The sequence below is a fragment of the Phacochoerus africanus genome, chromosome 3 (genome assembly GCF_016906955.1).
Source record: "Phacochoerus africanus isolate WHEZ1 chromosome 3, ROS_Pafr_v1, whole genome shotgun sequence".
NCBI lineage: Eukaryota > Metazoa > Chordata > Mammalia > Artiodactyla > Suidae > Phacochoerus > Phacochoerus africanus.
In genome coordinates, this window is record NC_062546.1 from 21,785,004 (window position 1) to 21,897,605 (window position 112,602).

At 48.0% G+C, this 112,602-nt stretch overlaps 2 protein-coding genes across 2 annotated transcripts; both read right to left on the bottom strand.

The window, feature by feature from the left end:
* Positions 1 to 5,060: 5,060 nt before the first annotated feature.
* LBP (lipopolysaccharide binding protein) lies at positions 5,061 to 35,393 on the bottom strand. Its single transcript, XM_047770320.1, has 15 exons — positions 35,188 to 35,393; positions 32,383 to 32,497; positions 30,999 to 31,127; positions 28,126 to 28,281; positions 26,859 to 26,922; positions 22,567 to 22,630; positions 19,187 to 19,278; positions 18,214 to 18,390; positions 16,467 to 16,526; positions 14,490 to 14,657; positions 12,711 to 12,778; positions 12,134 to 12,176; positions 8,849 to 8,912; positions 7,993 to 8,069; positions 5,061 to 5,449 (listed from the first exon to the last, which is right to left on the bottom strand). Exons 1-15 carry the CDS (start codon positions 35,309 to 35,311, stop codon positions 5,405 to 5,407), a joined length of 1,446 nt encoding a protein of 481 aa, XP_047626276.1. The 5' UTR covers positions 35,312 to 35,393; the 3' UTR covers positions 5,061 to 5,404.
* Positions 35,394 to 44,983: 9,590 nt separating this feature from the next.
* Positions 44,984 to 74,196, bottom strand: BPI (bactericidal permeability increasing protein). The gene is made up of 15 exons (XM_047770321.1): positions 73,986 to 74,196; positions 69,951 to 70,065; positions 68,633 to 68,761; positions 66,820 to 66,981; positions 65,260 to 65,323; positions 62,018 to 62,081; positions 60,059 to 60,150; positions 57,781 to 57,957; positions 56,680 to 56,739; positions 55,095 to 55,262; positions 53,915 to 53,982; positions 51,464 to 51,506; positions 47,981 to 48,044; positions 46,793 to 46,869; positions 44,984 to 45,331 (listed from the first exon to the last, which is right to left on the bottom strand). Exons 1-15 carry the CDS (start codon positions 74,113 to 74,115, stop codon positions 45,293 to 45,295), a joined length of 1,452 nt encoding a protein of 483 aa, XP_047626277.1. The 5' UTR covers positions 74,116 to 74,196; the 3' UTR covers positions 44,984 to 45,292.
* Positions 74,197 to 112,602: the final 38,406 nt, after the last annotated feature.

Consider the following 112,602-nt stretch of genomic DNA (forward strand, 5'->3'; position numbering starts at 1 on the left):
TACCTTTCTTTTGTTGGCCGTGTCCTCGCAGAATGCAGAATTTCTTGGGATTGAACCTGCACCGCAGCCGTGATTTTGCTGGATCCTTAACCACTAGGCAACCAGGAAACTCCTTTCTTTACCTCTTCTTAGCTTCTGGCAGCCTCAGGCATTGCCTGGCTTGAAATTGCATCAGTCTGATCTCTGCCTCTGTCATCTTGTCTCTCTGTGGGTGTCTGTCTTTGTGTCCAAATTTCCCCTTTGTATAAGAATACCTGGGAGTTCCTGTTGTGGTGCAGTGGAAAAGAATCCGACTAGGAACCATGAGGTTTCAGGTTCAATTCCTGACCTTACTCAGCAGGTTGGGGATCCGGTGTTGCTATGAGCTAGGTGTAGGTCGCAGATGCGACTCGGATCTGGCGTTGCTGCGGCTGTGGTGTAGGCCAGAGGCTATAGCTCTGATTTGCCCCCTATCCTGGAAACCTCTACAGGCCGTGGGTGCTGTCCTAAAAAGCGCAAAAAAAAAAAAAAAAGAAAGAAAAAAAATAAAAGGATACCAGTCATTGGATTAGAGACCACCTTAAATGACCTCATTTTAACTTGATGACCAAGGCCCTATTTCCAAATAAAGTCACATTTTGAAGTACTTGAGTTTAGGATTTCATGTCTTTCTTAGAGGCCACAGCTCCACTCATACCAGTAAGTAACTTTGAATCATGGAATATTAGAGCTAAAAGGGACTTTTTTTCTGTTGAAGCTACCCCACTCCATACTTCCCTCTCTGCTTGATCTTTTTTTTTTCCCCTCCCCTTTTTTGGCCCCCCTGTGGCATATGGAGTTCTCAGGCCAGGGGCCGAATCTACTACTCTGCAGCTTCGGCAATGCTGCATCCGTAACGCACCGTGCCGGTCTGGGGAGCGAACCTGCAACCCGGCGTTGCAGAGAGGCCACTGATCCTTTTGCACCACAGTAGGAACACCTCTTCTCTGCTTGATCTTAATCATGCCTGGGCTCTCCTGAAAAACGTCACCGAGGAAATGCACCAAAAGGTTAACTCTGGTACCTATGATAACACTCATCTCATCCACCAGGCCTGCATCCTCGCAGCGCCTGTGTTGGTTTCCCCTCCTTTTCTAGGGCCATATCTGTTTTTTCTAGCTTACTTGATTTGTTGACATATATAATTGTTCATAGTAATTATATGAACAATTGTTGATTATTCTATCATCCTGTTTGTTCCTGTGTCATCCATTGTGATGTGTCCTCTTTCATTTATGATTTTATTTGCATCTTCTCTTCATCTAGCTGAAAGTTCACTAATTGCATTGATCTCTGCAAACAAACAAACAAAAAAACCTCTTAGTTTTATTGATTTGCCCTGCTCAGTTAACCCTTTCTTCCCCCACTCCCCAGCAAGAAAATATGCACCTGCCTAGGACATAAATAACCAAATAATCTCTTCTGGCTCAGAATTCTAAGAGCTTGTCATCAGCTCCACAGTTCATTTAGCAATTGATTGTGTGGCACTGTGAATTGCTATTTAAGTATTTTGTTATCTAACTTCTCTGGAATTTTATGTCTAACCTCTATAAGTAGATTATATTTTCCTTGAGGGCAAGAAACAGATACTATACGTCTTTGTATCACCCATGACTGATGGCGGTACTGAGTTGGACACTTAATATGTATCTGGGGATATGATTGGAAGTCTCTTGTCACTTCACCTAATTTTCCAATCTTTTCCCCAGCAATGGGCTGCCCTAGGCCCTTTTCACATAGTTTCTCCATTGTAGAGTCTGCTGTTCATTGTCTCCATGGGTTTGCCTCTGCTGTGCTGCACATGCTCAGTGCCCCTGCAATCTACTTTTATATATCACTCCTGCTCAGATCCTAGAGCTCCCTAAAGTATACCTCACCCTGGTCTCGCTCTTTCTGATGGGTTGGGACTCCAGTGGGTGAGCCAGGGCATCAGGAAACAGAGAGGACCCAAAGGGCCTACATTTAGGGGCTGCGAGGATGCAGGCCTGGTGGATGAGATGAGCTTTATCATGGCCGCCGGCCTACGCCAGAACCACAGCAATGCCAGATACAAGCCGCGTCTGTGACCTACACCATGGCTCACGGCAACGCCAGATCCTTAACCCACTGAGCGAGGCTGGGGATTGATCCTGCAACCTCATGGTTCCTAGTCAGATTTGTTTCCGCTGAGCCACAACAGGAACTCCTGGACTGAACCACTCCTGATGGAACCACACATCCAAGAAAGCTAGCTGGGGGTACAGGGTGGAGCTGAAAGAAAGCTGGGCTTGATTGGGTCTGGGGGATACAGGTGATGGTCCCAAGATGAGATTTCAGTGTTCAATGAGGCCTTCCTTTGAAAAACGGCCTGCCAGAATTCCTGTTGTGGCTCAGCAGGTTAAGAGCTTGACACAGTGTCTGTGTGGATGTGGGTTTGATCTAGCCTTGCTCAGTGGGTTAAGGATCCAGTGTTGCCGCAAGCTGTGGCATAGGTCATGGATTTGGCTTAGATCCTGTGTGGCTGTGGCTGTGGCGTAGGCCAGCAGCTACAGCTTCAATTTGACCCCTGGCCTGGGAACATCCATATATTGCAGGTATGGCCCTAAAAAGAAAAAAGTGAAAGAAAAAGAATAACAGCCTACTTACCCCTGGGGTTTCTGATGAAGGATCCCATGAGATTACCTGAGGTGGAGAAAAGCCTTTTCTGAGGGAAGGAGAGGATCCAGCTCTGGGTTTTAGTGGCCCCAAGTGGGAAATCATTTTAGTGGACCATAAAGCAGCAGCCATCTATCCTGCTTTTCTTCTTCTTCTTTTTTTTTTTTTAATTTTTAGGGCGGCACCTGCAGCATATGGAGGTTCCCAAGCTAGGGGTTGAATTGGAGCTACAGCTGCTGGCCTACACCACAGCTACAGTAATGCCAGATCTGAGCCAAGTCTGAGATCTACACCAAAGCTCATGGCAACACCAGATTCCCAATCCAATGAGCGAGGCCAGGTATCGAACCCTCATCCTCATGGATACTTAGCTGGATTTGTTTCTGCTGTGCCACAAATGGGAACTCCATATAAATGTATTTTTGTGTTCCCCATTGTCTCATGGCAAACCTGGCTGCCCCATACTCATCAGGTACCTGCCTGGGCTTCTCTGCATCCTTTCTTGGAACCATCCTCTGGAAGGTCCTGGAATGTTCTGGAATGTCCTAGAATATTCTAAAATGGAGGATTGCTTGCCAACCAGACTGAGTTTCTTAAAAAATAGGGAGAGAAGAACAACCCTTGGCTTTTCTAGGGAGTGTGGCAAATGGGCTCATACTACATCCAGAATTTTGAGCGGTGAGCTCCTGCGCCAGGGTCAGGCCATGTGCGGGCCCCACCCATTTCACCTGTCAGCGCAGGCCAAACTGAGTGGTACTCACTGGCATTTGTGTGTTCCTTTGCCTAAGAGGTTTCTATGGCTGCCAGAGCCCCTCTACCCAGATGAGAAACACCAGAGAACTAATGTCCCCTAGAAGCTCCCCTCGGCCAGTGAATGATGGGAGATGATGAATAAACACCCCAGCACTCTTGGCCCCAGGGTGGGTGTTCTGAGGAGTGTTCTATACTGGCTCCCAGAGTTTCCCCAGTCGGATGAAGGTGGTACCTGGTTTGATCATGCACCTTTGTTTGTTTGTTTGTTTGTTTTTCAGCGCCGCACCTGAAGTATATGGAGGTTCCCAGGCTAGGGGTCCAGTTGGAGCTACAGCTGCCCGCCTACACCACAGCCACAGCAACATCAGATCCAAGTGCATCTACGACCTATACCACAGCTCATGGCAGCACCAGATCCTTAACCCACTGAGTGAGGCCAGGGGTCAAACCCACATCCTCATGGATACTAGTTGGGTTGGTTACTGCTAAGTCATAACAGGAACTCCATGCACCCATTTGTTTTGGCCACACTCATGGTGACCAGCTCAGTGCCTGCAAACAGGAGATGCTCAATAGCACATCCAGACAAAAATATCAAATCTCCACTATGGCTAAATAAATCCTTTCACGTGCATTACCTAATATCGTTATTATAATAATCCTAGGACATAGCTACTACTATAATCATTCTTTTTTTTTTTTTTTTTGGTGGTGCAGAAGTTCCTGGGCCAGGGATTGCACCCAAGCCACAGCAGCGACCCAAGCTGCTGCAGTGACAGCACTGGATCCTTAACCTGCTGCACCACCAGGGAACTCCTACTGTTTTTATTTTATATAGAGGACCTCAAGGGGGAAAGGGACCTGCCCATGGCCACAACCACATGGCCAGTGCTGGATGAAGCCTGAGCCCTTCCTAGTCCATCACAGGGATGGATGGTGGATAAGTGAGCCAAAGGGATGAGGCAAAGCTGTGGTTTACCCTGCTGCCAGCTGGGTGATGGTGCATCAGCGCATACAGGACGCATCTCTGTCACACTCAGGGTAAATGGATCTATTCGCTGTGAATTATCTACTAGCCGGCAGCTCCATCCATCTGTTCATTAACACAATTAAAAAAATATCCAACAAGTCTTCTGACTCCCAGCCCCTGGGGAGCCAGCTACATAACTCGGAAATGACTCTTTAGTAAAGCCTGATCAAAGGCTGGTTGTTCAGTAATTAGAAATCACAGCCTCTTCCCCCCAGGCTTGGGGCTCGTAAACAACAGTTGGATGAGGTTGTTATTTGGGTCGGACCCAAAACCTTGACAGATCCATTTCCTCCTAATTTATACCCATTTTGATGGGGGAAAGCAGGAGCAGGCTGAGTTTCTGCTCCGAGAGACCCACTGGCTCCTGTGTCTACAGCAGGCAAGGAGGGAGGGAGGCAGCAGGTACTGAAATGAACCCATGGACTGCCCATGAACTGAGATGGACAAGCACCATCGAGAGTGGAGTGGAAGCCCATGTCCTTTCATCGAGGTTCCCCCTGCAGCGGCCAGTGAGAAAGAGGAGTGGCGTCAGGGTCCATCCTGGAGACTACAGTGGGTCTCACCATCCAAAGACTCCTTAGGCAAAAGAGGGTGGGCAGTGGGAAGGTTCAGCCAAAGTCCCAGGTGGTTTCCTCATTGAGCCATTCAATAAATATTTATTGAGGGCCTACTAGGTCTGTTGGGCACAGGGATCCAAGGGTGGATGAAAAAGACAGGGTCTGCCCTTCAAGAAAGGACCAGCCAGCAGGGGAAGATGGTCTCTTCTGGCTGGAGAGTAAAGTCTGGAGACAAAGAGGGTGTGGGTGCCCCTGCGGAAAAGCAGGAGTGTGGGGGCAGAGGCCAGGCCCCTAGAGCTGGTGACAGAAAAGTCTTCATCCTCCCAGACTCTCCAGGACTACGCTGCATATCTGGAGATGGAACTTGCCCATCCAGCTGTGGCCTCCAAGCCCTGTCATTTTGGCCCTGCCCTCAGACTCTCAGGTACCGGATGTTGGTGCCCAAAAGCAGGAAGTCCTAGGAGAAACAAGACAGGATGGATGTTAAAAGCATCCTCTACTCCAAAAAGACGCATCTCTGATTTAAAGGGAGGCCCACGTCTGGGGAAACACAAGCTCTGCCAGGAACCAGGTCAAGGCATAAATCGAGCGTGTGCCTCTCTCCCCAAGGTCTCCATAAAGCATAGCTTTTGCCAGCTACCTTCTCTAAGGTGGTAATTTATCTCTCATTTCCCAAGCTGCTGCTTCCTGGCAGACCTCATAAAAGTCTTTCTTTTGTGTCACCTAAATTCTCCCTCCTTGGCAAATAACACAAAGTCGTGAGCTGCTGGGGTTTACTCTCTTACCTCCTTATAAGTTTGTATCACCAAAGGGGCAGGAATTCTGAACTCAAAAGAAAGTCCAATTCTTTCCCACGATGACCCATCCCCTGCCTTTGGGTCAAACACATGGGTAACGTTGACCTCAAAATTCTAATGCGCAAGGTAGTATAGAGAGTTGACCATTGAACAATGAGGATTGGGGTGAGGCTGCTCCTTGGGTGAAGAATCCACTTATAGGGAGGGAGTGGGATGGATTGGGAATTTTGGGTGCATAGATGCAAAGTATTGCCTTCAGAATGGATAAGCAATGAGATCCTGCTGTGTAGCACTGGGAACTGATGAGTCACTTATGATGGAGCATGACACTGTGACAAAAAAGAATGTGCACATGTATGTGTGACTGGGTCACCTTGCTGTACAGTAGAAAATTGAGAGAACACTGTAAACCAGCTACAATGGAAAAAATAAAAATCACTATAAATGAAAAAAAAAAGAGATGAAATGGGATTAAGTCAGCCCTTTCCAAATAAACAGATCAACAGAGAAAAAAAAAAAAGAGAAAATTCACTTATAATTTATAGTCAGCTCTTGGTAGCCACAGTTCCTCACATCAGTGGGTCCACATCTGCAGGTTCGACAAACTGTGTATTTACTATTGAAAAAAAAAAGTCTGTGTATAATCAGACCTGGGGCCATTAAAATGTGTGTTGTTCAAGGATCAGTCTTAACGTTGACCCTTCTTCTTCTTCTTCTTTTTTTTTCTTCTTCTTTTTATAGCTGCACCTGTGGCATATGAAGTTCCCAGGCTAGGGGGCGAATCAGAGCCGCAGCTGTTGGCCTACACCACAGCCACACTAGATCCGAGCTGCATCTGAGACCTATGCCGCAGCTTGCAGCAATGCTGGATCCTTAACCCACCAGCCAAGGCCAGAGATTGAACCCAAATCCTCACAGATACTAGTCAGGTTCTTAACCCGCTGAGTTCCCACAAGGGGAACTCTGACACTGACCCTTATTCTTAATCTTCGAAAGACTTCCATTGTGCCAAACTGAGCACTAATCTTCAAAAGAGCCCGGAGAGATTTGGGTTACACCCCGTTTTACAGAGGAGAAGACTGAGGCCAGCTGCATGAATTGTCACTCAGTCCTTGCTTTGAACCATGATCTCTCTGACTTCTAAACTCTCAACAATAGTTGGATATTAAGTATCTCTGGGCCCCAAAGGGCTTTGGGCATTTGTTGTTCAAATATGTCAGTTGGTCCCTGTTTCAATGTTCCTGATCACCCCACTGTCCATCACTCTCTTTAGCAGCTGTGACTTGCTGGATGTTAACTGCGTACCAGGCACAAGGCAGCATCCCCTTTACAGCTCACGAGTCTGCCAACCCAGTTATCTCACCTTACAGATGCTATTCTAGAAAGATAACCTGAACTGTGGGGCACAGATGGACCAGAACATGCTTGTTCAAAATAGTGGAGAGTATAGCGAAGAATCAGACATGTTCCTTGGTATTCAAATAGCTAGGTTAGGAGCTCCCGTTGTGGCTCCGCGGTAATGAACCAGAATAGTATCCATGAGGATGTGGGTTCAATCCCTGGCCTCACTCAGTGGGTTAAGGATCCGATGTTGCCTTGAGCTGTGGTGTAGGTTGCAGACGTAGCTCGAATTAGCGTTGCTGTGGCTGTGGTGTAGGCTGGCAGCTGCAGCTCTGATTCAACCCTTAGCCTGGGAACCTCCATATGCCATTGGATTGGTGTGGCCCTAAACAGCAAAAAAAAAAAAAAAAAAAAAAAAAAAAGTTAAGTTAATGATGGCCCATCTGGTGGGTGGGGCAGTATTTAACACTGGTGGGGAAGAGACTAGACTATAAAAAAATAAAATAGGTCTGAGTGCCAGCAACGCCAACTCTCTGAAACAAACAAACAAAAAAATGCTTAGAAAACAGAAAGGCTGGAAGGAAGTGCCTTGAAAGTCAAGCGGTGGGTGTGGTGGGGCAATGGCATTTTGAGGGACAGCCCACCAAACATGCATCCCTCCTGCCTCGATAGAGGTGCCACTTCTGAAGGACACATGGATGGCATCCTGGCATGTAGCTGGCCCTGGAGCATCCTACCCCCACCCAGGCTTTCCCAGCTGCAGGGTTAGGCTGGGTCCCATCCACTGAGTTATAACCCACAAGCCAGGAAATCTAACCAACCCCCTCCCCAAATCCTCAGAGCCCCCGCTGAACCCACTGACCTTGTGGATCTGGAGAACAGGGTCGTGGAGCTGAATACAATTTAGCAGAGGGAGGGGGAAGCCTTCTGCCAACTTATCTGGAGGTTGAGGCACAACATCGAGAGAGATTTGTTAATAAATAACAATTACAGAAACAATTTTACCAAAAAAGTTCCTCTCTGCAAACTCTATACCCAGCATATTTCTGTTTAATTATCACCAAATATAGGGATTATTATTCCCACGTTAAAGATAAGGATATTGAGGCACAGCGTGGCCAAGTAAATTTTCCTAGGTGACACAGCTGGAAAGTGGAGGAACTGGGATTTGAACCCAGGCAGGCTGATGCAGGCGCCTGAGCTCTCAGCCTTAGTGCTATGTGGAGACAGTGGCAGGTATGAGATGCTAGGGGATGCCAGCTGTCTGCTGTCACCTGCATCCTGCTTTCTGTTGCAGCCAAATGAAGCGGAGCATCATGGAAAGAGGGTTTAGGTCCTTCGCTTTATTTTTTGACTAGGGAGGTGGTAACTGAGAATGTGACTTTAGAAGTGGGCTGCCTTGGGCCCTGGATATTAAGTTGGTCCTCCGTTTTTCACCTGCCACTTCAGGGTGTGTGTGTGTGGGGGGGCACTTTTGTGAGCCCCTCCTTCTCTCTTAGGAGGTTTCCGGTGCTCTAAAAAGTTGTTTCTCTCCCAGTTTTCTTGGAGCCGTGGAAGGAGATGAGGCTGAATTCAACACTCTCCCACAGACATGTCACTGAAGATCAGAGATAGGTCACTCGCGCAAGGTCACAAAGCCTGTAGGAGAGCCCTGGTTCCACCTTTCTTTTTCCCAAAGAGCAGTGTCCACTCTTGGAAAAATCCTTAGTGGTTCTTACCATTGACCTTGGGGTAGAGGTTGTTGAGAAGGTAGTAATTGAGCAGCGCCTCCAACAGCTCCACCTGGTGGAGAATAGGAGAGGTACCCCGTAACCACATGTCCCAAACAAACCTCCACAGAGCCACCCTGGGTGTGGGGTGGTTCTGTACATGCTGACAGGGCAGAGGGTTTGAAAAAAATCAATTTTCGGGTAGATACCTACATCATGCTTATACTTTACAAGATAAAATGATTTTGAGATGTACAGTTATAAGGGCACAAAGGGAAAGACAATTATGGAAGACTACATGCCCAATAATCTTTTCTCTAGTAAGAACATTAAGGTTTGGCTTAGTCTTATCTTTAGTAATTAATTTTTCTTTTTACAGTGAAAAAGCTTTCCAAAATGACTTATGTAATAAAAAATTTATGCCAAAACAAAAATAATGAAACCCAACTTTAAACACTCACTATGGGCCAAGTATAAGGGCTCAGAGCATTACATGTATATTTGATGCAGTCTTCACTAATACTCTTTGATGTTAATTTTTTCCTTTTTTTTTAGGGCTGCATCCATGGCTTATGGAATTTCCCAGGCAAGGCGTTGAATCAGAGCCACAGCTGCTGGCCTACACCACGGCCACAGCAATGCGGGATCCTTAACCTACCGAGTTAGGCCAGGGCCTGAACCAGCATCCTTATGGATACCAGTCAGATTCATTTCCACTGAGCCACAATGGGAACTCCTCTTTGACGTTACTATTAATGCCCTCGCGTCACAGATGAGAAAAGCGAGGCCCACCGAACGAACGTGATTTGCTAGAAACTGGGCAGCAGGGTCCAAATTTGAATCCAGGTTTATCTGCTTCTCCGGGTCCTGCTTTTTACAGTCCATATTCTGAAAACCTGATAGGATGCCTTTTTTGTGACTCTTTACAAGTGAATAATTTACTTCCTGGAGCATTTTGCCATGCCATGCCCAGATGCAATATCAGTGTGTCATTAGTCAGTTTAACCTTCATTCTCCGAAAGGAGTCACCCTTCGGGGCCCCCGTAGGCAATGTCTCATCCGATACTTGATGTGTTTGTCTCCACTTCCACTTGGGGAAAGGATGGGCAGTGGAGGGCAGGTGGAAGGTGGTCCGAGGTGGCCACCATCCAAAGGCTGATAAAAGGGAGGCCAACTACTGCAGATGAAGTCTTTCCATTTCCTCTTTGGCTTGTGAGGAGCAGCTGCCGTCGCCCCAACTTCCCTCTTTTCAAAAGTCTCTCCTTTTTCTTCCCATTCTCTTTTCTCCTTTAACATGAAGGCCACTATTTCATCACTTTTTCCTCTTTGTGGAAATCGTCTCTTGTTTTCGCTTGCCCAGCAATCTATTCCTTTTGCTTTAATAACAGGGTCCTTATTTCTCTTGGGGAGCCCTCCTTTCCAATCTCAGCCCACGTGGTTTGGGACTGCAAATCCTGGCTCCAGGTGTGTAGATGAACCCTATGCTTTGGCCAGTTGGCCTTGTCCAATTTCTGACCTGGGTAACTGGCTAAGGGATGGACATAACTAAGATTAACCCAGTGAGGGTTAGCACAGGGATTTTGGGGAGGGTTTTGGTAGCTTTAAAAAAAAAAAAAAAAAGAGGAGTTCCTGTCGTGGCTCAGTGGTTAATGAATCCAACTAGGAACCATGAGGTTGCAGGTTCGATCCCTGCCCTTGCTCAGTGGGTTAAGGATCCGATGTTGCCGTGAACTGTGGTGTAGGTTGCAGACATGGCTTGGATCCCGAGTTGCTGTGGCTGTGGCGTAGGCCGGCAGCTACAGCTCTGATTAGACCCCTAGCCTGGGAACCTCCATATGCCACTGGAGCGGCCCAAGAGATGGCAAAAAAGACAAAAAAAAAAAAGAGAGAGAGAGAGAGAAACCTTGGTACAACCACTATGGAAAATAGTATGGAGCTTCCTCAGAAAACTAAATTTAGAACTACCAGACGATCCAGCAATCCCACTCTGGGGATATATTTAGACAAAACTACAATTCAAAAACACATATGCACCTGTATGTTCATAGCAGACACGAAAACAACCTAAATGTCCATTGACAGATGAATGGATTAAGAAGATGTGGTACATAAACACAATGGAATACAACTCAGCCATAAAAAAGAATGTACTAATGCCATTTGCAGCAACACGGATGCAATTAGAGATTCTCTTACTAAGTAAAGTAAACCAGAAAAGAAAGTCAAATACCATATGATATCACTTATATGTGGAATCCAAAATGTGGCACTAATGGACTTTATCTACAGAACAGAAACAGACTCATAGGCATGGAGAACAGACTCGTGGTTGCCAAGAGGGAGGGGGAGGGAGGGAGGTGGACTGGGCATTTGGGGTTAACATATACAAACCATGACATTTAGAATAGTTGGACAATGGGGTCCTGCTGTACAGCGCAGGGAATGACATCCCAATCTCCATATTGTTTTCCATAGTGACTTTACCAACTTACATTCCCACCAACAGTGTAGGAGGGTTTCCTTTGCTCCACATCCTGGAGAGAGATTCTTGATATACTCATTTGAACGCCTAGATCTAGCTCTGCCTAAAGTCTCTAGCCTTAGCTTTTTGTCATTGTTGTAAGTTATATGATCCCGTACCTTCCTCTTGTTTGCTTAAGATACTTTCTATTCTTTGCAGCTAAAAGAATTCTGTCCAGGAGATCCCACTGTGGCTCAGCGGGTTAAGAACTTGTCTAGTGGGAGTTCCCGCTGTGACTCAGTGGACACAAACCCCACTAGTATCCATGTGGATGTGGGATTGATCCCTAGCCTCACTCAGTGGGTTAAGGATCCACGGTGCTGTGAGCTGTTGTGTAGGTCACAGACACGGCTTGGATCTGGCGTTGCTGTGGTTATGGTATAGACTGCCAGCTGCAGCTCCAGTTTGACCCCTGGCTTGGGAATTTCCATATGCTGCAGGGATGGCCCTGGGGAAAAAAAAAGAATTTTTCTCCAGTGGATGATTTAATTATATTGTCTTTTTTTAAATTATTGACATAGAGTCTATGTACAATATTATGTTACAGACCCAAAGATTTTGAAGACAAACTTATGGATACCATATATTATCTTATATTGAGAGGTAACTGTTCCTCTGCCCTAAGTTTCATGTCCTCTAGAGCTTCCACACTTTTCTAGAGCAGAGAGTAACTTTTCTCCTTTTCTCTTTTCTATTATAGGTATAAAACACTGCTTAGTAAACACTCTAATTATTACCCTAATCATTCATAAATAAAAACAATAATAACTTACATTGAATATTCCAACTTTAGATTCTTTCAGTTCCATTTGTATCCTATAACAAATCAGAGAAGATTCAGAGATGGGGGCATTTTACTCACAGGAACCCTAAGCCATGTGGGGGTCCCCAGAAAGGAGGAGACACCAGCTTGAGAAGGTAGAGGGTCAGGGGTATGGTAGGGGTGGGAGTGAAAAAAGATGATTGAGGAACCAGAAACAATGATATAACCTTATTGGGAAGACTTGAAGAGTGGACGTGTGTAGCGTAAAAAAACACAGTCTCTATAATTTCAGGAAGTTAATGTTACTGATGTCTAAAATTCAGAGATTAAGAAAAAGCAGTATTAGAAATTAGAAATTTGGAAGTGACGGGGGTTAGGTGGAAAAGACATTTAGGGAGGCAGCACCAGTTGGGTAAAAGAATTGGGCCAATCCGGGTAAAATTTAAGTTTCCTTCCCAAATGGTGCGCCCCCTAACTTTGACAGGGAGATCTGGTTACACTTCACCTCCAGCTACAGCAAAGGAGCTACAGTGTCAGGGGGAGTGATCCCAGGTGAGCGCCCCCATGTGGGCAGGAGGCTGACTTACTTTCCCGGCTTTAGGAATCCAGTGATCTTGCTGGTATTGAAGGTCAGCGTGGCGGACACATTAGTGGCCTGGAAATTCCAGTAGAAAGAAACATGTCTGAATGAGGGAGGTTGTCACGTACCAGGCAGATAACTATGAGGAGGCTGTCTCCTCGAAACAGACATCTCAGTGAGTGAGTTAAAGCAGGAACTTACCCACTAGACTATAGACTCCCAGGAAGCTCATTGTGGGTGCTCAGTAAATGTTTAAACTTGGACTTGTAATTGCCGACCATGATAGCAATTAAACTTTGAGCAGATTACCAAGAGAGGGTATAGAGGACTAGCTCTGGAACTCTCTAGCTATTTCAAGGCCAAGAGTCAGCCTTAGTAATGGTAGTAGCAGTAATAATAATAATCATGTTTTAATTTAAAATGCATTGATAACAATTTTGAGAACAATAATATCAAATTGCCAGATATGACATCTGGGAGAATTACATTTCCAGAGATTTGTCTTGTGTTTTAAACCTGGAACAAAAGAGCAAAGTTCTTCATCTAGTGAGCACCCCCTGCCAAAAAAAACTTCAGACAGGAAGCATCAAGAAAGGAGAAACTCAGAGTTCCCATCGTGGCGCAGTGGAAATGAATCCAACTAGGAACCATGAGGTTGCGAGTTCGATCCCTGGCCTCGCTCAGTGGGTTAAGGATCCAGCGTTGCCATGAGCTGTGGTGTAGGTTGTCAACACGGCTCGGATCTGGTGTTGCTGTGGCTGTGGTGTAGGCCGGCAGCTATAGCTTCGATTGGACCCCTAGCCTGGGAACTTCCATACGCCGCAAGTGTGGCCCTAAAAAGCCAAAAAAAAAAAAAAAAAAAAGGAGACTCTGCTCTCAATATTTAACTCAGAGGAAATTTCACACAGGGGATCAGTTATACAAGTGATGGATTGCTGAGAAGCCAAAAAAGAGTCAAAGCTTATTCTCTCCCAGGACTGGAGGAACAGAGGGAAGAGTCGAGGTCCTGGGAGCCACCATGGAGGGGACACAGTCAGTGCCTGTGTCTCTGTCCAAACCAAAGAGGAGAAAGTACTCTGGCTTCTTCCTTCCTCCCATCCTCCATTCTCCTGACAGTGCCTTTCATTGGAAGTCAGTGCAAGGGAGCCTGGGAAATGTAGTCTTTGGGGTCACATATAGAAAGAGCAGAGCAAAAGTGAAGTCGGCCATACAATGAGACACCAACATCAAATGCTTTCACTGACATGTGGAATCTGAAAAAAGGACAGACTGAATTTCTTTGCAGAACAGTTGCTGACTCACAGACATTGAGAAACTTACGGTCTCCGGAGGAGACAGTTTGGGGGGTGGGGGGCTGTGCTTGGGCTGTGGGATGGAAATCCTGCGAAATTGGATTGTTATGATCATTACGCAACTACAGATGTGATAAATTCATTTGAGTAATAAAAAAAATTTAAAAAAAGATGGAAAGGGCAGAGCAAACAGGGAAAAGACCCCCCCTTGCCTTCCTCCCCACAATAGCCCAGACCCACTTAGTCTATTAAACGAATAAACTTGCCAACAGATATAAAGTATCTTTGTAATAAGTCCTATGAGGAAAAATAAGAGGGTGCCACAAGAAAAAAATGACAAAGGGCTTAAGGTAGATCAGGGGTAAAGGCAATCAAGTAAGGCCCATCTGAGGAAGTGATGCTTAAGTTGAGATCTGAAGGCATTAGCCAGGTGGAGAGTGGGGGAAAAGCATTCAGGAAAAGGGAACAGCATTTGCAAAGGCTTTGAACCTTACCATACCAAGCCGGAAGACAGGCTCCCTGACAGAGTTGGGCAAGAGCACAAAGCCCTCAACCTCTATCTGGGGGGTTGAGGATAGATTCCCAGAGCCGAAGTTCAGGAACGGGGCTGAGACCATTGCTCCCCGGAGCTCCAAGTTCATGTTGGGGTACAGTCTGGCTAACTAGGGGCAGAATGAGGAGATTATATCAGGAGGAGAAAACATACAGGTTTTCCAGGAGAACATTAGGGAGTCAGATAAAGTTGAGAATGTAGGTGGGTTTTATTTCTACAAAAGGTTCTGTGCCTTTTTCTCTTAAAGGCATAACCAGACGTCTTTCCATGTCAGACTTATGGAGTCAGCATTAGTGATTTCATGGCTGCATTGTATTCCACTGTGCAGATACTGCCATTGATCTAGCCTTACTGGGTCCCAAGGTTGTCTACAAGGTTTTCCATTTTAATGACCACTCCCCTGTGTACCCTTGGCTCTTATTTGCAGAGATACATTCCTATACATGGAATTGCTAAGTCCAAGGGTAAAGATATATATATATATATGTTTTGGCCACACCCATGGCATACAGCAGGCCAGGGATTGAACCCATGTTGCAGCAGCAACCCAAGCCAGATCCTTAACCTGCAGAGCCACCAGGGAACTCCTGGTTAAGCATGTTTTTAAAGTTTCTGCCAGGTATTGCCAAACTGTCCTCCAGAAAGGTTGGGCTGATTTTTTTTTTTCACTCCACACCCCTCCCCAGGCAATGGGTGAGAACTATGCTTTCTCCATGCCCTCATCACACTCGGTAACTGCACACACAAACACCAGATGCCAATGTTCTTGAAATATGACTCGCTAGATCCCACCCTTTCGAAAATGAAGGCAATTTTCTGTTTAACTGGAATTTAATTTGGCATCAAGACTACTCTTTTGGGGGGGGGGGAAGTTGGTGGAGGAACAACAATCCTACAAGACTTTTGGTTAGGCAAAGATAAAACCTGTAGTCTGCTGTAAAAGGGGATGTTTAGAAGGTGGAGGGTAAATTGTACTAAGAAAGTGGGCTGAGCTGCTTCTCTGTCAGGATGATTATGATGCCAGCAGGAAGGGGACAAAAGAGATGCTGGAGCCAGGATGTGGCCATGGTCCTGGTCTGACAATATGGTGGCAGGTTGGGCTGCCCTGTGGCTCTAGGGAGAGAGAGGGGCTGCTGTGGGGGCATCTTAGGGAGGGATGTGACCCAGATCTTGCAGAACTTGAGGCTTAACGGTTTTCCCACCATTATCATTCCTGTCAGCCATCATCAAGCCTTCTGCAAGGAAATTTTTTTTTTGGTATTTTTATTTTATTTTATTTTATTTTATTTTATATTTTTTGTCTTTTTAGGGCCGCACTTGCGGCATATGGAAGCTCCTAGGCTAGGGGTCCAATTGGAGCTGTAGCCGCCAGCCTGCAAGTTCCGAGCCACGTCTGCGACCTGCACCATAGCTCACGGCAATGCTGGATCCTTAACCCACCAAGTGAGGCCAGGGATCGAACCCTCATCCTCAGGGATACTAGTTGGGTTCTTAACCTGCTAAGCCATAATGGAGACTCCCACAAAATATATTTTAAAGCATCAAGAACAGTGCCTAGCCCCTAGTATGCCCTCTGTAATAGTTTAATATTATTAATACTAATATTAATATTGATTAATACAAATATTAATTGTTTGATGTTATTAATCCTAATTAATATTGTGGGACCTATTGGCATTCCTTGGGATTGGCAGAGATCCCTAGTAAAAGACTGGGCAGCCTATGGTCCCCCAAGACATGAGGCTTGGGTCTCTGGGACTTGGGTTTGAAGGGAACTGCAGCACCCCGGCCTCCACTGGGGGCCCTGCCACTGGCCTTCTGACCCTTGGTCAAGCTGAGAGGAGCATGGAGGTTTTAAAGAGAATCCCCCGAGGGCCTGGGGCCTCTGCCTGCACCTGAGGGCTGAGGGAAGCCTTACCCGGGGGACGAAGGTGCGGAAGGAGTTGGTGGTCAGTCGGATGTTAGAAGTAGGTGGAACCTGCAGCAAAGGGACACAGAGAAGTTTTAGGGGCTCCCACTGGAGTTGAAGGTCTGAAGAGAGATGGGGAAGTGGATGGATGTTCAGTAAAGAAACTTCTCGATGGCTCAGGGTTACCATGGCAACGATGTAATGCTTGTCCTGCCTTCACCACAAGCACATGAGTCCCCAGGGTGCTGGCCGCTCTTCTTGGGGCATAGGTGACAGGCGGGACCCCCTCAGAGGGTCCACGAGAGTGGGATTTGCAGTCACGCAGACCCGGGTTTGGCTCGGGGCTTTGTTACTGTGTGACCTCTGGTCAGTTCCTTTACCTCTCTGAGCCCCAACATCCTTACCTATGAAATGGAGATAAATATAGTCTCCCCTTACTGGGTCACTGTGTGGGCTAAATGAAATGGTAGGCATAAAGCACTTAGGCCAAGGCCCAGCACAGAGTGAGTGCTCAATAAAACAGTTCTTATGGGAGTTCCCGTCGTGGCGCAGTGGTTAACGAATGCGACTAGGAACCATGAGGTTGCGGGTTCACTCCCTGCCCTTGCTCAGTGGGTTAACGATCCGGCATTGCCGTGAGCTGTGGTGTAGGTCGCAGACGCGGCTCGGATCCCGCATTGCTGTGGCTCTGGCGTGGGCCAGTGCCTACAGCTCCGATTCAACCCCTAGCCTGGGAACCTCCATATGCTGTGGGAGCGGCCCAAGGAATAGCAACAACAACAACAATAACAACAACAACAAAAAGACAAAAAAAAAAACAAAAAACAGTTCTTATGATCCCATCCACCAAAGGAAGGACGGTACCACAGCAGGGAAGGGTGATGCCATTGGGACAATGGAAGAAAAAGGCCTGGACATAGGTGAGAAATCATTCAAAGGACAAAAAGCCACTCTATCCATCACTGCTGGTCCCGAAGTTATTACCAGGGTGAGCTGGACCATCCGATGGGACAGCACTGTGTCTCTCCCATCATCCTGGCATTGTTCACGAGGCCTCGGCTTTTACAAAGAGCTACAAGAGTCAGCCATCTAAAACCCACATGCATGAAAGAATCCGGAGAAATAGTAAAGATGTGAGCCGCTATAAAATTTAGTATCCTTTATACAAAACTGCATTTGAGACAGTTATTTTAGAGCTAAATGCTAGGAAGACTTTGTCTCCCCTTTTCACTGCGAATCACTAAATCAGGTACTCTTTCCATTTTGGCTAGAGGAAGCTCCCTCACAGATTTGTGATTTTTTTTTTTTAAATCAATTTGTGGGCCCAGTATCTTCATAACTTTGCTTTACTTGTAACTTGGTCTTTATTTCCTATTCTATGTAACTTTATGCATTTATCAGTATATCTATCATCCTGCCTCTTTCACTAAAATCTTTTTTTTAAACCTCCACAAACCATCAGGAGGAAAGAAACTATGAATTAGAATGACAGATCTAGTCTGGAGGGGAAAAATAAAACACAGACAAGCAAGCCACAAACTCTTCCACAATCGTTAGAAGGCAGAGAGAATTTTGACTTTGAGCTTCCTGGCAGCCAACGTGAAAAGGGAATTGGGGAAACATATTTTTCCTGGTCTCGATTATTTTTCTTAGTCATAATTTACTATTTCACTGATGTAAGTGGGTGGGAAGGAAAGAAAGAAGGCAGGCCAGGTGACAGTGTCATTTGTGAGAGCTATTCTGCTAGGATTCTCACCAAGTCATCTGTGATGGAAAAGTTCAAGAACCCTGCTTCGTTATAAACCAGACTGGCAGTTTTGAAGACATAATCAGAGACGGCAAAGTAGACCATTCGGCTGTGTTCCTCAGGAAGTCTCATGACAGGAGCAAGGAAGCCAACTGGGGAGCGGTGATCAAGGCTAAAAATTTCACCCTGGAGAGAGAGATAGGGTCCACTTGAATTTTTCAAAGTCCATCCCAGGGTTGGGTCTATCTGAGCGAGGTCGTTGGCTATAGAGCTTGATGAGGGAACATGGATAGGCTGGAAATGGCCTGAAACTCCACCATTAAAGATGTTTTCTTTTGGGTCAACCTGTGTCTCTAGAAGCCGTTAATGAAACACTCCCCAGAAGCTTTGTCTTTTAACCTATGGGACCCAGTGGGAGGCTCCTCTGCACACTGAGGACGGGCACCGATTGTTCTCGGCTGACTGGTGGGAAAGTGAAGGAGGGGAGGAATAGGGAGGGGAGGTTTCAAGACCTAAGAGTTGTAAGACCCCAGTGGGAGGATCCTGGCTCTGGGAACACTCCCCGCTACTCCATACTGCCCTGCCCTTGACACAGCGGGAGCTGATGGGGAGAGGAGGACAGGTCTGAAGCCGAGGGAACAAGAGGCCTTAAGAGACGGCTGGCCTTGGAGTTCCCGTGGTAGCTCCGTGGGTTAAGAATCCGAATAGTATCCATAAGGATGCAGGTTCCATCCCTGGCCCTGCTCAGTGGGTTAAGGATCCCACGTTGCCACAAGCTGCAGTGTAGGTCCCGCATGCAGCTTGGATCTTGTTGCTGTGGCTATGGTGTAGGCCTGCAGCTGCAGCTCCGATTTGACCCCGAGCCTGGGAACTTCCATACACACAGTTGTGGTCCTAATAAGAAAAAGGAAAAAAAAAAAAAAAAAAAAAGAGCTGGCCCTGAGGGCTGGACTCTCCCAAGCCCCTGCCCCGGGACCCTTACCTTAATCATCACATCCAGCATTTGGGCTGTTGCCCGAGGGGCCTCCACTAAACTGTAATCAATGCCAGCGAGGTCGTCAATCTCTGTCGTGACTGTGAACCAAGGGAGGGGCCGAGTAAGGAGGCAGGCGTCGGAGAAAAGGGGGAGAGCTCCGTCTGATCCACACTCCCTGAGACTTTCTTCAGCGCCTTCTGCCCCTCTGCCTTACGACCCTCCATCCAGCCCAGTGCTGGTGCAAAGAACTGCTTCGCCCAGAAAGAGATGACCTGGAAGGTGGTCCATTTAGCCTGGAGCAGTTTCCAGCATCTCTCTCTCTCTCTCTCTCTCTCTCTCTCACACACACACACACACACACACACTCTCCCTATGAGGACAGGAAGAGCTCAGGTCTCGCAGCTCCTCTATACCTAGAGCTTCATATCAAAGAAACTACATTACAGGACCATCTCTCCAGCTGAAGGTGTTGTTCCCCAAGTTTATGGCTGAGACCTTGATTTTTTTTTTTTTTGTCTTTTTGCCATTTCTTGGGCTGCTCCCGCGGCATATGGAGGTTCCCAGGCTAGGGGTCCAATTGGAGCTGTAGCCGCCGGCCTACGCCAGAGCCACAGCATCGCGGGATCCGAGCCGCGTCTGCAACCTACACCACAGCTCACGGCAACACCGGATCCTTAACCCACTGAGCAAGGCCAGGGATTGAACCCACAACCTCTCGGTTCCTAGTCGGATTCATTAACCACTGAGCCATGACGGGAACTCCTGAGACCTTGATCCTAAGGGAAACTAGCTTCTTACCTACATGACCCAAATAACCAGGAAGGCGGGGCCCTGTCTAAAGGACCCAGACATGCTTCTCCAAGACCTGGGGGGTGGGGTGGGGGCAGATAGGAGTTCTCTGATCCTTGCACTGGGGCATCTGTGCCCACCTGGGTCTCTGCTGAAGGGAAATGCCAACAGGTGAATATGGGGGTAGCTGGGGGCCAAGCCATCGGAGGACGCCTCTGACAATTTGCCAGAGCCTGTCTCTGCAAACTTTCCGTATGCAGCTTAGATCCAGGGCCTCCACTTGTAGAGGACAGTTCCGTGGGTATAGTTACATATGCAGGCAAAGAGGCTGGGTGGGTCCCCCCACCCTGCTGTTGGCAATAGCAAGGACACAATAAACCTAACTGTCCAGCAGCTAGGGACTTGTTAAATGGAGACACGTTCGTATGGTAGAATACTACACATCTATTAAAGTGGGGTCTGCAGAGTTCCTGTCGTGGCTCAGTGGGTTAAGAACCCAACTAGTATCCACGATGTCGCAGGTTCAATCCCTGGCCTCGTCCAGTGGGTTAAGGATTCAGCATTGCCCGTGAGCCATGGTATACATCCGATGGTATACAGCCTTGAGCTGCAGGGTAGGTCATGTGAGCTGCAGGGTAGGTCACAGACACAGCTCAGATCCGGCGTTGCTGTGGCAGTGCGTAGGCTGGTAGTGGCAGCTCTGATTCAACCTCTAGCTTGGGAACTTCCATATGCCGCAGGTGTGGCCCTAAAAAGAAAAACAAATAAATAAAATGGGGTCTGTTAAGAGCATTTTGGAAAACTGTTGGCGGGATCTGGTCATGCTGGACCTGTGCGTCCCACAGGAGCCTGTGCTTTCACTCCTGGGCATCAACCCAAAGACCTGCGTCCACATAAGCTAGAACAGTCACAGTCACAGCAGCACTCCCCGAAAGGGTCTAAAACTGCCCCAAAGGGCTTCAACAGAAGACGCGGTAAATAAACGGAGGGATGTCGACACTGTGGGTGGATAAGGCAGCAAAGAGAAGGAGCGACCTCGCTGTGTGCAACAGTATCGATTGACCTCATGTTACAAGGTAAACAAAGGACGCCTTCTGGTTTTGATAAAGGACTCCAGTCCTGTTCATGCACAAAGTGCAAAACTGATTTTTGCTGGGAGAAGTTGGTTGCCCACGAGGGGTGGGGAGTGACAGAAGGGGACGCAAGGGGCCTCTGAAAGGCCAGGCATGTTCTGTATATTGACCTGGGAGCTGGCATGTGTGTGTGTGCTCAGTTTGGGGGAAAAAAATGGATACCGTTCACTTATGATCTGAACACTTTTCTCTCTGTATTAACTTTCACAAATAAGCTTTTATTATTTTTATTTTTGCTATTTCTTGGGCTGCTCCAGCGGCATATGGAGGTTCCCAGGCTAGGGGTCGTATCGGAGCTGTAGCCACCGGCCTACGCCAGAGCCTCAGCAACGCAGGATCCGAGCCGAGTCTGCAAACTGCACCACAGCTCACGGCAACGCCGGATCGTTAACCCACTGAGCAAGGGCAGGGACAGAACCCGCAACCTCATGGTTCCTAGTCGGATTCGTTAACCACTGCGCCACAACGGGAACTCCACAAATAAGCTTTTAAAAAATGAGGTCCTGGAGTTCCCGTCGTGGCCCAGTGGTTAACAAATCTGACTGGGAACCATGAGGTTGCGGGTTCAATCCCTGGCCTCGCTCAGTGGGTTAAGGATCTGGCATTGCTGTGAGCTGTGGTGTAGGTTGCAGATGCGGCTCGGATCCCATGTTGCTGTGGCTCTGGCTTAGGCCGGTGGCTACAGCTCCGATTGGACCCCTAGCCTGGGAACCTCCATATACTGCGGGAGCAGCCCTAGAAAAGGCAAAAAGACCGAAACAAAAACAAAAACAAAAACAAAAACAAAAAACAAACAAAAAATGAGGTCCATTTGTATGTGCTAATAGAGAAAGATATCCAAGGCATACAGATTACAAAAGAACAATGGGTCTACTGTTACAGACTAATGTATATATATGTGTAATTATGCACATCCACGTATATTCCTGAACAAAAGGAATACATATGTGAATTCCTATGCTTGTGTATGTGTATATTTATATTAGTACATGCAAAATAAGTATCTGATATTTTATCCTTAAAGCAGTGGTTACTTCTTAAAAGAAAATTTGGGGAGAAGAGGGGACGTTAAACTTTTACTTTCTTTTTTTTTTTTTTGGTCTTTTTTGCTATTTCTTGGGCCGCTCCTGAGGCATATGGAGATTCCCAGGCTAGGGGTCCAATTGGAGCTGTAGCCACCGGCCTACGCCAGAGCCACAGCAACGCGGGATCTGAGCCGCGTCTGCGACCTACACCACAGCTCACGGCAACGCCGGATCGTTAACCCACTGAGCAAGGGCAGGGATCGAACCCGCAACCTCATGGTTCCTAGTCGGATTCGTTAACCACTGCGCCACGACGGGAACTCCTAAACTTTTACTTTCAACACTTCTGTCCCCTGGAAGGTTTTGTAAGGTATATATATATTTGCATTTATAAAAATTAATAAACATCACATATCCCAGGGTTGGGGGGGTGTCCTACCTGGCACAGTTTGGAGGTAAGGCTGTAGGTCAGAGGCCACCAAATCCTGGATCTCTTCACAAATCTAAAAAAGATGGGAAGAGAAGGCCTGAGTGAGTTCCCTGGCTTTGGTCTGGCCTGGTGCTAGTTGCATTAGTCCCATTATTTCACATAGTTGCTAACCGGTCATTGATTCTACAAAAATGTATCCATGCCTATAATGTGCCAGGTGCTGAGAAAAATAGAAATGATTAGAAACAGGTAGGCCCCCATGTGGATCCCAATAAGATCTAAATGGACCTGTCATAGCCAATCCCAGGACTGGATGTTGGAGGTAGGTAGTTGTCTATGCAGCCGGATGAGGAGGCATGCCTGAAGGCACTACCTGAAAATCCACCATGAAAGACCTTTTCCTTTGGGTCTTGGCCTCCCAGAATCTAGAGTTGAACAGCAGAACTAGATGCTAAGTAGCAATAGCCACACAAATAAATGTATACATAATGTAGCTGTTTCTTCTTCTTCTTCTTTGGCCTCCCTCAAGTTCCTGGGCTAATGATCGAACCCACGCCACAGCAGCAGCCAGAGCCATGGCAGTGACAATGCCAGGTCCTTAACCCACTGAGTCACCAGGAAACTCCTAGATACTTCTTAAATGTCATCACTTAGCAGGAAAGCTGAATTGATCAATAGTCCCCATTTCCCCTACTTCCCTGGAAGACACACATGCACCCAGCAGGCTACCATACACAATAGGCACTCAGAATTTGTTGCCCTTGTTGGGTTGTGTGCCTCTCAAGAAAAAGAAATGTGTGTTCTCAAAGCTGTCTGCCTTACTTGCTATTCTAATCACTTGAATCATTTCTTTATGTAAACCCGTGAAACAGGACTGAGAAAAAAAGTTGTTTCTGGGCAAACCCATGATAAATGCTTTGGAAAGGTGAGTTGCTTAAGGAAAATGCTGGTAAATTGGACCAGAAAAGCTTATGAGGACAAACAATCATGAAAATATAGAAGGATTCCGCATTGGGATTGCTTGGCAAATGTCTTTAGATTCTTACTGGTTGAAGGAATCGGAGCTGAACTTTGCAGCAGATGAAGGACACGCAATGCTGATCAAGAGACTGTTTACAAAGAAGAGTTCTGGGCGTGGGTCAAATGAATTTACATTTACAAATTGTATTGGAAAACATTTGGATTTATGCGTAAATTTTTTTTGTTGTTTAGTTATGTGTGAGTGAGTCCTCATTTTAAGCAGCTTTTTTGATTAATCAGCTACCACCTCTGGGGCAAATGGATCCACATATACAGCGGAGGAGAGGGACGTCTACAGGGGATCCAAGACCATGGATGGGGCTCTGGCATAGTTGTGGCGGGGGTGGGGGTGTCACCCCTGGATCCTTTGAAGAGGTGACATTCTAAGGGCAAGCTCAAGGGCGCGCAAGCATACATCAAGCACAGGGTTGTGGGGAAGGACGATGCTGGGGGCAGGCAAGGGCTGAAATCTCAACCTCCTTTGCAGCGGGCCCAGTTTCTGGGAGGGGAGGCTGGTAACGGGGAGTGGCCAGAAAGCAAAGCAAAGAGATGGTGAGGACATATTCATGGCTGGCTTCAAGGGAACCGGGAAACTCATATGGGCCTCACCCAAGACTGTTCCTTTCTTGCTTTTCCTTTAGTCAATGACTCGTCAAACCACCCCAGGGAGTTCCCATTGTGGCTCAGTGGATTAAGAACTGAGGATGCTATTTCTGAGGATGTGGGTTTGATCCCTGGCCTCACTCAGTGGCTTAAGGATCCGGCATCATCACAAGCTGCAGTGTAGGTCACAGATATGGCTGGGATCCAATGTTGCAGTGGCTGTGGTGTAGGCTGGCAGCTGCAGCTCCAATTCAACCCCTAGCCCTGGGAACTTCCATAGGCCTCAGGGGCAGCCCTAAAAAAAGAAAAAAAAAAATCCTTGAGGTCCTGAGCCTGGATGTCCCACCCCCAAGGGGACCCAAGTGACTGGGGAGCAGGTGCCTTCAGTGATCTCCCAAGGAGGCAGGTTAGGATAATGGTTAAAGGTGAAGTAGGTGAGTCTGAAAACCTGGGTTCAAATCCTGCTGGGTGTCTCCTGGCTGTGTGACTTTTGCAGGATCTCCGCTTTTGAGTGCTCATCTCAGGAGACAGTGACAAGGCCAAGTGCTTCCCAGGGTGTCTTGAGGTGAGAGGTTATGAGACCATGAGGGGGTATGTGGCCCAGGGAGCAAGCACTCAGTCCATACTCATTATTCTTAGCCCTGCTGCTCAGAAATCGCATCCCTCCCTGAGTGGGAATAGGAAGAGCCTGGCGCCCAGCTCTTTTTTTTTTTTTTTTTTTGATGAGATTACAGTTCACCATCCACTTTTGCCATATTTCAACACACACACACACACACACACACACACACACACACACACACACACTCATAGTGTTGCATTGTACAGATGTACTCCTCCTGCCTCCCTCCATCCCCCCGCCCCGGGGGCATTTATTTTCCCTCTGTTGTGGTCGGTCAGTCATGCTGAAATCCATGTTTCACCATGAGAGTGTTTGCCCCACGCAGTCATTTGTTTTCTTTGGACTTTGTCTCGTCTATGCAGAGATAGGTTTTCATTTGTTCTATGTAGAGATACACAGAGATAGGTTTTCTTTCTTTCTTTCCTTCTTCCTTCCTTCCTTCCGTCCTTCCTTCCCTCTTTCTTTCTTTTTTTGCTTTTTAGGGCAAATTTATTATTTTATTAAAACTTATTATTATTATTTGTCTTTTCATCTTTTCTAGGGCCGCACCCGAGGCATATGGAGGTTCCCAGGCTAGGGGTCGAATCAGAGCTACAACTGCCAGCCTACACCACAGAAACACGGGATCTGAGCTGCGTGTGCAATCTACACCACAGCTCATGGCAATGCCGGATCCTTAACCCACTGAGCAAGGCCAGGGATCGAACCCGAAACCTCATAGACACTGGTTGGATTTGTTTCCTCTGTGCCACAGCAGGAACTCTGAACCTAGCCTCTTGTCCATAAGGTGACCACAGGGCAACTTACCCCACCCTCAGAGCTTCCTCCACCAGATGTGGGAAACAGCACCTGCTTCAAAGGCTGCGGATAAGATTCAATGCACTGCCCATGTGAAGTGCTTAGCACATTATTCCTGCCCAAACCACGGGCCCAGTAAAGAGCTGCCATTAATATTATATGTAGGAATTATATTATATTATACAATGATACATTCTGTACAACACTAATTATATTTAAATGTATCAGAATAACAATTATCATGGTAATGTATTACCATGCTATTATTACATTATACTTAATTGGATTATTACATTATAGTTAATTGGAATATGTTACTATTCTTATATAATATTGTTATTAGTCATTCCTATCTCCATCAACAGGGGAGTATAAATCCTCACCACTGAAGAATATGATGTCCCACTCAGATGGGTGTGGCCACATGGCAACTAGGTGCTTGAGAGGGAGGCTAGCATACTTCCTAAGCTCACCTAGACCCCAGGACCCCAGAACAAGACAAGACAAGGATCAGAATGCAGCTGCCCCATCCAAGCTGTGGGGTCTGCCTGCTATTCTCACTTCAACCACAAGGAGGCACTCAAGACCAAACCAGGTGTGGGACCAAGAGAGGGGAGTGCGTGTGTGTTTCCCCATTTCCTCCTTCATTACTTTCTCCCTTCCCCAGCACAGTCACTGCTACAAAGCTTCAGGTTCATGCTACCCCAGAAATGGGATGTGGGGGTAAAAATGAATGAGTGGGAAAATGGGAAATTAGCATGAAACTTGTTTGTGTTAGCCAGAGACTCCAAAATTTGAAGATTTCACATAACTTCTTTTAATGGGAAAAAGTGACGCTCTGTTGCCCCCATACAAAGCAGACACTTCTGAGAACGCTCAGTAGGAATCAGAGCCCCCCTCTGTTTCTCATACCCCCTACGGTTTCCTGCTTGGTATCGGTAGGCACCTAGGTGTTGATTTCCTTTGTGGCCTTTGTGGATGCAGGGCAGGGGTGGGCAGTGAATGAGGCCAAGACGAGGGAGGGGCAGGGATCTCGGTTTGGCTCCTGCTCTTCTACTCTTGGCCAAGCATCTAAGCTTTTTCTGTGGAACTAGACAGACGCGGAGTCCAGAGACCTACATGTTGCCCCCAGCCTTGCCCCACACCAGCTCCATGACCTTGGTTTGTCCTCTCTGGGCCAGCCAAGGCCAGAGGTCAGTGAGGACTTGTGCCAAGCCCTTGAGTGGCCTGGTGACGCCAGCCCCTGGGACATTCTTACCTTGCTCTCCAATGTTCTTCGGAACCTGGACTCGATCTGGCTGTGGAAGAGATTCAGCAGCCAGCTGGGGAGAGAGGCACAGTGAGGCACAGCTTTCTGCCACTGAATACAGGGACAGTGAGTGGGGCAGCAGAGGGGCCCGTCCCTGAGGGAGCCCTCCCCACCCTCATGCTGGTCCCCTGCTATGTCCCAAAAGCCTGGATGGGATAAAAATGAGAGTCCCTGCGAGTTCCTGTTGTGGCTCAGTGAGTTACAAACACTACTAGTATCCATGAGGATGCAGGTTCGATCCCTGGCCTCACTCAGTGGGTTAAGGATCTAGCGTTGCTGTGGCTGTGGTGCAGGCTGACAGCTGCAGCTCTGATTTGACCCCTAGCCCTGGAACTTCCATATGCCACAGGTGCGGCCCTAAAACGCAAAAAAAAAAAAAAAAGATTAAGAATAGAAATTTCAAAAATTAGGAGTTCCCGTCGTGGCGCAGTGGTTAACGAATCCGACTAGGAACCATGAGGTTGCAGCTTCGATCCCTGCCATTGCTCAATGGGTTAAGGATCTGGCGTTGCCGTGAGCTGTGGTGTAGGTTGCAGATGCGGCTCGGATCCCGTGTTGCTGTGGCTCTGGCATAGGCCGGTGGCTACAGCTCCGATTCGACCCCTAGCCTGGGAACCTCCATATGCCACGGGAGCAGCCTAAGAAATAGCAAAAAAGACAAAAAGCCAAAAAAAAATAAAGAAAAGAAAGAAATTTCAAAAATTAAAAAAACAAAACAAAACAGAGAAAGAGGAAAGAAAGAAAGAAAGAAAAAAAGATAGAAAATGCAGAGAGTTCCCAGCATGCCCACTGATTCCATGCATCTGGTGTTCCAGCCTAGCTGTGCCCCAAATTCAGGAGCAGTGGGGGAATCCACACTTTTCTAACCAAGGAAAACTGAGACTCCAGGAGATTTACACAGGGGTTTGTATATTTTTCACAAATTCTCCTTTGGCCAAAAACCTGTGTGTCCGGCAGTAGCCAGATCACACTTGACCGATGGTGATCCCTTGAAGTTCTTTTTTTTTTTTTTTTTGGTGGAAATGGCACACCAATACTCTGAGCTTCAATCTGCTTCTGTTAATCTCAGCAGTCCCCTCAAAAAAATTACCTCCAAATGCAAGTGCTCTGCCCAAGCCTGCACCCTCCTGCTTATCAGAGAGGCCAGGCCTTGGGCTGGATGCACCTCTGGCTGCAGCCAGAGGTCCAGCTGGCTAGTGTCCCAGTGGTGACCTACCCCAGATCTCCCGACATGTGTGTCTCCACGTCGTCGATGTGGCTGCTGCAGCTGGAAACGGCGACCGTTGGCCTCCCGGAGGACTCACTGCCCAGGAGAAGATTGACTGAAATGGTGATGCCTTTAACCTTCACATCAAAGGAGCCGTCTAGTTTCCTGGAGGAGCGAAAAGAAGCAATAATCGATTCCTAGACTAGGGTTGGTCACCATTTGAGGGGAAATATAAATCTCAAGTCTTCCCTGCAAATAAGGGGAGCTGGAGTCAAAATTTAATTGTAAAAGTTATTACTAATATTTATTACAAAGCAAAGATTTATTACAAGTAGGACCATAAAAGGTCAAGAGAAAAGCTTGGATCCAGTTCTTTATGATCAGGGATGGGCAAAAGACTTTTTAGACTGGATCCAAGTTGCAGAAGCCCTAAAAAAAAAAAAAAAAAAAGGTCAATAAACTTGCCAGCATAGGAAATTAAAATGTAATGAACAATAACAGCCAAAAATGCCATATGCAGTTTTTAAAAGAATTGCATCTTGAGCCAGCCAAAGAGTTAATTTCCTTAACGCGTGAGCTAATATATGAGTTAATTTCCTTAATACACAATTTCAAGGCCTATACACAGTAATAAGGAAAGGACAAAAGGAATCAGAGATCAAACATATGAACAGGAAGTTCGGCTGAAGTAAGCACGGGAAAAGTTATTAAAAATGGGAGTAGTAAAATGATGCCAATTTTCACCTAGCCGATTGACAAAAAGATGAGACGTTTACGTGCCCAGGGCTTGGGATGACATGGGAAAACCAAACACTAGCGGGGACGGCACATCTGGACCACATGCTGGTGGGATCTGTCCTGATTTTAACCACATATCTTTGGCCCAGTAATTTTAGTCCTAAGTCTTTCCTCTGTGGCTCATCCTGTAGAAATATGCATGTGGGGCAGCTCACCGAAGCATCATGGGCACCAGCAAGAAGTGAGGAAAGAACCTCAACCGTCAACTAGTTGAGACAGGCTCAATAAATTGCGGGCATTTACGCTATGCAGGCTTTAAAGAGAACGAGGACCTGGGAGTTCCTGTCGTGGCACAGTGGAAACGAATCCGACTAGGAACCATGAGGTTGCGGGTTCGATCCCTGACCTTGCTCAGTGAGTTAAGGACCTGGCATTGCCGTGAGCTGTGGTGTAGATCACAGACACGGCTTGGATCTGGCGTTGCTGTGGCTGTGGTGTAGGCCAGCAGTACAGCTCCAATTGGACCCCTCGCCTGGGAATCTCCACATGCCACAGGTGCAGCCCTAAAAAGACAAAAAGACAAAAACAAAACAAAAAACAAAATAAAAAGAATGAGGCCCAATGTGGTCTAGCTATCTAGTGAAATATTACTCATTCATAAAAAGGACTGAAGTACTGATACAAGCTCTAGTGTGGATAGACCTCAAAAATATGCTACACGGAGTTCCTGTTGTGGCTCAACGGTTAACGAACCCAGCTAGCATCCATAAGGATGGCGGTTCTATCCCTGGCCTTGCTCAGTGGGTTAAGGATCTGGCGTTGCTGTGAGCTGTGGTGTAGGTCACAGATGCAGCTCAGATGCCACGTTGCTGTGGCTGTGGTGTAGGCCGGCAGCTATAGCTCTGATTCGATCCCTAGCCTTGGAACCTCCATATGCTGTGGGTGCGGGCCTAAAAAGGAAAAAAAAAAGAAAAAAAAAGAGCTGAAAATCATTTTAATACTATATGATTATCATTTCAACATGCAATCAATATACACATTTTTAGTGCAACTTCTTACGATCTTTTTGGTACTAAGTCTTCAAATCTGGAGTTTCACACTTACAGCAGATCTCAGTTTGTACCAGTGACTTTTCACGTACCCAGTAAAGACATGTAACTGGAGGCTACTGTATTGAACAGTGTGGGTCTCAAGTGTGTAAGTATGGTCAAGTCACCTGCACTTAACCTTCTGTTATGGGCTCCGAATTCTTATGTTGACAACCTCACCTCCTAGTACTCAAAATGTGACCATATTTGAGACAGAACCTTTAAAGAAGCAACTCAGTTAAAATGAGGCTGTTGGGGTGGGTCTGAGTCCAGTCTGCCTGGTGTCCTTCTAAGAAGAGGAGACCTGGACGCACAGAGAAACAGCAGGGGTGCAGGCTGACAGAGGGGTGACCATGTGAGGACATGGGGACAGAGGGGCCCTCTGCAAGCCCAGGAGAGAAGACTCAGAAGAATCTAAACCTGCTGACACCTTGATCTTGGAATTCCAGCCTCCAGAAATACGAGAAGGTACGTTTCTGTTGTTTGCGCCCCCACGACTGTGACATTACAATTGCGGCAGCTCAAGGAGACTAACCCACCTTCTGTCTAAGGACCTGGGAGGTCAGAGAAAAGTTCCAAGTGCTAGAGAGTCTGTGCCCCTGGGAGCCACCCTTGACCAATGGCCAGCAGGAGGTTGGGGTAACTCAGAGGTGTTCTCTGTCTACACTGTCCCCAGAGGGGTTAAGCTTCATTGGCTGCCAAGCCAACTTCCTTCTTTCTCGCCTCATTTCCACTTACCCCTTGGTTGTGCCCTTAGATCACTTACCAGGTAAAGTCCTTGCACTTGAATTCTCGCCTTGGAGTCTGCTATGGGGAAGGCAAACCAAGAAGACACACTACTGTCTCATTTAGCTCAACCACAGCCCCGCCAGGGAAGCATGAGAGGGAAGGAGGCTCATCTGAGTGCCAGGACTTGGATCCTGGTCTTCCTCGGGGCTTAGGCTCCTTCTGTCCACTGTGCGGCCTTTTGATGAGTTAGGAACATCTTGGATCCAAGAAGGATGGAATGAAAGTCAAGGTCAAGGGCCTGAGGACCCGGGAGCAGAGTCAACTTACAGTATCCCCTTGCGCACTTTCCACTTGCCCTTGACCCTGATGGAGGAGTCGGAGATGGCCAAATACAGGCCCTGGCCGGGGAGAGGCGTCAGAGTGGAGCCGAGCAGCTCACAGCTGTGGATGTCCAGGCTGGGGAGAGAGACCCGCAGACGGACGTGGCATCAGCATCAAGGTGAAGGCGGTTCCAGCCTCAGCAGGGGTCTTGCTCTCACCCCACCCCATGGGGACCAGGCCTGCAGACCAGGCCTGGCAGGTGGTTCCCCACTTCCCTGCTGTGCACCCTGCGCTGGCCATGTGTCCATGTCAAGCGCTTTAGTGCATTATATCAGTCTCTGCCTCACTAGAGGGGGTCAGCTCTGTTCAGGGCTCTTCCCCTTTATTTCCTTTTCAGGGCAGCACCTGTGCTGTTCCTAGGTTGGGGGTCGAATGGGAGCTGCAACTGCTGGCCTAGGTCACAGCCACAGCAACGCCAAATCCAAGTCGCATATACGATCTATGACAGCCTACGGCACTGACAGATCCTTAACCCACTGAGCAAGGCCAGGGATCGAACCTGCATCCTCATAGAGAAAAATGTCAAGTCCATAACCTGCTGAGCCACTACAGGAACTCCTGATGTCTTTTTTTTTTTTTTTTTTTTTAAGCATCAGCTGCTCAGGTGGAAATATCCTTTGAAGACTCAACTCAAATGACATCACTTCTGGAAAGCCTTGGTTGATTCCTCCAGATGTGCCAACCTCAGCTCTAACAGATGGGCTACTATGTTTAAGGTTTAAGGCTTACTTAAAAGAAAAGTTTAAGGTCTATCTTCCCATTCAGACTACATCCAGCGGCTGGGCCAGAACCTGGGTTATCACTCCAAATATATAGCAAGTTATCCCCATTTTACAGATGGGGAAACTGAGGCTCAAGTCACATGGCAGGTTAGGTCTTCATTAATTTGTTGAAGGGAAGTTCCCATTGTGGCTCAGAGGGTTAAGAACCCAACTAGTATCCATGAGGATTCGGGTTCCATCCCTGGCCTTGCTCAGTGGGCTAAAGATCTGGCATTGCCTCCAGCTCTGGTGTAGGTCGCAAAATGCAGCTTGGATCCAGTGTTGCCGTGGCTGTGGCATAGGCTGGCAGCTGCAGCTCCAGTTCAACCCCTAGCCTGGGAACGCCATATGACACAGGTGCAGCCCTAAAAAGAAGAAAAAGAAAAATTTGTCATAGGAACGAATGAAGGGGCCCGAGTTCCTCCCAGAACTTCCCTCTGAATGCTGCAAGGAACACCCCACTCTGTCCCAGAGCAATCGTGACCCCATCCTGGGGCTCCCCTCCCTTGCTCTCCTGTCCGTCTAGCCTCTGCCCAGCCACCTGGGGGCCCAGCCGAAGGGAGCCTCACCTGTGGAACTCATAGTGCCCTCGGCCCATGTATTTGATCTTGAAGTCCCCATCGAAGTCGGGGAGTGTGACTTCGTGCAGCTTACTCTGCAGAGTCGCCACCCCCTCTCTGGACACTGTGGACAGGAAAACGCTGAGAGTCAGCCTGGTCCGCCTGCCTCCCTCCCCTCTAAACCTTTCAGCGGCTCCCACCTGCCCTGGGGAAAGGGGCTGACTTCCTCATTAACAGAAATTCCAGTTCCAGATTACTGAGCCTCTGCGAGCACCAAGCATGAGAAGCATCGCTGTACATTTTTTTTCGGGGGGGGGAGGTAGTTTTTGGTGCCCATTTTATGGCTGAGGAAACAGTCTCTTTTTCAGCAGCTCCCCGAGGCAGGAGTACTATGTGCTTGGGTGGGTGACCCTCTTTCCTGTCCTTCATGGCATCTAGCCTGGGTAGAGCACCTGTAAGGACTTTAGGGCTAGGATCCTGGCCTTGGCATCTTTCTAGCTGGGGGACCTTGAGCGAGTCCTCGACCTTGGTGTTCTCCGTTTGTCAAGTATCAGTGATAACAATGCTTTCCTCTCTGGGGTGGCATGAGGAGTATAAGAGATCGTTGCAAAGCAAAAAAGGGACTGTCACGATAAAAAGCACCTCACACACATCAGGTACTCAGGAAATGCCCAAAACAGCAAAGCACGGTTTATATTATTAAAACCACAGAGAGAATCAAAAGGTTCAGCCCCAGAGGACTGGTTAAATAAACATGGCGCATTGACACAGTGGAAAGGAACAAAAGGCAAATTTTGCCTGGTCTAGGGTTTCAATATAAACAGCATTTATTATTGTTTATTCTGAGATATGAGAGATCCAGGATTCTGCCCTCAGGGAGACTGTGCACACAGATGACCAGAGGTCCCCCAGACTCCACCTCTTACCAGTGTGCTGTCTTCCCTTGAGCCAAGACGCAAACTGGTCTCTTTGCCAGAATGCTAGCCTTTGTCCCTCGCTAACTTCCACTTATCTTTCTACCTCACCTCCTCCAAGAAGCCTTCCCTGATTTTTCTTTCTCTCTGTCCTCGGCCAGTCTGGGCTCCCAACAACCCTACCTGAAGGAAAGTTATTACCCCATTAAACACACAAGGCAATTGAGGCTCCACAAAGGTGAGGAGCAGCCCACCATGAATTACTGTGGGGATCGGTTTATAAATACCCAGGATTCCTTGTCCCTTGGACAGATTAATTGAGGCTTTGTTTTAGCATCGTTAAAAAAATATTACAAATGAGGAGTTCTCATTGTGGTGCAGCGGAAAAGAATCCGACCAGGAACCATGGGGTTGCAGGTTCAATCCCTGGCCTCGTTCAGTGGGTTAAGGATCCAGCATTGTGGTGAGCTGTGGTGTAGGTTGCAGACGCGGCTCAGATCTGGTGTTGCTGTGGCTGTGGCTGTGGCCAGCAGCTGTAGCTCTGATTGGACCCCTAGCCTGGGAACCTCCATATGCTGCGGGTGAGGCCCTAAAAAGAAAGAAAAATATATATTACAAGTGAATCTATATACAAAAGAGAAACAGACTCGCAGGCAGAAAACGAACTTATGGTTACCAATGGGGAGAGGGAGGGGAAGGGACAAATTAGGAGTATGGCATTAACAGATACAAAACTACATATGTAAAAGAGATAAGCAACAAGGATTTGCTGTATAGCACAGGGAATTATATTTAGTATCATGTAATAATTATAATGGAATATAATCTGCTGAAAAAACACCCTGAATCTCTATGCTGTACATCTGAAACTACCATAATATTGTAAAGCAACTACATTTCAATAAAAAGTAAAAAATATGGAGTTCCCTGGTGGTCTAGAGGTTGTTTTCACTGCTGTGGCTCAGGTTCAATTCCTGGCCTGGGAACTTCCACATGCCGTGTTATACAGTCCTGCTTTTTCTTGATCTTTAAAATTAAGGTATAATTGACATAGGGGTATAACCTAAAGGGCACTAATCTTAAAGGTATTGTGAGGGAAGTTTTTACACTTTAATGCACCTGAGCAGCCACCGCCCAGAGCAGGATGCAGCCCATTCGCCCAGTACCCCTGCAGGGTCCCTGTGCCCCTTCCGAGCAGTCGCCACCACCTGACATCTAGTTTTATTTATTTATTTATTAGTTAGTGTGTTTGTTTATTATGTATGCATGTGTTTTCAGGGCTGTGTGTGCAGCATATGGAATTTCCTGGGCTAGGGGTCTAATCGGAGCTGTAGCTGCCAGCCTACCCCACAGCAACCGAGCTGCGTCTGCGACCTACACAACTCACCCCAACGACAGATCCTTAACCCACTGGGCGAGGCCAGGGATGGAACCCGCATTTTCATGGATACTAGTCAGGTTCTTAACCCACTGAGCCACCATGGGAACTCCTGACATCTGGTTTTAAGGCATATGTTTTCAAACTTGAGCAAGAATTTTCCAGCAGAGCTGTTCCCGGCACGGGGCGGTAACTGGTTTAGTGACACATCCCTGCTGGCCACCTTCCCTTTCCTACCTCCCGTGGCCAGCCACCTACCGGGTTTTCTGGGATCATCTCCCAAATCAACTGCCTGCACCCAAATCTTTATCCAAATCTTGGCAAGTGGGGAGCCCAGCTAAGAGGAGTTACATGCCCCAGTAGCCCAGTTGTCAGGTGATGAGGCCAGATCCCGAGCCAGGGCCATCTGACCAGGAAGGCTTCACTGCCCCAAGGGAGAGGGTGCCCTCTCTGTCCCCGTCCCCGGAGCAGTCTGAGGCCAAGCGGGTCAGCCACGTCCAGCTGACAGCCACGGCTCCTTACCGTACTCCAAGCCCTTGTCGGTGATCCTGGCAACCAGACCGGGGTTGGCCCCCAGGCTCCCCAGGATGGACGTGAGCAGAATTCCCAGCAGTAGGGAGGGCAGGGCCCCAGCCGAGGCCCCCATCCTGGATTCCCAGAGGGCTGGGTCAGGTCCGATGCAGCCACAGGCTGGGCCCAGCTCCCTTAAGTAGCTGAGGCCTGAGGGCTTGGCGGCTCCTGAGTGGGGCGGGTTCCTGGGATCAGGAAAGGGAGGCCCAGTGACTGGAACCTGCTTGCGACACTGTGGGAGGACACAGGTCAAACTTAAAAGCCGTTGTTGCCACGGCAGGTGAAAGCGTGTGTCGGCCTGGGTCCAGGTGACATTCTGGACCCCAAGTTCACGGCCGGGAAAGCCTGGTTTTCCAGACAAGGAAGCTCAGGCTCAGCAAGGTCACGTCAGGCCCTCAAGCTCACACACTCAGCAGGTGGCAGAGCTGCCAGTCAAAGCCAGCTAAGTTATACTCTTGTGAAAAAGAAATTCTCCCCTCCACCCCCTCCCCATCCCTTCTGGGAAAACAGGCTTTCTCAAGCCTTATTAGTGGTAAAATTTTCTGGAAGGCAACTGTTTCCTTAAACACCTGCGTGCCCGGTGACCCAGCAGTTCTACTTTTGGAACTTGATTCTAAGGACATAATTTTTTTTTTTTTTTAAATCTCTTATAGGGCCTCACCTGCAGCTTATGGAAGTTCCCAGGCTAGGGGTCTAATCGAAGCTGTACCCTTCGGCCTACGCCAGAGCTACAGCAACGCAGGATACGAGATGCATCTGTGATCTACACCACAGCTCACGGCAATGCCGGATCCTTAACCCACTGAGCAAGGTCAGGGATCGAACCCGCAACCTCATGGTTCCTAGTCAGATTCATTAACCACCGAGCCACGACAGGAACTCTGTAAGGACATAATTAAGTCACAGTGGAAATACGTCACTGTGGTAAGACGCCCTTTGCTGCTCTGTGTGACATCGGCAAAGTGGGAGTGGGACCCAACCTAAGGCGTTCAACAAAATGGCACTGGTTACATTAACTGTGATACAGTTAAAGCAAGGCTGCAGAAATAAATACATTTCTTTCTTTCTTTTTTTAAGACATTTTATTTTAGGGAGTTCCTGTTGTGGCTCAGTGGTAACAAACCTGACTGCTATCCATGAGGACACAGATTTGATCCTTGGCCTTGGTCAGTGGGTTAAGGATCCAGTGTTGCCAGTGAGCTGTGGTGTAGGCCACAGACATAGCTCAGATCCTGCATTGCTGTGGCTGTGGTGCAGGCCAGCAGCTACAGTTCCAATTCGACCCCCATCCTGGGAACTTCCTTATGCTATGGGTGCAGCCCTAAAAAGGCCCCCCCCCAAAAAAAGAGACTTTTTATTTTGTTTTATTTTGCTTTCTTTTTTGGCTGCCCCAAAGCATATTGAATTCCAGGGCCAAGGATCAGATGCAAGCCACGGCTGTGACCTATGTTGCAGCTGCAGCAACCCAGATCCTTAACCTACTGCTGAGCCGGAGATCGAATCTGTGTCCCAGTGCTCCAGAGATGCTGCCATTCCTACTGTGCTACAGCAGGAACTCCTAAATATATATATGTATTTTTATCTTTTTGTCTTTTTAGGGCCACACCCACCGCATATGGAGGTTCCCAGGCTAGGGGTCCTGCCACAGCAACGCAGGGTCTGAGCCTCATCTGTAACCTACACCACAGCTCACAGCAATGTCATATCCTTAACCCACTGAGCGAGGCCAGGAATCGAACCTATGTCCTCATGGATACTAGTCAGATTAATTTCTGCTGAACCATGATGGGAACTCCCTTAAATATATTTCTTAATACAGAAAGATACTCAAAGGTGGTCTGTTTCCAATGGCACCGTAGAATGAGGTTCTATTTTTTATTCTAGTTCCATGTTTGCCAACCTAGAGAATTTGTAGCAAGGAGTTATGAAGGGTTGTCTCTGGTTGAATGGATAGGATGTGGGTGATTTAAACTCTTTTTTTTTTTTTTTGGTCTTTTTTGGGCCACACCCACGGCATATGGAGGTTCCCATGCTAGGGGTCAAATTGGAGCTGTAGCCGCCAGCCTACACCACAGCAGTGCCAGATCCGAGCCATGTCTGCGACTACACCACAGCTCACAGCAACCCCGGATCCTTACCCACTGAGCGAAGCCAGGGACTGAACCTGCATCCTCGTGGTTGCTAGTTCGATTCATTTCCTCTGAGCCATGATGGGAACATCTAAATTTTTTTTATTTTGTCAGAATTTCAAATTTTTATTTTATTGGGGATATATCATATTTGTAGTAAGTAAAGATAACCAAGTTTTATTTTGGAAACTACAGTTTATAATAGGGATTATGTTTGTTTGTTTGTTTTTCAGGGCCGCACCTGCAGCATATGGAAGTTCCCAGTCTGGGGGTCAAATCAGAGCTGTGGCTGCTTGGCATACACCACAGCTATAGCAATGCCAGATCCAAGCCACATCTGTGACCTACATGTGGCAGCACCGGATGCTTGACCCATTGAGCGAGGCCAGGGATAGAACCTGTATCCTCTTGGATACTAGTCAGGTTCTTAACCTGCTGAGCTGCAATGGGAACTCCAGGGATTGTGCTAAATTCATAGGAATGTCTCCCCTCCCAAGGAATCCTTCTATTTGTGAGTTTTACTCTCCTCCACCTCCAGGAAGCCCTCCCTGATCACCCCTGTGTTTCCCTGGATTAGAGAATGGTCCTCCTCTGAGGTCCCAGAATCCTCTGCGCTTTCTCTATCATAGCCTTAACTCTCTGCTTTCCTGTAATTGCGGTCTTTTGAAAATATGTCCACAACTTCTTTTGCCCTCCATTTGAAACTGGTTGGGCCTTTCTTTGTGACTGCCTCAACAACTTGACTGTGGCAGGAGTGACAGTTTCTTCCCAGGGGATCATAAAAGGCATTGGAATTGGGGTTGAGACCAGAACTTCCCACACTGAGCGCAGGGAACCCCACTTCGGGGGCCTCTCCGCACCCTGTTGATCTAGTCCAGCAGGCTGAAGTTGTCAAAGTCCTCTGCCCCTCCAACCAAGCAGCCCGGGTGCTCCTGAGGGCAGGGCTGAGCCTTGCAAATCCTAGGACCCTTCCAGCATTGGATGGGAAGGGGCAGAAAACCAGTATTTATAGGGTCCCTACTATGTGACAGGCACTGTGTTGGTTATGTCACTCGCCTCCCCTGGGCCCTGCAGGAGCCCTTCATGGCGAATATTTCAGCCTCATTTTGAGCTGAAAATATTGAGGCTCAGAGGGGTGAAGCAATTAAGCCATAGTCACCCAGCAGGGATTTGAACCTGGATCTGTGGGAAGCCCTTCCAAAGCCATGGACAGGGAAGGCTTCTCCAAGGTAACTGCTGAGCTGAGACCTTCAGGATGAGGAGGAGCCAGCCTTTGAAAGAGTCACTCCAGGCCAGCAAAGAGCAAAGACGGAGGCCTGGCAGCAGCGAGCTTGGAGGTGCCTGCTCCCTGGATCCAGTCTGCAGGATGGGGAGGGGTGCTGGGCAGGGAAAGCAGGGTTCCGACCTGGCTCAGCTCCTGCCTGGCTGTGCGACCCTCAGCAAAAACTCTTGGTTCTTCTTGCGCCGCAGTCTCTGACTATAAAATGAGGGGGCCAGAGCAGGTGCCTCCCATGGGCCCTTCCAGCTTGGAGATAGGGCAGGACAGTCTGGAGAGGGTGACTGCGTGCGTGGGTGGGGTGGTCACAGATGCCCCTCGTCCTTTGGCAGCAGACTGAGAATGCCCAGGCTGAGGGCCGTTTGCAGCGGCGGGAGTTCCCTCAGCCGCAAGCTTTGGACCTTAGACCCTCCCTGGCCAGCTTGTGTGCCCTGTGGCCCCAGGCCAGGCCTCCACCCCCACAGGTGCCCACCTCCAGCTCAAGGTCCCTGCTGGTGCCCCAGGAGCCAACAGAAGCCCCTGGGAGCAGCGTGACTCTGACGCTGGTCAGAATCCTTGGACGCTTCCTCCACCAGGCTCTCCCTCCTCTTCCAAGAAAGCCAAAGCCACCGTCACTCCCCCACCATCAAGCCCTATAGCAGAGACTCTCCTGTTTCATAGGAATGGAGTTTATTGTGCTCTGATTACAAAAGATTTCAAAAAAGAATTTGGAAAACCCAGAATTTGGAAACCACAGAGTCTAGGATACTGAGCAGCCTATAGGTCACTGAGCAAATGAATATAAATTGGAAAAGTGAAAGGTTAAGGGCTTGGACCCTGGGGCCAGGAGGCCTGGGTTTGAATTTTTTTTTTTTTTTTTAGGGCTGCACCTGTGGCATATGGAGGTTCCCGGGCTAGGGCTTGAATCGCAGCTGCAGCTGCCACCCCCACCACAGCCACAGCAAGGCTAGATTCGATCTGTATCTGCGACGTACACCACAGGTCATGGCAGTGCCGGATGCTTAACCCACCGAGCGGGGCCACGGATCAAACTCAAATCCTCATGGATACTAGTTGGGTTTGTTACCACTGAGCCACAATGGGAACTCTTGGGTTTGAGTTCTGGCTTGTCCACCAGGTGACCTTGGGCACACTGACTCAGTTTCCTTATCTGTAGCTGGGCCCAGCCAGAGGGCAGCATGGCAGGAGGTCAGAGGTCAGGAAGGGAGAGGGGTCAGGGCACTTCCTCTGCTCCCTGCTTCCTTTGGATCTCAGGTCTGGCCGTGGCTGCGCCAGTCCTGAACTGCCTCCCCCAGCTCCCCACCGGCTTGTGGCCCCCACTCTGAGCAGGGACATCCCAACTCATTTCTTTGCTGCTTCAAGCCTAGGGAGGCTAGTTCCTGGGGGCCTCAACTCCTCCGCAGGTTTCCTTAAGTCTGTCTCCCAACTCTCTAAATAGTCCATTCACTGGGATCCCAAGAAGCCTCTGAGATGGATTCTGTTTTCCTGCCTGGACCCTGATTGACACAATTGGTCCATGGAGTATTTGTTCTGTGTTACTGACCTTTGCAGCAAATGCCTTTCCTCTGGCGGAGAGCTGTGAATTCTTTTCCAAAGTCTGCACAGGCCTTGTGTGGGGAGCCTGGACTGTGAAAGACAGAGCTAGAAGAACACGACAAGCCGTGCTCTGCCTCCGAGCATGACTCCATTCCCACCTTCCATAGAGAAGGGACATGCTCTTGGATCTTGAAGGTCACATGGGACTTCGCAGAGGCGAGAGCCAAGAGCAGCCAAGGAGAAGGAAGCAGCCTGGGCCAAAACACAGAGCCAGACCTGGCTGGCAGACAGGCTGGCAGCAAGGAAGCCTGGGTCCGTGTCTGGGCTCCGCTCCTGATGGGCTGGGTGACACGGAGCAAGCCACTCCCCTCTCTGATCCTGCCTTGGCCTCTAACACCAGATGAACATATTGGACTAGAACAGTGTTTCTCGGATCCCTGGGATCTCATTTATTTGTTTTATTTTCACATTTATTTTCACTGAGATGTCATCAACATAAGTTTAAGGTGTACAATGTGTTGACTTGATATATTTATATATTGTAATATGATCACCACAGGAGCATTAGCTGACAATTCTATCAGGGCATGTAATTACCATTTCTTTTTTTTGTGGTGGGAGCAATTAAGATCTAGTCTCGTAGCAGCTTTGAAGTTTATGATACAGTATTTGTTGTGTGTTTCACTCTGCTGTGCATTAGACCTACAGGGCTTCTCATCTACTAGTTGCAAATTTGTAAATAACATCGCCACAGTTCCGCCACCACCAGACTCCTGGTCATCACTATTCTACTCTGTTTTTATGAATTCAGCTTTTTTAGATTCCACATGTAAATGACATCACACAGCATTCATTTAATTTGCTTAGCACAATGCCCTCAAGGTCCATGTTGTTGCAAATGTCAGGATCTCCTCCTTTCTCATGGCTGAATAATAGTCCCTTGCGCGTGCGCGTGTGTGTGTGTGTGTGTGTGTGTGTGTGTGTAAACTTTTGCATGTGGCAATGTGGCGATAAGGGAATGCTCATACCCTATTGGTAGGGGTGTGAAATTGGTACAGTCATTAGGGCAAAAGAAGGGAAGTCCCTCAAAAAATTTAAACAAGAACTACCATTCGATCCAGTAACTCCGCTTCTGGGTACACATGCAAAGGAAACGAAAGAAGAAAGTCAAAGAGAACATATGCACCCCCGTGTTGCTGCAGCATTATTCACAACAGCCAAGACATGGAAACAATGCACGTGTCTGTCAGCGGATGAATGCCTAAGGAAGCTGTGGTGTATACATATACCAGGGATCTTGTTCAAAGCAAATTCTGATTTGTCAGGTTCCTGTGGGAGCTGGGACCCCACATTTCCAACAAGCTCCCAGGTGGTGCCGACCTTGGATGGAACATTGAGAACAAGGGACTAAATGAGCTCCAAGTTCCCTGCAGGCAGCGATTCTGTACCTCTGTTCATGCTTATTTTCCGGGCAGTTGTCTATGGCCGTGCCCGCCCTTCCGAGCACATCAGCTCTGGTTGAAGAGAAGGCTGCTGTGAAGACCTGCAGCTCTGTGTCTCTGCAGGCACATCAGGGTTTGATGTTCATGGCAATACCTCTCCCAACCAGCAGATAGGTATGCATGCGTGCAAACACACACACGCGCGCACACACTCACACAAAGAGCCCTGAGGCATGTGGATTTGGATTTACAGACCAAAAAAAAATTACTGTCACTGACACTGGTTTGAGATTATGTCACCTACTTGGAATGCTGGGGGATTTCCTGGGGCAGGGCTGGCCATGAGGACACCCCCCATCCCCAGGGACTCTAAGGAACTTGAGGACCCCGAATCTCTCCCTCCACCCCTTCCCTGCTTCTGCAATTGGCAGCATCTAAAATCCCAGGCATAGCCTCGTTTCACTGGGTCCTGATCGCTTTGGGGACCCTATGGAGCTTCTGTTAAAATGAAAATATCTCAGCAAGAAAAGATTCTTTAATCTTGGCCAGAGCTCATTTTATTGGCTTCCTTTCCTGGAAGTCCAGAGGGCCCTGGCTTTTACAGATGGGGAGCCTGAGGCGAAGAGAGGGAGGATCAGCCACACTGCAAATCCATCACTGAACCTAGATTTCTAGGTAGGCAGCAATCCTGGTTCTTTGGGTCAGGGTCTGTCCAAGTCAGCAGTCCTGGGTCACACTTTGAAAGTCACGAGTGGCTTTGAGTCCTGCAGATGTGGATTCATATTCCAGATCATCTTAAAAATAAATACTTATTATCACCCCATAACGGGCATTGGGAATTTAGGTGTGGCAAGCCAGATGTAATCCTTATAGAACAGTGAGAATTACTAGGTTTATTGATATAATAATGGCCAGGGATCAACTTTGATTACTCCTTGTCAGGTCCTGTACCACAGATTTCACGTATATTTGATTCTCATAACAACTCTAGGAGGTGGGTCCTGCTATGATCCCCATTTTACAGATGAGAAAATTGAAGGCCAGAGATTTAACTGTTCAAGGTCACATAGCTGGTAAATAGCAGAGCAGGGATTCGAACCCACAGTGTCCGGGTCCACAGCTCATACTCTTAACCATCCTGCCATGAGCTTATCCGTAGTGCCACTGACTCCTCTCCACAACCTCACATCAAAGAGGAGGGCAAAGTTTTATCTCTACTTTTCAGAGGAGGAAATAGGGGATCAGAGAGGTTAAGTATCATTGGAAAGTTGCACAGCCCAGGAAGAGCTGGGTTGATACTTCTTCTCTTCATATTTAAGTCAGCACTGCCAAAAGGAACCCCAAGAGGGCAGTGCTGAACCAGAAGTGAAACTGCTCTGATGGGGAGCTTTTCCAGGGCGGACAATTTGTTTTTGCTTTTCTCTTTTCTTTTCGCAGCTGCCCCTGCAGTATATGGAAATTCCCAGGCTAGGAGTTGAATTGGATCTGCAGCTGGGGGCTACACCACAGCCACGGCAACACCGGATCCAAGCTGTGTCTGTGACCTACACCACAGCTCATGGCCACACTGGGTCCTTAACCCAATGAGCGCGGCCAGGGATCAAACCCGCATCCTCAAGGACACTATGGGATTGAACTCAGGCCATTGCAGTGACAACACCAGATCCTTAACCACTAGGCCACTGCAGAGCTCCCAGAGCAGGCAATTCTTTTTTTCTTTTTTTCTCTTTCCCCAACAGCTTTATTGACATATATTTCACATACCATAACATTCACCTATTTCGAGTGTACAGTTCAGTGGTTTTTAGTATATCCACACAGTTGTGCAACTATCACCACGGTCTAATTTTAGATGATTTTCCGTACCCCCCCCCAAAGAAACCCCATACCCATTAGGCATCATTTGGAGCAGGCAATGCTTAGCCTGAAGGGAGAAGCCACTCAAACAGTGGTTTTGTAGGCAGCGTGGCAGATAATTCGGGGGATGTTGGGAGATGCTCCTATATCAGACCTCTAAACAACTGCTCATTTCTCAACTGTTAGGGAGAGGTCCCCAGGGCACACTGAGTTCCACTCATCAGTCTTGGGGCCTAAGAAATATTTTTTTTTCTATAGCAAGTGGAGCAGGGGCTGCCTGAATGCTCTGGAAAACAGAGAGTAAGTGGAAGAAGGGGTTGACCATCTCCGCAGAGAATGATGGGAGAGGATGTGAGGGTGGGGAATGGCGGGGTTATGTCCCCCACTTAGGAGTTATGCTCCCACCCCTGCCAGAGAGGTCTTTAAAAAAAATGTGAATTGGTTTGTGTCATCGTCCTGCTCAGAACTCTCCAGCGGCTTCCCATATTTTGTATGGAGCACAACTCAGAATCCTTAATGGTGTTCAAGGCTTCCTGGCCACATCCCAGGCTGGGCTCCCATTCGCCCTCTTCCTTCCAGCCTCACAAGTTGCTTTCTCTGTCCCTACTCAATGCTTCCACTAGTGGAGCTTCCACACCACGCCGGAGAGTCATGGGGAAGTGCTAATTGCAGAGGAAGATGTGGCCGACTGAAAACTCCAATGGCCTCTGTCCTCTGGCCCCGTGTTCTGCTTTGGGTCCACTAGCTGGGCAGGAGAGCCTTGAACTAAGAGAGCCATCACCGTGGAGCCCAAGTATGGGGCAAACAGGCTATACAGGATCGCTGCTCAACAGCACCATCATGTGGTGATGACCGGAGTAACAGCCACAATAGATGACTACAGGGGAAGACAAGCGGCTGTGCAGAATCACACTGTTCAAGAGAGATACCATTCGGCAGTTGCAGGAACAACAGCCCAGTTAATGGATCCACCTGACAGATCTCTCTGCCTGACATTAAGAAGCAAGACCCTGGAGTTCCTGATCTCTGGTCTTGCTCAGTAAGTTAAAGATCCAGTGTTGCTTCAAGCTGCAGCATAGGTCACAAATGCGGATCTGGTGTTGGGGTGGCTGTGGCTGTGGCGAAGGCCTGCAGCTGCAGCTCAGATTCGACTCCTAGCCGGAAACGTCCATATGCAGCAGGTGCAGCTGTAATTAAAAGAAAAAGAGGAGGACAGAAAGAAAGAAACAGACCCACTCACCTTGGACTAAGAAAACCCCAAGTATTCTTGGGCAGTGTGAAGTGAGGAGCATCTTCGGAAAGGGACAGTGGGACTTTCTGCTAAGGAAGGCACGTGGAGGCTCAAGAGATTATTCAGAGAAATAAAAAGAGGTGATTGAATCTCGGCCACACGGGGTCCAGCCAATGAAGGATTGAATGGACATAAAATGAGAAACAAAACCATCCCACAGAAATTCACACAAAAAACAGGTTTTTGTTTTTTCTTTCTTTTTTTTTTTTTTTTTTTTGGTGTGTTGTGTGAAGCGCAAAGAGAATTACTGTGATTACAATCGAAATGCAATGCCTGGAGGGCATGTCCATGCCGCCCGAGCCCCTGAAAGAAATTCACAATCCCTAAGATACACACGGCACCCTTTTCCAAGGAGTAAGGTTCCCTCAGAATCTGAGTTCATAGAAGTTTGCGAGGGTCTCTGGGTCAAGAGCTGGAGAGAGACACCTGGGGAGGGGCAGTCTGGGCCCTGCGGGCCGGTCAGGAACCAGGGCTGAGCCCCCTCACCTGCCGACAGGATTGACAGCCGCTGCCACCCAGGGCGACTTCAGCTATAGCGGACATCTGCACCGAACAGCAGGAAATCCTGGGGAGAGAGGAGAGCACCGTCGGTAGCTGGAAGATCACCCCTCATCTGTGAGTGTGGGGCTGCTGGGTTTTTAGAAGGAAATTTTGGGAGGCTGCCCGTTGGGAAGGAGATCCGAGTGGGTCTGTCTGCGGCCAGAAAGGCAGGAGGGGGAACTCGGCGGCTCGTCATGGGGTCTGCACCTCAGGGCTGCCAAGGTCCGTGAATCTGTTGGCAGCTGGCCTGGCAGCTGTTTCCCTCTCAGACATGGAGACCCCCAGGCTGCCGTGAAGGCCTTCATTTGTCATTCCTGCCTCTTGGCAGCTCAGGGGAGCCCTCCTTGCAATCAAGCCTGCAACACCACGTCTCTTTTGCTCCTTCCTGCCCTTCACTCCGAATTTCCAGACACGAAGAAATTAAATTTTGCCCATGGGGTCGTTTTTTATTTTAAGGATGCACTTGGTACAATGCGGGGAACCTGGGGGATCCGTCTCCTCCGCTCTCAGCTATTTCTCCACTCTCTTAGCCCCAGGGCTACTTCCATTAGGTCGAGAGAATTGGGGACTGATTGGTGGGATGTGGCCGGTGAAGGGAAAGGAGGGGGAGGAAACGGGGTGGGGGTTTCCCATGAGGGCCCCTGGGTCATCCGGAAGCCATAGGCCAAGGTAAGGAGGCGAGCGTGGTTGCTGGTTTCCTTGCGGAGTTAGCAGCTTTGTTGGGACTTACTGGCTTGAAGGGTCCTCGGGGTGGAGGCACTGGGGAAACCAGCCCATGTGCAGTCTGGGCGCAGGGAAGAAAATGGGAGCAGGGCTGGGTCACTGGGTGGCACAAAGGTGGCTGTTGAGCTCAAGGTGATGGAAATGACCAGGGAAAGTGGGGGGAGTGAGGGACAGAGGCCTGGGCAGAAACCCTGGAGGACCCCAGGCTGGTGGGGGAAGGAGGGGCCAGCAAAGGAGAGCGAATGATCCAGGGAAAGGCAGCTGGAAAACCGAGAGAGGACATCTTCAAGAGAAGAAGGTATTGCAAGGGTGAGGAAAATAGTGTCAGATGCTGTTGGGGGCCAGGGAAGGGAGAGGGAAGAGGGGGGCTGTCTACTCTGGGATCTTCATCTGCTGGACACTGACCACGCTTGACACCCCGCGGGCCTAGAAGGATGCTGGAGGCAAAGGAAGGCATGTGACGCGTGTTTGTCAAATACTTAAATGCCTCTGTCTTATAAAAGGGGCTTTGGGGCTACCAAGGGAATTTTATTTTTACCAAGAATAGTGAGGGAGGGGTGTAGCCAATGGTTTAAAGCAAGGACTTGGCTTTGACCTTGGACTTCATTTAACAGCGGTGTGCTTTTCTGAGTGTTAGCCTTCGTTCTCTGATTATAACAGCACCCACCTTCTGGGATGGTTGTAAAGCGCTTGGCACGGAGCTTCTGTGAAGGAAGGTGGCTACTGTCGTGGGAGATTTGGCCAAGGAGACTTGGGCACTCACCTGATGAGGCTGAAGCACCGGGTTGAAGAGCTGGATGTAGGCGGGCAGCGGGAGAGGAAAGCCTCTCTGCAGCTTCTCTGCATTGGAGGTTAAGGCAGAGGTTAAGGTCAAAGGGGAGGTTAAGGTTCTGCCCCTGCATGGAGGAGAGAGAGGGAGGGTGGGGCCCGAGAGAGAGAGAGAGAGAGAGAGAGAGAGAGAGAGAGCGAGAGAGAGAGAGAGAGAGAGCGCGCGCACGCGCCACCCGTGTGCCCGGCTCTGGGAAGAAGGCTGCCCAGAGTCTCCCGCTGTCCCCATCACACTCCAGGCACCCGGAATCCATGCATTCCCGCCCTCTCAGCCCCAAGCGCACACCCGGGGCCCATGTGGGCCTCTTCCCCAGTCCACCCTCTGCTGTGCACACCCAGCCTGAGTGAGAGCCGGGGCAGCTGCCTGCAGAGGCGAGAATGGCCGTGAACATGTGATGGGCTATCTCCTCGTGTGCCCACGAAGCCCATCAATGTTGAGGACAAAACCTGAAATGGGCGGTGGCCAGGGCCTGGCTCCCCCATCCTCCTACATTCTGACACGGAATTCTGGAGAATTCTGAACTCCAGTCCAGTCTCCAAGTCGTTACAAAGCTGCATTTGTCAAGGTAGGAGGGGAAGCCGCAGCCTGTATAACCATGTATCGTCTTCATTGATCATTTCGGAATAGTCTAAATGTTCCAGTCACATGGTGGGTGGGTCTCTACTTGTACTCTCACCCCGGCCCCCCAAAGGTGAGGGTAAGCATTAGCCCATCCTGGCCCTGGCCCTTCTGTTGGGGTTGGAAAAAGCCTGAGGGCTCTGGCTTCAGAGCTAGGATCAAATCCAAGCTCCACCTCTCACCTTCTCTGTGACCTGGAGCAATCACTTAACTCCTCTGGTCTTTCGTTCCCTCCCATGGAAACTGGAGATGCTAATGCCCCCATCTCAAGGATTTGTCTCAAAGGTTGGATGACACATTGGATGGGCACGTAGGAGGAACCCAGCCCATGTGACCTGCCTTTGTCCCGTCTCTTTTCTGAGTCAGATGCCACCTGAGGTCCATGTGAAGTGACCACCTCCACCCCCACCCCCACAATGGGCGTCAGATACCAGGTGGCTCCAGGATGGAACCCCACCCCCTCCCCCAGGCCTGAAAATCAATTGTTTCCCCAAAGCTCCTTACCGTTAATCTTGGGAAGCATGAGAGTGGGCATGGCAAAGTTCATGACAGCCTGCAGCAATTCCACCTGCGGGTCAGGGAGTAGGACGGGACCCACGGTGAGGGCACTGTGGCATCAGCTGTCCTCTGACACCCGCCCTCCCACCCAGGGCACCCTTACAGCTGGGAAACACTGTCGAGAGATGGACGCAGGGATGACGTGAAAACTGCAGCCCTCGCAAGGTCACCGATGGGACCACTTTAGCTTCAAAGGTTCCAGATGCAAATCACGTTCTAGACTGTCCTTGGCAAGGCTGAGGTAAGGAAGCTCATTCCAGAGCATTTAAATGTGAAAACCTTTGTGTAAGAAAATGCACCTGCTCAGACACTGCAGGCTAAGGGGCAAATTCATTTAATCCTTCCAAGAGCTATTCAGCAGCGTGGATTAAAAGCCTTAAAAGGGTTCTCGGAGTTCCTGTTGTGGCTCAGCAGTAATGTAACCAACTGATATCCACAAAGACGTGGGCTCAATCCCTGGCCTCGCTCAATGGGTTAAGGATTCGGTGCTGCTGTGAGCTGTGGTGTAGGTCACAGACGTGGCTCAGGTCTGGCGTTGCTGTGACTGTGGTGTAGGCTGGCACCTACGGCTCTGATTTGATCCCTAGACTGGGAACTTCCATAGGCCGCTGGTGTGGCCCTAAAAAGACAACACTGTGGCTCAGTGGGTTAAGAACCCAACCATTGTCTGTGAGGATCCGGCATTGCTGCAAGCTGTGGCATAGGTCTCAGACATGGCTCAGATCCAGTGTTGCCATGGCTGTGGTGTAGACCTGCAGCCACAGCTCCAAGTTGACCCCTAGCCTGAGAACTTCCATATGCCACAGGTGCAGCCATAAAAAAAGAAAAAAAGAAAGCCTTAAAAATGTGTGTGCCTGGTTGGCCAGCACGTGTGCCCCTAAGGCATTTATCCTAAAGAGATGATATAGTGCAATACATAGAACCCAAATGATGAATTAACAGCAACCTACGTGTCCAGCAATTGGGGAATGATCTAGGGCACGGGGTGGCACTCTGATACCAGGAAATACTATGCAACTATTTTAAATGATATTGTAGAAATATATATAGCAACACAGATTTTTCATTGCATATATATGTATATGTAATGAATATATGTATAGGCTGCACCTGTAACATATGGAAGCTCCCAGGCCAGGGACTGAACCTTTGCCACAGCAGTGACCTGAGCTGCTGCAGTGACAATGCTGGATCCTTCACCTACTGTGCCAAAAGAGAACTCCCTTTCCTGATGCATTTTTTGAGTGATAAAAAGCAGGCTACAGAAACCACAGTAATTCCATTTTGTTATTAAATATGCATAGAAAAGAAGTCAGGAAGGATATATTCTGAATTAGTAAGTGGTGAAAATAGGAATGGTTTTTATTTTCTTCATTTTGCAAATCTGTAGGTTCTGACTGTTCTGTAGTATATATGTTTTGTTTTGTAATAATAAAGAAATTCAAAAATAAGGTAACATCCTCAAGATGATTGCCTGTAGTGGTGACATTTACAACTTGTTAAAATGTGCATTTTTGTTTCTGGAACAATTGAGATTCCTTCCCCAGGCTGTAATTCCCTGGGCTCATCAAATGTGGTGCCCTTCTTCCTGTGAACCTGGGAATTTAAAATTTTTATTTTCTGCAGAAGCTGAAGTTAGTTACTGAGTCTAGCTGCTTCCACAAGAGCCCAGATAACAGTAAATCCATGAAAATACAATGAGGTTGCTTTGGGTCCTTCTGTTTGTTTGTAATATTATTAGATGGAAACAGCTGGCTGGATTTCCATCGGATTTGGAGGGGATGTTGGGATGGTATCACTCCAGGGCTGCTGCGTGGGCTTGTAAGTCACCTACTCAGTGGGGATCTTGAGGGGGCATTTTCATTTTTTTTGCCCACATTCACGGCACATGGAAGTTCTTAGGCCAAGGATTGAACCTGTGCCAAAGCAGTGACAGTGCCAGATCATTTTCCACAAGGCCGCCAGGGAACTCCTTGAAGGGCATTTCAGAAATCTAAGGAAATGTCCTCCAGAGGTTCAATAAAAAGCTTTCTGGAAGATGTGGGCCACATACGATGCTGTGAACAGTCAGCATGCTGTGGTTTCTAAAGGAAGTCACGTGAGCAATGCTCATTCAGGTCGGCTGATGAAGTGCATTTGACCTGCTATTTACAGGGGCAATGCCCTGCCAGTGCCGCAGGGTGGGGGTGGGGGAGAGGCGGGGGTGTGATTATTTGATGATGGTCAGTGACTCCAAGCAGTGGAATCATCTACTTGGGTTAGCCAGACCCCTGCCCCTCTCCCTCCCACCTGCCCTGCTCCATCTCTAAGTGACCCAGCTATTTGCCCGGCTGCTCAAGACAAAAATCTAGAAGTCATACTTCATTGGCTTTTCCCCCCGCCACACACATCAAATCTCTCGAGTTTTTTTAAAAGCTGTGCCCGTGGCATATGGAAATTCTTGGCCCAGGGTTTGAACCCCTGCCACAGCAGTGACCTGGGCCACAGCAGTGACAATGCCAGATCCCCAACCCACTGAGACACCAGGGAACGCCAAATCTCTCACCAGGTTCTAACTCTATTTCCAAAATATGTCTTCAGTTCACCGTCTTTCTCCTTCCTGGCCTAGCCCTAGCCTCCATCATTTTTCACGTTGGTAAATACACCTGCCTCCCCCTGGACCCACATGGGCTGACTCTCATTCCCCGTAATGCATCCCCCCATCCCAGCCAGGGGCATCTTTTATAAAGAATAAACCAGAGAGTGTGGCTGTGGTGTGGGCCGGCGAATACAGCTCCGACTGGACCCCTAGCCTGGGAACCTCCATATGACGCAGGTATGGCCCTAAATAGACAAAAAGACTAAAAGACAAAAAAAATTAAAAAAGATAAATAAAATAAAAATAAAATTTATTAAGATTGACTTAAGGACTTCCCATCATGGCTTTCCAGGCTAGGGGTCCAATCGGAGCTGTAGCCACCGGCCTACGCCAGAGCCACACCAACGTGGGATCTGAGCCACGTCTGCGACCTACACCACAGCTCACAGCAACACCGGATCCTTAACCCACTGAGCAAGGCCAGGGATCGAACCCACAACCTCATGGTTCCTAGTCGGATTCGCTAACCACTGAGCCACGATGGGAACTCCTGATGGTGCATTTTTAATCTCATTTAAACCTCAACACACTAACTCAGGTGGAAACGATTATGGGGAAGGTCTGAAGTTCAGAGGGGAAGTGACTTGCCCAAGGCCCACAGTAAACACGGAGCAGCAATTCCAGCTCAGGTCTCTGTGCCCACGAAGCTCCCCCCACCATTATTCAACATGCAAATCATATGCAAAAATAACCAGGGGCCCACTGAAATGGTGCCATGAGCCCCGATGGCCCTCAGGACAGTTATCTCAAGATCAGGGGAAGGAAGGAGACACCAGGGGTCTCAGACTCACCGAGAAGGGGCCGATGTTTGAGTGCTTCAGTTCCAGGTGCAGCCTGTGAGAAGGGAATGGAAAGCTGAGACCACCATCTGCCTGACCTGAATTAGAACCCTGCTGCAAGGCGGAAGGGGCCCACTCTGGTGGATTTTGCCTGGTTTTTCCATCCTGTATCCATTCCCCCTGCCTCTGGTGACAGCCCCTTGGTTTTTCCTTTGGGATAGTCACCCATTCCCTATGTTATTAATGCTGGGTTCTGCGATGGGCTGGCCAAGGGCAGAGTCTACCTGCCCATTGCTGCAGTGATTGCTTCAAAGATTGACCTCTAACCCATGCTGGTCCAAGGAGAGCTGGTCCCAGGACTTCCGCTGGAAATATTGGGAGGTGGGTGTTCTATTTTCTACAGCAAAATTAGGGAGATGCTGGTGAGCATTTTTGCCACCACTCGGTGACAGCCTGCTGGGAAATGAAGCCAGCATAAGAAATAGCAGAGCCAAGAGATGAAGAGAGTCTTAAGGGCATTATTCGAGCATATGGATCCACACTTGCCTGAAGTTTTTGGGCCTTTCCATTATTTGAGCCAATAAACTATCCTATAAACTATGGTATCTTAACAATGATCTAGGAAAAAGGCCAATAAATGGCTATTTATTGAACCCTATGGTTCACTATGCTTTATCCCATTGAACTCCTATAGCACTGAAGAGGCAAGGGCCATCATCACACTTCCATTTTACAGATGAGGTCCCTGACACTCAGAGAAGTCAAGCAACTTGCCCAAGATCACACAGCTAACAATTAGCCAGGTAGAGTTTCAAATAGGTCTTCCCTGATGCGGAAGCTTCTGTTGTCTCCAGTACCCTACGGAGCTTGAAACTGCCTGCCCTCTGCACTCTCACCACCCCCATCCCTGCACATTTTAGAAAGTCCGTGCTCGGCCATGGCCCAGCGGTATCCTCTCTGGCTCTTCTACTTGAAAGGCCCATGGGTATTTCCAGGAGAATTAAATCCACATGTTTCTGAAGCAGTAACACTTGTCAAAATGAAGCCAGGAGAAATAAGCAGCGTGCAAGCCTCAGGAGCCAAACTCAAGGTTAAGAAGGACAGCTCTGTGCCAGCGAGAAGGCAGAAGTGGGCAGAAATGTGGGTCAAGACTCAATTTAAACAGCGTCAAAGCGATGAAGAGGTAGCTGCCAGGTCGGAACGCTGGGGTCATTGCTCTGCTCTGCGCGGCTCCTTCGCTCTTTATCTCCGTGTGTCTCTCTCTCCTTCCCTCTTTCCTCCCTTTGTGCATCTGTCTCTCTGAGCATCTCCCTGTTAATGTGTCTCTCCATCCGTCCATCTGTCTGTCTTGCCCTCCCTCTCTCTCTGTCTTTCCTGTGTCTCTCTCTCCCTACTTTCCTTCCTTTCTCTCCGTCTCTCCATCTGTCCCAGTCTCTTTCTGTCTCTCCTCTCATTTTTGTTTGTTTGTTGTTGTTGTTGTTTGTCTTTTTAGGACCGCACCTGCAGCATGTGGAGGGTCCCAGGCTAGGGGTCGAATTAGAGCTCTAGCTGGAGCCCTACACCACGGCCACAGCAACGCGGGATCCAAACCACATCTGCGACCTACCCCACAGCGCATGGCAACGCCAGATCCTTAACCCACTGAGCGAGGCCAGGGATCGAACCTGTGCCCTCATGGATACTAGTCAGATTCATTTCTGCTGAATCACAACATGAACTCCCTCCCCTCGTTTCTATATTTCTCTTTTTCTGTGTCCCTGTCTTTTTCTTTCCCTCTTGCTTATCGAGTGCTTTCTACATCCCTTGAAGTGTTACAAACACCTCAACACATATCAATACGTGATTTCATCCTCACAATGATTCTGTTGGTAAAGAAAAATAATTGGGCTGATTTTAACAGGGAAACCGAAGTTCAGAGAGTTCAGTGCTTGCCAAGGGCGAGCTATTTCAAAGGCAGCAGCCTCAAGGTCAGAGCCCACATTCCTAACCCCAGCTTCCTCTGCCTGGATTCACTCTCGCATGGGTCTAGGTTCTAGAGTCTGCCCACAGGAGCTGGCTGAGGAAGCCCCAAAGATGGGGAGTGAAGTGAGTTTCCAGCCCCAAGGAAGGCCAGTGACGTGCTGTGCTTCGGCATGGAGTGGATCTGTCAGCTGGCACTGTCCAGTCATGAGTCAGCCTAATGGGGGGGGCGGTATCCTGGGACGCAGGACTTTCAGTGGGAAAACTGGGACATTGCCGTTTGGTTGGTTGCCCTATGCTGTGTGGTCTTGGGCAGGTCACTTCCTCTAAGCATCCATTTCACCTTCTGCAAAAAGAGGGTGTTGTGCCCACCGTGTACTCTTTGAGGCTTAAATGCGATACATGGGCAGGAAAGCTTGGCACAGTGTCAGGCCATGGCTAGCCCAGAGGCACCAAGAATGAGTGGGAAGCCCCCTCCCCTCCCGTGTCCCCAGGCCCACTTACTTGTTCAACCTGAGCTCTCCAATAAGCCTTTTGGACCGGACACCAATGTCCACAGAAATGCTGCTGTTCTGCAAAGCAACAAGCCAGGAAGTGAAGTCCCCTGACCCAGGCGCCAGCGACTCTGTGAAGCCTCCAAGACCAGAAGGTCAACTTCTCAAAGGCTCAGCAGAAGAGCCCCCCCAACCACCGCCAGGTCAGACTCACAAAACCCACAGACGCACATCCTTTTGCTCTGGGCCCCTTGCTCAGTGCTGGATTGTCAACCAATTACCATTGTCTCCCGGTGCTTCCGAGACCATTTTAGAGTCCTCAGGCCACTCCCGTGGGTTACAAGAATCACACGGTAGAGCTGGAATCCTAGCCAGCCCTGTTCTCAACACACATTCATTCATGTATGCACTCAACAAACGCTGACTGAGTTAGAAAACCAAGGTTCCCCCTTCCGCTTTCCTGTGTGACCTTGGGGGAGCCTCTCAGAATCCACTGCATCTGCGGTGTGGGGAAAATGGGTCTCAACTTGAGACGGGGCAGCCCTTTGAGTACCTCCTGGTGAGGAGGGTCTGGCCTTCACCTCCAGTGGCCAAAGTGGATGCCAGCCACCAAATGTTCATGGAGTGATAGACTGGTCAAAGGAATGAATGCACAAATCGACAATGGAATAAACATTTGAATAAGTGAAGGATTAAACTCACAAATGAAAGAATAAATAAAGATAGGCATGGATGAAGACATGATGAATGAAAGAACAAAGAGATATACAAATGAATCATCAGTGGAACGAGGTGGAAGTAAATGAATAAGTGAATAATGGAATAAACGAATGCATGTGTGAACCGGAAGAGAGAGGGTATGTTTCGAGTTAGCAGTTGAATGAATAATTGAATGAATCAATGAATCAATGAGCACACCCGCAAATGCATAATGGAATAGCCAAAGATATGAATGAATGCGCTGGAAACAGCACACAGGTTTCAAGGCAACTACAGAATGAATAATGGGATGAATGAACACCTGTAGAAACCAGATGCAGTAGGACAGAGGCTCCCATCTCGGGCCCTGGAGACCCATAGGCCAGATTTGAATCTGGGTAGGAGTCGCATGGGTCCTCTGACTCTGAAGGCAGTGCTCCCAGCCCCCGTCCAGGGCTCCCCACCTGCTCTCTTGCCCAGTAACCGCTTACCATCTCAATCAGGAAGAGGGGGGCCAAGGAGGCGTTCGGAAGGACAGCAAAGGCCTGGGTCTCCAGGACAAAGATGAGGTCAAGGCCAGAGGGGTGCACGGTAAAGTGCGGGGGGAAGGAGGCCCAGATGAGGAACTGCATCTCCATGTTGGGGAACATCGTGGACACCTGCAGCCGCCAGGGGGACAACCAACAAAAGGGGCCGTGTTCTTAAAAGGTTGCAAAATCCAACCTGTTCTGGCTCTTCATAAACACCTCCAATGTCCTCCCATTGCTTTTGGAATAAAACCTAAAGACTGCACAGCTCAGCACCTGCCATCCTGCCCACCTCACCTCCCATGCCGCTGCCTCTTGGCCTCTAGCTCCAGCCACATGGGACTTTTCTTCCTCAAGTTTGACCTGCTCTCTTCCTGTCTAAAACCCTTTGCACCCTCCATTCCCTCTTCCTGAATGCTTGTCCTATATGCTTCCCTAGCTTGGCTCTTTCCCTTCCTTCAGGTCTAGAGAGCAGTGGTGGCTTCAGGGGGGGAACTGAGGAGAGCTTTGGCACACCCCAATCTCTGCTAGCCTCCAGTCCTCCTCCAGGGAAACTCAAGATCTGAGTGAAAAGTATGTGATTGTTAGGCAAATGAACCTTCCAGACAATTCTCTTGGGCTTCCTATGAGTCACAGCTCCTCCACACCTAGTACCTCCCATAGAAATTTCTGGAAGTGTCACCACCATAGAGGCTATTATGGACTGAATGTTTGTGTCCCTCTCCACCCGCAAATTCATATATTGAAGCCCTACCCTGCAGGATGGCTGTAGTTGGAGACAGGGCCCTAAGGAAGTTCTTAAGATTAAATGAGGCCATAAGGGTGGGGCCAAGATCCACTGGATTAGTGCTTTGTAAGGAGAGACCCCAGAGCTCACTTACTCTCTCCCATGTGCTCAGAGGTAAGACCATCTGAAGGCACAGCAAGAAGGTGGCTGTCTACAAGCCTGGAAGAGAGCCCCCACCAACAACTGAATCTCCTGGCACCTTGATCTTGGACTCCTCAGCCCCCAGAACTATGAGAAATACATTTCTGTTGTTTAAGCAAGATGGCTGGTGGCCCAAGCAGACTGAGACAGAGGCTGTCCTGGGCTGCATTGTCTAAAGGGACCTCATCAACTTAAGCCAATAAATGTTGGCTTCATTTATCATAGTCTGCATTTTCTTTTTTATTGTTTTGGGTGCCTGAACAAGATTTTCCCTCTCTGCTGGACTGGAGCTCCAGGAGGGCAGGGCTTTGGTATGTTTTGCCGGATGCCCAGCACGGGGCCCCAGAAGTGTGGTGGGTGCTCAGTAATTATTTGCGAAATGGGTGAGCTCTCAACATCTACGCTCGCACCTGGTCACGTGGTTGCCTGGAGCCTTTCTCTGTCTTGGGGATAGGCTGCACAAAGCTACTGCCACACTCTCAGGCAGTGGTGCCTCTGCATCAGGAAAGCAGATCTGAATCTGCCTCTGGATCTCAGCAGGCCACTCAGCAGAGTCCTGTCCTCCTCAGCTGCCTCAGGCCACCTCATGAGCTTACTAAAGGGGAGCAGGTCCTTTCTTACCCGGGGTATGAGAGTTCCAAAAAAGTTGGTTGTCAGGCTGAACAGAGATTTCTTTGGAATCTGCAGTGAGGGAAGAAGAGAAAAGGATCTTAGAAGATGATATTATAGATGGTGGGGGTGGAGGGGCAAATTCCATATGACAGGCGAGAGACTGAATATACAAACAGACCGTGATTGAACCACATATGACAATAGAACGCTGGCCCAGAACAGTCAGGACATGATCCATGACAGCCAGTTTCCCTATTTTCTGCCCTGGAAAAGGCAAACATGCTCCCCAAACCAAGGACATAGGTTGCCTGGCTTCTGTAGCCCACCTCCAGCTTCCCCATGCTGACAACCTCCTTAAGAGCCTCCCCCAAACCCTCCCTTTTTTCGCTGTAAAACTTCCTCTCCCCCCACCCCTCGCTTCCGCCTGCCTTTGAGTCTCTGCCACAGGCAAGTTACAGAGGCTGACTCCCTTGCCCTGGACTTTGTTTATTTCCGCAGGGAACAGGTGGGGGCTCAGCCTCCCTTTGGTGCCTCTGGGGAGAGGGAGGATCTGGTATCTCTTCCAGGAGTGATAGAGGGGGGAGCCCACGTGGTTGGTGACCAGGTTGGGGTCAGGTTGCCCCTAGACTCTGGAAAGGATGCTTTCCTCATTTTGCAGATGGGTAAACTGAAGGTCAGAGCCACGAATCCAGAGACAATGAGGATGATGACAATAACTGATACAAAGATGACTGGACTACAGACCGACACAGGACAAGTGCTCCGTCAATACTGGCTGTTACTGTTAGTATTCAGGGTACTTCCACTGTGCTAATTAGCTTGGGCTGAGGCTGCCTAAACAGTCATATCTCACCTCACCCTCATTACACCCTGTGGAGGAGGAGAGTGTTATGGTGTTTTACAGATGAGGAAACTGAGGTTCTGAGAGATTGACTAGCCAGCCTAAGGTCACCCCGCTGGAAAAGAGGGAGCTGATATGTGAACGCAGGCCTGGCTGACTCTTGAATCTGCACCTCGATCTGCCCCTGTGTGAATCAAGACATGGATCCAGACCGTCTACTGCACCCTTGAGTCCGGCCTCTCCCCACATCCACCCCCACCTGGCCTTACCATGTTGTTGTTGATGGTCAGATTCAGGACTCCAGCCTTTTGGTACACCAGCCCGGCCGTGTTGAAGAAGTATTCGGAGATGCACAGATACACCATGCGGTCGTGGTCAGCAGGAAGGGCCAGTGCCGGTGGGGCAAAGGGAGGGGGGCTGGGGTGGGCCAGGCTGAAAAACTCCCCCTGGAGGTGGAGGCAGCAGAGTGAGCCTGGGTATCCTTCGGGAATTACAATTCAATGTCTCCATGCCAAGAAAGAAATGGGCTGAGGACCCCAGGCATGCATTCACAGAGGAGAAAGCTATGTTCAGAAACTAGCAATAGCATCCCGTGCCTCCTGGTGCTAGTTTCTAAGTGCTTTTCCTGCCTTCCCTGGGAAGTGGGTGAAACCTCATTCGTTTCTCAGGAGAGGGCACTGAGGCTCAGGGAGGTGAAGTGACTTGCCCAAGGTCACTCAGAGGGGTAAGTGGCAGCGTCAGGAATTGCACTCAGGCATCCAGAGTCTGGCGAGCTTGCTCCCAGCCACGCTATTGGCTCTGCCTCAAACTTGCAAATGAGCACAGAAATTCTCTTAGAAGAACAATGAAATGCTGGTTGTTTGTTTTCACCTGTCAAATTAGCAGAATTTTCAAGAAAGGGGTAAACTGTTTTAAGTATGTGAGCATTTTCAGCCCATGCTCTCCAGATTTTGGTGAAAGCATTTACATGCTGATGAGAACTATATGTTTATGTTTTCAAAGGACAATTTAGCACCATGTTGCAAAAACAGATCATTTGTTGAGCTGAAAAAATAATAATGTTGAGTTATAAAAAAGCAAATTGTAGAGGGTTACATATGTTAGAATGCCATTTATGTAAAATTCAAAGGTCTATAAAAATACGATATGTGATTTATTGACATGCATAGTTATGTAGCACAAGGTATAAACACAGGCAGGAAGGACACACAGCGACATCATCAGTGTGATTCCGTGGGGGTAGAAGGTGCCCAAGGGGCCATATTTACTTCTACAATGTTTCATTTCAAAAACATCAGAGGTGAGTAGGACAGAATGGTAACAATTCTTATATCTGGTGGTGGGTACACAGAGTGTGTACTATTCTCTGTACCTTAGGATCATTTCATTATTTAAAATGAATGACCACGACATACGTATTATAGAGTACTATAGGCAACTCTTAAAAAATAACAGGTGTGGAGTTCCCCGGCGGCTCAGCAGGTTAAGGATCTGGTGTTGTCACCATTGTGGCTCTGGTTGCTGCCGTCACACGGGTTTGATCCCTGGCCTGGGAACTTCCGAGGGCTACAGGTGCAGCCAAAATAATAATAATAATAATAAGATGTAAAAAAAATTAAAAATTAAAAAAATAAAAATAATGGATTCACCGATGTACCAAACAGGAACCATCTGTAATATATACCATTTTGTAAGAAAAGCAAATGAAGAACAGTGTGTATACATTTGTGTGAAGAAATTCTCAGCAAAACTGGATGGAGTTTCATGCCTGTATATGTGACTATTCAGGACCAGGGGACTGGTGGGGTTAATACCTCCCACAGCTGACAGCCCTTATCTCTGGGCAGGATCGGTGGGGCGGGCAGGGGCCACAGTAAACAGGACATTCTCATTCCCTGGAGACTATTAGGTATCGTTTTAGTCCTGCATTCCATCGCAACTCTTAGATTTTTGTAAATGTGTGTAATTTGGTTGCGCGATCTCAATTCTAGGAAATAGTCAAAGATGGGCAGAGGTCCAGCCACAAGGATGTTGGTGGCAGCTCTGGTTCCGTTTGTGGAAAAAAAATGGAAGGAGCCCAGATGTTCCAGGAGGGGGCGCTGTCCACATACGTTATCGTAAGCCGCCCACTGAGAGACCCAACAGCCAGCGAAAGGGCTTACCGGGAGGACGTCTCATGGAAAGAGGGTCCTATCACACTGCTCTGTATGTAGAAGTTGTAAAACAAAGTGTAAGCTAAGTGGATGTGATGTGTGTGAGTCTATTTTTAGGTCTATATATGAGGTTTTTGTATTTGTTCTAGGCCTACATGTGTGCGTTTTCGTTTCTGCCTCGTGTGTGTGTGTGTGTGTGTGTGTGTGTGTGTGTGTGTGTGTGTGTGTGTGTGTAATTTCCTATGTCTTGCCAGGCGAGTGGATTGGAGGAGCGGTGAGGATGGATAGGAAATGGGTGGAGTCAATGTAAGATTTGCCTCCAAGGAAGATGGGGAGGCCCCAGGGGTCTGAGGCAAAGGTTGTGGGGGTACAAGATTCTTGGTGTAAGACTCACCTTCAGCAGCCCATCCAGGTTCTCAGCCGTGGCTTTTGGAGGTGCCACCAGGGAGTAATCGATGCCAACCATTCTGTCCACTTTGGCTGTCACTAGAGGGAAACGTGGACCGTGAGCTGGCTCTCCATGATGGCATCTTTGGGGTCTGGGATGCAGGGTCAGTTTCCCCTAAAGTTGAACCATGACCTGCAGTGCGAATTCTGCTCCCTCCCACCCCCCGTCCAGGGAGCTCTCCCTGAGTGCCCTTTAAAGGAAAATGAACCTAACCCCCACATTCACAGACATCATCTCCTTCCCTTCTTTCTTTTAGCTCTGAGATGTGGCTAAAACAGTCAAGAAGCAGAGAGACCTGAATTCTATTTGACCTTGGACAAGTCTTTTCACTTCTCGAGCCACTTTTTTCATTTGTAGGATGGGATAGTACAGTGACCTTCAGTTGTCCTGTATACGGTAGGGGCTTAAAAGCCAGAAGGGATCTTTTCTTCGCTTTTTCAGCCAGACCTGCGGCATATGGAAGTTCCTGGGCCAGGGATCGAATCTGAGCCAGAGCTGCCGTCTATGCCACAGCTGCAGTAATGCTGGATCCTTAATCCACTGCACCAGGCCGAGGATTGAACCAGCACCTCCATAGACATATTAACCCAGTGTGTCACAGCAAAAACTCCCTTTTTTTTTTTTCCCTTCCAGAAGGGATTATTATTAGCAGTGATAATATCCCAGGCTGCCAGATTGGCTTCAAGTCTGAACAGTTTCTCTGTTTCCCAGCAGCAGTCAATGAGAATGAAAGAAATACTGGTCCCTCTTTCCTATGTGAGAGGGGAAGAACTCAAGGCTCAGAAAAGATAACTTGGGGTTCGTGGCGCAGTGGTTAATGAATCTGACTAGGAACCATGAAGTTGCGGGTTTGATCCCTGGCCTTGCTCAGTGGGTTAAGGATCTGGGGTTGCTGTGAGCTGTGGTGTAAGTCGAAGACGTGGTTCAGATCTGGCGTTGCTGTGGCTGTGGTGTAGGCCGGCAGCTACAGCTCCAATTAGACCCCCTAGCCTGGGAACCTCCATATGCCACGGGACTGGCCCTAGAAAAGACACACACAAAAAAATAAAATAAAAAAGAAAAGATAACTTGTCCAGGATGGCACAGGTGGTGAATGTCAGAGCTGGGACTCAAACCAAAGTCTTTTTCCTGCCTGGTGAGGCCAAACCTTGGACACTGCAACTACATGGAACACACAGGGGATGGGCCTGTGCCTGGAGGGGCTGGGGCGGTGCCTGGAGGAAGGGAGAGCATCTTAAATGGACATGGACCACACACTGGACGGCTAGGCTTGGCAGGGAGGCAGCCCAGGTACCAGCTGGGAGCACAGGCTTTGGAGGAAAAAAACCTGGATTTGGATTCTGCTTCTGCTCCTTCCTGGCTTTGTGACCCTGGGCAAGTCACAGCTCCTTTCTGAGCCTGAGTTTCCTGGTGGTAAAATTGGAAGCATACAGTGATCTTAGTGGGGTGGTCGGAGGCCAAAGGGAAACAGTTCTGCAGGGTGTGTGACATGCGGTGAGCATCACCCAGGGCCAGCCGGGTCCTCCCCCACCTACCGCAGCTCTTCACAGTTTACCAAACGCTTGGGGAAGAGAGGAAATTGTTCCCATTTTAAAGATATGAAAACTGAGGCCCGGAGAGGAGAAGTGACTAGCCGCAGATCTCAGGCCAGCTATGCATCTCTGGCTTTAGAGGCCTGTGGGTGTTCTGGCCCCTGCAGAGCTGCCTTTTTGTTTAACTTTTGGACCTGCCAGGAGGACCTGGCCCAAGAGGGATCTGATGCCAAATGCTGTTTGAAACCTGCTCTACCCAATCCCACCCAAGCCCAGGACTTCCTGGGAAACTTGCTGGCTCCATCATGCTCTCTCTGTCTCCCTCCTCCATCCCCCTTCTTCCCTAGCCTCCCTGACCCCTTCCAGTCCTCACCTGGCAGGGTCTGGAAATAAGGCTGCAGCTTGGAGGACACGGTATTGGTCAATATCTTACAGATCTGGGGAGAAGAAAAGAAACGATCAGTAAGGGCTTCCTATAGCGGAAAATGTCCTTTGGGAAGATCCAGACACGTTTTGCTTTTCTTGAATGATTCCTTGAAAATCAGGTAGGAGTCCCTGTCATGGTTCAGCAGTAACGAATCCAAAAGTATCCATGAAGACGTGGGGTTTGACCCCTGGCCTTGCTCGGTGGATAAAGGATCTAGCATTGCCCTGAGCTGTGGTGTAAGTTGAAGATGTGGCTCAAATCCTGTGTTGGTGTGGCTGTGGCATAAGCTGGCGGCTACAGCTCCAATTTGACCCCCAGTCTGGGAATTTCCACATGCCGCGGGTATGGCCCTAAGAAGACCAAAAAAAGAAAAGAAAAAAAAAGAAAAAGAAAATCATGTAACTACTCTACTTTCCCTTTTCTCTTTGGCCACTAGGAAGCTCAGAGCCCAACATGTAGCTTGGAAATAGTAACTGTTTATGACTGTATACCCTGGGTATCTGCATTTTGCTTCCTATTCTGGTGTGAGTCTTTCCTGATGGATATTTATGTTTTCTATTTTTTAAGGATGGGATTTAAAAAATTCGTTTTTTCTTAGGCCCTTTGTGGAATGACATGGTTAAAAAACAAAACAAAACAAAACAAAACAAAACAACCAGGCGGTGGGCAGCTCTCCTGCGCAAGCTGGGAGCAGGGGCAGGGCCTCCACTTAAGTCTGGGTGGGCACCCTCATATTTGCTTTGTGTGGCTGGAAAAGTCTTCCCAGTGCTCCCCTCCCCATGACTCACAGGGGAACAAGCACCTGTCTGAGACCACCTGGGTCACATGCTGATTTTGTCACTGAGCAAGTTAGTCCATTGCTAGGAGAAAACAGACCCCATTTTCTCATCTGCAAAATGCAGCACTGCAGGTTACATCTTCCATTCCACTGGAATGTGGGCTTGTCACATGCCCATCAAGAGGCAGTGTCTGTGCAGTCTCCCCTACAATCTGAGTGAGTGGGGTTGTGGCTTGCTTAGAACATGGTGCAATAGAAGACAGTGGAAGTGACATCGTGTAACTTCCCAGGTGGGGCCATAAAAGGCTGTGCAGCTTCCACTTTGGTCTCCCCAGATGCTCCCTCTGAGAATCCGTAGAAGCCGTGTGCGAAGCCCAGCTCCATGGAGGGGCCATGGGCAATGAGGAAGAAATTTCTTAGGAAGAGATTTCAACTTTCCTGGAGTGTGTTTCTATCACATAAAACTCTAGATGTCCCAAGGGGACTAAAAAAATGTCATTTTCAGAGAAACCCGTGCCTCTGCTCCCAGAGGCCCAAAGAAGGGAGGGACAGCACATCTGGCTGGGGGGCCAGGGGTACACCTGCGCTGCCTGCCCTCCAGCGCCACTTACGGGTGAGGCCACCAGGGGGCGCCAAAACCACAGCAAATTACACCACAGCCCGGCGCCTGGCTCCTCCCCCACCCTCATCCACACCTTCTACAGCTTCTTCCTTCTCTCAGGTGCTCGCCTTCCTCTCTGTATTCCTTGGGAGTGGACCCCCTAACTCACTCTTCCCCATTTCCTAGGCGTTCCTAGCATCATGGACACCCTGACGTCTCACCCATCCACCCATTCACTCGGACCCATACTCTCTTCTAAAACAACATCCTGGACTGATTAAGAGCTTCAGCTCTGAAGTAGGGCGGCCTGAATTTGAAGCTCAGTGCTATCCCTTCCTCTATCAGGGTCTCAGTCTCCTCCTCTGTAAAATGGAGATAATCATGATGGCACTTGTCCCTTCCTCCCTCCCGGAAGGATTTTGTGTGGATTGACTGCTAGAATCCTTGTAAAGAGGTCTCAGCATAGTGCAAGCCCTCTGCACGCACTCGGCATACGCAGGCCACCCTCCTCTTCCTCTTCCTCACCATCACTTCACCATCATCACCCGCACCACCAGCAGCTGCATTATTGCCATTTAGCTTGGCTGCCATCCAGGGGTCATTCTTAGAGTGTTACAGAGAAATAATCTGTTTCAATAGTTCCCTATGTTGAATACATGCTAACACTCCCCTTATACTATTACTTAATTGCAAAGACCCTTGAGTTATGGACAAGCTAGGCTGGTGCAGAGCCTGCATTACCTTAGTAATCTTTATAGCAGCTTGGTGAAGAAGGTATCAGTGTGCCCATTTTACAGATGATGAAACTGAGGTTTGGAAAAGTCAAGTCATATGCTCAAGATCACACCGCTAAGCCTTGGAGCCAGAATTAAAACCCAGAGACTCTGACTCTAAAATTCATTTTATAATGTACTCTATGGAGTTCCCATTGTGACTCTGTGGATTAAGAGCCTGACTAGTATCCATGAGGACACAGGTTCGATTCCTGGACTTGCTCAGTGGGTTAAAGGATCCAGCATTGTTGTGGCTGTGGTGTAGGCCAGCAGGTGTAGCTCCAATTCAGCCCCTAATCTGAGAACATCCATCTGCCACAGGTGCAGCCCTAAAAAGCAAAAAAATAAAATAAAATAAAAATAAAAAGCACAAATCTGGCCAGGTCACTCCCTGGCCTAAAACCTTCAATGGCTCCCTATTGCCCTGTAGAGAAAACCCAAGCTCACTTGGCTTGGGAGATGGGCACAGGGGTTTCCTGGAAGCTGATGGTGGATTCGTGGAAAGCCAGCCCCCAAATGGCCCTTTTTCTGAGCAGAAGAAGTTGGTTCGTGGGGGGGCAAGGGGTTGGGGGAAGGCAGGGGTGCGGGGCCCCGGCCCGTGTCTGTCTTTTGTACCAGTTCCAACCTCAGTTTGACACACTCTAGTCTAGCACGCTCCCCAGCTGCGTGTTTTCTGTCTGGGGAGCACTACCGAGGGGGTGCGGGGTGGGATGGGGAAGGGGCCCTGAGGGCTGTGAGGACAGAGGCCAGCAGGAGAGGATGATGGTGGTTTTTCAGGGGGAGTGCTGGGGGAAGAGCAGAGGGGGTCCAAGCAGGCAGGCCGGGGTGGGGGGGGGCATTGCTGTGGGGGCTGTGACCCTTCCTCAGTTTTCGCTGGATCTCCAAGAAAGCAGACATGACTTTCTGAGGCCTCGGAGGACTGCTGCAGCAGCCTGGGTGGGAGCACAGGTATTCAGCCATGCATGAGGGGTGTGGGCATGGGGGGGGGGCCCATCTGCCCTGACCCGGGCTGAGCTTCTGGAGGACCTCTGCCTACCTTGCTCTCCATGGCTTTTCGGAGGGCAGATTCAATTCTTCTGTGGAAGAGCTGGATCAGCCACCTGGAGATTGACACGGGAGGGGGGGCATGCATGAGGCTTCCCAGGTGTCCCCGGGCCCCATTCAGAAGTTGCCTCCTCTGGGAAGCCTTCCTCCCTCTTCCAAACAGGCCTAAAGCACCCTCATCCCTGGGCTCCAACTGGGCACACTCCTGTTAGACGCTTCCCCCACCGTGTGCAGGGACCTGTTACTTCTTCAACAGGTGATCACCTGGACCCTGTCCTTGGGCCTCCTGCCCTGCCCTGTCTCAGCCTCATGCCTCAGTACTCCCTCCCTCTCTGAACACAAATGACGCTGCTCTGCCATCTCCTCTTGTGTCCTGTGCTTCCTCCCACCACAGGGCCTTTGCACATGCGGTTGGCTCTGCTTGGAACACCCACTGCCTCCAATGTAATTAACTCCTACTTACTCTTTTCATCTCCGTTCAAATGTCATTCAAAGAACTGGTCAGCCCCCAGACTAGGTCAGACCTTCCTGTTCTATGTGTTCACCACACTTTGTACCTCTTTTTCTTAGTTCTTATATCCTTTTGTAATACTTTGTGAGCCATTCATTAATGCAATGATCTGATTAACTTCTGTCTTCCCCCCAGGCTGGATGCTTCAAGAGAACAGGGACTGTGGCTAAGAATCCGGGGCCAGGGAGTCCTGGGCTGAGTCCCTTTGCAATACTCACTAGGTATGAAAACTCAGATTCTTTCTTATTCTTTCTGTGCCTTGATCTTCTCTGAAAATGGGGTATGTACTCATAGACTAAGCTCACGAGGTTATTATGCGGATTGAATGAGATAAAGCACATGCTTGACACAGTGCTAGGCACACAGTAAGCCTCCAATCACTATCAGCTAGGGACACATTTTTAGTGACCACTGCTATTTTCTGAGCTCACTGCACAAGTCTGGTGCAGGACGGCACCTTCATCGATCTTTATTGGGTGGGTGGAGAGATGCATGTCTCCAGGCTTTTGGTGAGGACTGTAGAGCTTAGAGCGCTTAAAGTGTTTAGCCTAGAGCCTGGAGCTTAGTAAGTGTTCAGGAAAGTTTGCTGAATGGATACTGAATGATCAAGTGACTCAAGGCAGGGGTCGTGCCTGTTCCATCTGCGGACCTCCCTACATCGGAGGTCTCTGGACAAGCCCTAGCATGGAGGCAGCTTTTAGGATGGGTGTTCTGAATACAAGAATGATTAGGACGTGGCATTCCCATTGTGGCTCAGTGGGTTAAGAACCTGACCAGTATCCATGAGGATGTGGGTACCACCCCTGGCCTCGCTCAGTGGATTCAGGATCTGGCATTGCCACAAGCTATGGCATAGGTTGCAAATGAGGCTCGGATCTGGTGTTGCTGTGGCTGTGGTATAAGGGGGGTAGCTGTAGCTCCAATTCAACCCCTAGCCTACGAACTTCCATATCCTGCAGGTGCGGCCGTAAGAAGAGGGAAAAATAGAGTGATTAAGACAACCCTAGCCCTCCTCCCAACCACAGCCCCAGGAGACCATACTTCAGGCTGCTGCCGGACGTGCGTACGTGGACCCTGTTGATGTGGCTGCTGCAGCTGGAGCAGGAGACGGTGGAGTGGCCCGAGGTGGGGTCATAACCCAGCCGCAGACCAGCCAAAACGGAGATGCCCTCCACACTCAGGTCAAAGTTGCCGCTGGCTTTGCTGAAGGGAAACAGAAAGAAAAGACCTGGAGCAGAGTTCCCATCGCAGCTCTGCGGTAACCAACCTGACTTGCATCCCTGAGGACACCAGTTTGATCCCTGGTGTTTTCATACCTAGTGAGTATTGCACCTGTTCAGTGGGTTAAGGATCCGGCGTTGCTGTGAGCTGTGGTGTAGGTTGCAGACGTGGCTCGGATCCATCATTGCTGTGGTTGTGGTGTAGGCCGGCGGCTGCAGCTCTGATGTGACCCCTAGCCTGGGAACCTCCACGTGCTGCAGATGAGCCACCCCCACCTCCCAAAAAAAGTCTTGGAGCAAAAGCATTTTCTTCTCTGCTGCCATTCAAACTTCACAGCAATGCTAGAATGTAGGTTTGGCTATTATCCCTACTCTGGCTGAGGAGATGGAGTTCAGAGAGGGAAGGCAGCTTGCCCAAGGTCACACAGCAGCCGGGTGAAAGAGCCAGGATTCCAACCCCAAGTGTGAATCCTGGTCTGCCTGGTAGAATCCTGCTTTTAGCCACTATCTCAGCCGCTGCCTGTGCTGTGTGGCTTTGGGAGTGTTTCTTAACCTTTCTGAACCTCACTTTCCTCACCCAGACCCTGGACCAGCTTTGCTGCTAGAAAGCTGAGTTTTTCGGGAGGGGAGGGCAGTGACTTTAACTAATTAATATTCTTGTTCATTAAATGGGGTTAATAACTCCTCCTTCAGGGATAAAATGAGTTTTGGACAAGATAGCAGATGTGAATGTAGTTTGTCAAGTCTTCTATAATGTGAGGAAGAGTGGGATTTTTTTTTGTGTGTGTGTGTGATCAGTCAGTGAAATGATTGAGGCAAAAGAGCCTCTTGAAGAATGAAGCGGTTCTTGTGGGGAACGGACAGACCCAGCAGTCCTCGTAATGGAGGGCAGACCCACGCCCCTCTCCTCACCCAAGTGCCAGTTTTCTCAAAGGAGAAATTGCTAAAGTGACAGGTCAGTTTGAGCCACTCTCACTGATGCAGTGGGTCACTGCAGTGAGAGCCCAATATTTAGATTCAGGGTTGTAGTTGGGATGATTTGCCCCATATTCCCCCTCCCTGCATCCATACCCTCGCCATTGCCTGTCTTGGGAGGATCTGTGTGCATTTCCATGCTCTTGACTTTGGGTTTGGCCACATGACTTGCTTTGGCCAATGGCATATGAGTAGAAGTGACCACAGGCCAGTTTGAAGCCTAGGCTTTAAGGGGATCTACATGGTTCCAGTCACCTTTTGACATCTCTGCCATAACCAGGAGTATGCTCTGGGTAGCCCACCTCAGCTGAGGCCAACCTAGATCAGGGAACCCGAGCCAATGTTTTAGGCCATTGACTTACACAGCAACAGCTAACTGATAGAGGGGTAAATTAAAGGTCCCACTTAGCCTTCCATCCTAAGCCTCATAAACCAACTCAGCTTTGCCAGAGTCCTACATTCAGAAGTGGACATGTGCTCAGCTATTAACCAAGAGGTATGTTGAAACTTCTTCTGTGAAAAAGTCCCCCAGAAGCCCTGAGGGGACAAATGGTAATGGGCCTGGCAAAAAGTTTGCATTCCAAGACGCTGGCTCTCACCCCTTCCAAATATCACCAAAGTTCAAACACACTCAACAAACGTCAGGCTTGGAAACATACATGAAATTCTTTTGGGCCTTCCACTTTCCACTGATCGTGACACTGGCATCTTTGATGGAGAGATCAAGGCCCCGGTCAGGTGACAGTCTTATCTGGGGAGTGGGAAGCTTGAATCCACGAACAACCATGCTGCAGAGAAGAACCGATCAGTTAGCTTCTTGGGAATGCACACGAGGACTCAGTCAATGGTCCTTCTCCTCCACTCTGGCTCTTTACCCCACCCCTTCCAAGAGAACCCAGAGGCTATCACCGCAGCCTTGGGAACTCTGTGAGGAGGCTGTGAGGTCTGATAAATTTGCATTTGAATCCTGCTCTTCACTGGGCAAAATAATCTTTATCTTGCGGGTGTATGGTGATCCGTCAATGTCATCCCACTGACTACAAGTTCTGTAAAGGGGGAATGTGTCTGCCTTTTTTCATTATTGTAGCAAAGCCTGCTGATCAGACACATAGTAGGTGCTCAAAAGTACTTGTTGAGGGAGTGAATGCATAAAATTCTTTAAAAGTTATTTATTCTTTAAAAGTTATTTCTTTAAAAGTTATTTCCTCACCAGCACTCACACCCCTCTGACATTTTCCTTTCTGGGAACCTTTGCCCACAGCTCTTTCACGTTGCTCCAAAGAAAGTTGACTTCACCGCCATCTTGAAGGGGTGGAGCTTGTGACTTCAGCGCAAGCTCATTTGTGTATTCTTTTCCCCTGGCCACAGGTGATTGGTCCCAGAGGGTGTATGTAACCTATTACGGACCAATCAGAGTGACTATTGGGGTTTCTGCTTGGGCTTTAAAGAGAAGGGTTGGGGGTGCTGCAGAGGTGCTGGTAGGCGTCTCACCTGTTGCAGGGACGCCCTACCCAACCATTAGACCCTCCCCAAGGAAAGTGGTGTTGAGAAGTGGCAAGAGAGAAACAGGCCCTAGGGACATTTAAGCCTGTCTCAAGCTGAACCTGAAGTCCGCCCATTCCAGGGATGTCTCAATCATGTGAGCCAATACATCCTGGTTCAGGCCATTTTGGATCAGGTTTTCTGTCCTTGAAACGTCACCACTCCTCTCAGATTCTAATTAACATATGGGCTTGGCACAGAGTTTGGGGGTTCATGACATCCCCCAGGAGTCATGGTGAGCACCTGAAAGATAGTTTGTGTGGCTTTCTCTGCCCTCAGCTTGGGGGGATCATATCCGCTGGGGATGGTGTAAACGTTAGCTCTGGGATCCTAACCTCTTTGAGTTTAGGAGTTTGCAGCTCTGAGAGTCTAGGTCTTGATGGCCTCAACATACTATAGCCCTGAACACTGAGGACAGAGCTGGACAGGCCTTACCTGTAGAAGTTATAACGTCCTTTCCCAAAATACTTGATCTTAAAGCTTCCGGAGAAAGCGGGAATCGTGATCTTCTCCAGCTCCTTCCGCAGAGTAGTCACTCCCTGCTGGCAGGCTGAGGGGAGAGAGCAGCGGGTGGGGTCATGGTCAGAGGCACTGCCTGGACGTAACAGGAAGAGTGGGATTGGAAATGTCTAAAGCGGGACTTGGCTAAGGTTTTTCTGTCATGGGCCAGACAGGAAATATTTTCTGCTTTGTGGGTCTTGCCATCTCTGTCACAACCGCTCAGCCCTGGGCTTACTGCACAAAAGCACCCATAGATGCTACCTCAATGAATCGGTATGGCAGTGTTCCCATGAAATCTTATTGATGCTGACATGTGAATTTCATACCATTTTCACATGTTGTAAGATAGGATTCCTCCTTTGATTTTTTTCTCCCAACTGTTTAAAAATGCAAAAGACAGAAAAAAAAAAAAAAGCAATGGGACCTAATCAAACTTAAGAGCTTTTGCACAGCAAAGGAATCCATAAAAAAAAAAAAAAAAGACAACATACTGAATGGGAGAAAATAGTTTCTTTCTTTCTTTTTTTAATTTTTTTTTAATTTTTAGGGCTGCACCAGCAGCATGTGGATGTTAGGGGTCTAATCAGAGTTACAGCTGCCACCCTACACCACAGCTCACAGCAACGCCGGATCCTTAATCCACTGAGCGAGGCCAGAGGTCGAACCCAAAACCTCATGGTTCCTAGTCAGATTCGTTTCTGCTGTGCCACAAAGGGAACTCTGGGAGAAAATGGTTTCAAATGATGCAACTGACAAGGGCTTAATCTCTAAAATACGCAAACAACTTATACAACTCAACAACAAAAAAACTAAACAATCCAATTGAAAAATGGGCAGAAGACCTGAATAGACATTTCCCCAAAGTAGGTATACAGATGGCCAACAGGCACATGGAAAAAATGCTCAACATCGCTAATTATTAGAGAAATGCAAATCAAAACTACAATGAGGTATCACTTCACACTGGTCAGAATGGCCATCATTAACAAGTGTGGAGAAAAGGGAACCCTCCTACGCCATTGGTGGGAATGTAAATTGGTAAAACCGCTATGGAGACAGTATGGAGATACCTCAGAAAACTAAACATAGAACTACCATATGATTCAGCAATCCCACTCCTGGGCGTATATCCAGACAAAACATTCAAAAAGATACATGCACCTCTATGTTCATTGCAGCACTATTGACAATAGCCAAGACATGAAAATAACTTAAATGTCCATCGACAGATGAATGAGTTAAGAAGGTGTGGTACATATACACAATGGAATACTACTGAGCCATAAAAAGAACAAAATAATGCCATTTGCAGCAACATGGATGGAACTAGAGACTCTCACACTAAGTGAAGTAAGTCAGAAAGAGAAAGACAAATACCAAATGATATCACTCATATCTGGAATCTAATAATATGGCACAAATGAAGCTTTCTACAGAAAAGAAACAATCTCACGGACTTGGAGAACTGACTTGTGGTTGCGAGGGGAGGGAGTGGGATGGACTAGAGGTTGGGGCTAGTAGATGAAGACTATTGCACTTGAGGTGGATAAGCAATGCGATCCTGCTGTATAGCACAGGGAACTATATCTAGTCACTTGTGATAGAACGTGATGGAGAATAATGTGAGAAAAAGAATGTATATATTATATATATGTTTATATGTATGTATGTATGACTGGGTCACTTTGCTGTACAGCAGAAATTGATGGAACAGTGTACATAATAGAAAAAATAAAACCTATAATAGAAAAAATAAAAACCTAAACAAAATATAAAATGTAAAAGCCATGCAAAAACCTGGGTTGGCCCAGATTTGGCCTATGGGCTGTGGTTTGCCAACAGATCCCTTGTTTAAAATATTACACCCCAATCCCAGTCATGCAACCTATGAGTGTTTACTGAACACCTAGTTTGTGCCCCGCTCTGTGCTCAGCCCTCACAGAGACTCCATCTCTGGCTTTTGGACCTTCTCTCCACAGGACCTTTGAATGTACCATTCTTGTTGCCTGGGAAACCCTTCCCTCCCATCTTTACCTGGTCAGTTTCTAGTCAGTTCGGTCATCACTTCCTACAGGAACTCTCTCTGATCAGCAGATGAGAGCAATCCCCCTTGTCATCATTCTTGCGATGCTGTGAGCATCCCCTTTGGAGCCCCCATTACTGTCTCTGATTATGCATTTATCCATGTGATTTTTTTGGATTAACATCTCTCTCCCCTACTAGATGTAGGCCCCCCAAGGTCAGTGGCAGATGTCACAAACATCTTCTACACTTGCCACAGTGACTGGAACTTAATATCTGCTGGGTGAATAAATGAATGAAGTTCCCAAGATTGGGAATTCTGCCATCACTTCTTATGTGGTTAACAGCATCAAAGAACCAGTTAAAAGGCAAACATGCTACGTAAGGAGTAAATAGTAATAGGAGTTGTGTTTTCCAAGTGCCAATTAGGAAGTGATAATAATAACAACAATAAAAATGTCATCATGCTCTTACTCTGTGCCAGGCACAGTTCTGGCCTCCACACATGTATTAAGTTACAGAATCTGAACAACCCTGGGTAGTCCTGTTACAGCTCCCAGTCCCTGGAGGAGGAAGCTGAGATTCACAAGTGTGAGCATCCAGCTGACAGGTGGTGGAGGAAGGATGTGAATCCAGGCCTTCTGGTCCCAGAGACGTGCCCTGGGATAGGCCCTCTGGGGGTTCAGAAGGAAGTAAGGTGCATATCGTCTCTGCCCGCGAGGAAAAGAAAATGTGCAATGGCCGTGATTTGAGGGTCTGCAGGAGCCAGGTCCTGAAGGGCCTCTAATGCCAAGGCCAGGACATCTTCTGAGGGCAGTAGGGAACCATGAGTAGTGTAAGTAACGACAGGGGTGTGAGCAGCTTTGCTGCTTTCAGGAAACTCACTGGTTGCCACAGGGGCAGGGGCGTGAGACTGCTGTGACAGCAGGTGAAGACTTTCCGGCTGAGGGCCCAGCCCAAGCCTCTGCTCCTAAGAAGCCTTCAGCCTGCCCCTACCCCCAACACACACCTGCCCCCAGCTCTGGGTACAGAGCAGGGACACAGTCCTTTCTCCTCTCTCAAGTGAGTCTTCCATCTGCACCCCTGGGATTTGGAGGTGTCCTGGACTGGGGTAAGAATTCAGGGATGGAACATCAGGTCCCCCTGATCCTGTCCTGACTCCCTAAGCGGTCTGCCCTCCAGAGAGAGGTTCTGCCTTCTCCTTGGTCTGATTTCTCTGGTCCGGCTGTGCCCAATTGTCCTGCAGTTCATCTCTCTGCCACCGAGAGGCAGCATTGAGCAGCCCCAGGCTGGTACTTGAGCCAAACCCGGAGCTCAGCTCCAGGACGCCCACTTCCGAGTCCCTCCTCCAAATTTGCTCATCTGTAAAGGTCACTGGTAACAGCATGTCCTTTCAGCACGGTGCCTGGTGTGGATCTGAGCAGGTTGGGGTCTGCTTCATGCCACTGTCCTCTGTCTGGGCCTGGATGAGTGGCCTGGGGGGGGGGGTCCGCTCCTCATCCTGCAGATGGTAGTGTGCAGTATGGCTGCCGTGCCCCTGCCCTGGGCGAGGCCACTAAGGAGGGCCCCCTCTTACCCCCCCCTTCACCAAGCCTGAGCTTTGCCCATGCTGAAGACCGAGCCAGAGACCTGAGACAATGGCTGGGTGAGAACCAGCCTGGAAGGAAGCGAAGGGCCTAGAAGCCCAAATTGGATGTTGGGTAGAGAGAGGGGACTATAAAAGGCTGGAGCACTGGTGTCCTCCAGACCAGCGCTCCAATCCAGCCCTGTGACCTTGGGCAACTCGCCTTAACCTCAGCTTCCTCTTCAGTAAGATGGGGGTAAGAGGGCCTCCTTGGAGCAGCTGTATGCAGGCTGTACATGGGATTTAAAGGGCTGCACACAGCAGGTGCTTAATCAGTGCTCCTTGGGGGTGGGAGAGGAGGGAAGAAAAAGGCATCCAATTACCGTAGTCCAGGCCCTTCTGTGTGATCCTGGCCACAATGCCGGGGTTGGCAGCCTCTGTCACAGCTGTGCCCAGGGCGGCCAGCACCACCAGAGTCGCCCACCTGAGCGTGTTGTCAGCGCCCCTGGCCATGTCTTCGTCCTGCAGAGCTGCCAAAGCCTTGAGGCCTTGGAGGGGAACCAGGGACCTGTAGAGGAGGCAACTGGGGAAACATAAGTCAGTAGAGTGCAGAGAGGAGGAAGGAACACGAGTGAGCGGGGGCGGGAGAGGGGGCGGCCAGCTGCCTGCCTGCCTGCCTGAGGTGCCCCACCAAGGTCAGGGCCACAGCTCCAGAGGCAGCCGGACGTGGAGACTGGGAGCCCTGTGTGTGCGGTATGGGTGGAGGGTGGGGGTGTGGTATGTCTGTCTGTGTGCCAGTGATAGGGACGGAGGGGGATAGATACACAGGTAGCTGTAGAAGTCCCAATAAGGGACCAGACAGAGAGGGAAACCCAGGGAACTTTGGGAGGTCGCTCTAGTTAATAATTTCTCAAGAAAGCCATCAGAACAAGGCAGGCTTGCTTGACTAGTAGAGGAGCGGGATTTGCCTCAGGTCGTTGGGTGGGGCATGGGATGAGGTTCAGGTTCAGCCCAAGGGTGGGAGTTTAAGGACCCCCCCCCCACCCCTTCCAGTGATTTGAATACCGGATACCTAGGAGGAGCCGCTACTCCAAGAAAGAGGAAGAAGCAGTCTTTTCCCACCCCCACTCGCCTTGGATGATAAAACTGTAGCCCAGCTAATCCCGGGGGGCAGAGCCTCCTTACCTGCCTGCTTGCATCTCTCACAAGCATCCTATCTTAATAAATCTGTTTCTTGCCTATCACTTTGGCTCCCGCTGAATTCCTTCTGCGTGGTGGCATGGAACCTGAACCTCAGTAAGTCCAGATACTGCGTGAGTGATTCTAATTTAAAACTGTAGGTTTAAGTCCCAGTCTGGGTTCTGGGCTAGTTCAGGCCATTGATGTTGTCAGTTTCACTAGGGTGTGTGTGTGTGTGGGGGGGTGGTATGTATATATGTGTGTACTGGGGTGTGCATGTGTGTATATGTATAGCGTGTGTGTATGGGTGTGTGTGTGGCATGTATAGACCGAGGATTCTGGCTCTGGGCATCGTTCTGCTTCCTAAGCACACCTTCCCCCCCTCCCTGAACCCCCACCCAAATCCCCCCGTCTAAGGACTTCCTGGAAGCTGGGTGGTAGGTACCTCAGGATTCATTATATTTTTCTTTTCTTTTTTAATTCTCTGTTGAGGTATAATTGACAAATAAAATTGTATACTTGACAAATAAGATTGTATATATCTATGCTTGGCTGAATCCATGGATGTGAAAACCTCAGATACCAGGGAACTGCATATATACGGAGGGCCGGCTAAAAGTTACAGGCAGATTTTCAACTGCTAAAGTGGGGGGTTGGTCAGTGCCCCTCACCCCTCACCCCATCTTGTTCAAGAGTCAGTGTGCATTTAAAATGTACAATGGGAGTTCCCATTGTGGCTCAGTGGTTAACGAGTCTGACTAGGAACCATGAGGTTGTGGGTTCGATCCCTGACCTTGCTCAGTGGGTTAAGGATCCAGCATTGCCGTGAGTTGTGGTGTAGGTTGCAGACGCGGCTCGGATCCCACGTTGCTGTGGCTGTGGTGTAGGCCGGCAGCTACAGCTCCGATGAGACCACTAGCCTGGGAACCTCCATATGCTACGGGGCGGCTCAAGAAAAGGCAAAAAGACAAAAAATAAAAATAAAATAAATAAAATAAAATGTACAACATGGTAATTCGAAATACGTAGAGATTGTGAAATGATTGCCACAACCAAGCTAATTAACATATCCATCACCTCGTGTAGTTACCGTGTTGTGTGTATAGTAAGAATGTTTAAGATTTACTATTAAGGAGTTCTCGTCGTGGCACAGCAGAAACAAATCTGACTAGCATCCATGAAGACGTAGGTTCGATCCTTGGCCTCACTCAGTGGGTCAAGGATCTGGCGTTGCCATGAACTGTGGTGTAGGTCACAGAGGTGGCTCAGATCACGTGTTGCTCTGGTGTAAGCCGGCTGCTGCAGCTCTGATTTGACCCCTAGCCTGGGAACCTCCATATGCCTCGGGTGCGGCCCTAAGAAGACAAAACAAAACAAAACAAAACAAAACAGATTTACTTTTAGCAAATTCCAACTATACAATACAGTATTCTTTTTTTTTTTGCTTTGATTTGTTTTTGCTGTGCCTCAACGGGAACTCCTATTCTTAATCATAGTCACCATGCCGTACACGACATCCCCAGAACTTATTCATTTTTATAACTCAAAGTTCTATTTTTCTTCCTGCTTTTGATTTCCTTGATATTTTCCATAGTAAAGCATTTAAGAAAACAGAGCTTTTCACATTTTCTCGTCCTGAAAGGGGATAATTGGTAAGATTGAATTCTTGAGTTTTGGAGTCTAGTATCTTAACTGTGGTTTTAAAAGCTCAGGTTGGCCAGTCTGGGGTGGTTTGACCCTGGTCAAACCCCTTAATCTCTCTGAACCTCAATTTCCTTTCTGTAAAGTGGGGGTAACCAGATTATTCTCCTTCCCTGAATAGTTGTCAAGATGGGAAGGAATTTAAACCATGTGAAGCACTTAGTGCAACACTCCTGCATAATAAGCCCACAAACGGTAGTTACTAATGTCACTCTGCCTTTAAAAGTAATCCATGTTCACTGGCCAAAATGTGAGCGTAAAAATTACATGCAATCCCCAAGTCCAGAGATGACAAGCACAAGAGTATTTTAAGGTATTTCTCCCTCTCTCTCCTCCACTTTTTGGTAAGGATAGGTAGAGCTTACTTTTTTTTAACAAAGAAATATGAGCTCACACCAGTCAGCTGTGTAAAGTTCCCCTTTTTTCTTTCTTTCTTTTTATTTTATTTTATTTTTTTGTCTTTTCAGGGCTGCACCTGCGGCATATGGAGGTTCTCAGGCTTGGGGTCTAATCAGAGCTCTAGCTGCCGACCTACACCACAGCCACAGCAACGCAGGATCCATCCCATATCTGCAGCCTACACCACAGCTCACAGCAACACCAGATCCTTAACCCAGTGAGTGAGGCCAGGGATTGAACCTGCAACCTCATGGTTCTTAGTCGGGATCATTTCCACTGCGCCATGAAGGGAATTCCCCCCCTTTTTCCATAAACAGTCTGTAGGGCTCTCTCTCCTTCGACCCACACTGCACCGTATTTCATTCCTTCCCCATCCCACAGTTTTCTTCACCAAGCTTAGTTTTTATTCCTTTTCACCCTTTCCTTTGATAGATGTGGAACCCCCAGGCTCTGAGAGGGGGACGAACAGCTAGCTGCTAGCAGAGCTGGGATTCGAACACAGAGAGCCAGAAGCATCCCACAGCAGCCTGAGTCCTTCAGCGCCTTGGGGGTTGGTGTGTGGGTGTGGGTGTCAGCACACACTCCCCACCCCCACCCCACCTTTCCAGACGGGTCTCTGTCTGCTTGGGGGCCCCGGTCCCTCCCTTTGCAGCAGCCTCAGGCCCTGTGTGGGCTGGAACACCAAGGGGCAGCCAGCGCTGTCTCCATGGTGATGAGAGGAGGGGCAGGGCTGCAGAGAGGGAGGCCAGCTTCTCTCCTGCTGGGTCCTCATCAGCCTCCTGGTGCCCTGTCTTCAAGCTCTGCTGTGATGAAAGTCTAATGAAGCCCATTCAGCCAGAGGACACGAGCCCTCCTGAGGTCTTTCTTTTTTCCTTCTCTTCCCCTGGTTCTAAAAGGGTCTCCCTTTGTGTCCCCATCCGCCATATCTTTCAGGCTTGCTTAAGAATGAAAACAGTGGCCCTGTAGACAGCATCTACTATGTGCCAGACACTTCACATGTATTATCTCCAAGCCTAAATACAGTCTGTGAGAAAGGGAGTCTCCGTTTTGGAGATGAGGAAACTGAGTCACAGAGTGATTATGTCTCTGTCAAGGTCGCACTGCCTTTCATGGAGAGAAGAATTCTTGCATCTACCTTAGGCAGTTCCCAAGAAGATCTGTCACCCTAGGTTCTCACTCTAGCTCTGCCTTCCTGGTCTTGTGTCTACATCTGTACAAAGAAGACAGAGGCCAAAACATGCAGATTTATGACCTGCAGGAAAATTCTTTTTTTTTTTTTTTTGTCTTTTTATGGCCACAACTGCACCATATGGAAGTTCCCAGGCTAGGGGTCGAATCAGAGCTGCAGCTGCCGGCCTTCACCACAGCCACGGCAACACCAGATCTGAGCTGCCTCTGTGACCCACCCCGCAGCTGTGGCAATGCCAGATCCTTAACCCCCTGAGCAAGGCCAGGGATCAAACCGCTTCCTCTTGGAGACGAGTCGGGTTCTTAACCCATTGAGCCACAATGGGAGCTCTGGACATTCAATGTTTGAAAAGTTATCTTACACAGTTTTAAACACCTGCAGCTCTAAGTGCCCCAGATACCTCTGATCTAGGCAGAGGTTTCATCTGGGAGGGAGTCTGACAAGAAAGGAGTATTAAGAGGAAACTCACAGGACAGTGACTCACATGGCCATGAAATCAGAATCTTGAAAACAACTGGCAAGGTTCTGCACAAGCCAGTCCCTCTGGCTTCCCTCTGATGCCCATACTCCGTCAAATCCAGATGAGCCTCTCAGTGACCCTCTGGCCGCCTTTTCAGTACTGCCACAGGCTATGGAGGTGCCCCGCTGCTTCAGACCTGACTCCCTACTCAGTGTGAGTGCCAGTGTCTTCGTCTTCTTTTTTTAAAAATAGATATAGATATATATTTATATATAAAAGAGTTTCTTACAAAATAAAATGAAAAATGAAAACCAACTTAAAAAAACCAATAGCGAGAACAAAAAACATCAAGCAGGACAGAGCTGGGCTTGAGCCCCAGGGTGGGCCCCTGCTGCTGCCCTGAGTCTGTGGGCCAGTGTGAGCTGGGGAGGTCGAGGTGCTCAGTCCCCCTTCTGCTTGGGGGCCTGCACAGTCCCGTTGGCCAGAGAGGGGGTGCTGCCTGGAGAGGAGGCGTCTGGTGTCTGGGAGGGGTGCAGATAGGTGCTGAAGAGCTTCCTGTGAAGCAGGTGGTGGAGGGAGAAGTCCCAGAACTGACAGAGGGAGAGGCCCTGGTGGGGTCCAGGTGACAGTGTCTTCAACCCAAAGAATAGAAACCCCCGGCTCACACTGGCTTCAATGATAAACATATACAACATCTCAGAGACCAAGTCCAGAGAGAGGGCAGCCTTGAGGTTCCAATGAATTCAACAGCTAACAGACATTGCCCATCACACCACCTGTCTGCCCGGCCAGCCTGGCGTCTCAGACTTACCCTCACACTGGCTCCTTTCCTGGTCGTGTGAAATGATGTTCACAGTTTATGACAAGACGAGAGAAATTTAAATAGAAACATTTCTCTGCCCTTTGACCTCCATACCGCCCTTTGCTGTGCATTGTGTGTCTGGATTATGCCTCAAGCAAACCTTCCCCATTGGCAGAAATACTTGCTCAACCCTAAAAAGCAACATTCTCCTAGCCTAGATAAGACAATTCCATAAAGATGACATTCCATCTTGATCTTGTAAGGGGGTCACATGGCCCATCACCTTGAACCTGCAGATCTGGATTGCGTAAACTGTCAATAATAAATCATCTAATGTACAGCCCTCTGTCTCAAAAAACTTACAGAACTGTGTTTGACTTCTAATGGGTGGAAAAACAGTTCTCAAAGATTTCCAAAATGCTGTTCCTGGTTATGAGTCTCAATTTGGCTCAAATAACATTTTTCATTTCTTTCCTAGATCAACTGATCAACTTTTCATGGATGGTTGCAAGATGGCTGCAGCTGCTCCAGCCATTGTCTCTAAACAGCCTTTTCCCAATGTTTCTCCCTCCCTCTTCTTCTCCTCTTTCTCCTCCTCCTTTTTTGGTCTTTTTATTATTGTAAACTATTTCAAATATATGAATGAGAATAGACTACCCAGTTTTAAAAAATCTTAACATTATGCCATATTTATTTCTAGTTTTGTCTAGTTCCTTGAATATATAAATGTATAGCTATGTGTAACCAGAACTACAATAAGAATACACAATAGTTCTGTCATCCACTCAGACTCTTCCTGCTATTCCAACTCAATGTGGTTTAAATCACAGGTGAAATATGATCTCTCAGCAGGAGTTCAGAGGTGGGATGGGTCAAGAGTGGAGAATTCAGGGGCTGGTTCTATCCATCTTTCTATGGTCCTTTGGATGTCTACTTACTTTTTAATTATTTATTTATTTATTTATTGCTTTTTAGGGCCTCTCCTGTGGCATATGGAAGTTTCCAGGCTAGGGGACGAATTGGAGCTGCAGCTGCCCCCCTACACCACAGCCACGACCATGCAGGATCTGAGCCGCCTCTGAAACCTATGCCACAGCTCATGGCAACACCAGATCCTTAACCTACTGATCGAGGCCAGGGATCGAACCCGAAGCCTCATGGGTATTAGTTGGGTTTCGTTACTGCTGAGCCATGATGGGAACCCCTAAGATGTCTACTTTTTTCTACAGGAAAGTGAGTTGGGGTTGGAGCCCTGAGCATTGTCCCAGCCAGGCTATCTGTTCTAGTCAGGTTCTTTGACCCTTCTGAAATTTGCATTTCTCATTTAAATATGGGGAAACAATGTCCGCTGTGGGGATTACTCTGAGGATAAGATGAGATCCTAGGGATGGCTCCACTTGCATGGAGAAGGTGCTCCATAAACAGTCATAATTTAACCTTCACAGCTGGCTGGCTGGAGAGTCCTGGAGCCCCAGGAAAACACACAGGGGGGCCCGCCCTGAGTGCTCAGTCCTCTGGTCTTTGGGTTTGGGCTGGACGCGTGCAGAGGGAGAGGAATCCAGGGCTCCCGTGGCCTTGGTGAGCAGGCCAGGCATTGTGGAGGAGAAATGTCCATTTCCAGCACAGCAAAGCAGTTAGGAGCGTGGGCTGGATACCTTACTGACTTGGGTGCAAGTCCCAGCTTGCCACACCTCCATCTGTGGGTCTGACCTTGTCACTTAACCTTGCTGAACCTGTTTACCCATTTGTTCCCTTACTCCATCCTCAGGCACAGCCTCTTCATCAGGCCCCAGGGCTCAGGTGTTAGCACAGGGCCATCCCTGTGGTCAAGTGGGACCCCTCCGGCTCAGTCCCTGATTTCCCACCTCTTTTCCTCCTGGTCCCACTTCCTCTGTGTGTCTGGCTTCTGGAGTATGTTGCTGATTATTTCCTGATCCCGGATTGAGGATGCGAGAACAGGAGGGGACTGTTGGAGGTCCTGGTGTTGGAGGGGAAGGAAAGGAAGTGGGCCTCATGCAGATCGGGCCTCGAGGTGTTGTATCTAAAAATCAATCAGGGAGTTCCCATTGTGGCTCAGCAGGTTAAGAACCCAATTAGTATCCATGAGGCTATGGGTTCGATCCCTGGCCTCGATCGAGGTTAAGGATCGAGTAGGTTAAGGATCTGGTGTTGCCATGAGCTGTGGTATAGGTTTCAGAGGTGGCTCAGATCCTGCATGGCAGTGGCTGTGGTGTAGGGGGGCAGCTGCAGCTCCAATTCGTCCCCTAGCCTGGAAAATTCCCTATGCTGCGGGTGATGACACAAAAAGACAAAACAACAAACAAAGCAACCCGGCAATCAGACATTTTGTACACAGAGATAAACCCTTGAGCAGGCATCTCTCTTACCTTGTGCTAAAAAATGTCTCTTTCTGAGCCTTGAGTCTTATAAAGAGGCCCCTTTGGGTACCTTGGTCTTGGAGATGAGGGCAGAACTTTCTCGTGGTATTACTGTTGTTATTATTCATATTATTATTACCACTAGTGCAGTCCCAGAGTAGGTCACAAGATATATTCAATAGTGAATAAGTGAATACAACGAACTAGTGACGAGTGAAGCAGATTCACAGATATAGAGAACAAATTAGCAGTTATCAGTGGGAGAGGGGCACGATAGGTGTAGGGGTGTGGGAGGTACAGACTGTTCGGCGTAAGATGGACTCAAGGATGTAATATGGGGAATATAGCCAATAGCTTATAAGAATTGTAAGTGGAAAATAATCGTATTTATTTTTGCTTTTTAGGGCTGCACCCGTGGCATATGAATGTTCCCAGGCTAGGGGTCCAATTGGACTTATAGCTGCCAGCCTACACCACAGCCACAGCAATGCCAGATCCTTAAGCCACTGAGTGAGGAGGGGGATTGAACCCGCAACCTCATGGTTCCTAGTTGGATTCTTTTCCCCTGTGCCACGACGGGAACTCCGGAGCGTAATCTTTTAAATTTTCACAAAAAAGTAAGAAAAAATTTCAGGAGTTCCATCTGGTAACTCCATATGCTGCAGGGTGGCCAAAAAGAAAAAAGAAAAAAGAAAAAAATTTCAAAAAGTGGAAATATGAAAGAAATGTCAGAATCCAGGGTATCTATTCCAGACAGTAAGTATCTGGAGCCTTGGTCCAGATACTTACAAGCTGAGTCTGACCTGGCAATCCCCGGAGGCTGCCAGGAGGAGGTGAGAATTGACCTTGGCCCTATCGGGGCAACCCAGGAGCTGAGGGGAAGGAGGGCCATTTCAGAGCCGGAAGGCATTGGTTTTGCAGGATGGACAGTTTCTGGGGAGAGCTGAGAGCCGAAGGATGGGGAGACAGAAAGCGAAGTTGTCCCCTCAGGGGGCAGCGGGAAAGGAGAGCGTCACCCTGGCTTCTCCTTTCTCTCGGGAAGCTGGAGAGCTTGACCGAGTTGGTGTTGGCTCTAGCAGCCTGGGCCTCCTCCAGCCCCCGGGGGGGGGGGGTTACAGGAAATAAAGCAGCACATAGTTGCCAAATGTTCAAGGAACACCCAGAGCTGGAAATAGGTGTGTGCTCAGCTAAACGGGACCTGGGTGGGGGCGTCCCAGAGAGAACTGTTGTGGCTTTAGAGCAAACCCCCGCTGCCCGCCTGGCTCTGCCCCAAAGGGCTAAGTGCACAGAGCTGGGGACACAGGCAGGCGGGGACTGGGGGAGGCCAGTGAGGAACGGGCCTGGCTTTGAGCCCTGCCTTGGCCCTGCATTGCTGTGCGAACTTGGACGAGACTTTGCTCCTCTTTGGGCCCCAGGGGCCTCGTCCATAAAAGCAACCCGGTCTTCGGAGGGCTTAAACCATGCCAACAGCCAAGCCCTCAGAGAACATTTTCTCTTAGCTGTCCTCACACATCTCTGAAAGTGGCTCCGTTTCTCAGATGAGGTTCCCCTAGCCTGGGAACCTCGATATGCCGCGGGTGCGGCCCTAAAAAGAAGAAAAAAAAAATGAACCCTGATTATCCTGATTAGAAAAATACCCCTAAGGGACTGTGGTGTGCGTGTGCGTGTGCATGTGCGTGTGTGTGTGTGTGTGTGTGTGTGTGGTGTACACAAGCTTGCCCCTGTAGATCTGCGGTGACTGCAGTGATAAGAAGCACACGAGGCAGTGTCCTGGGCTCTGTTCCTGGGTGTCTGATAGTCTGAAGGTGGAGGCTTCTTTTCTGAGAGAAGAGGGTGGGCAGGCATTTACAAAATGCTTCCAGGTATCACAGTTCACGGAATCATTTCCACCCAGGAAAGGGTTAACCTTTGTATTTTTTCCAGAAGACATTGAAGGTCAGGAGGGTTGCCAAGGCCTCAAAGCTACTACCGAAGGGGTGAGGCTGAGGACAAGTCCAAACCCTGGCCTCCTCCCTCTGTACCCACTGCCTGTCCCCTGGAGCTCGCAGAGGTACCATGAAGACTAAATAGGTGGGAGACTGGCCAGTTGGGGTCTTCAGAAGGGGTGGAGTGCTGTGCCAGCAGGGGGCGCTGTGATTTCTACGCACACATAGAAAACTCTGGCTGGGCTGGTAAGCACCGCCCCCTGCCCAGCACATCCGGGATTCTGAGGGGGGCCATCCAAGGCCTCTGAAAGACCGCTGTCTGTGGGGCGCCCTCGACGGTCCCGCTGACCACCAAGGACATCCCGTGCCCGTTTCCCCATTGGGGTGAACAACAGTTTGGCTCTGCCTGGAAGTTGCTGGCAATCCAGCTGGGGTTGAGAGGACCGCTGTTAAATTGAGGCTACCATGGCTAAGAACCTACTGTGTGCCAGGCCAGAGCTGGAACACTGCGACGGTCATGGACATGGCTATTGATGACCTAGGAGCCCAGTGTCTGCTCCAGCCCTACCTGGTAAGGAGAGCTTGGCTCAGCTTCTGCCTGTCTTCCACCCTCTGAGGAGGGGGATGCAGGGATTGGGGGATTCCGAGTGGCAAAATGATGAAGAAGGAGGGTATAGGGGAAGAAAGAGGGAAAAAGATTGTGGTTCCTGGGCCTGCTCTAGGGAACGGCTCTGTAATGTACATATGGATAAAGGGATCTTCTGTTTGGTTCCTAAACACCTAGATTGGCTCTTGGCACATAGTAGGTGCTTGTTGGCTGAATTAAGGGAATTTAGAGAAGGGAGACTTCCAATGAGATGATGGTGATGGTGGTGGACAGGAAACACTGGCATTGCCATTGTGGCTCAGCTGGTTAAGAACCAACATCGTGTCCTTGAGGTTGCGGGTTTGATACCTGGCCTTGCTCGATGGGTTTAAGTATCCGGCATTGCGGCAAGCTGTGTTATAGGTCAAAGATGTGGCTTGGATCTGGTGTTGCTGTCGCTGTGCTGTAGGTCAGCAGCTGCAGCTCCATTTCGACCCCTAGCCTGGGAACTTCCATATGCCTCAGGTATGGCTGTAAAAAGAAGAAAAAAAAAATGACGAAGAGAAGGAAATATTAAGTATCTCTGGGAGTTCCTGCTGTGGTGCCATGGGTTAAGAACCTGCAGCAGCTCTGGTTGCTGCGGAGGTCGGGGTTTGATGCCTGGCCTATGCAGTGGGTTAAAGGATCCAGCATCACTGCGGCTGGATTCAATCCCTGGCCCGGGAACTTCCCAATGCTGCAGCTGTGGCCATAAAGAAAAAAAAAAAAAATTTAAAAAGAGAAGTACTCTGGAGATTGTGCATATTCTCTTCAGGATGCTCTAAATCACAGGGGAAGAACTTGAGTTTATTTAAAGTTATTGGTGGGGGGGGGTAGTTCCCATCATGGTTCAGCGGAAATGAACCCCGATGAGTACCCATGAGGATGCTGGTTTGATCCCCAAGCTTGCTCAGTGAGTTAAGGATTTGGTGTTGCCCTGAGCTGCAGTGTTGGTCCCAACACAGCTGAGATCTGGCTGTGCTATGGTTGTGGGATAGGCTGGCAGCTGCAGCTGTGATTTGACCCCTAGCCTGGGAACTTCCATATGCCACACCTGCGGCCCTTATTAAAAATAAAAAAATATAAAAGTTATTGGGGGGATGTCAGGACTGTGACCTTGTGACTGCCACATGCCCTGAGATGGGACCAATAGGTTTGTATACCTATCTGTGGGTTTTCACAGTAACCCTTCTAGTCATTTGCTGAGCACTGAAATGGTGCCAGGCATCATTCTAAGCTATTTGTGCATGTGTACACACACACACACACACACACACACAATACCCTGACATGTGTATCCACCTTTATCCTCATGTTGCAGAGGAGAACATGAAGGCACAGAGAGGTTGAGTACATATCCCAGGGCAACACAGTTGTGAGTGAACATGGGGGCACCAAAGCACACCCTATTTTATTTATTTTATTTTGTTTATTTATTTATTTTTTGGCCACACCTGGAGCATGTGAAAGTTCCTGGGCCAGGGATCGAATCTGCGCCACAGCAGCGACAATGCTGGGTCCTTAACGTGCTAAACCACCAGGGAACTCGGAGCCCCTCTCTTGACCTTATGCTCATCTGCTAGGGCCCAGGCCATTGGGGAGGGGAAGCAGGTGGGGGATGCAAGATGTTGCCCCTTGGGGCCACTGAAGGGGGCTTCTGGGTCTCAATTTCTGCCCTCTCTCCCGGTCTCCTGCCTTCTCTGCTCAGGGAGGAAGAATAAACATTGACAGAATGGGCCTCAGGGTTCGTCTGGGGGCTGCTGTTTTCCCAGCTGTGGAGTGGCCCCCTCCTGCTGGCCTCACGGAGCCAGGCTTGGTCTCCAGCAGTTCCAAAGAGCCAGGAAAAAGTGTGGTCATCGTGGGAAAATCAGCAAAAAGAGGAGCAAAAGAAAATAAAGATCAGCTCCGACTCCTCCACTCAGAGAGTCAAAAACCCCCCTTTTGGTATTTGGTTAGTTACGTGTCTTCCTACCAGCGTGGGCTTGTGTGTGTGCATCTGTGTGTACACACGCACATTGGTGTATACACACATGTACACAGCAGATGGGAGCTTATTACATAGTTGTGTGCCATGAATATTCATTTGACAATAAATGGGAATGTTTTTCCATATCATTAAATATTCTTCTTAGTGTATTTTTCTCTAGGTTTCACATGGTTGGCTTATTTTAATGTATAAAGATATATGCAGCACTTTTTATAGTTTGCATTTCTAAATCGAGGCGTGATTTGCAAACAGTAAAAGTCACCTTTTCTAGTGTTTATGTCTGAGTTTTGAGAAATCCGTAGTCATTTACGTGCAACTACAATCAACACAGAGAACAGTTCCATCACCCTCCAGAAATATCTTTGGACCCTTTTGCAGTGTATCCCTGCCACTGGCGACTTTCATGTGTTCTTTTCCTATAAATTTGCCTTTTCCCGAATGTCATGTAAGTGGACTCACAGAGCGTATAGTCTTTTGAGTCTGGCTTCTTTTACACTGTGGCACATTGAGGTCGATCCCCTTATCAGTAGTGTTTCTTTTTATTGCTGAGTAATAGTTCATTGTATGGATGTACCACTGTTTGTCCATTCACGAGATGAAGGAATCTGCGTTGTTTGTAGCTTTGGGTGATTATGAGTGGATTTACTGCTATAAACATTCACATACAGGCTTTTGTGTGAACGTAAGCTTTTGTTTCCCTTGGATAAATACTTCGGAATAGGATTTCTGGGTCTTATGTGTCTGCAACATTATTTATTTACTTATTTTAACTTTCTATTTTTCTTCTTATTACAGCTGCAACTGGGGCGTATGGAAGTTCCCGGGCTAGGGATTGAATCAGAGCTGCATCTGCAACCTGTGTCACAACTTGCAGCATTGCTGGATCCTTAACTCACTGAGCAAGACCAGGGATCAAACCTGCGTCCTTATGGACACTATGTCGGGTTCTTAACTGGCTGAGCTACCATGGAAACTCCATTTTTCTTTTCTTTTTTTTCTTTTTTTGTCTTTTTAGGGCTGCACCATGGCATATGGAAGTTCCAAGGCTAGGGGTAGAATTGGAGCTATAGCTGCTGGCCTACGTCACAGCCACAGCAACTCAGGATCCAAGCCACGTCTGTAACCTACACCACAGCTCACAGCAATGCCAGATCCTTAACCCACTGAGTAAGGCCTGGGATCGAACCCAAGTCCTCATGGGTACTAGTCGGCTTTGTTAACTACTGAGCCAAGATGGGAACTCCCCGTTTTTCATTTTTAATGTGGAACAAGCTGATCGTATTTATTTACATTTGCTTGATATCCCTATGAAAAACTCAAATAATGCCGATCAACTGCTAGCAGTTTAACAGAAATCCTTCCTTCTTTGAAATGCCTCTATGAACATACCTCCAGATTATATAGAGGTTTATGCTATATAGATGGTTCTACCGTCTGCTTTTGTAAGTATCTCTTTCTATGTGGAATAAAAAATATCTCCTTCCACGTCCGTAAACAAAGAATGTTGCAGCCATTGAGCCCTCAGCCTCGGCGGCCGCCCCCACCCGTGCAACCTGAGGGGATTCAGGACGGAGAAAAGCAGCTCACTGGCCCTGGGTAGTGCAGGTGCACGTCAAAGGAATGATGTCAGGGAACCCAGACTCCTGCATCTGCCCGTCATTTGTAGCAAGAGCACTAAATCCATTAACTTGAGATCTTTGCGTTTTCTTTCCTTAACAGTAATCTTTTGATGACTAGATGGTTTTTGTTGCAAAACATCTATATATCCTGGCTTCTCCCTTATCTCTTCGGAGCAGTCCCTCCGATCTACCTGAGAAGCTGCTTCCTAGGCTTAATCCCCAGCAAGTGTGCCAAATAAAACAATTCTCAACTTTTAGGTTGTGCATTCTTTCCCAGTCAACAACTTGTCACCACAGGAAAACCTGGCACATCCTTTTAGATTACTCTACGTTCCATTGTATGGACGTACAAGAATTTATTTATTGTTTGTTTGTTTTTAGGGCCACACCCATGGCATATGGAGGTTCCCAGGCTAGGGGTCGAATCAGAGCTGCAGCTGCCAGCCTATGCCACAACCACAGCAACACCAGATCCGAGCTGTGTCTGCTACCTTTATAGCAGCTCACGGCAACACCGGATCCTTACCCCACTGAGCAAGGCCAGGGATCGAACCTGCATCCTCATGAATACTAGTTGGGTTCATTTCCACTGCACCACAATGAGAACTCCAAGAATTTATTTAAACAGTCCCCTCTTGTGGGATATACAGGTAGATTGTGTCCCCTTTCTAGGTCGCGTAAACAACATCCTTGAGCTAAGTGTGTTTTTGGTGTTTATAGTTACTCCTTTAGGATAAATTCTTTTTTTTTTTTTTTTGTCTTTTCGCTATTTCTTAGGGCCGCTTCCGTGGCATATGGAGGTTCCCAGGCTAGGGGTCGAATCGGAGCTGAAGCCACCGGCCTACGCCAGAGCCACAGCAACGCAGGATCCGAGCCACGTCTGCAACCTACACCACAGCTCACGGCAACGCCGGATCATTAACCCACTGAGCAAGGGCAGGGACCGAACCCTCAACCTTATGGTTCCTAGTCGGATTCGTTAACCACTGCGCCACGACGGGAACTCCCTTTTAGGATAAATTCTTAGACACGGACTTGCTGAGACAAAATCTCTTGCATGCCACTTTATTTCACTCCACTGTTAACATTTTTTTCCTCATACTTGTATGAAACGCTGGCATACAGCACAACCTGCATTGCAAATGCAGAGGGAAATATTGGTCCTTCCAATAAATAGTGCCAGAATAATTGGGTATTCATATGGAAAAAAGTGAAAATAATTCCCTACCTCATGCCATATATTAAAACTCCATTCCAGATGAATTAAGAATTTATTTATTTATGTTTTTTGTCTTTTTTAGGGCTGCACCCGCGGCATATGGAGGTTCCCAGGCTAGGGGTCTAATCCAGGCTGTAGCTGCCAGCCTACACCAGAGCCACAGCAATGCCAGATCCAAGCCACATCTGCGACCTACACCACAGCTCATGGCAACACCAGATCCTTAACCCACTGAGTGAGGCCAGGGATCCAACCCTCAACCTCATGAGTCCTAGTCAGATTCGTTAACCCCTGAGCCACGATGGGAACTCCTGAATTAAGAATTTAAATCTAAGTGGTAAAACTTACAATTTTGGACTAAAGCATCCTTATGGAAACATCCTTCAACCAAACAACCAAAGCTTTTAAAAACACGATACGAAAGGTTGAAGCATAAAGGAAATATGTGATCGGTTTGACTACTTAAACTTGAGAACTTCCATTTGTCAAAAAAAAAAAAATCAGGAAAATGAAAAGACAAATCATAATCTGTGATATTTGGAATACACATAACTAACCAAAGAGTAGCAGCTAAAATACGTAAAAAAACACTTATGAATCAAGAAGAGACTAATAAGAGTTCCCATCGTGGCGCAATGGAAATGAATCCAATTGGGAACCATGAGGTTGAGGGTTCAATCCCTGGCCTTGCTCAGTGGGTTAAGGATCTGGTGTTGCCACCAGCTGTGGTGTAGGTTGCAGATGCAGCTCGGATTTGATGTTGTGGTGGCTGTGGTGGAGGCCAGCAGCTGTAGCTCCAATTCGACCCCTAGCCTGGGAACCTCCATATGCTGCATCCATGGCCCTAAAAAGCCAAAAAAAAAAAAAAAGAGAGAGAGAGAGAGAGAGAGAAGAGACTAATAAATAACGCAATAGTAAATGAGCAAAAATATGAACAGAAATTTCAAAAAAGTAGCAGAAATGATCCATAAACATGAGAAAAGACACTCCACCTGTTTTGTGCTCATCTCAGCCTATAAGCATTGTGGTTGGACCAGCCTTTGTGGTTCTTATTATGATTATAAGATGCCCTTCAGGAATAACCATCAGGAAACTTTGAAAAAATAAAGGTTTATCACTTACAGATCCTGAAAAGTGCACGACACACCTGGGGCCACAGAGCAAGCTTGCCAGTAGAAAGAGAGAATGCATTTGAGAATCTGGGGTTCTGCTTTTATTGGGGTAGCAGGTGGGGGCTTAGGGTTTCCTGGGCTCTCTATTGGCGAATTTAAAACATAAGACTGGGAATCTAAAGTTCGGGAAGAGGAAACAAGTGGCCCAAATGGTCAGTTATGGAAATCAGCCAAGATCTCTTAAAACAAAGAAGCCTCAGTGGGGGAAAGGGGCCTGGCTCTATACAGCTGTTTATTCAAGATACCCTTCTTTGAAGTGGATGCCTGGGCAATCAAGGCTTAAGTCGGGCACTTCCACGAAAAAATAAAAAAGCCTCCTGGCAGGGTTTACACCACAATCTACTTTGTGATGTGGAGGCAAACAGAATCGACAGTGAGTCAACTAACTGCCTGGGAGGCTGATATGCTAAAAGTCAGGGGGAGGGCATTTTGTAACCCAGAAACTGCACACCTAAATAGGGTTATAGTAGCAAATCCTACCAAAATTATATAGGCAATAGTCTGAAACCCAGTTTGTAGCCATTGTCCTAAACTTGAAGAGTCTCTTGATGAAATTAAGTCAGTGATCTAGGAGCTCTAGAAATCTGTTCAAAGATTTGAGTAATATTATAAAATGTTACATCTTGGGCCATTTGGTGTAAGTTTGAACATGTCTTGAATTGGTTGATCGCTCCATATCTAATCAAATGTCTCTTAGTACTAACAATATGTCACTTCAGTTAAAGGCTGTGTCTCATTTCAGTTGGCTGTGATGCAGGTGAATTCTCCAATTTAGACATATACAGTTCAAGTATTTGCATCAGTTTATTTAATAACAGACATTTCTGAGACTTGATTCTGAGTTTTGAAGGCAACCAATGGAGAAAATTTTTAGATGTTGAACTTGAAGCATCTTCAGATGGAGTGAGGGCAGGTGATGGCAATCTGATAGAATTTCCTGGTTTGCAGTTTGAATGCCTCTGGTGATCTTTCTGAGTGGCCCACACGGCAAGGGGCATGAAGCTTGTTCATATATGAGCTGGTGTGGTGATTTCTCTGAAGTTTATATTTAAAAGTGTGACTTTGGCTTGCATGGCTTTGGGAAAAGGGCAGTTTTAGTTCTGAATGATTCCAAGTAAGAAGAGGGGGAGAAAAATTAGAAACACTAGTTTGGAGATTTGGAGCCAGATAGCATAGGAAAATGAGAAGAGTTCAGTATCCAGTCCAGTTTACCAGTAGAACACAAAATTACAAAGAAAACTTACAGAACTAGAATCTAATATTCGCAAGTATATATTATAGCTTTGACTGAAATATAATTTTTTTCTACAGTCACCCCTATTTTTATCACAGATTATCAAAGTAAGACTAATTTGTTTGCAAAAGAAAAATAGTCTCTTTAAACTTGTCCTTATTATCTACATAAATGCAGCAAGAATAGCGACTGACCATTCAGACTATTTTATGTATGATTTGCTGGAACGTTTCATAAGGGATCTCAGCTTAAACTTTTAAATGATTTTCAAGGCTAGGAAGCCAAGCCAAATTCTTGCCATCAGAATTTGCATGCAATATCTATAGATTTGGATGAATTCCTTCTTCTTGAGGTCCTAGGTCTGCCAGGAAGTGAGCTTCCTTACACACCTGGTAAAGCTGAAGGGAGGGGGAAATCTACAAGAATGATACAAAACTGATTTTTCCAAGGGGCTCTTAGCAAGCAAGAGTTTGTGTGCCTGTGCTGCAAAAAGCCAAACTATGAAAACAAGTATTTGTTACAAAGTAAGGGTTTACTTGCAGGGTACCAAGAAAGGAAGTGGGAGACAAGCCTTAGATCACTTCAGCTTGGTCTTTGAGTTAGGGATATATTAAACGGGAGGAACAAAGAAACTGGGAATGGAGTTCCCTGCTGGCTCAGCAGGTTAAGGATCCAGCATTGGCAGTGCTGTAGCATGGGTTTGATCCCTGGCCTGGGAACTTCTGCATGCTTCAGGCACAGCAACAAAAAGAAAGAAAGAAAGAAACTGGGATTAATCATCTTCTTGGGACATTTTTTGACATTTCCTAATCATAGTTTCTGGAGTCAGGATGTCTTTGGTTTGTGATTCTCAGCCCTGGTAGTCTGTGGCTTGGAGGTCTCTTCATTCATTTTTTCCTAGAGAAACAACCTGGGTTTATATGCTGATGACAGTATCTATAAGGCAATTTTAGTACATTAATTATATTGTCAACCACAGCCATACCAGTCATCTGACTCTGGTTGATTAGTGTTCAGTTAGCACAGGATTGAGGTCACTGGGGACAAGAAAGAGATTTTGGTCAGAGGAGAGAAGCAGAGGAATAAAGTTTTGGATAGAGAGATTAATCATACACTCAGTAAGGGCATTCTGTGTTAGGTGGGCTTGATTTCAGGCCTATATTGGCTCCATAAAATCAACTTTAGTTCCTTAAACCCAGTCCTATCTATGTTTATGCCCCTTCTCAAATACGATATTCCAGCCAAAGCTTTGGTAAATATAACTAATGATTCTAATTGTCTCCTGTCGCAAGAGGAACAGATTCTTATTGAACTTATGCAAATAATTATATTGCTATGAACACAGGGAAGCTCAATGAGAGTTTCTAAATTCTGGGAGGATCAAGTAGTGAGAAAAAAAGTACCGTTGACTCTTGAGCAACATAGGTTTGAACTGCGCAGTTCTCTTATAATCTAAATTACCTCCTGAGGCATTTCCAGTTCAGAGACATGGTAAAATTTACATCTTCAAGGGACGGAGAAAAGGTGTTTTCTCCTGGGAGTTTTAGTGCCCTTTGGTGGTTTTGGCAGTCCTAATAAAATGTAATAGTACTGCCCTGAAATCCCCTGTAAAAATAATTCCTTGGATTCACGGTCATATGGGGTCTCTTCAGGGCTGGAAGTGAAGGGGGGTTGTTTGAATCGCTATAGTCATGGAAATGATCAAATCATTGGACCAGGCTGACTTTGTGCAGCAGGAGGTGGGCCTCATCTTAATGTTTTTCGTTCACTATGAGCTTCAGTGATCATCCTTGCAGGAGGCCGCAATAACCCTGTCAGCTCTTCCCTTGGCTGCAGAGGCACCTTAGGAGGTGTGTTTTTTTAGTTTTGCCCAATTCAAGGGAAAGCTGAAGTGTCTTTCTTTCTTTCTTTTTTTCCTTTTTCTTTTTGGCTGTGTCCAAGGCATGCAGACGTTTCTGGGCCAGAGATCGAACCTGCGCCAGAGTGACCTGAGCCACAGCAGTGACGATGCTGGATCCTTAACTTGCTCCACCACCAGGGAACTTCAAGATCTGTGGTATCTTGAAGGCAATGAGTACATAGCCTGGGTGGATTTTTAAGAAAGTTATGGAGGAGTTCCATTGTGGCTCAGAGGTAATGAACCTGATTAATATCCATTATTTGAGTTTTTCATAGGGATATCACATAAACATAAATAAATACAATCAGCTTTTTCCACATTAAAAATGAAAAATGGGGAGTTCCCATTGTGGCTCAGTAGTTAACAAACCCAACTAGTATCCATGAGGACTCGGGTTCGATCCCTGGCCTTGCTCATGGGTTAAGGATCTGGCATTGCCGTGAGCTGTGGTGTAGGTCAGCAGCTACAGCCTGGAAACTTCCATATGCCGTGGGTGCAGCCCTAAAAGGAAAAGAAAAAAAAAAAAGAAAGAAAGTCATGGAATTTAAGGTCCTTGGAGACACCAGCCAGATGCTGCATTTTGGCAGCCATGAATAATAATAATTCAGAGCCCATTTCAAACAAACAAAAGATAAAAATTCGAAATAGCTAAGTAGTTCCTCTTTCCCTCCTGTTACATAAAATCTTTAAGAAATATTTGAATTTCGAAAGTTTTGATTTCAGTTTCTACTTCTTAATTTCTCCTGTTATCTCTTCTCTATCGTTACTGGAAAGTTTCGGACTACATCCGGTGAGCCCTCTTTGTGGGTGGCCACTTCTTCCCCTGGGGTGTCCCAAGAGACCTCGTGGGGACTGGCCTTTGCCAGCAATATCGCGTCAGGTATTGAACCCATAATAAACTGAAGAGCAACGAATAGCCACAGTCGTGAGTGAAGTGGTGACAGAGACCATAGGCTTCTGTTGTATTTTCCCTCTGGTGGTGCCATTGGCTTCCGGTTGCAAGGCTATTTGACTCTTCCGGGTTAGGAGACATGGTCCAGGCGCAACCCACTGCAGTAGTGGCAGGCTGAGGTCTCTCATCCTCCTTGTCTACCTTCCTGATGGGAATCTTTTTTTATTTTACTTTTTTTATTTTTTATTTTTATTTATTTTTTGTCTTTTGGGGGCCACATCTGCAGCATATGAAAGTTCTCAGGCTAGGGGTTGAATTGGAGCTGTACCTGCCAGCCTATGCCACGGCCACAGCAATGTGGGATCTGAGCCACATCTGAGACCTACCTCACAGCTCATGGCAACGCCAGATCCTTAAGCCACTGAGCGAGGCCAGAGATCAAGCCCACATCCTCATGGATACTAGCTGGGTTCATTACTGCTGAGCCATGATGGGAACTCCTGATGGGACTCTTCTTGGTGCCTTTGGCCCAGAGCCTCTCCCTGAGCAGTGACAATAGTTTTGGGATCCAATCCACCCTATGCTCTCCTTAGCTTTGAGATGTGGAGGAGCTTTGCACACATTTATAGTCAATTAAAGCCTTTATAATTAGCATGTAATTGTCTTGTTAGACCATATGGCCTTGATCACACTGCTCTTGGGAGATCTTTGGATTGTGACAGCAGCCGTGACCTTTTGGGTTGGATACTGCAGGCAACACACCTCAGAGGCAACAAGCAAAAGCATAGAGCAGTCCAATGACCCCCAGCGGGCAGAGCTCCTTTTCCAGATGGTGTCCCCACCTGACAGGTGGTTAGTAAGAAAGTTTCGGGTAAAAGGGGCATTGTCCTCGGTGAATTGGAAGGGTAATCATGGAATCCAGCCAACTTTACCCATTGTTGTCCGCTGGTCAATGTTTATTGTGGTTCTTATTACGATTGCAAGATGCCCTTCGGCATAAAAAAAAGAAAGGTTTATTACTTACAGGACCTGGAAATGACACAACACACCTGGGGCTGCACAGCAAGGTTTCCAGAGAGAGAAAGTGTGAGGATCTGGGGTTCTGCTTTAACTGGGGTCAAAGCTGGGGACCTAGGGTTTCTTAGGCTCTCTCTTCATTGGCGAATTTAAAACAGAAGAACAGGAATTTAAGGCACAAGAAGAGGAAAGAAAACAAAAAGCAAGTAGCCCCAAAGATCAGTTATTGAAATCAACCAAGATCTCTAAAACAGAGGAGGCTCGCATTTCAGGCAGGTGGCCTGGTTCTTTAGCTAGTCTTGTGGCCAGCAATGTGTTTGTTCCAGCTAGCCCTCTTTGCAGTGGATGCCTGGGCAGTCAAAGCTTAAGTCAAGGCACCTCCATTACAAAAAGAAGAGCCAGCGGTCAGAGTTTATACATATTCTCTCACTATCAATCAAGGAAGCAGAGATTAAAACCCAAGGAGATATCCTTACATACCTACTGGATTGGCAAAAATTTGCAAGTCAGATGGCGAGGGTCTGAGGGGAGCTGGTGGGCATGTACACTTTGAAAAATAGTGTTCCGCTAGCCTCAGTAAAGCTGAAGACACTGTGCCTGGATATGAACCTGTATGTACATGTCCTTCTGCTACTAGGTTTACCCCAAAGAAGTGCATCTGTGGATTAGCAACACCTGCAGGGATACTCATAGAAATGCTGTTTTTCACAAACGGCAAAGCAACAAACCTGGAGAACATGCAAGTATCCATCAGCAACAGACCGTAGACACATTGCAATGTGTGTTGTACATCATTCATCATGATATGCAGAAAATGAAGTGCCATCCAGCAGTGAAGGCAAATGAACTTGTTCTCCTTGTGACCGGATGAATGAATCTCAAAAACAGAAGGTCCAGTGGGAAAAAGCTAATCACAAAGGAATGCATTCATATGACTCCCTTTTATATAAAGTTTAAAAACAGACAAAGCAAAAGAATATTTTGTTTAGGAAATTATATATAAGGGGTAAAATGATAGAGGAAGACAAAGGAATAGGCTTTCTGGGCTGAGGAGGCAGGAGCATGGAAAGAGAGGTGGTATTAATCTGTTTTTAAATTTCTATTTCCTATGTTTTCTGGTGGGTTTGTTTGTTTGTTTGTTTGTTGTTGTTTGGCCACGTCCGTGGTATATGGAAGTTCCTGGGCCAAAGATGGAATCTGAGCCAGAGCTGCAACCTATGCTACAACTGTAGCTAGGGACAGAAATGGCACCTCCACAGAGACACCCACGGAGCCACAGCAGGAACGCCTCTTATGGTATTTTGACATCTTAAAAATCTTGCTGGCACAGAAGGGATACCTCAGAGTAACCAGTTCTTAGAAAGAGCAAAGGTTCGACCAGGAGTGTGCCTTTTTCTTTTTTTTCTTTTTTCTTTCTTTTTTTTTTTTTTTTGGTCTTTTTAGGACCAAACCTGAGGCATATGGAGGTTCCCAGGCTAGGGGTCAAATCTGAGCTACAGCTGCTGGCCTACACCACAGCCATAGCAACGCAGGATCCCCGAGCCGTGTCTGCGACCTACACCACAGCTCACAGCAATGCCGGATCCTTAACCCACTGAGTGAGGCCAGGGATCGAACCTGCGTCCTCAGGGATGCAAGTCAGATTCGTTTCTGCTGAACCATAATGGGAACTCCCAGGAGTATGCCTTTTTTTATGCAAATGAACACATCCAGAGTCCACACCCACTATTACCCACACTAGCTAACTCTCACACACCAAACCAATCCTTCCCTGCCCTCAGTCATCCCAGGACCAGCTAGGGGTGGCAACCGGTCACCACCCCTAAAGCCATGGAACCCTAGTAAAGGCTCTTAAGCCCCCACACTCAGATGTCTTTCTCATGTGGCCCCCAGTGGCGGGGGGGTTCCCCCCCTCCCTTGGAAAGAGTAAGTAATACATTCTTTTTTTGATGACATTAGCCTCTCTGTGTCGTCATTCAGTCACCTCCATATATTAAAATCTGTGGCTGCAGTCACTGAGATGGGGATTTAATCAGGGAGAGGCACGCAGAGATCATCTCGGGAACGGTAAAGTTCCATTTCTTAAATGACTGGTGGGTTCAAGTGCATTATCATTAGTCTTCCAGCTGCGCATAGATGCCTTTGTATCTGTCACATATTCCATGATGAAAAGGAAAAAAACGATAAGCTTTTTTATTTACTATAAACGTAATGCACCTTTGCACCAATATTAATTTCTTAGTTTTGACAAATATACTTCTGTGATGCAAATTGGTAACATTAAGAGAAACGAGGTAAAGGGTATGTTGGAATTCTTTACACTGTCTTTACCCCGCTTCTGCAAACCTGAAATTATTTGAAAATGAAAATGCTTTTTAAAAAGTACTGCAGAGCCAAGCCCTGCAGAGCTTTCCTTGGAGGCCAGTCTGAAGTGTTTGGATTCTGTCCTCTGAGCCACAGGGCGTCACTGGAGGGCTTTCAAAAGGTGGGGCAGAGGCCAGCGGGTATGAAAAGACAAAACACAGCTTCTCGGGAGTTCCCATCATGGCCCAGCGGAAACGAATCCCACTCGTTCCCATGAGGACGAGGGTTCGATCCCTGGCCTCGCTCAGTGGGTTATGGATCTGGTGTTGCTGTGGCTGTGTTGTAGGCTGGCAGCTACAGCTCCAATTCAACCCCTAGTCTGGGAACTTCCATAGGCCACATGTGCAGCCCTAAAAAAAAAAAAAAAAGAAAGAAAAAAAGAATTTCAGAATTGTCATAGACGGGGAGGCAGAGCTTCCTTGCAGCCAGATGGAGATCGCCTTTGCCTGACCCTGGACCATATGGTCCCTGTGACAGTGGACACAAGGAGGAGCTGATAGAGAGAACACAGCATCCATTGATAGAGTGGACAGTGGTGGAAGGGAGTGTCCCACAGATGCGTCATAGCAGGGTCCCGGGGGGAGACGGGGAGGAAATGGGAAGGACAGAGGCTGCCGGGGTGGGGGTGGGGTGGGGGGTTCGTCGGGGGGGGGGGGATTGGGAGGGAGGCCTGTGAACAAAGCGGGTTGAAGAGCCCCCACCCTCAAACTTCCTTGCGTCCCTCGGCCAAGCCCTCAACTTCCTGCCTCCTGACACCCACCTTCCAGCAACAGGCCTCTGCCTCCGCCTTCTTTGCTTCCCCCCTCACCCCGACTCCCGCACACGCACCTGCCTCTTCCCTCCCAGACTCCCACCTCTGGCACTCAGGCCACGCCTCACTCAGCCCTATAGATAAAAGCCACCCCTTTCCCTTGGCCTCCTCGTGCCGGTATCTTGCTGTCTCTCTCTCTCCATTACACCCGTCACCTCCCGAGGTATCACATACTTATTTCTTATCGTCTGTCCCTCTCAGTAGATCATACGGTGATGTGATGAGTTGAGTTGTGTCCCCTCCAAATTCACATGTGGAAGTCCTGACTCCTAGTTATTTGGAGATATGGACTTTACAGAGGTAATCAAGTTAAAATAAAGTCATGAGAGTGGGCCCTAAATTCAATATGACAGTTGTTACAGGTGTCTTTACAAAAAGAAGGAAGTTTGGGCACACGTGTACACAGGGAGAAAGCTGTAGGAACCTAAAAATGGCCATTCACAGGCCAAGGAGAGAGACCTCGAATAGATTCTTCCCTCAAAGTCCTCGGCAGGAACCAGCCCTGCTGACACCTTGATCTTGGACTTCTGGCTTCCAGAACTGTGAGGAAATACATTCATGTGTTTCCCCTCCTCGGTATTTTGTTATGGTGGCCCTAGCCAACGAATCAGCTTGGGTCTAACCATAAAACTCACACTGTGACTCTGAGCAAGTCCACGACCCTCTGTGGATCCCAGTTTTTCTCAGCCTGGGTAACCAGGTGTCTCACCAACCAGCTGTGTTTATTAAGAAATACCATTTCCGTTCCTAGCCCTGGAGGTTCTGATTGTGGAGAAGAAGGGGGACGTTGGCATCTAGAGCACCCCTATGGGTCATTCTGATGTGGCAGCAGCTGGACCCCATGGCTTCTGAGGCCCCCTCTGCCTCTGCAGACCTGAGATTCTCCTTTGACAAGAAACCAAAAGGGGAAAGTGGCACTTGCTGGCCCCTGGAGGACAGTCCTGGTGGATTCCCTAGGAGGGTGGGGGTGGAACTTAGGCAGGAAGAAAGCAACTTCTTCCCCCTCCCCTCTCCGAGTTGCAGATTGGAAAGGAAAAAAAAAAAAAAACAAAAAACAAGCGCAGCTGCAAAGGACAATTTGGCCTTTTCACTAAGAGCTAAGATCTTGGCTGGCTGGAGGGGAGATGCCGCAGTTTGACCCCAGCTCCCTTGCTGTGGCCGTGGCCATAGCACCATCTGCCCAGTTTTTTTCACACTGCCCAGGACTTTTCAACCCAGGAAGAGGGGGTGTCCTTGGGTGGCCCTAGAGCCTTGAAATGGGGCCACAGAGGGGAAAGGAAAAGAGGGAGAAAGAATTTGGGGAAGAAGTCATGTCAGTGCTGAGAAGCCTGGGGACGGGGGAAAGCAGGCTAAGCTGTGGCTTTGGGGGACATATGTGACCTGGAGAGCCCCGCTTCCTAGTTTTTGCAGCTCTGCCACTCTAAGGCGATTCAGGGGAAATTCCACCAGCCCTTCGAGCCCCACTTACCTTCTCTGCGAAATGGGTGTCACCCATAGCTCGGATGATGTTGTCCATAAGCCCATTGGGTGCCTCCCATTTTCAGGATTCTGACGTTTGAGGGTAGCTTCCTGGGGCTAGAGATCAGGACAGTGTATTTGTATTCTGGTTCTGCCACAGTCATGCTGTGTGGCCTTGGGGAAGATGCGCCCTCTCTGGGCATCTTTGCAGGGGAGGTGGGGGCAGAATCTATGGCAGCTTGTAACTCCATGACCGTATCCTTGCACACACATTAAGAGTATTTACTACCAACAGGATTTATCACTGTTGATGGTGACCTTGACCACCTGGCTGAGGTAGTATCTGTCAGGATTCTCCATGGTACAATTACTCTATTTTTTTTTTCTTTCTATACTGTGCTCTTTGGAAGGAAGTCATTAGGGGCAGCCCACACACAGGGAGTGAGGAGTTATGTGCCATCTCCTTGAAGGTGAATACATAAATTACTTGGGATTCTTCTGCCAGAAGACTTGTGTATCCTCTCCCACTCATTTATTTATTCACTCATTTATTTATATCAATATACTGCTTTATTTTCTTGCCCAGATGATTCCAGCTTTGGTCATGACAAGTTCTTTCAGGTGGTTCTTGTGTCCCTTTGACATGCTGCCATCACTGTGGGGTTTGTTTGTTTTTAGTACTTCCTTACTTTCTGGCACCATGAGATGCTCCAGGCTCAGCTGGTGTATTCCTACCCCAGTCCTAGAATAAGTCAATTCTCCAAGGAGCCCTGGTTCTTTTATTGGAGAATAGTATTAGTAACTGGAGCTCCTCGTGGTGCAGCGGAAACCAATCGGACCAGGAACCATGAAGTTGCAGGTTCGATCCTTCGCCTCGCTCAGTGGGTTAAGGATCTGGCGCTGCCGTGAGCTGTGGTGTAGGTCGCAAATGCATCTTGGATCCCACATTGCTGTGGCTGTGGTGTAGGCTAGCAGCTACAGCTCCGATCAGACCCCTAGCCTGGGAACCTCCATATGCCACATGTTCGGCCCTAAAAGTCCAAAAAAAAAAAAAAAAAAGAAAAAGAAAAGAAAAGAGAAAGAAAGAAAAAAGAAACCAAGATGTGTGTGCTGGATGTGCTCATTGCTACTGGGGTATTGTTGCAGCTAAGCCCTCTCAGCTGATGGAGCAGGGAAATGGATGTTTATAGACTAACTTCTGTATACACACATATCCATAAATATTTCCGTATGCAGCTATCAATCTACCTGCATCTGTATCTGTGTTAAGCTAAGTATGAGTTAATACTATCTCCAGCTCTGATCCATTACCATTAATCCCCTGCTTGACTGTAACTTCTCACTCCAGCAGTGAGAAAACTGCACCGTTCTTCTTTTGATGATCAAATTGTCCAAACTTTGGCTAGTGGATGCCCCTTTAAGTTGGCTCCTTTCACTTGGCTTCATCATTCTTTGAGGGCTTTCTTGCTTCCTGACACAAGACATTTCAGGTTCACCTTGTGCTTTCCCGGCACAACCTTGGAATCAGCCATTTCTCTAAGGATGTGCATCTCCTTTAGTGGAGAATGGTATTTAGGCACCAAGATCTGGGCACTGGGTGTGCTTATTGCTATGGGGGTGTTATGGTTCCCTGGTTCTGTCAGTGGGCAGACCTAAGGAATAGTGTGTATATGTGTGTGTGTGTGTGTGTGTGTAAAGCATGAGCTCATTCTGATGTCTCCAGTTAAAACTCATAGCCACATATCCTTCCTCTGTTTCATATTTTTAACTTTCCCACTGTGAGAAGTCAGGTTCCCAAGTCATCAATATATTTACTCATTTCTTCTATCAGACAACATAGACAGTAGTTTCAGAATTGTAACACCAACACCTCTGCCAAAGTATGATTAAAATCTAAGATTTCTTTGTGGTTCTCTTTATCCTTAGAATATATTCCACTAAGAGGTTAGAAGTTGGAGTCCTCTGGCCAAATTTGCTTAAATTAATTGTTTTCTCTGTGGTTAAATTACAAATTGACATACAATTAAGCTCACTTTTTCCCTCTTTGTTTTCAAGTTTAGGGCTTAGGTTTTCATCTTTTCATTTAATTTTATTTTTGAAAATGTAAAATAATATTTACATGGTGAGAAAGTCAAAACTGTAATAAAAGTATATTCAGAGAAATCTCACTCTCATCCCTTTCTTCTGCACTGCATTGCCACCAACTCCTTATGAGTCACAATTTTTAATCATTTTCTAATTTGTCCTTTTGGGTTTCTTTTGCATAATCAAATAAATAAATACATGTGGCAATAAATAAATAAATTTTTTTCTGACACAAAAAGATATCATACTATGCACAATCCTTTATATTCTGTTTTTATTTTATCTTTTGGTTTAGCACTGTATATTTTAAATCTCTCCATACAGATTCAGTGAGCTCTTCCTTCTGGTTTTTCTCATTGCTTAACATTCCTCGCATGGTACCAAGGTTCATTTTTGTTATTACAAATAGTACCTCAACGACTAATCTTGTATATAAGCTTTTAAATTTTTGTGTAAAAAATTTAAAAGAATAAATCCTAGAGTAAAAATCCTCAGAGAGTACAGCATATGCCATTCTGCTAGATACTACCAAATTCCCACCAACAATGTGTGAGAGTGCCTGTTTGCTCAAAGATTCTTCCATCCTGGCTTGGCAAGCTTTTGAACTTTTGCCAATTCGATAGATGAGAAATGACATTTCAGTGCAGTTCAATTTGTATTAAAACTTCTCATCTTGCAGTTTTCTTGTGGCACAGTGAGATCCTTGGTTAAGGATTCAGTGTTGTGGCTCAGGTCACTGCTGTGGCTCAGGTCTGATCCCTGGCCTGGGAATTTTCACATGCTGCAATGCGGCAAACAAACCAACAAAACAAAATAAAAAAAAAAATGAGAAAGGCGTTCCCACTGTGGTGTGACAGGATTGGTGACATCTTGTAACTCGGGTTCGATCTTGGCTCTGGCACATGGGGTTAAAGATCTGGCGTTGCCACAGCTGCAGCTTAGGTCAAAACTATGGCTTGGGAGTTCCCATCGTGGCGCAGTGGTTAACGAATCCGACTAGGAACCATGAGGTTGTGGTTCGGTCCCTGCCCTTGCTCAGTGGGTTAACGATCCAGCGTTGCCGTGAGCTGTGGTGTAGGTTGCAGACGCGGCTCGGATCCCGAGTTGCTGTGGCTCTGGTGTAGGCCGGTGGCTACAGCTCCGATTGGACCCCTAGCCTGGGAACCTCCATATGCCGCGGGAGCGGCCCAAGAAATAACAAAAAAAAAAAAAAAAAAAAACTATGGCTTGGATCTGATCCCTGGCCTGGGATATGTTGCAGGGTGGCCAAAAAACAAAAACAAAAACAAAAAAACAAACAAACAAACAAAAAAACCACCCAAAACAAAAACAAACAAACAAAAAACAAAACTTCTCATCTGTGTCAGACCCATTTGTATATACATTTCCCCCATAGACGTGCTGGGCCATTTCAGGCAACCCCAGTAGATTGGATTTCGGAGTTGACCTAACCCCACGTTTGGTTGATGGCTGTGGCTCCCATCATGCCGAGGGGGGTCTGCACAGAGAACCACAGCCCCTCACTCTCCTTCTCCGGTTCCTTGAAGGTCACCGACCCTGTTCTCAGCCCTCCACCAGGCAAGGGAGAAACTGTTTCCTCCGCACAAAGAAGACTCTGAGCGGGGAGGATGACTTGGTCTCTGAGAAATGCTGAAGTCTCGACCTCCTCCACAACTCAGAGGGCCAGCCGGGGTCAAGGTCATGATGAAGCCAGGACCACAGAGTGCAAAGGACGGGCGGGGGGGGGGATGGCTGCCTGAGGAAGCTGGATTTGGAGACCCAGGGGGCCCAGTTCCCCCAGGATGACCAACACAGCCTCTCGCTTATCTCTCAGACTGAAGTCTCATCAACTCCATCCTCCCCAACCTGGCTGCCTACACGACATGCCTAAAACTCAGAGAGATGATGGCTCCTGTATCACAAGCTTTTTTTTGGCTTTCCAGTTCAGACCTGACCTCTACTCATTTTCTGAATGGACTCCCCCTCTGCTACCTCTCCATACCCTGCATCCATCCATCCTCCCATATTAATTAGATGCACAACAAATGACCTCCAGCTCAGCATTTGAAACAAAAGTGAACACTCATTGTTTTACACAGTTTCTGGGGAACTGGTGTTTGGAAGCAGCTTAGCTGGGTGGTTCTAGCCCAGGGGCTCTCAGGAGACTGTGATCAGATTGTCAGCTGGGGCTGCAGCCACTCAAAGACTTGACTGGGCTGGCGGGTCCACCTTCAAGATGGCCACTGAGTCGAGCAGCATGGCTGTTGGCAGAAATCCCCAGTTCCTCAGTACATGGGCGTTTCTGTAGAACCTCTAGAGTGTCCTAACCCCCTCAGAGAGTGCTCTAAAAGAGGAAGGAAGGAGGAAGCCACAATGTCTTCAAGACCTAGTTTTGGAAGTCGCACCCATCACCTCTTCCACGTTTGATTCTTTCAAGGTGTGCTCCTAGATCCAGCCCACACTGAAGGAGGCTCCACTTAGGAAAGGAAGGAGTATTAAGAAATTTGTGGACATGTTTTAGAATCACTGTGCTATTCACCCATCTAGCCAACACACATTAATTGAGCACCTGTTGTGTCTCTGGCCTCGTGAGCAGCCACTCATAGCCCACAACCTTGAAAAGTGCATCGTCTAGATCAGAGGTGCACATCCAGATGTCTGCAGGGTCCAGGAAGTAACATGATCCAGTAAAGTGAACTAGGTGGCCAGATCTGGCTAGCTGGCTACCAGGTGCAAGATGAAAAGACAGGTTGCTGCCTAGCTTCAAAAGTTTATGTGAAGCCTCCTTATTTTTAGATATTGACAACTAATTTGTTTTTTTTTTTTTTAAACTTCTGTTTGCCTGGTTTGGCCCACATGCCACCAGTTGGCAGCCACATTGCATCTCCCAATGTTCTTCCCAAACCTTCATTTATTCATTCCACAAACATCTGTATGTACTGGGTCCCTTTCACACATTACAGAAATGCTCTGCGGTCAGTCTCTGCGCACCCCCATTTCCCTGGCCTGGAGTGCCTTCTCACCTCTCTCCCCACAGTGAACTTCTATTCCTCCTTCACAACCCAGGTGCAAGTGTTCTTCTGGGAAACCTCCTTGGGCTCCACCTCTAGGGGGTGTTACTGGCTCCCTCCTCTAAGCTCCCAGCTCCATGATATAGCACTTTCCAGCCTCCATCACCAGAAAGTGAGCTTCTGAAGGAGGAGTGAAAATACAGGTGCTGCTGGAGTTCCTGTCATGGCTCAGTGGTAACAAACTGGAGTAGGATCCATGACAACATGAGTTCAATTCCTGGCCCTGCTCAGTGGGTTAAGGATCTGGCGTTGCTGGTAAATACTGAAGGTAAGAGTTCCCCTTGTGGCTCATTGGGTTATGAACCTGACTAGTATCCACAAGGATGTGAGTTCCATCTCTGGCCTCTGTTAGTGGGTTAAGGATCTGGCGTTGCTGTGAGCTGCGGTGTAGGTCATGAGCTGCAGCTCCGATTTGATCCCTAGCCTGGGAACCTCCATATGCTTGTGGGTTCAGTCCTAAAAAAGGCAGGTGCTGCTGAGGACAGAGAGGAAGATGACCTGGGACCATCTGGCAGGGCTTCCCAGAGGAGGTGGTCCTGGTCCTGGGAGAATGCATAGGACTTGCAGGAAGGGGGTCTCCAGCAAGGGGAAGAGGATCAGCAAGACCACAGAGGCAGGAAAGCGTGGGTTGTGCCTGAGGCTGGCAGAGGCCCAGCTCCTTCCTCCTTGGACCTCCCTGCAGCTGGCGGGCTCCTGGCTGCCTCCCCAGATGCGAAGCGAGGTCCGCAGGCCCTGAGGAGCTCTGAGAAGCCGGGGAAGGGGAGATGGCTGGAACAAGAAGCCCAACTCTGCCCTGAGTCACGTGGAGTCCGTCCCACAATAACAAGAAACTGGATGAGGTGGAAAAGAGGGCCCAGGGGGGCAGAGCTTAGGGGTGGGCTGAGGGAACCGGAAGCCCCATCATGCCCTCTGCCTTGGGGCCTCTAGCCCCAAGTTCCCCTGGGGCCTTGGCTCTGACTTCCACTGCCCTCGAAGCCAGATCCTTCTCCAGCCCTTCTTGTTGGGGCGGGGGTTGGTCTCCCTACAGACCCTGCCTTCCTTCTACTGTGTCCTCCACCCAGCAGCCAGAATTATCTTTGAAAAAAAAATATCTGATCATGTTACTCCCTCCTTAACTCCCTGCAGGGCTTTTCACAGCTCTAAGGAGGCAAGTCAAACTCTCCTTGATCTGCAGACCTTGCCCACTTCTCTCATTTCTTCTCGTGTCCCTGCCCTCTTCACTGTGCCTCTTTTGTGCCTTCAGTCTGCTCTCCTGCCACAGGACTATTGCACATGCTATTTGCTTGATGGTTATGCTCTTCCCTGACTTCTTTCACTAGTTAATTCTTCCTCTCTTATCAGATATTAGCTTAAGCCTTCAGGACAGCCCTTCCAGATCCCTAGAATCTACTAGATTCCCTTGATATGTATTCTTTTTTTCCCTTTAACATCCATCCCCTATTTGTACAATGCATTCATTATTAAGATTTGATTCTTTACCACACTGTGAGCTATGCAAGGACAGGGACTGTCTGTTATGTTCATCCTGCTACCCAGCACCCAGTGCACACACTGTCCCTGGAATAGAGTGGAAAATAATCCATCAGTGTGGAGTTCCCATTGTGGCTCAGCAGGTTAAGGACTCGATGTTGTCTCTGTGAGGATGTAGGTTCAATCCCTGGCCTTGTTCAGTGGGGTTAAGGATCTGGCGTTGCCGCAAGCTGTAGTGTAGGTTGCAGATGTGGCTCGTATCCAGTGTTGCCATGGCTGTGGTGTAGGCTGCAGCTCCAATTCTATCCCTGGCCCGGGAACTTCCATATGCCGCAGGAGGGGTCATAAAAAGAAAATCAATCAGTCAATGCATCCCAGGAATCTCTATCTTACGCAGGACATGACACATGTTCATGGTTATTGCTTCACAGCAGGCAGGGCAGGGAGCCAAAGCAGAGGTTATTGGTTCTATTGCACAACCGAGAAAAAGCAAGGGAATTTAGACAAAACCCCATGATCCCTGCGGGAGGCAGTGGGCAGGCAGAGACTTGTACTCAGGGCTCCTACATATATATCATGGTCTCTTCTTCCATGAAGCAGTTTTTTTAAATCCATATAAAATTTATTAATGGGCTGTTTACATTATTTTAGCAATAAGTATTCAAAATCTAATGTATATTTTGCATTTAAAAGACATCTCAATTTTTAAAAAATTTTTTTTTTAAGTTTAATTTTAAGAGTTCCTGTTGCGGCTCAGCAGGTTACAAATCCGACTAGCATCCATAAGGATGGGGGGCTGATCCCTGGCCTTACTCAGTGGGTTAAAGATCCAGCGTTGCTGTGAGCTGTGGTGTAGGTCGCAGATGTGGCTTGGATCCCACCTTGCCGTGACTGTGGTGTAGGCTGGTGGCTGCGGCTCCAATTCTACCCCAGCCCGAGAACTTCCATATGCTGCAGGTGTGGCCCTAAAAAAAAAAAAAGCAAATAAAAAAAATAATCTTATTGGAGTATAGTTGACTTACAGTTGTGTTAGTTTCAGGTGTACAGCAAAGCGAATTAGTCATACATATACATACACATGCTTTTTTTTCCCCATATAGCATGAAGCAGTTTTAAGAGCAGACCAAGTATGACAGGTAGTTGTCCTGTCTGGGCAGTGTGGCACTGCATGTGTCACCGCTCACTGGCTGGATCTCCCTGCTGTAAATTAGGACTGATGAAAAGGTTGAGTTTTAAGTCTCAGGGGCACTGAGAGGTTTCGTTCTCATGGGGTTGCATCTCTGTCCCTGCTACCAGATGGTGGGCATCCCAGGAAGGGTGGGACAGTGTCTGCAGTACCTGTGGGTCCACAGGTGTCCTCCACTCCCATCCCAAGACCCCATATCAGAGAGCTCATTTAAACATCGTATTTTTCTCTGTTAGAAGAGAAAGTCATTGAGGAAGAAAACCATGTCTTTTCCACCTTTTTTTCTTCCTCGTATTTATGAAGTGGGCAATGATCAGCAAGGCTTTTGTTAAATTAACCTGTGTTTTCATCTCCCTCCTCTGGTTTCTTTGAAGAACTTCGCCCCATTTCATGCAGTTCTGGTAGAACCACCATTATGTGTTCCCACCCAGGGGTGGGCATAGCATCTATTCCGGCCAATCAGAATATCTGTTACCCTGACCATTGTGATTGGTTCAGAAATAGACATGTGACCTAAGCAAGGCCAATCAAGGTCTTCCCTAGAACTTATATTATAGATGTAGGAGAAAAAAAGGTTGTTGTCCTTGAACTAAGACTGATGATCTGAGACCATGTAAGCCTGGAGTTCCTGGAGGTCATCTACCCTGGCCACAGGGACGAAACCACCAGAAGAACGATGACAGAGCTCTGGCACCAGTTCTCACTTTTAAGACTCTAAATTCCCTTTTTTTACGTAAGCTAGGTTGAGCTGAGCCTAGCTATAATCAAGAGTCCTTGATGGGTAAGGCCAGTTTTATTGCAGGGAGGGTCATGGTTATGTTACTGTGCCCTTCAAGCCTCCCTATTCTGGGTCACTCTTGGCCCCTAGCCACCTCCTACTGTCACCATCAGAGAAGAGGAGCAAACCACTCCTTTGCAACCCAGACTTAATGCAGCTCAGGGCTGTGTTAGTTGCAGCCTCTGAGAAACAGAAGCCAAAGCAGAGTGAGAAGTGCAAGAGATCCATTGACGGTGATGCCCCCGAGGACAAAGGGGAGAGGGATCAGGGAGAGCAAGAAAGAGCCTTCAGCCCATGTCTGAGGTCTGATGTCTGAGAAAGGAAGGGGGGAGGAAAGGAGGATTGGGTAGAAAGGGCATCAGACTGCAGTGCGGCGCTGAGAAGTCTCAGCCGGCCCCGTGGGGGACTCCGGCATGGAGGTTGTTTATAGAGGAGTCCCACATCGGGCAGAGGTGTGCAGGGTGTGCTCAGGCAGGGGCTGCCTTGGAAGCATGGGGCTTCAGCCACAAGCTGTATCCCGAGGCATCCAGAGCTCACTGGACTTCCTGCAGCAGGAAGGGAGTTGTGAGTGGCACACTCCATGGGTTGAGGTGATGCCTCAGAACCCACTCATTTTAATAAGGCCGTATAGGGATTTCTGAGGCAAGATTCAAACCCAAGCTTTCTGCCTCCAGAACCTGTGTTTTCTCCAATGTCAATCTTCCTTGTACATTAGGGATCGCAGATGGTAAATAAGCCTCGTCTCTGATGCCAACTCATATTGATGGGAAGCGGCTGCCTGGACTCTGTGTTGAGGAGGATTCTGAGGTTGCTTCCAGGTTCAGCAGGAAGCTCCATGATTGATTAATGATGTCTACTGTGGATAGGAGAGGGGTGAGTGTACACGTGTGTGCCAAGTATTTGCTATCCTGAAAGTAGGAACAAATACATATTTATTGAATGAATGAATGCTGAGTCTCATGACATTAAAAAAAAACTAGACAACTCTCTTCCCCCAAGGGAAACTGTCCCCTGATGAGACGTCCTGGCACCTGGCCCTGAATGTCAGAATCTTAAGTAGAGTTGCCATTTACCAGGGACCAGTTATGTGTCAGCCACCATGTTAAGCCCTTTCGATGCATTTTCTCATTAGATTCTCACAAAAGTCTCATAAACAGAAGATTATAACCTCTGCTTTATGCTGTAGATATAGTGACGTTGACCTGTGCAAATCAGTCACAGAGCCCATTTCCACAAGCCTTCGTCATTTTCTCTCCTCCACCACATGTAAGATCGGTGATGGATTTTGTTGTGTCTCCAAATTTAGTGTAGCCATTGGAGCAAGATTCAGTTATTCATTTATCAAAGAGAGGAAATAAATTCTTGAATGAGTCCTTGGAAAACCCTCTGGAAAGTTCCTGAGAGATGAACCCAATCCAATCCAGCAGTTAAGCCTGTGTATTTAGAGGCTGAGTTCACAACCATTGGCTCCTAACCATTTTATGTGCAGTATATTCACCCTGCTGTGTCCCAGACGCAGTGCAAAGCACCTTATGCTCATTAACTTATTTAATTCCAACCATAGTCCTATGAGGAAGTAAATATTATTTTCTCTGGCTTACAAAAGATGAACCTGAGGTTTAGGAAGGTGAACCTACTTGAGGTCACACATAATATGAGGCCAAGGGTGTATGGATACATGTGAGTATGTTTTTTGGTTACATGTGGGGTTAGACCATATAAGCAGAAAGTATTTTTGGAAGAACATGTGATGAGACGATTGCAAAGGATTCAAGAGGCCCCGGGAATGGACTTCACAATGAGCACTTGTTTATAAGCCATTTTTGAGATCTATTCCCACCCCTCATGCAACCTAATTTCCTTTTGGGTGTTCCTGATATATTCGGTGTTAGTGGGACCTTGGGCACATGGCCCAATGACAATCTCTCTTGAAGTCTTTGAATCTGTCAAGGAGAGACACACAGCTTGGGTTTCATTCCAGGGCACAGGAAGGGAGTGCCTATCACGGTTTCTAGACATGGATAGTCTTGTCCAATTTGGGACTCCACAGTTAACTCCTATCCAACAGTGGGCAAGCTGCATAACCTCTCTGTGCCTCAGTTTTTCCATCTGCAAAATAGGGACAGTAGGAGTTCCCGTCGTGGCACAGTGGTTAACGAATCTGACTAGGAACCATGAGGTTGCGGGTTCGATCCCTGGCCTTGCTCAGTGGGTTAATGATCCGGCGTTGCTGTGAGCTGTGGTATAGGTTGCAGACGCAGCTTGGATCCCATGTTGCTGTGTTTCTGGCGTAGGCTGGCAGCTACAGCTCTGATTGGACCCCTAGCCTGGGAACCTCCATATGCCGCAGGAGCGGCCCAAGAAATGGCAAAAAGACAAAAAGACACACACACAAAAAAAAGAAAAATAGGGACAATAATAGAATCTACTTCATAACTCTTATGCACTTAGAGAAGTACCTGACCTGTGGAAAGTTCTGTTTTGGTGTGTTTGTCTTGATGTTGTTCCATTGGTCATCAAGGGTCTACAACTCATTCCTGCCAGCAAGACCTGGGGAGGTTATCTTATGCTTTTCAGAGGATGGACCCCAGCTTTCTCACTGATTCTGTGAGCACTCATACTCTACCATCCTTCATGTCTCTGCTTTACTCACTCAGAGACGGCCTCCGTTGCCTGCAAACCCAGAATACTAGACGCCATGTCAATGCTGTCTCCCTGTAAAGCTGGAATTTTACTTATTTATTGATTGATTGATTTGCATTTTAGGGCCGCATCCACGGCATGTCGAAGTTCCCAGGCTAAGGGTCGAATTGGAGCTGTAGTTGCCGGCCTACGCCACAGCCACAGCAACACAGGATCCGAGCTGCGTCTTCGACCTATGCCACTGCTCACAACAATGCTGGTTCCTTGACCCACTGTGCAAGGCCAGGGATGGAAACTGCATCCTCATAGGTACTAGTTGGATTCATTTCTGTGAGTCACAAAGGGAACTCCCCAAGGCTGGGATTTTAGAACCTCCAAGCTAGGACCATCCCCAACTCCCAGGAGAATTCTCACCTGACATTAAGAAGTCTGTTCTCAGAGTTCCTGTTGTGGCTCAGTGGTTGATGAACCTGACCAGGATCCATGAGGAAGCAGGTTCGATCCCTGGTCTCACTCAGTGGGTCAAGGATCCAGCATTGCTGTGAGCTGTGCTGTAGGTCGCAGACGTGGCTCAGATCTGGTGTTACTGCAGGTGTGGCGCAGGCCGGCAGCTGTAGCTTTGATTTGCTCCCCCCCCCCCAGCCTGGGAACCTCCATATGCTGCGAGTGCGGCCCTAAAATGGAAAGAAAAAAAAAAAAATCAGGAAGAAGTCTGTTCTCTCCCAAACTTGGGTCTGGGGTGGTGGTACCAAAACCATCCAGACTGGCTCCTGCAGGTTGGAGGGGGTTTATTTGATTGCTGAATATGTATCATCGAGCGATCCTCTGGCTGGATGGCATGGTGGAACTATTGGGGATTATTAGTCTGGAATTAACATAAGCAAACAGAGGTCCGGGATGTGTAGGGACTTGTTCAATGCTGCACAGCAATGTGGGATGGCTTCTAGCTCTTTCTGCTAAAAGGCTGCTTAACCTCTGTGGCCTTAAACCCTTACTACTATACTCGTCCATTTTCAGGTCTTTGCTTGCTCCCGATTTCCTTAAGCTTAATACTACCTCAGGGCCTTTGTACATGCTGTTTCTTGTGCCTGGAACTCTGTTTCTCTCGACTCTCTCATTCTCCACTCTTCACCTAATTCCTTCCCCTCTTTCAGATCTAGGCTTCTTTCTCCCTCCCTAGACCACCGGCTCTAAGTGGATCCCCCTACTGGGCCAGCGTTAACATTTGTCTGTTTCCTTCTTAGCAGTTCCCACACTCACGTGTTCTGTTCTGCTTCTTGTCTGTCTTCCCCATTAGATTGCACATGACCTGAGGGCAGGGGCTCTGTCTTGTTCTGGCTCAGGGCTTGGCGCCATGTTTGATAAAGGAATGGATGACCCAGAGTTCTCCACCTAGAAATAACTTCAGTTACCATCTAGATTCCCAATCTCCCTCC

Coding starts and splice junctions, on each gene's coding strand:
- LBP (XM_047770320.1), bottom strand. CDS start 35,311: ATGGGGGCCTCGGCTGGGGCCCTGCCCTCCCTACTGCTGGGAATTCTG. Junction 31,128..32,382: donor GGGCACTATGAGTTCCACAG/GTGAGGCTCCCT, acceptor CTCTCTCCCCAG/CCTGGACATCCACAGCTGTG. Junction 8,070..8,848: donor CCTCTACCCCAAGGTCAATG/GTAAGAACCACT, acceptor CTCAACCTCCAG/ATAAGTTGGCAGAAGGCTTC.
- BPI (XM_047770321.1), bottom strand. CDS start 74,115: ATGGCCAGGGGCGCTGACAACACGCTCAGGTGGGCGACTCTGGTGGTG. Junction 55,263..56,679: donor TTGGAACTCTCATACCCCGG/GTAAGAAAGGAC, acceptor TGGCGGCTGCAG/GTGTCCACGATGTTCCCCAA. Junction 53,983..55,094: donor CCCTCTTCCTGATTGAGATG/GTAAGCGGTTAC, acceptor GTTGCTTTGCAG/AACAGCAGCATTTCTGTGGA.